Genomic DNA, 143,550 nt, shown 5'->3' with positions numbered 1-143,550 from the left:
CCAAGGGCCCTCAGTAAGTAACCCAGCCAGGATCTGAGCCCAGACTGCCAGACTCCAGAGCCTAAAGCTCACCTATGGTGGTTTACGGCCCTTTTTCTGGCAAAGGCCAGACCATGGGGAAATGCCATCCCTGTCCAAATTTAGCAAGAAGGACTCATAGCTATCTAAGAGGTTTTCAAATCCACTGAACCTCTTCCTGTCGAGGTCGCCAAACCATCTCCCCGTTGCAAAATCCGATGAGCTGACTCCTGGGTCACAAAAGAAGCAGAACTCAGTTTTCTTTGGTTTTTCAAATGACAATAGCTAAAGTTAATCGTGCACAAGCCAGATGCTTCCTCTCCCCATCCTTGGAACTTTAGTTTTCTCTGCAGCACTCATCACCATTTGTCATTTTATATTTAACTTGTTTTTTGTCTACTGTGTCTTCCCCAACTAGCTATCCCCAACAGCAGAAATTTTTGTTCCATTTTATTAGCACTCAATAAAAATTTGAATGAGCCTTAATATTTAACCAAGAGTACAATTTGGACACCTGTTAGTAGTTCTTTAAAAAGTTAAGTAAGCATCTATCCTATGATCCAGCAATTTCGCTCCTAGGTATTTACTTAAAAGAAATGAAAATATATTCATCCCCCCCAAAGAAAAGTCCTGCACAAGAGTGTTCATAACAACTTATTCCTTATAGCCAAAAACTGGAAGCAACCCAAATGTCCATCAACAGGATAAATAAGTTATGGTATATCCCTTAAATGGAATATTACTTAGCAATGAGAAAGAACAAACTACTGATACAAACAGCAGTATGCACGAATCTCAAAAGCTTATGTTGTGTGAAAGAAGCCAGACACAAAAAGATAATGGAATGTATTATTTCATTTGATATGAATTTAAAGAACAGGCAAAGCTAATCTCTGGTAATAAATATTGGAGCAGTGGTTACCTGGGGTCACCAGCATTGATGGCAGGGGCTGGAGGGAGTTTCTGGTTATGGAAGTGTTTGTTCTTGATCTAGTTTTGGGTGGTGGTTACAGAAACGTAAACAAATGCCAAAACATTTCAAATGGCTCACTCAAAATGCGTGTGTGCATCTCCTGGTATATAGATTATACCTTAACTTTTTAAAAACTTGTTTTTTAAGTGTTAGTCAAAAAGAGTTGGAGAATTGTTCTTTTCTCTTGGGAAGCAGTGGGATCTAGTGAAATAGAATCCCATTTACTGGCTGGAAGACCGCTTAGCTTCTGTTTACTCACACATAATAGGAAGAATATAATGCTTGCCTGATAGACTTTTTGTCAGGATTAAGTAAGATAAGGTGTATAATATGCTAAGTGTCTTAGTATCTGGAACAAAATAAGTGTTCCAAAAATGGTAATTCTCTGTCTTGCTACTAAAAATAAAAGATAATTCTCTATCCTGATTGCTTTGCTCCAACTAATCCAAGGTTTTGGCTATCTTTTATGCCCACTGGCAATTTTCTGAGCATACCTCTGTTCTTTAGAAATTGAAAGATTCAGTCCATATGACCACAAGTGCTTTTGACCTTGATGTAAAGCAAAACTGGGTCAAATTGAATCAATTTAGATAATGGCAGGGTTAAAAGTCATTTCTGAAGTCTGTTCCCGAAACTTCAGATCTGGCTTTTTTTTAAAGCAGTGAATGATAGGAGCTGCTCATCGACAAAAGCCTTTAAAAATTGTCATTTTGATTCTCAAAGTAAATATCTGCTAAAGGTTATAATTTGATTGGTGCTATCATTTTATCATCGTAGAAAATGCAAGTAATTATTGGTTGATTTTGTGTTATTGACCTGTACAGTGATTTCTGTTGCTCTGAAGTCGGTGCCACCATTAAATCTTTGATGTACCTCTCTTAACTCATTTCACCGAGGGGCATCACGACCCAGCCAGGATAGTAGGAGGTTAGCTCTAAGCCAGGAGGTAAGAATGAGCCCTCTCTCCCACAGGAACCACAATGACAGCCGCAGGGCTCTGGGAGGCTGTGGGTGGCAGGCAGATCTGAGGACCTCAAGCCCACATCTGAGAACCTGGAAATGATATGAGGTGCAAGGACCTGTGGCGACTCAAAATCGAGTCACTCCCAGGCCGACTGGAGGATTTCCTGATAACCTGGCTTCAGAGGGCATATGAGAGTGACAGACAAACACAGCTCCACCCTCCAAGATTCTGACCCTCCCTTCAGCTCTGCCCAGGAAGTCCCTGCCCAGCCCCCTGAGGGTGACTATCCACCTGGGACAGCACAATGTCTCCTTTACATTCCCTCCGTGATTAGACTTGATCAGACAGTAGCCAGGCTGGGAAGAGACGGCACGCTTCCGGGACCAGTGAGAAGCAGCTATCGCTCAACTCCACCGGTTCCCTAGTTTTGACTACAGGTGTCCCTTTCCACTAAAATCAGCAGTCCCAGGAAATTCGGCCAACCAGATCCCCAAGATCTGCCTTCCACCTTCTGGTTTTCCTTGTGGTCTGGCATCATGGGATCTTGTTGGAATAAAGAGCCCATCAGTGCCACATGGGGTATTTTAGAGATTAAGGTGAATATTATGGAGCCTCTGTGGCCTTGGGCAAGTTTTTCTTTCTAAACCTTAGTTTCCTCTTTTATAAAATAGAGATGATAATCCTTATCTCATAGGGTTGTCCTGAAGGTTGAATGAAGAGATGAATATAGTTTCTGGCACATTGCCTTCAGAGTAAGCCCTCAACAAACGGTAGCTATTGTTGTATGTAATTATTTTTACAATAACATCATACAACCTTGCTCTCTCCTACTCAAAGTCCCCAGGTAGTATTTTCTCCGCACTTCACTGTTATGTTGGATGTCTCAGTCGTGTTGGTCCTCCCAGGGAGTTTTGCCCAGACACTCTGAACCCACCACATCAGAGAATCTCACCTTTTCTTGAGTCTCATCTCCCTTCAGAAGAGATGGGTAAAAGGGGTCTGATAAGATATCATGTTTAGAGAATCCATCCGAAACTCTGAAAAGTCCTTGTTTCCTCCTATGACTCAGTTTCCTAATATAGTTAGCAAACAGAAAAGCTCTTATGGGGGGCCGGCCCCATGCATGGCGTAGCAGTTAAGTGCACACGGTCTGCTGCTGGCGGCCCAGGGATCAGATCCCAGGCGTGCACCAAGGCACCGTTTGTCAGGCCATGCTGGAATGGAGGAAGATGGGCACAGATGTTAGCCCAATGCCAGTCTTCCTCAGCAAAAAGAGGAGGATTGGCATGGATGTTAGCTCAGGGCTGATCTTCCTCACAAAAATAGAAAAGAAAAGCACTTATGACCTATCAGGTGGGCAGAGGTGCGGGAACTAATAGGTTAACACTAGTAAAATCTTTTGACATCGTCTAACAAAAATGTTTCCAAGGGGTACATGCAAGATGTTTCTTGGTTTTCTACCTTTTCCTATTGGTTTCTTATTCCTTAAGCAGGATGAGAGCCACAGAATCATGACTTCTTATTGCTGGAAGGGCCTATGGAGATCATCTAGTCGGTCGCGCCTTGACTGAGATCCAAGGAAGGCCTTCAAGTAGGGGCTGTGACCCTCTCAGCTGGACCTAATTTTGTATGTGTATGCATGTTTTTGGAGAGAGTTCCACAGCTTTCATAGATTCTCAAGTATTTAGTGTCCCAACCTCCTGATTTTACACATGAAGAAGCTAAGGCCTGAAGAGAACTAGTGGGATTTTTCCAAACTAGTTTAAATGTGGCTATATCTAAAGGAGACCTGCTGTTACGTGGAATTGGGGGGCAACTGCCTTACTGTTTCCCTGTATCTTTCCAGTCCATCTTTCAGGCAAGCTCTTTCAGAATCCAGCACGCTTACCATGAATTTCCAAAGCCTCCCTGCCCCTCATACGCTGCACTCTGCCACAGAGACAGGGTTGCCAGATTTAGCAAACAACAAACCAACGACAAAACAACAACAAAAGGACACCCAGTTAACTCAGATTTCTACATAAACAATGAATAATTTTTTAGTGTAAGTATGTCTCATATCTGAAACCCACATTTAGTGGGGCAACCCTCTGTGGAGACAACAAAGCCAAATAGGCCACAGCCCTGACCTGTAGCACATTTAAGGAATGTTCTTGTGTGATTGCTAACCAAGAATAGGGTCTTCTGGGATCAGAGGCCAGGGCCCCCAGCTTGGTCTACAAGACATGGAGGACCCCACGAGAAGCACATAAATCCATGACTCATGCAGTAAGTAGTAATTTTCTGGGCTAAAGGGAGTGAGGGAAACCTTTCTAAGCTGAGGAAAACTGAAACTAAGGGGTCAAAATACAGTCCCCTCCTGACCTAAAGGCAGTAAGAGATATTGAAGGTGACAATATCCAGGAGCTGGCAGGACACAAGGCTGCTGTGGGCTCCCATGATGAATTAGAAGAATGCCTCTTCTACTAGCAAAAATCTGTAATTACTAAATTATTTGTTTCTCAATAATAATAATTACCAAAATGAAGTCAATCTTTATAGATTTTGCAAATTCATTTATTGAATATAAAATTATAGAAAATAGAAAATTTAATCACAAATAATTAGAAACTCAAGGTCCCCAGGCTATAAAATAATTACATTCAACATCTTGCTTTCATGGCAACATTGCCACAATAGTTTCATTGCTTACTTATCCCAATATCTTGTTTCCTATAGAAATCATTGCTAGATTTGACTACTTTTCTTGTGACTTTTTAGGCCTTAAGTCTTTCAAAGTAAATTTTAATTCTGAGAAACTATATTGGCAAAGTTAAATATATCCTGAGAGTTACAGAAGTATGCAGAAAGGCGTCTGATAAGCTATTGCTGCAAATATGTTAAAATACACTAACAGATGACGTACTAGAATTTAGAAAGTAACCTGAGGCTGTTAACTCTTCATATGTTGACATCACATCAATAGCACATGCTTACATATGTCCAGTCTATTTCTGTCATAAGTTCTATGGTAGAGTCCTGAATGTTCATTATAAACCTCAAATACATGGCGTCTTAATCACTGAGGAGGTCATGATGTTCAGTATCATAAACCTGTCTTTGAAAGATGATGTTGTTGTTACAAATATAGAAAAAAGACATTTACTTTCAAATTAATTTTAGATTATTGTTGGGTTGATCATAGAATTTGGAGATTAAATGGGTTTTCATTATCCCTTTTCTAATATTTCCTACATTGGAGAAATTGGCATCAATGTAAGAGATTTTGCAATTTGTTTAGCATCAATAATATATATTTTATAAATATTGCCTCTTTGTTTTTCTTCAAAACATTTCTGAATCCCTTCAATGCTTTCAGGATCATTATGTACGTTGAATTGTGTGGTTCCTGTAACTCTTTGCTAATGACATTAATTTTACTTAAAACACTGTGCCAAATTAGTCCCGAGCAAATAAACTTAAAAGTGATTTTTTTAAGTATACTTTTGGCTAAAATCTAGAATTTATATCTTTATTGAACATTAAGAATTTCTAAAACAAAAGTGTGTATAGCCTCTAATTGACTTTTCATGGCATGAAGGCATCAACTCAACTTTCTCACCATGTATCGAACAATATTTCAAATTTATGTTTGGTAAATGTGTTTTTGATACACTCCAACATTTCATTAAAGTTGAAAATAGTTATATAATTTTGGGATAGTATAAAAATGCCAGTAGTATCAAAAGATGTATTTTTTTTTCTACATCGTTTCTTACCAAGTTTAAAGAATGTGCAGAACCTGACATGAGGTGTCAGAGCCCAAGTAGAGTGAAGAGAGTGTCCTCTGTTGGGGCAGCCTGGCATGGGGCCTCTGACCCTCAAGAGGTGAGGAGGGTACCCGCACGGGGTGGGGTTGGGGCAGCGGCTCAGTGCTGGGAGCCAGAGCCTGCACAGGGAAAAGAGGGAGTCCCCACAGAGGGGAAGCCCGGCCGGGCAACAAGTCCGAGAAGGCTGAGGAGGGTGCCCACACGGGCGCAGGCTGCACAGCATGGAGAATCTGAGCCAGTGCGAGGCGAGGAGGGCATCTGGCAGGGAAGACGCAAGATTGGTAACATACAGGGGAACTGATCAAATCATGTCAGTATATTAAGGATCATGGGAACCAAGTTTCTCACATTTGGAGAAGGTAGTTACAAATATGGAAAGTGGAAAAGAACTAGAATTAAACCTGTATATTGGATTGGGATTGAAAGTAATTGAATGACCTCTAGTTCAAAATATATAGATATATAGAAGATGGAAATATATAAGGAAATGTGTGTGTGTATGCTCTCAAGCACACACTTGTATATGTACATATACATATATACGTGCATGTGTATATTTAGCACTCTTCACTAAATTGCTTGCAAACAGTGACAACTCAGTAGCAATGAGCATACCTAGGGCACAAACCTTGGCTTCTAAATTCCATTCTCCACTTAAAGAAACCAGGAGAAGTGAACTGATTCTAGGGATGGGCAGGGAAAGTACAAGATAAACTTGGAACATCTTTTTGTGCCAAAGTGCTTAAAGAATGATGGAGACTTGTCAAAAGGACACAGACGTCAGCTTGAAGGGCCTGCCCCTACTGGTCAGACTGGGGACAACACGAGCATCATAATAAATAATGATGGTAACAGATTATAATCCATTAAAAACTAGGAAAATGTACGTCCATGCAAATATAAAAAATAAATAATAAATCAAATAATAAATAAATAAATAAAACGTTTGATGAGGAACAGGATAATTACAAAGTGTTAAAATACCACCCCACAAACACTTCTGAATTTTAGAAGGGAAAAGTATAACTTCACGGTGGAGACGATTGGCACCCACTTCCTTAACCAAGTGATCAAAGTTACCATCATCAGGAATGGGACAAATCAAAATCCTATGCCACCTCCTGGGAGGCAGTGAGAACATAGTAGCACTTCTGTGTTATTCCTGCCAAAGACACATAACCTGGATCTAATCATGAGGGAACATCAGACAAACCCAAACTGAGGAACATTCTCGAACATAACTGGTCTGCACTCTTCAAAAGTGTCAAGGTCATGGAAGTCAAGGAGTGACTGAGGAACTGCTCCAGACTGAAGGAAACTAAGAGACCGACAACTACAAGCATCCCATCATGGGTTATTGGGACAATTGGCAGGACGGTGAATGGAGGCTGTGAATGAAATGGTGGTAATGTAACCATGTAAATTTCCTGATTTTGATGCTTGTGTTGTGGTTATATGGGAGAATATCTTGTTTGTAGGAAAGCCACACTAAGTATTCAGGAGTGATGGAGCACCCAGGTTACCAGTGAACTCTCAAATTGCTGAAGAACAAAAGCTCCTCATTATCTGAGTTTTTGATTATTTCAAAATAAAAAATTAATAATGTACAGAAAAATTATAGAATGTCCCATAATATGTTTTAAGTAACTTCCTTTAATCGACTGTGTTTTCCATTCACATCTGCAACATAGTTGTATTCCTGGCTCAAATTATTTTTTACTAGATTCGGTCTTTGTGTTTTGTAGTATTTGAACCCAGAATTTATAAAATTTGAAGTAATATATAATAAAATTTTAGTATAATAAATAAATATAATTTAAAGTAATATATATGTGACTAGTAGGTAATTTGTATACCAACAAAATTTCCATATCATTGAAAATAACTGCTATAATACAATTAGTGGACCATTTTGTAGTAATTTCTAACTCAGTTCTATGTAATATTTTGTGGCTTATTAACGATAAATGAATATAAGCTATTAAAAATAATTTGTGTCACAATGAAAATACAGATTTAAATTGGGAATTCAAAATAGATTTGTTTTTAGCAAACAAATCTCAGAAGACATGAACAACAAATGAACTTCAAAAGATCAAATTTAGCCGGTGTCTAATATCAATTCGGCCCTCTCACCACAGCTGCCTGGGTTTATTTCCCAGTCAGGGAACCACACCACCTGACTGTGGCAGCTGCGTGTTGCTATGATGCTGAAAGCTCTGCCACCGGTATTTCAAATACCAGCAGGGTCACTCATGGTGGACAGGTTTCAGTGGCGCTTCTAGACTAAGACAGACTAGGAAGAAGGACGTGGCCACCCACTTCCAAAAAAATTGGCCATGAAAATCTGTGAATAGCAGCAGAGCATTGTCTGATAGGCACTAGAAGGTGAGAGGACGGCGCAAAAACACTGGGCAGGGTTTAGCTCTGCTGACACAGGTTGCTAGGAGTTGGAATCTACTCCATGGCACTAACAACAACAACTAATATCAATAGTTTATTATTTTTAATTTTAAGATGCGTACTTAGTACATGAGTCAGAAAAGCATCTGCCTAGGAGCAGTTTATTTTAGAAATTGTTTAGGGAAAAACTTCTTTATCCAATTTGTTTTTATTTCATAATCAAAGCAGAATAATACACAGACATCTGCCACTTAACATTAGTTAATCCATTCTTGCAAGTCAGATGTTCTGAATAACAACAACAAAAAGTAGATTTGGGTGGGGAGGGGGGAATTGGAGGATGGTAGTCAAAAGGTATAAACTTTCAAACACCTGAAATTTATACAATGTTATAAACCAATATTACCACAATAAACAAACAAAAAAAGGTACAAACTTCCAGTTATAAGATAAATAAATACTAGAGATGTAATGTACAACATGATGACTATAGCTAACACTGCTGTAAGATATGTAGGAAAGTTATTAAGAGAGTAAATCCTAATGTACCCAAACTTAGTGGGTTCATCTCTTGGTGAGTGCAGAGCCGAAAAGCACAACCAAGGCAGACGTGGGTGAAGAAAAGGTTTACTGCTCGCACAAGCAATGGAGAACCCCAGAGATAGCTCCCAAAGCAGTGTCTCCCCAAGCTCAGTGCTGGTGGAGACTTTATACAAAAGATTGGGGTTTATTTGTAACAACTGTGCTCCTTTAAGGTGCATGTGTAGCATGTATACATGTTATTACATACATCACGTGATCTAAAAATGGCTTTTGGACCCTCCCAGAGGAGGAGAATTTAAGATGCTAATGAGTTAAGGTAACTTTAGGACACCTAGAGTTGGGACATTCTGTGGGAGTCTTTCTGCGACCGTGTGGCTTCTCTGCATACAATGTTACATTTGCAATATAGCACAGCAAGTAACAAACAGCAATAAATGAATCTACTAGAGAAAATGCAGACAGACGTTTACAATGAATTAAGATAATTTTCTGCAATGCAACTCACCAAGCGAGGTAGACACTTGCAGCTGATAAAACTTGAGAAGCTGCTGCTATAGACACTCCTGGATCCTGACAAATCTTCAGAGGAGGTGCATGACACTACAGGATGAAAAAACTGCCAAGGGGAGCTCTGCTTACACTTTCAGCATTTCTTTGTAGGGTGCTATAGAGGCACGAGGCCATTTTCAAAAGCAAGGCTTTCTATCCTATGGCCTCATGTCAAGAACACGGATAGCGCTGTACATAATTCTATTTTTTTTGTGTGTGTGTGAGGAGGACTAGCCCTGAGCTAACATCTGATGCCAATCCTCCCGTTTTATCTTGAGGAAGAGTGGCCCTGAGCTAACATCCATGCCCATCTTCCTCTACTTTATATGGGACGCCGCCACAGCACGGCTTACCAAGCGGTGTGTCTGTGCGTGCCCGGGATCCGAACCTGCGAACCCTGGGCAGCCGAAGCAGAGCGCACACACCCAGCCACTTCCGCCACCGGGCCGGCCCCAATGCTGTACATAATTCTAAACTGGCGGTGTCGGGACAGCCCCGTGGCTTAGCGGTTAAGTGCGCGCGCTCCGCTACTGGCGACCTGGGTTCTGATCCCGGGCGCGCACCAACGCACCGCTTCGCCATGCTGCGGCCCCGTCCCACGTACAGCAACTAGAAGGATGTGCAGCTACGACATACAACTATCTACTGGGGCTTTGGGGAAAAAAAGGAGGAGGATTGGCAATAGATGTTAGCTCAGAGCCGGTCTTCCTCAGCAAAAAGAGGAGGATTAGCATGGATGTTAGCTCAGGGCTGATCTTCCTCAAAAAAAAAAAAAAAAAGAATAAACTGGCGGTGTCCAGGGGTTTGATCTGATCTCTTCCAGGTCTTCATCGTAGACTTTCTCAAGCTCAGTGGTCAAAAATTCCATAGCAGGAGATTTTTATGAGCTCTCCGATATCTTTCTCACTATCTCTTCCCAGCCTGCTGCCTCTGCAAATGCCATACCTCAACTGGTTGTTCACTACCTCTTTAGAGCCTTTGAGATCAGCCACAAATTGCAGGGTTAATTTCTTCTGTAACCACATATTGTTTGTAGAAAAACTCTTTGTTATGCCTTGTCAATGGTAGTGAAGGTTTCATCTGCAGCCTGGACTAGGTTTGGGAATGTTTTCCATATGAACATCAGCAAAAATCTTTGTATCTCTACAAACGTTGGGCTCTATTGCAAAACCAATATGTTGGGTATGTCTGTGTATAGACACTGTTGGAAGGAGGCGCTTTATTTCCATTTTTCAGAAAATTGTTACAACACACTGATTTTAATAAAAGAAAAAGAAGACTGATGCCATCTACCAAAAAATTGTCATAATAAGCAATAAATTGCCCATCTTTGGAGTCAACAAATTAAAAAGAATATATATTTTTTTAATTTTCAAAATAATAAATATATCTGCAATGTTAAGGGCATCCCTTGGTTGTGGGGCCCTGTGGCATGCACAACTTAATTTCACGTGGCAAACAGTAGTCAGATTCCTACATCAATTCATTTGGCATCCCATTAAAAGAGAGCCTTGCACATAAGATGCTGACGAGATGGCAGGACAGTGACATGAAAGTCCCCTTTGCTGCCTTTTTCAGGTGTCCAGACATCTACCTAAACTACCTCATCAACTCATTGTCATGCTTACTGGAGAGTAAATCCATTCTCTTCCTTGCCCACAGGAGAGAGGCAGAGCAGGTACTCACCCACGTGTGTGGGCTTCTCATTCCTGCCCACTCCAGGCCCCACGCGACCGTCTCCCCTCCACTCGGAGGTTGCTGGGTCAAATGCTAAACCTCGGTCAATTTTTGGTCATACAATTCTTTGTTTTTCTCTCTACCTTAACTCCTGGGTGATGAACAGCTCTCTAAACGTAATCCTGTTGTCATCTGCTATAATTCTGCTTCTTCCTCCCAATAAAGTAATGTGTTTTCCCTAAATGTTGGTTTATCAGTTTTGTTTTGTTAACCTGGAAGGAGCCTGCAAACATTTACTTTGATTTTTGGAGTGCTAATGGCTAAAAGAATTTTGTGATGATATTGATTTTAAGTGAAATATGTTTGTAAAGTTTTGAGCTGGTGAGTCTAGGATGAAAGGTCTGGTCATAGAGCTGTAGCTTCAAGATTCCAGTGGATGACACATCATGGATCAGCAGACCAGAACTGGCTGGTTATGTCTTCTCTAATCGTCAGAGTGGATTTTTTTAAAAACATCTCTATTTTTGCACTTTAGAAATTAATCCTGAGATTTCACGGCAAAATCAAAGTGCCCTATCTCTTTTTTAAATAGTGTTCTCCAGAGGCCGGCCCGGTGGTGTAGTGGTTAAGTTCACACACTCTGCTTCGGAGGCCCAGGGTTCATGGGTTCAGATCCTGGGTGCGGACCTATTACCGCTTATCAAGCCATGCTGTAGCAGGCATCCCACATACAAAGTAGAGGAAGATAGGCATGGATGTTAGCCCAAGGCCAATCTCCCTCAGCAAAAAGAGGAGGATTGGCATCAGATATTAGCTCAGGGCTGATCTTCCTCACCAAAAAAAAAAAAACCACAAAAAAAGTGTTCTCCAAAGTGAAGTTTGAAAGATAGTCCAGGAAGAAAATATCAGAAGTTTTATTTCTATTTAATTTTCATGTCATCCTTTTAAATGTTTATCTTTTATATATCATTTATAAGGCACATAATAAGTTAGAGCAATAGTACGAGTCTATAATTTATAAATAAACATGCATATATAAATTAATATGCTTACATTGGTAGTATATTCTCAAAACTTTTTTTTTTTGAGAAAGAGAAGAGCACAATAACAAATGCTTGGAGGTCACTGCCCTATGGACCCAGATATTTCCCCAAGTCTCATTTCGTTCTGTCCATTCTGTGAGTCATTAGAACCCCCTTACCACCACACTTGTGCCCTGAAATACGCCCTGTGCAGCATCCAGATCTCACCCCTAACTGCAGGCTGTGCTGAGATTACCTTAAGGGAAGAGGTGGGCCTTGCAGGTTTGCTCTCTCACCTCTGCCTCCATCAGCAGTCCGCATACTGAACAGCTGGTGGAGCCCGCGTTTGCAGGCGCAGGCTCTAGCATCAAAGTGGGTGTAGATCCCAGCTGGCCCCTCAGTAGCAATGTGGCCTTGGGAAAGGTGTGTGGCTTCTCACCAAGACTCAGTGTTCATCCTAATATGGAGACGAAGACAGTGCAACACCCAGGGGGCTATTGTGAGGATCATAAGATAATGTGGCTCAGGTGCTCAGCAGTACCTGGCACACAGTAGGCCCTCAATAAATAAAGTTGTTCTATTGATATTGTTACCCCAGCCCCTGGCCCTATAAGACATTAATCACAACCCTGCTCAGAACAAGCCTAACACGTTCTTTTAGCTTACAGGAAACCACAACCAGAGGAAGGAGGAGATGGCTGAGACGTATAGTTGAAACCAGTTAAAAACGGTGAAGGCAATGTGGCAATCTGACTTGACCTGACATAGACCCTGCAGCTCATTATACGCTCATTGTAATAGATTACTATGCTACATAACACACCCACCAGCGCCATGACAGTTTATAACTGCCATGGCAATGGCAGGATATGACTAAATAAGGAAAGAAAAGAGGTGGTACCCTTGTTGCCCCGAAAAGCCTGCCCTGTTTCCCAAATACTATGAATATTCCTCCCCTTCATTACCTAGACCCCTTATAACAGCTGCTTACTTGCCCCAAGAGCTGAGAAGTTGATTTGTGAACATAGTTCCCACTTCTCCATTCTTTGGCCATTGAATAAAAGCTTGTGCCATTGAACATTCAGCCTTCAGTTTCATTTCAAATCCGCCACACCAAACAGAAAAGAACCCTCTGGGGAAGGGACAGATTGTGGGTATGAGGCCTGCCCGTGGGTCCCTCCTCAGAGCTCTGCCCAATGTGGGTTGGAGTCCCACCAGAGTGAGGTGAAATTGGTAACAATGTTATAGTTATTATTATAAAAACTGTGACGTGGAAGGAAAGGGAAACACAGGGCGGCCCATTGTTGCTTGTCCTTTCAGCCCTTCCTTATTCATCAGTAGGCCGCAGGTAGGAGGGTTGGAAGAATATGTGTGTACTGTCAAAACTGACCATAGTGGAGCCATTTACACTGGAGTTGGAGCTGCTTTTCCAGAACAACTGCCTTGCTGTCTTGAACCTTGGACTGGGCCAAAAGGCAATTGTTTTACCAGCAATTGTTTGAGAAGTCAGCAGGAGAATGGACACCCTGATCACAAAGACTGAGGATTATGGCCTTTCTGAAGATAGAATCAACAGTCAATCAATGCTTAGCCAAAACTAGCTCTCTGTCTCCAACTCCAATCAAAATTCTTTGTAATGCAACCTCCCTTCTTTGCCTTTAAAAGCCCCTGACTTTTACTCCCTAGCAGGACACTATTTGGGTTGCTACCCAAATTCATGTACCCTGAATTGCAATTCTTTGATCCCAAAATAAATGCCTCTCTGCCTCTCATTTTGGCTCTTTAGTTTTAGGTTAACAGTATCAAGAAGTGAAATAAAACAGTTGAGCTAGTTTTCTGCAGGGTTTCCACTGTTCTGATAAGAACAAAATACCACGTATCAGCTGTGAAATATGAGCTGTGTAACTTTGGTGAGTCCACATATGAATTATTTAAAAGTGGCATTGTACAATATAAAGACGAATGTGAAATTCATGCTAATAATTAAATTTTTATTTACTTAGAGTGGCATTAAATAGCAAATAGAAAGTGCCATCCATGACAAGTCAAGAGAGAGACCATGGAGGAAAGGAGCTTTCTATTTTAGCACCTTTAACAATGCTTTATTCATGCTTTTGAACAAAGGGCCCTACATTTTCATTTTGCACTAGGCTTGCAAATTATGTAGCCAGCCCTGGGAACAGCTGTGCAGTATCTCAGTGGCCCAGTTGGGTAAATGCCACGAGCCTCCTGCCCTGACACAGTAGCATCACACAAGCCCCCCAAATGGAAATGAGACTTTAGGATAAAGGACGCAGATCCTTAAATTGCAAGAGATCATTTCTGAAACATAGATGTCTTAGTCTGCTGGGGCTGTCATAACAAAGTACCGCAGACTGTGGCTTAGGCAACAGAAATTTATTTTCTCACAGTTCCGGAGGTTGGAAGTCCAAGGTCAAGGTCAGTAGGATTGGTTTCTCCTGAGGCCTCTCTCCTTGGCTTGCAGATGGCCATCTTCTCCCTATGTCCTCACATGGTCCTCTCTGTGTGTGTGTCTGTGTCCCAATCTCTTCTTATAAGCACCTCAGTCATATCAGATTAGGACCTACCCTAATGACCTCCTTTTAACTTTATTACCTCTTTAAGGACCCCTGTCTCCAAATACTGTCACATTCTGAAGTACCAGGGGTTAGGACACCAACATACAAATTTGGGGGGACACAACTGAGCTCATAACAATAGGCCAAATTGGATTTGAAACAAAAATTTACACACGTTTAAAAAAAATTAAAATTATATTTTTTGTGCACCTTGGTTGATAGACTGAGATGTATTTGTAACCTTACAGTGAAACATCCTTCAGAGTGAACAAACAGAGCTTCTATATAATTCCACACATCCATAGCCAAAACAAACCCCAAGGCTTCCTTATTTGGGATTTGGCCATCTTATGTTCAGTGGCAACAAAAACCTGTAGCAGAAAACTAACAGGAAGAAGAATTGAGCACGTAGACATCTTGCTGGTGTTTGTTTTTTTAAATCATACTCTGCTCAGTCTTCCAAACCTAATTAAGCTCTTGGCTTCACAGGGGAGGAATGATGTTAATTACATGTCATTGGTCACGATGTGCCTTTTTTATTATTGTTACTATTTGTGTCATTTTTAGATATAAGAGACAAGCTTTGTCTTAGCGTAGGCTGCTACAACAAGAATACCAGAGACTGGGTGGTTTAAACAACAAACTTATTTCTCACCGTTCTGGAAGCTGGGAAGTCTAAGATCAAGGCGCTGGCAGATGCCATGCCTGTTTGATGGCCCACTGGCTTGTTCATAGATGGCCATCTTCACTCTGTAACCTCATGCGGTGGAACAGGTGAGGGAGCTCTCTGAGGTCTTTTTTGTGAAGGCATTAATCCCATTCATGAGGGCGCCACCCTCATGGCCTAATCACCTCCTAAAGGCCCCACCTCCTAATACCATCAAGCATTAGGTTTCAACATGGGAATTTTGGGAGGACACAAACATTCAGTCTACGGCAGTCTTCACTGAACATCTTCTATGTCCAAGGCACTATTAATTGGCACAATTAAACATTTCCCCCACATACTTTCAAGAGAGTATTTCTCCACTTTTTCTTCCTTGAGAACTTGTCTCCAGAGAGGATCTTAAAAAATTCAGAAGAAACCACTGGCAGCTCGCTGAATCATTCTTCACAGTAGAGCAGAATTCATCCTAAAAAAGGATAATCTTGGACGTGCAGGTAATGGGACTTTGCTTTAATGTCATCTCACATCCACATAAGCGATTGGCTAATGCAAGGAAGTACATGAGTGAAAAAGGATATGAGACGGTTCTTGGCTGTTAGAGAAAGGCCATTACCTCCTTGCTGTGTTCAAAGCAAGTTCTGGTTTGCAGGGAAAATGTGCTCTTGTTTACACAGTCATCGACATAACGTGCTCACCTTGTACTCACTTTGAGTCTCGCTGAACCCCACGCATAGTGTGTCCACTTTAACACTGTGCTCACCAGGCAGGGTGAGCACTATACGCAAATGAGGAGGCCAGGAATGGTGGACACCATATCGGGCTATCTCCTCTGCTCGTGCACGTGCTCCATTGTCCCATCCACTTCACTCACAAAACACAAGTTAAAAATAAGATTACTAAGAATTTCAAGACAGTGACAGCAGAGCATTAAATCCAGCTGAGGCCCTTCTGGGGGTGTGCGACTGCAAGAGTTGTCCACCATGAAGCAGACCTTGCCCTCCATTCCTTCTACCCAGGGACTTTGGACTTTGAAGACTAGAGTCAAAACTAAAGGAATATGTCCAATTGCTTTATAGCTGTGGTGGGATGGTGTTTTTTCAATATTAATTGACTGTTTTTTCTCAGTATTTTTCAACCTCCTTCCCATCCCCAGTCTTTCCATTATAAAGCAGTGCAAGGCTGGCCTTTCAATTGGGTCAGACTGTTTGTGGAGTCTCTGCAAAAACCCACCCCTCTTTCACTGTTCCAGAAGGTAGTGGTGCATCTCGAGATAAACATAAATATATATTAAATGTTTTTCTATGTTCTATTTACATATATACATTTATTTATATATTTACACATAAAAATACAAAATATGAATATTATTTAAAATACTGATTTGCCCACTATTTTGGTAAGATGGAATGCAAGGCATTCAAGAGATTTTCCTCAACTCTTTGATAACAGTTAAACATTCTCTTAGTTGATCCTTACAATAGCCCCACTTTTCAGATGTTCCAATTAAGGTCCAGCAAAGTCCAATCACTTGCTTATGGTTACACACCCAGTATATGGTCTCTTGCCTTCATCTAGCAGCCCAAGCGGGGTTAGGCTGAGTCTGTTTCACCAGGAAGACAAAACCAGAAGAGGGAAGGGAAGTCTTGATTGGTCTTTTTTCTTGGGCTAAACAGAGGACCCTTAGAAATAGTCCTGTAGCCCAAAGGAAGAGGATCCTGGTTGGTCCTGGCTGGGCAGGAGTCTGAGAGCAGAAGTCCCCAAGCTGTGGAGGGGTATGGGCACTCCTGGGAAATGCTCGGTCAACTGGGAGCACTGGCTTCTCCTTCCTACAAATGTCATACAATCCCTTCCACCTGATGTTTTTCTGCACACTAGTCACTCTTCCTCTTATAATGACATTCTCAAGAAAGGCCTGATAAATACACTCAAACTGCAGAATTACAACAAATGGGGCAATGTGTTGACCCATCCTGGGAGCTTTTGATTATTATGAGGGGCCAGGTAATCTTAGGGAAAATTAACACGTCAAGAACCAGCAAAATGTCTCCAAGAGTAACATAAGGGCTGGTGATCATTATTGGTCCAGAAATGTTTCTGGGAATCCCTATTAACATCCCCCCATCATTCCTTCCTATCTCCAAGTGAATGCTATTTAGCGAATACTCCTGAAAGAAATATGGATGATGTAGTAAACTGTGTGTGACCCCTGCAGCTTAATTCATCCCTGAACAACATTAACACTGATGTTTAGAAGGATAGATACTGTCCTGGGTAGGGGGAAGAGCTGAAGCAGAACATAAAAAGCAGCACTTGCACCTTGGATATACATAACTAAAGCCAGCAGCCACCCCTCATGCACAGCAACTGTGGTTAGGTATTGCTGATTGTCCCTTAAGGGGAGTGGGGTGGGGAACAGGTGACAGTCGAAAAACTACAGGTAGCCACCATCAAGAGTTTAGCCTGGAATGGGACTGCCTGAGTTCTAATTCTGACTCTATTATGTGTTAGTTGTATGACCTTGGAAAATTGACCTCACCTCTCTAAGCATCAGTTTTGTCATCCATAAAATGAGAACAATGAGAATATTGATCTCATAGGGTTTGTTGTGAGGATTAAATTAGATTCTTCAGGTAAACCATTTAGCACAGTTCCTGGCATACCAAAGGCATACATAAAAGGTCCATTTTTGTGGTCCTCCATTTTTTAGCCTTCTATAAAGAACCAAATGTATCTTTGAAAAATATCAACTACTTGGAATGTTATGGGAAAGTGATAGCTGTGGTGACCTAATTAGAATGAAATGGAAAATTCTTTTTTAAAAACTTACTGAAAATTTTCTAACCTCTGTTAGCTCTTCTGCTTTAGTAATTAGAACAAATGTTATAGAGCAATGTTTTTCTGATAACTGAGTTGCTCATTGTAACCAAAGGCGTTATTAATCCTGACATTAACGTCTATAAAAAATTACTGCAAGATAATTTGAAGACAGATGGTCGGAGGTTGCACTAAATTTGATGAAAGCCCCACAAGAGTGTTTCTTCTTATGATTCTCTTCTCTTTCTCCTACAATTAGAGTGCAGTTTACATTCTACTTAGGTGACAATTCAGGTTTGCTACATGGGTTTGCAGGTGCCTAGCTTTTTGGGGGGGAGCCGGGGGGGTGGTGGTGAGGAAGATTAGCCCGGACGGAGCTAACATCTGTTGCCAATCCTCCTCTTTTTGCTGAGGAAGATTGGCCTTGGGCTAACATCCGTGCCCATCTTCCTTACTTTATATGTGGGATGCCTGCCACAGCATGGCTTGATAAGCTGTGCATAGGTCCGCGCCAGGGATCCGAACCTGCGAACCCCTGGCCACCGAAGTGGAGTGCGTGACAACCTTGAAAGAACCATCCTCTGGTCATTCTCACTGTAAGAAACTGGACAGACAGATGTGGCTTTGACTCCAACTCTACAACAATGTATCAGTTCAATAATTGAGAATTTGACCCTAAAATTCCAATTTATACTTTAAATTGTATTAGTGCCAACTGCAAATTTGTGAATTTAGGAACGTTGAGAAGGTCTCCCCTCTAGCAAAGAGAATCTCTCCTTGTTTCTTAGAATAGCTGTTTCTACCACTAAGCAATCATTAATTTATGTAAAACACCAACTTCCCACTGCAGTTTCTCCTTTAAAGGCAAATGAACTTTAGGGATGGTACTCAATCAGATCTCTTTCTTTTGTTGGATAACAAGCGGAGTGGGGGTTGGCTGTGCTTAAAGAGGGAAAATGTCACTAATGGGGAAAGGACACAAGACAAACATACAAAATTATGGGAAGGGCTGACTTCATAAACTATACCATTTTCTAAGAATATGAAAAGCTAACTTGCAATATGTATTTTTTTCTTCACTCTAAATGTCTTACATGTTCATTTGTTGAAAAAATTGATCTCAAACCCTGGGAATAAAAGGTAGGTTGAAACACTAATCAGAGTTGTTTGTGCTGCTTTGCAGGGGTCTAGCTGCACTAAATTATTTCATGGAAATATTAATTATCTAAACCACTCAAAAGAGAAAAAATTCCTGTGATAGGAATTCATGTACCTATCCCCTTTTTAATGTCCCTTTATCCTTCTCCCACTTTCTCACTTTCCTCTTTAGCTGGCACAGATTCCAGGTCCATCATTATAATCTCTCTTGTATTCAACCTCCATCAGACATACCTGGCAGAATCCCGCTTTGGTAAAACCAACCCTCTGTTGACCCCGTGTCTGCCCCAGGCAGCTGAACATAGTTGGAGGAAAACACAACCATGCTGGCAGGTTTCACCTTAAATGCTCAACCACAAATCCAAATATGTTTCTTTAGTTGACTGAGTCTGTACTCTCCTAGAGAACTATTCTGACTCTTTCACATCTTTCCTCCAACCCCTAACACAGGGTTTCTCAACTCTGGCCACACCTTTGAATAACCTGGAAACCTTTAAAAATCACCAATGGCCAGGCCCCACCTCCAGAGAATTAAATTGGTTAATTGATTAAATTGGTGTGGAATAGGGCCTGGATATGAGTGTGCTTTTAAAATTCTCCACGTGATTCTAATGTAGAGCCAGGATTGAGAATTGAACACCTTCCTCAGGTACAGCTGATGACCTTTCTGATGACCTCACTAAGAAAATCGAATCAGTAAGGAAAGAACACCCACAGACTCCCACTAAATCTCCCTGCGTGGGGCCTTTACTCCACTCCCTTCTGAGCAAAAGACCAACTCCTCCACTTGTGCATCCAGCCCCTCACCATTCAAGCAAGCAAGGACCTGGTTTTAGTAATTGTTCCTTCTCTCTCCAGCATCTCTCCTGTATCCTTTCTACCATTCCTGCAACCATTCAAACATCTCCTGACCTTAGGAAACCTCTTCCCCATCCCCAAATCCACCTCTGGCACCTCCCTTTTCTGTCCTCCCTTTGCAGCAAAACTCCTCAAAATTTGTCTTTACTCAATACCCTCATTTCTTCTCCCATTCTCTGAAATCCACTCCAATCATAGTTTCATCCCCTCATTGCCAAACCCAGTGGTTAATTCTCAGCCCATCTTACTAGATCCCTCAGCAGCATTGGACAGTTACTCCCTCCTTGAAATACTTTCTTAGTCTCTAACACTCTACTTTGTCTCAGTTCTTCGACCGTCTCACTCTCCTTCAGTGGTTTCTCCTCATTTCCCTGATCTCTAAATGTGAGTGCATTCCAGGACTCATCTTCAGACCTCCTCCCTGTCTATGCTCAGTCCTTGGGTGATCTCATCCATTATCTACCATGTATCTGCTCTGACTCTCACATTTCTACCTGCAGTCCGGACCTGGTCCTTGAACTCCAGATTCCTCTCTTCAACTGCCTGCATTCCAGATCCATTAGATGTGTTAAACCCAACATGTTCAAAACCAAGCACTTATTCTTCCCCTATAATCCTGCTGCTCTTGCGGTAGCTCCAGCGAAAAGCTATGGAGTCATTCTTGACTCATCTCTTTCTCTCACTGCCCACATTTAATTCTTCTCTAAAAGCTGTGGGTTCTACCTTCAAAATACATTCTAAATCTGACCAGTTCTCATCATCTCCCTCACTACTACTCTGGTCCAAAACACCCTCTTCTATGGCCTGGACTATTGCAATAGTATCCTAAGCGGTCTTCCTGAGTCCATCTTTGCTCTGCTCCAGTTTATTTTCCACTCGGCAGCTAGAGATCTGTTTAAAATACAAGTCAGATCTTGTGACTTCTCTGCTCTAAGCTCTCCCGTGGCTCCCCGTTTCACTCAAAATAAAATCCAGTCTTATATGATTTAACACCCAACTTCCTCTCCAATTCCATCTCCTACCACTTCACTCAGCTCTCTCTGCCTCAGCTGCACCAGCCCCCTTAGCGTTTATTGAGGACAGCTCCTGTGTGCCTGCCTCGGGGGGCTTTCACTTGTTTCCTCTTCTTCAATGCCCTTGGCTTCCTCCCTCAATCCATTCACGGATCTGCCGAAATGTCATCTTATTAGAGTAACTTCTTCCGGCCACAGACACACACACATACCCCACCAACACCACCACTGTCACCACTACCATCACAACCACCACGATCACGACCACCATAATCTCTGTCCCTCTACTTTTTACCCCTTGTCAACTGGCATATTACATATGTATTTGTTTATTTTATCTCTTCTCCTGTACTTGAATGTAAGTGCTATAAAAACAGGATGTTTGTTTTTTTCTGATTTACTCTCAGTGCCTAGAAGAAGGCTTGGCACATAATAGGAACTCAATACATATTTGCTGAATTAGTGAATGAAAGAATGAATCGATCAATCAATGGAAATGTCAGGGTATCTCAATCCCCAAAAGAGGGATTTTCCCCAGGAGTTTCCTATATCATTGCCCTATTTCATTTTCTCTCTGTCTCTATGGGTTGGGTCCTAGATAAATTCATCACATAAAATCATTTTGAGCCAAGTTGGATCCTTAAGTCCCTATGTCAGATATGACCCCAAACGTCACACTGTGTGATGCACATTTGCCTCCAACCCCCTTCCCCACATGTTGGCCAGGGTTCAGCGGCTGTGGCTCTTTCTTCTCTCCTCCCCCTCTCAGTTCCAGGAGCTTATCCTTGGCTCCAGCCCCCTCCTTTTGGGTGATGAAGGCAATGTGGGGAGAATCAGCAGCTGCCCTGACTCCACCTCTGTCTCCTCCATCCGTAGTGACCCAGAAACACATAGACTCCCCAAGCCTGACTTGGCCTGTGCAGTCAAGGGCTGGCTAGGGCGGTCTCTACCACCTGAGAACTTTCATTCATTTTTGTTCCCTGCAGCAGCTTGGCCATTTGCAAAATCAAAAATTGTAAAAGTTCCGAAAGGAAAAAACATACCATCTTTATTGATTCTAAGATACCTGGTTTTTTTTCTTTCACATTTCACATCTCCAGCACCAGGACCATCCTTTATTTTTTTTTTAATTTTTTAAAGTTATTTATTTATTTATTTATTTATGTTTCCCCCCAAAGCCCTAGTAGATAGTTGTATGTCATAGCTGCACGTCTTTCTAGTTGCTATATGTGGGACGCGGCCTCAGCATGGCCGGAGAAGCAGTGAGTCGGTACGCGCCCGAGATCCGAACCCGGGCCGCCGGCAGCGGAGCGTGCGCACTTAACTGCTAAGCCATGGGGCTGGCCCCAGGACCATCTTATAGTTGGTGCTGAGCAGGTGGGAGTCCCTACGAAGTTACCGTAGCGTAAGGCTATGCCAACTTTGTTACTATTCCTAGGGCATGCCTGGCCATCTATACCCCTCAGCACTTCAGGCCACAGGCCTTTTGATGACCGTCTGAAGAAGGAAAATAAATCTGGTTATTGTGTGCAAACTCTGGATAAGGTAACACAAACACAAAAAAAACCCACCAGCATCAAGCCATGCTGAGTGGATGGTCACCAACTTGGATGACCTCAGAGCACTTGCATGACAGAGGCTCTGAGGAACATGTTGATGGAAAAACCTGGGCATTGAAAACTCTGTTAGAAAGTAAATAACAATAGTGAGATTCTGAATGTGAAGTTTTAGGAAAATGTTAACCAATTATTTTAACTTATATTTTTATGTATGCATTAGAATGATATATGATAAAAATCTGTCTAAGTAATTATCAAAGAGCTTTTTCAAAACGTTTAAATTAACATTCTTAGTGAAAACAATGTACATAGTTTAAATGGTAGCATTTTTTCCTTCGTAGTGATAAATAAAACAATGGCGTACTGTACCATGGAAGGAGGCCCAGACTCAATGAAATAGAGCTATTAGCCCCAGTTACAGAAAAGCACGAACCCCTGGTTTAACAAAACCTAAGGAATCTACTATGCCAATGGATTGCTTTTACCACCTAGAGCTCTTTGGGAAGACTATAAAAAAAAGCTCAATATTAATCTAAAATTATTTAATTATATTACAAAGTTATATTATTTGGGAGATATCTTTAAATGACTAAAAATTAAAAGATCTCAGTGTAATATTTGTTCCATAATTATCCTCACAGATAACGTTACTTATAAAATTTGATGACGTAGAATCACAATGGCAGCATCAAGTAGGGGGTTGCCAGGCAGATAGGAGATTTTTTGGTTTTGTTTTCTAATTGTTTTCTTCCTTTTCCCCTCTCTCCACTGTAAGAGTCAGCCACCTGTCTTTAAAGGTTGGAATATTTTTACTTGTCTTGGTAGAAAACACTTGCTTAAACAAAGTAACATGCTGAACGTTTGATTCTAACCTGAAACAGTCATCTAATTTTTATTTGACAGGCTTTGGGGTAATAATTTGATTACCCAGTCTGTTTCTTTTGTGACCATATAATCCTCTTCCCAATGTGGCATGCTGTGTGAGCTCCAAGCACTTGTGAGCCTAGGAAGCACAAAGGCCCCACTTTTCCTTCGGATAAGCCCCGTACAAATGCAAATTATGGACAATGGAAGACTGTGTCCATCCTTGTAACTGTTATTGCTCTACTTTGTACTTCTATGGGTAGCAAAGAATCCATTGTTTTTAAAACACACACTCGCCTTAACTGCTTACTTTTTCATTTGCTACCTGGAGAAGAGAAGAAGGAATTCTTTCCTATAAATTCTACTCCTCTGGATCCCATTCAATTATTTTTAATAGATAACTTGAAATCTTACAGGAGTCTTACACAATTCCTAACTGCAGAATTTGTACTTGAGCTCTGGAGTCTTATTTTGCTCCTTGAATCCTCAATCTGTGCTTCACTATGACTGTTTGTGGTAAGTCTGATGATCTGTATCAGACTTCAAAATCTTTGGCTAGTTAGCATATTATATAGATATGCTGGAAACCAGTTCTTTTCTTTGGCATAGTCCTTCCAAGGGAGTTGAAATGCTTTGCAAACAACTTCTCACTTATCAGCCAATTCACATAGCAAGCAATGTTATGTGAATCCCTTCCTTTTCATATATTGTCTTTCAGTGATTATCATGAATTCACGCCTGTACAGTGGCCCTGGTTTAGGAGGAGGAAACACAAGGGCTGGTGAGGAGAAGGCAGGAGCAGAAGCTCCTGCCTACTGACAGAATTGACCTCAATTGGTGGCAGAATGGTCCCAACATCTTTTTATGCAAGCTTAGAAATAGCAACATGCCTTTCGGTTTTGTGTAATTATTATTTAGTTAATACTCAGTAGGATTCGTAAGCCCTTTACATCTCCGTGGATTTATTTTATCTCAGAGTGAAAGTGATTTTATGGCCCAATTCCCATCAATGTGACTTATTGTACAATTTGTGGGAGGGAGAGGAGAGTAAGAAGACAAGACAGATTGATCATACGCATCGCCGTCAACAGGATGACCGCCACACACTCCAGACCAAGGAAGAGGGGCAGATGGAACCTTTCTGTTCTATTGTTTATTGGAGCACTGAAGCCCGGGTGATTGTGCTGTATTTTAATAGACGAGTGTGTCAAATGTATGAGTGAAGATGTTGAAAGAATGGTGTTAGAGTAATCAATGTCTGGGAAGTAATAAACATTTTGAATATAAAAGATGTCAAAGGTCCAAGACGATGAGGAATGACTATCCACCTAACTCCAGATGCTGCCACCTTCAAATTACAGTGGTATTGAAACGAGACTGACTTAGCAACTGACCCCAGAAATGGACCTGCGAGGCCAGCCCCTAATTACAGCAAGATTCCCGGAAGCCAGACAGCCCTTGTGTTTATAGAAGCATGCGGCGCGGCGGCTGTGACCATGGGAACTGCGACCCTCGGGCCCGCCGCAGCGCCTGGTTCAGAACCACCGGGCGGACAGCTCCCCGGCCCGGACGCAGACTGCGGAACGGACGGTAGGCGCAGCGAGTCCGCGCTCGGTCCGGGGGCTCCGGCGCAGGGAGAGCCTGCTGCGTCCCGCACACCCATCCGGTTTTTCCCTTCCCCCTGCGGGGCAGCGCGAGGCCTGTGAGAGCCGTTCCGGGCGGCACGTTCCTGCGGGCGAAAGGACTGACCGGAGCCGCGGCACCCCTCCCCCTTCCGCCGGCGGCCGCTCGCCTCGCCCCGCCCAGTGAGAAGGCGGGGCGTCCCCGGCGCAGGGCCCGCCCCGCCCCGCCCGCGCGCCCGGGCCCGGCTCCCCATTGGCCGGCGGGCTGGAGGTGCGAGGAGGCGGGGCCCGCCTGGGCGGCTCGCGCCCGGGAAGGTCGGCCAGGGAGCGCGGGGTGTGCGGGGCGGGCTCGCGGGGACGCGGTGGGCGCTGAGAAGACGCAGGACGGCAGGAACGTGGCGCCGGGTCCCGGCCGCAACCCCTGCCTGCCTCCCGCCGCGGCCGGCAGCCTGCGGCGCCCGAGCTCCGAGGGCGCATCCCCGGGCGCTGGGCCCGAGGCGGCCAAGACGGCGGGCCGGCCGGGCGCGGGGCGGCGGGCGCTGTGCTGCGGGCTGCGCTGGTGGGGGGCGGCGGGCGGCGGCGCGGGCCCGGGGCCCGGCGCGTGCGGCTGGGAGGCGCTGTGGGGGGCGGGCGCGCGGGCGGCGGCCGGGGCCATGGCCGAGGGCGGCGGGGGCGCGCGGAGGAGGGCGCCGGCGCTGCTGGAGGCGGCCCGCGCGCGCTACGAGAGCCTGCACATCTCGGACGACGTGTTCGGCGAGTCGGGCCCGGACAGCGGCGGGAACCCATTCTACAGCACGTCGGCCGCCTCGCGCTCCTCCTCGGCCGCCTCCTCGGACGACGAAGCCGAGCGCCCCGGCCCCCCGCGGGGCCCTGGCGCCCCACCACCGCCCCGCTCCCCCGACGCGCAGGAGCCGGAGGAGGATGAGGCCCGCGCGGGCTGGAGCGCCACGCTGCGGGACCGCCCGCCCCCGCGCTTCGAGGACACCGGCGGTAAGGCGCGGCCCGGTACCCCGGCCCGGGGGAGGCACGAGTGTTGGGGTGGGAGAATTCCAGAGGCACCGTGGGCCGGGTGTCGGTGGCCGCTGTGCGTTTTAGGAAACAAATGAGGCCGCGGGAGCGGGGTCGTAAAGTGCGAGAATCAGTCTGATTGCGTGTGGGGGCTGCGACTTCCTCGTGGGTGGAGAGGATGAGGCGGAGGCCCGGGGCCAGCACTTAGCCGATGGCACGGACGTGGAGGGAGCCTTCCCTCACATGCTGGGAGTGTCCCAGGTCCTGTACCTGAAGCCAGTCACACCTGTGGCGTCGCCCCTTAGGGGTGGGTCAGAGTTAGACCTTCTTAGTTGGAGGCATTCTGAAAGCCTGACATGGCTGGGGGTCGAAAGTCATTTTGTACTGATGGCCCCAGAGCAGGCCTCACCCAGGTGCTGGGGTGGGGCAGGTAGCAGTTGGAGCCAGGCCCGGGAGAGCTGGCGTCCACCCAGCGTCCTCACTGGCCTTTAGTTTTCTACAGTTTATCTGAGAAACTTGCCCTGTCCTTGCTATTCGGGATCTCCTGTTAAGAACAGGGCCGAGTGAAAGGACTGGTTTAGCAGCGTTAAGGTGTATGCTCTTGCGTCAGGAGACACTTTCACGAGTGTTGACTGGTGTATCATAGACAAGCCCCTGATACTGGAGAAGGTCGCAGGAGTGATGGCAGCTGTGGCTGCTTGAGGTCACCTTTACTGCCTCTTTTTTCGGGAGTTCGTTTTAAAATATCTCTGCTTACCCTGTGGAAGCTCAGCAGCCCTTGCCCTCTCTGAGAGATGGAGACCAGCTGATTCCAGCAGTCCTCCAGCGCTTTTGTTCCTTGCTCCGTGGCCTTCTGTGGCAGGCCCTTGTATCTGAACACCATTTTCATGGGTGGAAGTGTGGGCAACCAGTGTTGTTGAGAACCAGGGAGTGGCAGCACTGGCATGATGCGGCTCTTCCTGTGGGTCTTCCTGGTTATTGTTCAACCAGTCAGGAATACAGCGTGTAGGAGGACAGGCCCAAGGGGCCCCCCGGTTAGTGCCTGGATGTGGATCTGGACATCATGCTGCAGTCTGGTGGTAGACTGGTAGGGTTGGCTGGACTCTCTCAGCAGGGAGTGGTCTGCAGACCTCCAGCAGGCAGGCTGCAATGTGGATGCGCTGAGCTACAGCTGGGCATACAAAGTCCAAGTTAGCTGTGCAGTGTTTCCAGGAGGGTAAATTTAAAAGCATCTTCTCATTTGGGCTTTGGTTAAGAGTTTGGAAATTTTCAAAGTCATGTCACTCTGTATAATCCTTTTGCACCCCCTACATTTTCCAGAATGTCTTAAGGTCTTCCAGCCCCGGACAGCTGTTTTGCATATTGGCTCTTTAAGAATTATGCCTACGTTTGGCAGGTTTATGCTATGAGTGTCTGTGATCCAGTTTTTGATCTTGGAACACTGAGATACATGTCTGCCTGGAAGAAAGCAGCAAGTTTCCCTACGTCTCAGGGGAAATAGGGGAAGTGGGTTTGGTTAAGTCTGGTTATAAATAAGATTCATGAGTGTGCTGATGTGAGAAGGAGGGACACACTGAAATAAATCTTAAAGCAATATTATGTTTCTTAGTAACCTATAAACGGGAGAAATTCTGCAGCAGAGCAATTTAATCTCGCCACTGCAGCACTTAAACGGGCTCGAGGAGCAATATCATGTGTCATTTGGCATTAGGTTCAAATTCTGCTTCCTTCGGATGTCCACCTAGTTCACACCTGGACCTGAGAATCGCAGTCGAGCACTTTAACCAAAGACGTTAGTGGTTATTTGATGCTATTTGTACCCAATTTTGTTGTCCCGTTTTGTGTGGGAGCTTGCTTTTAAAATCCAGCTCTGATTAAGTATTTCCTTTCCTCCTTGCAACGTCTGAGGGAAATTTGGGGTGGAGGTTGAAGGATGAGGTTGATGGCTAATTAAGCATGAATTCAGATTCCCTGACACAGTGGAATATGATTTATGGGGGCTGAAAAGGGATGTAGAAGCACATTGTTGGTCAGAAAATCCTTGTGCCTCTTTGTGGAGAGAGATGGGTCTGTTGGTTAGGAGGCTGAGAGGGGCCCCCTGGCCGCCTGAGACGGAGAGGTTCAGCCTGCTAGGTTTATCAGAGTACACCATCTAAGACGCTCCAGCAAGAGTGTGCTCCCCACTTGCAAGGAATGCAACCTAGATCTCTCTCGCATCTTTGTTCCCAGTTTATTAGCAAATCTCATTGGGTGGGCGGGGTGGGATGGAGAGGCAAGCAAGAGGATGGCATTTTGACCTGTAATCAGCCTTCATAATAGAGAATTTCTAATAGACATTGCTGTTGCTGCTAGAATCAGATGAAGAAAGCAAAGGATTCTAAACTTATGGAACAGGCTTCCTGCCTGCCTTCTGCTGTAAAAATGTGTACATGTACGTATGTAAATAGATATGTATGTAAATGTATATGTGTATAACTGTCTTATATGTAAGTGTAATTACTTGTACTGGTTTGGACTAAGTAGGGTTTCTTTTTATCAGACAGAGACTATAACTGGGGGTATAGCCCAGGGGCAGAGCACTTGGCCGCAGAAAGAGATTATAACTGTTGTCTGGGAGCCCTTTGATCACCTAGAACCCTTTTCATTTGAGTCCCCGTGCATGAGGGAGGTGTAGACACTGGACACCATTGTGCCTTTGATCTGCATTCGCAGCTGCCTTTGGCCCCGTGGGGGGAGTGCTCCCAGTAGGGAGACACTTGGTGACCAGCTGAGAGGAGGAGGGGATGGGGACAGGGTCAGGGACGGAAGCATTTTGGTAGTTAGGTTGAGACTCCTAACTGCTCTTCCGGCTCTTCAGTCCTCCCAGCCTCTTCCTTCTTTTTTTTTTTTTTTTCAGTGTATTTAGCTTCCTGGATCAGGCAGCAATTACAGGTGGAGGAGGTCCACTCCCACACCCCCCTCTCACTCTTCTCTCTCCTCCCCCAGGTTCTGGCTGGCTGTGCCGTGAGGTGTGAGTCCTCTTGGGATGATTTAAATACAAAGACTATGCTTGCTGGGCTAGCTGACAGGCTCTTAACCCCTGTATGGATGGAGGGTCAGCCTGGGAGCTGAAAATGCTTCCTGGGAGAGCGGGGCCCAGAATCTTCTCTTAAACAGACTTGCAGTGTATCCCCCGAAAATAGCCCCCTCAAGCTGTCAGCCTCATCTGCCCACTGTGCAAATAACTAACACAGCATGCAAGCTCACTTTTGGGAAACAGCATGAAATTCAGACCCATCTGCTTTTTGGGCTTCTGCCCTTTTGGTTTCTTATTCTGAGCAGTCCTGTGATTCGTTCTGAGGAGGCAAAGGAACAGGCAGATTCACAGATGCTCGGAGGGCTCCTGTCTGTTTGGCTTTGTTGCTCCTTTGTCGTGGCTGGCTGGGATCTGAGCTGTTTGCTCTTTCTATTAGAGATTGGACTTCATAGGAGTTTTTTTCCGTGTACCATATCAGCAACCCTCTGTAATCATTCAGTAGGGAGGTATGACCCTGAGAAACTGGAGAGGAATGTGTGGCTTTGAAGATGAAAAGCATTGTTAAATGCTTTATCCTTAGAGTTTGTTGTTGGTTTATTTGGTTTAAAGTCTTTTTGACTAACAAGAAGAGAAATCTTTCTCTTAAAACCAGAATTAACCAAGACCCTCTACTGTAATGGGATTGTGAGCTAAGGCATCTGTACCCCTCTCTGTGGTGTCGGTATAAGCAGCTGCTCCTACCGTTAGCTCTGTACCACGTTCTGTGGCTCCAGGAGGAACTCTGAATCTTGGTGAGTTACAAGATAAATCGTATGCAGTGCTACATAATAATCGAGCATGTGCCCCAGCCACACAGAATTCAGAGATGGCAGCTTCCTAGGAGAGATGTTTTGCTCTTTTCCCAGGAGTCTGTTCATGTGGTAGGTGAGACGAGCTCATGTTGATGATAACCCACAGTTCCTGTTTGTAACATGTTTTTCATGTATTATCGCACTGAATCTTCGCGAGTACTCTGTAAGAGAGAAGTTATCTGCACTTTACAGAGAAAGACAGACGGGTCTTTTCACTGAGTCTGGGGGTGATGAGATTACCTGGTTAAATGATCACCATCTAACTAGTCAGACTTGATAATTCAGGAAAGGTAGTGCCTTTTTTTTTTTTTTTAATAGCACCTATAACTTTTTTCAGTCAAAAATATTTATTTTCATATTTATACATGGAATTGCTTAAAACTTTTTTCAGAGGACCTACAGTTCTGTGAGGTTTAACTTATGTATGGGTTTGTGTAACCAGCCCCATAGTCAGGACATGGCACAGAAGACCTAGGATTTTCTCTAGCTCCTTACTGAATCCCTGGTCCCCCCTGAGCCATTGTCATGGGAGTCTAGAGATTTTGGCAGGGAGCAGAGCTTGGAATACAGAGGTAACCTGGGAGTTTGTGTGAGAACTCACCTTTCTTTTTAAGAACTGTGATTGTATGTTATTTTCTTATTAAGAAGTAATATATGTTCATTTTAGTAAAAAACAAAAAGAAAAATGATAAAAATGTTAAGAAATCCCATAATCTCCCATTACCCAGAGATAATCACAGTTAACATGTCAAATGTCTCCTTCATATCTCTTAGATTACATATTGTTCAGTGACCTGCTTTTTAATTCTAATATATTGTAAATATTTTGCATTTAAATTTTAAAATGTCATTTTAATGACTCCATAATGTTATACAGTTCCCGTTGGGTGGGCATTGAGTTTACTGCCCCCTCCCTCTTGTATTTACATGTATTTATTTATATTATTATGCTATGATGAATATTCTTGAAGCTTAAGTTGTGTGCACATCCTTAATATATTCCTTAGCATAAAATGATCAAAACAGAATTGAATTAAGGATTTTGTACATTTTGAAGTTTTTGATATCTGTTGTAAAATAGCCTTTCAGCAGTGCACCTCCTTGCACTCCTGCCAGCAGTATACCAGAAAGTCCATTAGAAGATCTTGCTTATAAAGCAGCAAACCAATGCGTGATGCCTGCTGGTAGGGTGGCTCTTAGAGGAGTGTTCCACTTGATAAAGCTTACTTCGGTGTAACACACAAACAGTGCATGAGTCATAGTGCACAGCACAGGGTACGTAATACCCCCCAGATCAAGATAAAGAACATGCCCAGCTCCCCAGAGAGTCCCTCCTGCCCCTTCCCAGTTAGTACCTCCCTGCCCCCAGGGGTAACCATTATTCTGGTTTCCAGCACCATCAATTAATTTTGCCTGTTATTTTGGTCTGGTTCTTTAGTTCATTGTTATATCTGTGAGATTCATACATATTATTGCATGTAGCAGTCTTTATTTTTATGCTGCTGTGTAGTATTCCGTTGTGTAGGTACTACAGTTTGTTATCACCTCTCCTGTCAATGGACTTTTGGATTGTTTCCATTTTGGGGGTTTTCAACAGAACAAGAATGCTACAGACATTCTTGTATGTGTTTTTGATGGATATATACATCATTTCCCTTGGGCATATATACTTAGGGGTAGGATTTCTGGGTCATTGATGTATGTTTCAGCCTTGGCACTGTGGACATTATGGGCTGGATAATTCTTTGTTGAGGAGGGCTGTCTTGTGCTTTGTAGGATGTTTAGCAGTGCTCCTGCCCACTACCCACTGTATACCAGTAGCACCCCTTCCTCTGGTGCACTGTATGCCAGAGCACCAAGCATCTCTCCAGGCATTGCCACATGTCCCCCGTGGAGCTAATTCACCTGCAGTTGAAAACCACTCCTTCAGTAGATACTGCCAAACAGTTTTTCAGTTCATACACCCATCAGCAGTGTGTGAGATGTGCCATGTTTTAATTCAGCGAGTGTGTTCAACCCTGCTGGGATAAAACGATAAATTAGACATGTCTCTTGGGGTCCAGTAGGAGAGACAGAGTGAGGAAAAAGCGATAAAGAGTCTCCGGTGAATGCTGTGATCAAGGTAAACATGGATTTGTATGGGATTCCAGAGGTGTATCACTCAGGCTAGCTGGGTTGGGGAAGAGGATGAGCCTCTGGCAGGAGAGACCCATAAGCTGCATCTTGAAGAACAAATAAAAATTAGTAATGTGATGAGGAAGGAAAAGGGCATCTCAAACAAGCCAGCAACTCGGTCAAAGGCCGAGAGGAGAAAAGGTGTGCCATATTTGCTAGTGGGCAGCCCCACTCCCCTGAACTGAGCATCCTTACTTGAGGCCTTCTTAGTGAAAATATCTTGAAATTCGACATTTGTAATTGTTACCATTGCAACAGTAGTTGGAATTGGAACTCCAAATTCAGGCATGGGTATAGATTTACCTAGCAAATGCTGGGTCCCACGGGGAGAGGAATTTGGCAGGTTTGGTGAGAAATAAGTGCTTAGAGAGGGTGGAATTTGTGGAGAAGCACTGGGGTCTTTCCTTTAAGGAAGGAAAAGAGAAAATGACAATAAAAGGTAATGTGGTAAAACCTTTATTGGCTAGAGGAAGTACAGTATCATCTTTGGTGGCGGGGGTGGGGAATGTCATGCTTAAAGAATAATAGAACAGCTAAAATATCCTATAATGTAAAGATGATGCTCTGCCTAGATTCGCACGTAGTCTAAAGAGCTGTCTTCTCCTTTGTGAATCCTAGGAAGAATTATTACAAAAGTATGAACACCTGGCCATATTTAGGTGCATATTTAATAAATCACTTCACTAAAAACTTCAGAACCACAAATCGTTCCACTCTAATATCATTGTGATTGCTACCACCTTTAACCAAGACAGCATCACTCGTTGGCCAGGATATTGGAACCTTCATCTGCTTGGAGTCCCAGCTTCCAGTCTAGTTGATGCTCCCTCCCCCCACCCCTGTTTCTCTGTCTGTTGGCTGTGAAAGAATAGTGACCTTTTACAAATATAAGCTCATTCACTTCTCTGCTTAAAACCTTCCAATGGCTTCTTCCAGTTCAAGACAAAGGGAATTCCAGAATCCTCCACAAGACCTCCAAGGCCCACAGGTCCTCCCTGCTCCTCCTCTCCATTGTCACCTTTGGTCACCTGCTCTGCCATCAACACTCTCTAGCCAGGTGATCTATCCATCTCAGAGCCTTTGTGCCTGTGGGCCTTCACCTGGAATGTTCTTCCTCCCCAGACTCGAATGGCAGCCCTTGCTTGTTGTTGGTCTGGTCTTGGTTGGAATGTCACTGTTTCCAGGAACCTACAGTCACCACCCATATAAGTTAATTCATTTCCCTTGTGGGCTTGGATCTTGGATGTTTTGGTCACAGTTAGAACATGGTAAGTCCTCAATTTTTGTTGACTGGATGAATGAACAAAAGAATAGATAGATGCTGAAGTAGATTTTTAAAATGGGAATTGGCAACAATGAAGAAATGTTTACACGGAGCTGAGCATTTTTAATATCCAAAAATAGTCGAAGAGTGGATAGAGTAGCTCATGAGGGAACGAATTCCTTAGCAGGAAGGCACTGAAGCGGATCTGGGGTGTGTTTTGCAGAGATTTCTATCCTGGATGGAAGACTGAACTTGTTGGCTTCTGAGGAACTCTCCAACCCTAGGGCTTCTACAACCGTCTACTTCCTGATAGAGACCCCCAAGACAGGAATCTGTTAGGAATTTGCAGAGCGCCAGCTCCTTGTACCCTTTATTTGTTTAACAAGTGCTTGTATATCACGTACTGTGTGCTGGCTAGGGTTCTAAGCACCTTCTAACCTACGTAATCCTCATGACAATCCTGTGAGGTAAGTACTATTATTATCCTGATTTTTAATGTGAGGAAACTGAGTCAGAGAGAGGTTAAGTGACATAGGATAGATGGGTCCCTTTGATTATGGGACAAGGAGGGATCATGCTTAGGGTGTGAGTGTAGAATATGGTATATGCTGGTCAAATTAATTAATAATAAGTTCCTTGCAAGGGGCTCTGAGATGAAGACCCTTGTCATTCTCCAAATCCATTTCATCCATTGCCTCTCATCCCAGGCAATGGCTGCAGCTCATTTCCCAGCCCCCCTTGCAGTGAGATGGGGCCACCTCCTGGGTTCTGGACAGTGGCAGATGAGCTGTGTGGATCCTACTCTCAGGCCTGCCATGTAAGAAGCTCCTCTCAGCCACATGTTGGAGATGCTGGGGCCACCAGATGAAAGAACCTTTTGTCTGAATTACCATTTGAAGAAAAGCCACTCATGGATTGGGCATATTTGTTATGGGCTAAATTTATGTGGGCAAAAAGTAAGCTTCTCTCCTGTTTGATCCATCATACACCTTGTGGGGGTTGTTAGAGCAGCCAGCATAATCTTAGCTGGTGTAGATGCTGAAGGAAAAAGGATCCATGGGGCAAAGTGAATTTAAATCGGTAAGGACACTTGCTGAATCACTGTGCAAGGATTCATGAGGGGAAACAAAAAAAAAAGCCTAAAGAATAAAAAGGAATTATTTGAAACTCCCCGTGTAACTTTGGAAGCAGACAGGTGAGATAATGCAGGTAAGCAGTGTGCACAGGATGTTCTAGACAAAGGTGTTTAATTGCACATCAGTGATCTGAAGCTTAGATGGTTTTAAAGGGGCTTAGTGGTCAGTTTGTGGCTGGAGAGTGAGCAGGCCCAGGGTACAGGGCTGGGGCTTTGCCCAGTGTTTGCCATGGGATCGCCATATGATCTTGGGCAGGTGGCCTGGTGGAGCCCATCATCTGTGCAGTGAGCCCCTTCGCAGAGTTGTGAGAATCAGTAAAGACATGTGGGGAAGCACAGAACTGGTGCTTCATTACAGGTAGCTTTAGTTTTATTACTTTAAACTACTTTTTTTCTATGTGGCCAAAATGTACATAATGGATGTTGTGCTATTTAAAAGGTTTTCAGAACTTTTTAGCAACCAGGAACCTTAGAGGGGATTAACCCAGTGGTAACCCCTATATAGAACCAGTGGAAACCAGGTGGCTCTCTTTGAAGCTGGGGTGGGAGGCCCTCAGAGCCCACCTATGTGGCCTCCCTCCCCCTCGCTAGCAGCCCTCAGTTCCTGAGGCATCCTGTGAGGCACCACAGGACGCAGTTTGAGAATCCACCTCACTCCCATCTGTCAGGGACCTTCAGTTGGGACCCAGGTGAGAAGGGGAGAGAGACCCCACAGGCAGGTGACTGAGACCTCAGTGAGAAGTGGTTACTGCCCTTGCCCCTGCCTGGTCCTGTCCTCTCTGAGAAGGTGAAGAGGAAACTGATAGGTGAATGCAATTCTGACATTTCAAAGCCTCCAAAAGGCTTCCATGGCAAAAGTAATTAAAAACTGAATTACTTTAGAAGTAACCGACGGGGAGGAGACCTGTTTTCTCAAGTTTCGGAAGCAGAGTTACAAAGAGAATATAAGGGATCAGGATAAAGGATGATTTTCTGAGAAGAAGAAATGTAAACATGTAGAATTGTCTAGAGAGTGGTTAGTGACAGTCTTGCTTATTTGAGTTCCTTCCACATTTGGGGAAGGTGGAGAATCAATAACATCTTAAGTTCTCCTGGGAATTCCAGAGCTGGGTAAGTGGAGGAATACTACATAAGATTTTGAGGTTCTCTGAGTGAGTACATCTTTACTTCAGAATTCACATAAAAAACAATGTGCACCCCGTTCCTCATCTGTCTGTAGTGGAACTTGCTTTCCTCAGGTCCTAGCGTTTGAGGTAAATAAAAATGTTCCGTTTGGTTTGCTCTTAATTGCTAGTATTTCAGCAGAATTTCCAATCTGTTTTCCTTGGCAGCTGGGAAACTGGGCAACAATTTATGGCATCTTAGGGGACATACATTCAGAATTCCAGTGCAGTTCTGGAGCAGAACCTAATGGGAAATGGAGACAGCTGCAGTCAGAAGGCTTTTCTTTACGAGTGAAAGAGGTGAGGTTTTTTTGCAAATATTAGCAAGTGTAAAATCACACTGTGTATCGTAAATTTTTAGACTCATGATCTTTAAGAAGTATGGCAGAGAAGAAATAGAAAGGTTTTGAGAAAGATGTAGGTAAATTCAGGGAGATGGCAGATTCCGTCGGGGAAACTGGAATAGCTGAAAGAGTGGCCCACACTTCCGACGACGCCGTGGGAAATAGGTGGGTGGGAAGGAATGAGGATCTGCGGCTGTCCTCGATTCTGCTTCTCAGAAAGGCACTGTGGTGTGTGCACAGGGCTTTGGAAACAGGCTCGTCCTGGGTGCCCATCCCAGCTCTGCCTCTGAAGCGACACCTCCCATGGTGAGGACGGTGAGGGTGGTGGGGGCACAGCTCCAGGCACCGGATGAGATCAGAAAGGGTCTGATATGGGAGGCCCTCAGTAAGGTACCCTTTCCTCCATCTTGCTGGGCTCCTATGAGCAGTAGGAATGTCCCTGCTGCCAAAGGACCAACCAAAGTCATGTGCCCCATGGGGTATGCCAACATTCTTTTACTCCCTCAGGCTGTTGGCAGCATGGTTGGAATTTTTTTTTTTTTTAATTGAGGTCATATTGGCTTATTAGCAAGGTTGGAAATTTTTAAAATTAAATTGCCTGGGAAGGGCCGGTCCCGTGGCTTAGTGGTTAAGTGCCGGCGCTCCGCTACTGGCGGCCCGGGTTCGGATCTCGGGCGCGCACCAACGCACCGCTTCTCCGGCCATGCTGAGGCTGCGTCCCACGTACAGCAACTAGAAGGATGTGCAGCTATGACATACAACTATCTACTGGGGCTTTGGGGGAAAAAATAAATAAATAAAATAAAATAAATAAAAAATAAATTGCCTGGGAAAACTAAAGCAAAACAGCTCCAGAAAGAAAAGTTTTTGAGTAGAGACTTCATATCGTCTTTTGAATTCATTTCATTCATTTGGCAAAGATTGATAGAGTGCCTATGATGTGCCAGGCACTGTGTTAGAAATTAGGACTTGAGGAATTAATAAGAAAAGATTCCAGCCCTCATTGGGCACAGAGCCTAGTGATGGAGACACTTGCCCTCAACTCATTGTGATGCCATGTAAGAGGTGTTTTCATAGGAAGGATGTCCTAGGTGCTAAGGGAACACCCAGAGGGAGCCAGCACCAACGCTTCTTTAGAGCCATAGGAAATGTGGTAGATGCAGATGGCACCAAGAGAAACCAAGGGCTTGCAAATCCCTGCTCCTCAGCAGCTCCAGGGTGTCTCCCTGAGAGACAGAATCTGCAGCTTGCCAAGCCGGAAGTTTGGCTCTGGATGGGAGTGTGCATGACTGTCCCTAAGTTCTGACCTGCAACCAGTGCTCTGATTCACGTTTCCATTAAGGAGTACAGCTAATGGTAATATTGACAACAGAGTATCTTACCCTGAAACTTGTTACTGGGAAAGCTAGTGGTGGTTGCGGAGTTAAAAACGAAAGGACTACTTTTTTTCTTGGTAGTTTTAATACTGTGTGCGGTCTTTTGAAAATTAAACATGTAAAAATATCTAATTTTATTTACATGCATTAATATCATACATGGTTAACTGCAATCCTTGTTTTAGCCTCTTCCCTGTTTTGTGAATTCTCCTCCATCTCTCCTCGCCGCCTGGCTCTGTCCGTATGACCCACATGGACAACTTGGTGCATGTCCACACACACACTGCACATACACACACATGTATCAGGGGTTTGTCATTGTTTCACAAATATGGGCTCATTTTATATACCTTTCTATCAAGCTCTTCTCATTCAATAATACTTCACGAATAACTTCTTTCTATTCTTGTCTTTTATAAAGAATGGCTCTTAAACGTTTATCAAATGCCTTTATTTTTATCAAAATGCATTTATTGCTATGGTCCTATAGTTCTTTCACATTTAATTTATTGATGAAGTAAATTTCATTGATTTCCTGGTGTTGAGCCTCCTTACATTCCTGGAATAGATCCAGGTTGGTCTCAGCATATGTCCTTTTGATAGATGGCTGAATTCTGTTGTTGCTAGTATTGGTTCAGAAAATCCATCATAAGCCAGGTTTATTCATAGTTTTCCCCTCATCTGTCTCGGGTTTGGGTATTAATATTATGCTTTGTAAGTGAATTGGCTTATTATTATTATTATTATTATTATTATTATTTTGTGTGAGGAGATCAGCCCTGTGCTAACATCTGCCAATCTTTCTCTTTTTTTGCTGAGGAAGACTGGCCCTGGGCTAACATCCGTGCCCATCTTCCTCCACTTTATATGGGACGCCGCCACAGCATGGCTCACCAAGCAGTGCGTAGTTGCGCGCCCGGGATCCGAACCGGCGAACGCCAGGCCGCCACAGCGGAGCGCGCGTACTTAACCACTTGCGCCACCGGGCTGGCCCCAGTGGCTTATTATTTTTTAATTGCCTGTTGCCATTTAATGGGAGAATTGCTGGTGAGATGCATTTCAGCTGCGAACCTGTCTGGTCTTGGCATTTTTTCTGAATTGTCCACTTCTTGAATCATTTTGATGATTTATGTTTTCCTGGGAAATCATGCATTTTTTTTCCTGGCTTTTAAAGTTTGTTAATGCAAGATTCCATGCAGTCGTTTTTAATGATTCCTTTATTGCTTTTATATCCTGCACTTGGTTTTATGTCTCTGTTCTCCTCATCTTGTCTGTTTTTGTGCATCTTTTCTCTCTCCCTTCACCCCCCTCTCTTTCCCCGCCTTTCTCCCTCTGCCCCCACCAGCCACCTTCTCTGTCTCTCCTCCTTAGTTGGGCATCTGAAGTGTTTTTCTATTTTGTTATTCTTTTCAAAGAAACAGCTTTGAGTTTATTTGTCCCTCTTATATTTTTTATTAGTTTAAAATTTTATCTTTTTTTTTTTTGAGGAAGATTGGCCCTGAGCCAACATCTGTTGCCAATCTTCCTCTTTTTCTTTTTTTCTCCCCAAAGCCCCTGTATAGTTGCATATCCTAGTTGTAGGTACTTTTAGTTCTTCTATGTGGGCCACTGCCCCAGCATGGCTTGATGAGCGGTGGGTAGGTTCATGCCCAGGATCTGAACCGGTGAACCCCAGGCTGCCAAAGAGGAATGCATGAACCCAACCACTACACCACTGGGCTGGCCCCAAAATTTTATCTTTGTTATGACTTCTTTCTTTTGATTTATTGAGCTGTCCTTTTCTAATTGGTTAAGATGAGTATAAAGTTTCTTTGTATTTAAAAAAATTTTTAGTATTGAAGGCACTTGACACTAAAATCCTCTTAGAGTATAACTTCTGCTGTATTCTGTAAGTTTTGGTATGAAGTGTTCTCCTTTCCATTGCTTTCAAGATTTTCTTCAATCCTCCTTTTGATTTCTTCTTTGATCTAAGAGTATATTTCTTAATTTCTAAGTAGTTAAAATTTTTAGTAACCTGATTATTTAATTCTAATTTTATTGGACTGTGATCAAAGAACTGTCCTTTAATTTGAAAGGTTTGTAAAGGTTCTCTTTGTTGCCAAATATGCAATTAATCTTTACAAATGTGGCATACATAGGCGTAAGAAAAAAGGTAGATTTTTTATTTGAGGGAAGTAAGGATGTCTGTCTCTATCTTCTGCGTGTCTATATATTTTTTTCTCTCTAGTAGATATTCCCATTTGAAGAGCTAAATTTTTACTGTGTTCTTGCGTTTTTAAGAGGCTTTAGATGCCATATTGTTTGGGGCATACATACTTAGACCTTTTATATCTTCACCCAACACTGTGCCTTCAATAATGTCCCTCTTCATCTTGTTTGGTACCTTTAGCCTGAAATCCAGCATGTCTGCTATTAATTGCTGTTCCTGCTTTTTCCTTCTCTGCGTGTGCCTGGTGTCTCCTTGCCTGGCATGTTCTTTTCAACCCCTATTTATCTTTTGAAGTATGTTTCTTGAACAGCATATGGATGGATATATATTTTTAACACAACCTGAAAGGCTTTTTAATTTAGTTGGAGAAATCAGTCTGTACACATTTAAAGTAATGACAAACAGGCATGATTTTATTCCTTCCGTCTTATTTTATTTTGCTTTTTTTTCTTTCTCTTTTCCCCGTTTTTGATGTTTTGATCAAGTTGTTTATTCTTTTTCTATGTGATAAATAGGAAGTTCTTTCCGTTTTTTGGGTAACAGCTATATTGAGACATAATTCGCATGTCATACAATTCACCCATTTAATGTGTACAGTTTAGTGGCTTTTAGTATATTCACAGTTTGCGCAACAATCAGTTTTAGAACATTTTCATCATCCCCAAAGGAAACTTATAGTCATCACCCCAAGCCCTAGGCAACCACTAATCTACTTTCTGTCTCTATAGATTTGCCTATTCTGGAAATTTCATATAAATGAAATCATATAATATGTGGTCTTTTGTGATTGGTTTCTTTCAATTAGCATAGTGTTTTCAAGGTTCATCCATGTTGTTGCATGTGCTGAGATTTCATTGCTTTTGAAGGCTGAATAGTATTCCTTTGAATTGATACATCACATTTTATTTATCTGTTCATCAGTTGATGAACATTTGAGTTGTTTTCACTTTTTTGCTATTATGAATAAAGCCAAATCTTCATATACAAGTTTTTGTGTGGACGTAGTTTTCGTTTTTCTTGGATATATACCTAGGAGTGGAATTGGTGGGTCATATGATAACTGTGTGTTCAGCATTTTGAGGAACTACTAAAGTGGCCGCACCATTTTATAATCCTACTAGCACTGTATAAGGGTTCCAATTTCTCCACGTCCTCACCAACACTTGTTTTCTGTTTTTTTGGTAGTAGCCATCCTAATCAGTGGAAAGTGGTATCCCATTGTAGTTTTGATTTGCATTTCCCTATTTATGATATTGAGCATCTTTTCATGTGCTTATTGGCCATTTGTATATTTATATATTGGAGATATGTGTATTCAAGTTCATTGCCCATTTTTTAATTGAGTTGTCTTTTTATTATTGAGTTGTAAGAGTTATTTATATGGTCTGGATACATGTCGCTTATCAGATATATGACTTGCAAGTATTTTCTTCTATTTGATGGGTTGTCTTTTGACTTGCTTGATGGTGTCTTTGGAAACACAAACGTTTTACATTTTGATAGAGTCCCATTTATTTATTTTTTCTTTGGTTGCTTATGCTTTGGTGTCGTAGCTAAGTAACCATTGACAAGTTCAAGATCACTAACACTTACACCTATGTTTTCTTCTAAGAACTTTATCATTTTATCTCTTACATTTATGTCTTTGATCCATTTTGATGTAGTGTGTGGTGAGGTTCCAATTGCGTTCTTTTACATGTGGATATTCAATTGTTTCAGCACCATTTGTTGAAAATACTATTCTTTCCTCATTGAATTGTTTTGGCATCCTTGTCGAAAATCAATTGACTGTAATTTATTTTCCATTTTAATAATATTTTTGTCCCTTTCTACTTCCTTCCCTTATAATTAAATGTATATTTCTCTACTGTCATTTGAAAACAACATAACCATTTCCTCAACTAAAACTGTTTTTCTCAGAGTAAGACTTTCTGTATCAAGAATCTTTATTTAACTTTATCATACACAGTTCTGGAGGTTTATTACTATCCTTTTGTTTTGCGCGCGCACACACACACACACACACACATGCATATATACACGCACAAGATGAATCAGATATACATTTTGTCCCAATGGGATAAATGTTTGCCTAAGACAAGACTGAAGCCAATTGTAGAATGAACTTCTAGGATAAAGATACAGTTTGAAGTTTTGTTTTTTTAAAAAAAGCATTTATATTTTATTAAAAATTTTAGGTGTCCCAAGTCAAAAGATTGGCAGTATAGTACAGGAATAATAATTTCTCATGCTGTCAGTGGCTTTACCTGTAGTCACTCTACTGCACCTTGTGAAATGAGGAGATGTTCACTTTCAATTGGGATTAGGGAAAGGGCAAGGTGTTTTGGGTGATGTCTGCCAGTGTAGGGACTTCTGCCAGTGATGTCCCCACCTTCCTCCTTAATAGTAGCTCTTGAAGGTAGAGACTCACCTTCTTTTCATCTCCTAGACTTGAGGATTGGGTCAGTCCATGGGATGATGCAGTTTCATTGACACAATCCCGTGAACTTAAACCTTGGCTTACAAACGCTTAAAGGTCTTTCAATATTTTCAGGAGTAAACTTCAGATGTTGCCCTCACTTATAATTTTACTTCTAATATTTGTGACTGCAATTGCTACTTTCTGCAATCGCTTGAGGAAAAACTAGGAATGTGTCAAAGGAACAGTATGTTTTTCTTTCAAGATAACAAAATCATTTCTTAATTTCTGTCTGCACCTCAGAGTTTGGTATATGAACATGGATTTTGCTGTCTTCCCTGAGGAGACGATACACATCATGTAAGGAACACTTGTCCTCTCTTGACACATCAGTTTGGTTACCCAGAATTCTCCGAGCCAGCCAGAAAGGCAGAAACATGGATGAATACCTCATTACTCCAGCAGGCTGTCAGCCCTCAAAGCCTTCTGGATGTGTTTGCACATCCAAATGTCTGCTGTACGAGATACAGAAGGAGCACGTTAAGTCAGGGGAAAAGGTCGTCAGTAACATGTTTTCCAGGAGGAACTTTGTAACTAGGATTCATGGTTGGGGTGACTCTGGAAAATTCTTCATCTTCTAACTACTGAAAATGATAGTTAGTCCACAGTAATCATTTCAACATGCATTTTGAGTGTAACATTAGCATTAAGTCGGTAGCATTGACTTAAAACTACAAGAAATTGTCTTAAAGGGCATTATTGTAAGGTCTGTTATTTTAAATCTTGATTAATGAAACTAAATTTCTCTGTAACACTTTTTTTTCATCTTACTTCATACTTCATACATTATTTTTCAGGTCTAGATTGAAAGTGATTTATCATGGATGTTGTCATGCATGATTGTGAAATTTTTTTCTGTTCTGAATTTTTAAAGAGGCAGAGTTAGCTTTCCAGTTTTAATTCATCTTCAGTAGATGAAGAATTCCCCAATAGAACTTTTTCTTGAAATACTCATAGCCTGAATGAAATTAAATGACTGTAAAATGACATTAAATTCTTAAGGGCTATTTGGTTTAGTATTATGAGAGCTAATACATGAAATAATTCTACAAAGATTATAATTATGATATAATATGAGCTCTATAATTCTGCCTTGTATCATTACTTAAATTTTATGACTGTTCTAAAAGGATAAATATTCTTTCTAAAGTTATCTGGACAACATACTTTTAATATTTGTAATATTTATATTAACTGTCATTCTGATTCTCAATTTAAGTATTTGAAATTAATTAAAATTATGGGCTATTCCATTCTTTAATTATTAAAAACATTTTACTCTTATAATAATAATTACACATTTATACTTATAGAGTTTCAACAAAGAAAACACATAAGTTTATATTTTCAATCTTAGTTACATCTAGAATTCTTAATTGTATCTGAAAGTGAATACTCAGAAATTAATAACAAATCTGAATGACATGTCTTGTGTATATCACTGAGATGGTTATACTGCTTAGGTATGGTGGGAATCTATATGATTAAATGACATTTGTCACTCATCAATTCAAGGGTATCAGAAATGACGTTGAAGTAGACATCAACCCTTCAACCTTGCCAAGGTCAAGACTGTTGGGCTCATTGGTCATCAGTTCTCTCTCCATGGAGTCTTGGTTCTGGTCCATTTGTTGTTAGAGCCTTTCCTTTCTTGTTTTTCTCTGCTATTTTGCGTGGTGCCTGGTAGTATATACTCTGAATTCTTTTCTTCAGGCTTCTTTTTTCTTGATAGCCGAAGGATAGCTCGCCTGGGGAAGCCATTCTCAAGTTCCTGAGGTGCACAGCTGTCTTACCATCGGGCACTCGTCTGACAGTGTTACTGCGTTGTCCATGGCCCATCTGCGTCCATTTCCTTTTTAGGTACAAATTCATTCTGCCTGAAAGAGTCTCTTTTTTTTTTTTTCTTTATTCTTGGATTCAGAAACTTTACTAGCATATGCCTCTGTGTGTCTTTTCTTATCACTTACGTGTGGTGCTGGGTGCCCTTTATTGCCCCTCCCTCATCTGTCCCTTTTCTCTCTTGGTCTCTCTAGGAGCCAGAGTCTCCTGTCTTGTTTTTTATGATTTCCATCTCTTCATACTTGTACTCTCTGCTTTGTTATTCTTGGAGTTGATCTTTTGAGTCAGTGGTTCAGGAATCATGTGACCACTTTTTCTTTTTCTGTCTGAAGAGTTGTTTAGTTGGGAAATCATGTTTTTTAGTTACAGGAAAATTTTTTTTCTCTGTGTATGTTGCAATTAAATCTGTGTGAGTGCTATTTATATTATTTTAATTAAAATTCAAGTTGTCATTTGTATCTTTCAGTAGCTCTCTTTTCCTGGGTGTGTGTTCTGTTTGTTCTGAGCCATCCTGTTCTCTCTGCTGTGAGACCCTTGGAAGCGGGGTTTGTAGGCTCATGGGATCTGGGCCTGGTGGAGCACCCGAGGGGTTGCAGGCCTGTATGGTGGGAGAGAAAGCAGCCCTCCATGTGTCCATTGCTCATGCCTGCAGAACCCTCCTAGTGCCTCCTGCTCATTCTTGCAGGCTCAGGGACGGGGAGTATCACCTCTTGTTTCAACTGCTTCACTGTCTCTGGAGCCCGGGAATCTAGGCAGAGTGCAAGGGCACTGCTGACGTTGCTCCCACGTCCACAGGTGTCTTCAGGCCTCCTGGTCCTGGGGCTCCAGGACCAGTCCCCCCAGCTTGAGGCAGAAGAAGCCTGCACCAGTTCTCTCCTCTGGGAGCCGCAGCATGTGCACACAGCCACCTGTCGTTCTCATCGTGGGGGAGGCGGAGTGGGGGGAACGACAAGGTTGGAGTCACCATCTTCTTTCAAAGAGAAATGTGAACGACTGTATCTCAAGGAAAAGAATAAAGATTTATTGGGTGGCATTTTACGTAAATTATTTTATTTCACACTTAGATAAGTATTGTTTTCCCCATTATACAAATGAAACAGACTTTGGGAGATTAAGTGATTTACCCAGTAAGTAGTAGTGGTAGAACCAAGACGTGGACCAGCTGGCCAGCTCTGGTATGCTTTCAAAAGCTGCCCATGTCTCTGTCTGAGAGAAGAGGCCTGGCGGCATACCTGGCATGTGGTAAGCACTTTAATGTTAGCTGTTACTAGTCTGCCATCCTTACAGTTACAAATCTGTGGGTGCTTTGGAGAAAATGATGGAGTGATAAGTTGCTTCCCTGTGGGACTTATGTTCACAGCTTCTATTCTTCGAACTTTCTAACGAGGACTTGGTCTGGTAGCTGCTTGGATGAAGACAAGAAGCCATTAAGGGCAGAAGTTTCCCTGAAGAACCTCATTCTGGAATACCAGATTCAGTGATCGTACAGGCAGTTGCTTGAAGCTGCCATTGGCAGGGGGTTACATGCATTCAGCTAGCCTAACTATTACGTAATTGAGACATATTAAAATGTTGCTGTTGCTATCTTAAAAAGCTTTTAGTTTTGATCTTTTAGGCTAGCTTAAAATTGTTTTGACCTATTTTCTTCCCTTTCTACCTGGAGATTAAAAGACTAGATCCTCAGAGCCAAGAGGAGGTGGCCACGGTTTTCTAAAGTCATGGCTCAGCTAGCTAGGGTCCGTGACCTTCACCCAGCATGGTGTCGGCATCTGCTGAATAGCTTAGTAGGTGCCAGATCCGAGGGAGCCTAGGCAGTTTCTGACTTAATGTTGGGTTAAGTTTGAGAGTGTAAAGGAATAGACTTCTGAGTCCAGATTCCCAAGTCTGCTTTGAGTCCAGCCAAGTCTTTGAATTATCAGACTTCCCAGCCTCTACTGATTCACTTGGCAAAGTTACTTGACCTGGGCCTCAGTTTTCTAATCTGTAAAATGGGGAAATAATAGATACCTCACAGCCTTGCTGGGAAGGATCGCATGTTTGTGAAGCATTTATGATGTCTAACCTGTAGCATTGTCCATAAATGTTAGCCCCTTTCCCTCCCCTCTGTCTGTCCCTTGAACTGTTCCTGGACCTTTCTTAAGGATAGAAAGGAGAGATGTTGGGTCATGTGGACAGTTTAAATGGGGCTGAGGCGATTGCACGTGGATGTTGTGTCATTTAGAATCAATCCACATGGCATCTGTTGCTCATGAGAAGTTTGATTATAGACCATGTTAGTAATGTTTAGCACAATCCTTTCTTTTTTGGGGAAAGACTGGGAAAATCTGAGACTTCAAAGGTTTTGGCTGGACCCAAAGGCAGACCCCCCCCCCCATCAGCCGTCACTCCCAGGCAGGGGCTTCAGTGGCTGGGGTCCTGTTGTCTTACAGTGTCAGGCAGTTTGGGAGCCCTTAGTCACCCCTGCCCCAGCTCCCTCTACATCACGTTCCTGTCCAGGTCGCCTCTCCCGTCTTGTCTTGTCTGGGGTCAGTAGGTGTTAGCACCATTTGCTGCCTGGGCACCACCGGGTGTGCAGGGGGGCAAAGTAAGCAGAGCCCTGCACACTGGACCAGTGGGCTCTACGCAGACAAGCCCACATGTAGGTGAAACCCAGTGCAGGGATGAAATGCTGGTGACTAGAGGGCAAAGAATGTGGCCAGCGGTCTCTAGGTTGGGAGATGCCGAGGCAGCAGAAATCCCAAATTAGAAGATGAGGAGGTGTGAAAACTGATTATGTACTAATGTCGACATGTTTTCAATGTTTTTTTTAACCCTCTGGGAGTCAGAGGAGAGAGAAAATTTCATACAAAGTTTTTTTCCTCCTGGGTCTGGCTGCCACCTACATCTTCAGAAGGAAAATACCTTCTGCCGGAGCCGTGGACTCGTTGATCCTGACACCCTGGCAGCTCCCCAGCCTGACGGTGGCAGGGCCCGCTGGCTCTGGGTGAGCCTCTTCCGGCATGGCTCCTCTCTGCCCTTTGAACTTGGCGTGTGACAAGGGTCTTCTGCTCTTGGTGTTTCCTCTAAGCTCTCCTCAGTGCCCTCTGCTGCTCACATTTCTCTCTTGCTGCAAGCGGTGGGCAATTGGTCCTGAGGTCCTCCATGTGACAGATCAGGAGTTCCCAGTGAGAAGAGCCATGTCAAAGTTAACAGCAATCATTGAGCACTTACTGCATGCTAAGGACTGTTAAACATGTTCACATACCTCCACGGGCTATGAGTGTTGTCCGTGGCTAATATGCATTGTCTGCACCCCACAGTGGGTGAGGGGTAGAGCTGACGTGTACCCATGACTCAGGGTCGCCTGTGACCTGGGGCTGCCCACAACCTAGGGTCATCCATGACCCCCAGGTGCTTGTGACCCAGAGGTGCCCACAATCTGAGGATGCTCCTGACGTGGTGCGCCTGTGACCCAGGGGCCAAGGCCAGCGTGCTTTCCTCACACCATACAGCCTCCCGATGGGGAACGTGCTGAAGAGTGAGTGCTGAAGGGGACAGTGGTGCTTCCTGGGTGACTGTAGACAATGCATACGTGTCTCGGGGTGATGGTAGAGTTGCCTGGGCTTTAATATCTGGGTCAGAATCCCGACCCTGTTCCTTTGGAGCTCAGTGACCTCTCTGAGTCAGATTTCTCATGTATAAAGTGGAGAAACCTCAACCTACCTTATGGGATGGTTGGGAGCATTAACTTGTATGACGTTTATAAAGCCCCTTTCATAGTGCCTGGCCTCATACAAGGTACTCAGTAAGCGTTGGCACTTTTCCTCTCATTGGTCTTCTGTGTCCACACAGTGGACAGGAAGTAAACAAGTGTTTATTGAGCACTTAATCTGTGGAATACATCGCTGAACAAAACAGATTCCTGCCTGCACGAGGTGTGCATTCTAGAAGGGGAAGCAGACAATTAGCACTATCAGGACAAACAGGTGGCGTGTCAGAATGGAAGCATATGGAAGACAGAAACAGTAGACAGGTTCAGAGGCTTGGGTGGGATGGAGCAGGGGAAGAGGGGATCAACTGCAGAATTGAATAGGGTGGACAAGATAGGCCTCATTGAGAGGGTAAGATCTGAGCAAAGGCTTACAGGAGGCGAGGGCGTGGCCGACTGAGTTTCTGGGAAGTGGATGTTCTTCCCATCCAGGCGTAGGAACAGCCAGCGTAAGGCCCAAGGTAGAAGTGTGCCTGGGGGGTGGGTGCCCGGAGGAGCAAGGAGGCCAAGTTGCTGAGGCACAGATGAAGGGGAGAGGAGAGGGAAGGTCACAGAGGTAAGGAATGGAGGCGGATCCTGGAGGGCCCTATAAGCCATCGTAAGGACTTGGCTTTTACTTTACTTTGAGTGAGATGGGAGCCTTTGGAGTGTTTTTAGGAAGAGATAACATGGCCCAGTGTAACTTTTAAGGAGATGCCCTGGGCACTGAGTTGAGAACAGACCATAGGAGGGCAAGCGTAGGATCTGGCTACTGCCATAATTTGACAAGGGGTGGTGGAGGAGTGGAGGCTCTGAGGTGGTCAGATGCTAGATGTGTTTTAAAACTAGAAACAGCCGGGTATCCTGACGAATTGAGGGATTCAACCTGGGGCACTGAGTGTTGGCGAGATTTCTAACAGTGTTGAAAGAAGAAGTATGCATCATTTGCCAAACACTTGATTTAGTGTCAAGTGAAGATGCCATCAGCAGCACCTTCCTGACATCCTTCAGTCATCTTATCATCTGCCTACCACAGATTATTATTATTACTGGTGATGATGGTAGCAACATTAACAACCGTCTGAGGGCCAGACTGGAAGGCCTGCTGTACGTTGTCCATTATGTCTAAGTTCATAGCATCAAGGAGGTGGCTTAACCAGTCTCCCCTATAAGATGGGTATATGCTGGGTCACGGTACCAATGGGAGGGACCCCTCCTGAGAAGATCGGCTCCCCTGGGTATCCCTGGGCAGAGACCTCATGGAGTAGTCGGCTCCCTGAGAAGATGCTAAGTGGGTGTCAGCAGAGCCGGGATCGCTGCTCTTTTGGAGTAGGGTTGCCAGATAGAATATAGGACACTAGTTCAGTTTGAATTTCAGATAAACAACGAATAATTTTGTAGAATAAGTTTGTCCCAAATACTGCATGGGGCATACTTATACAAAAAAATTATTCGTTGCTTATCTGAAATTCAAATTGAACTAGGCGGCTGTATTTTAATTTGCTAAATCTGGCTACTCTTGCCGTGTTCTTACTAAATGATGAGCTGCACCTGAGACTTAGCCTGCCGCCTTCGTATCCTGTCAGGGTTGCCAAGTAACAGGACTTGACTTTGAAAGAGCCATTTAATTTTGTGGGGAAAAAGTTCTGCCTGCTCCTGGGTCTGTCCATTCCCATTGGCTGAGCTGAGAGTCAGGGCCTCGTCCTGAGCTCTAATTGAGCACCCTTTGCATCTGGCCCTTCCTCTTCTGTTTCTCCCAGATGAGTTGCTCCAGGGACTAAATGCTGGCCCATTACTGGGTTTCAGGTCCTACTGGATTTCAAGTCCTACTGGATGTGGCAGCGCAGGCCCCGAGGGAGGCCGTGCTGAGGACTGAGGCTCAAGGTCTTCAGCCCCTGGAAACCCAGGACTGGGAGCTGCAGGGGTGGAGTCGGGTGCCAGGACCACAGAGACCTTGGGCTGGCTCTCCCTCTAAGGGAGACCTCTGCTTCCAGTCCTGTCTTGAGCATCTGCTCTGCTAGATATCACCTCCCATCTGTTGTGAGCTGATTCTGTCCCCCCAGAATTTGTGTATCAGAATCCTAAGATCTAGTACCTCAGAACGTGGTTGTATTTGGAGATCGGGTCTTTAAAGAGATGATTAAGTTAAAATGAGGTCATTAGGGTGGGCCCTAATCCAACATGACTGGTGTCCTTATAAGAAGAGTCCAGGACACAGACACGCACAGAGGGGAGACCACATGAAGACACAGAGAGAAGATGGCCATCTATAAGTCAAGGAGAGAGGCCTCAGGAGACACTACCCCTGCCTGCATCTTGATCTTGGACTGCTAGCTTCCAGAACAGAGAGACAATAAATTCCTGTTTAAGCCACCTGGTCTGTGGTACTTTGTTACAGTAGCTTCATCAGACTAATAGACCATCGCACAAGGACACGTGAAAGACAGACGAGAAAGCAAGGCAGGGAGGCTGGACTCCAAGGGTTGAGATGAGGCAGTTTCAGCTGTGTGTGTCACCTAGCCCTTTGTCAGCTGGAACTGAGTCAGGGGCCTGTGGGAGTCCCCAGGACCAGATGTGCCATGTCAGACGTGAAGGTGATCGTGGGAGGCAAAGGACTCTCTCCCCAGTGTGCAACCCCTGGCCTGGGAAGGCCTTTGGGCGGTGATGGTTCTCGACCAGAGGAGCCTGGTGCCCGTGCAGGGGACACTGCCTCCAGAGCCCGCTCTGCATTTTCATGCGCTCACGGCTTTAGAGCTGGACTCTTCCCCGCAGTGTCTTGCAGTTAAGCTCCGCAGAAGGCAAGTCACGTCAGGAAAATGTCTTCCAGCTCGGAGCTGTGAGACTATTGATCTTCCCTGAGGAGGTCTAACTTCTTTATGTGTAGCATACCTGCAGAAGAGTGCACAATCTTAAGTCACAGCCCGATGGATTTTTGCATATGCATATAGCCGTGTGTTCCTGGAGAAGATTTTGAAAAAAAAAAAGTATTATCCTAGAGCTATTTTTATGGCAGTGACAGCTTTGGGTAATTAGAATTATTTTTATATCATTGTTCTTAGGAATGAATTAGATAAATATTCTTAAATCCCCTCTGTTGCTTGGATTAGTTTGCCATTTAAAGATTAGTCTTCATAAAAATGTCACCTCCGTGTCAAAAACTAGGAATTTGAAGACTGGGTTAATTTGAGGGAGTAGATTATTGGCTTTGTTATGCTTTCGAACTTCCAGTTATAAAATTTTTACTTTTTGTATCTGAATGCTGTTGGGGAGTTTTTGCTTTAGATTCCGTAGTTAGGGAAACAGTCTCCTGAACTTAAATTGGAGAAGTTAACTGGTGAGGTTAGCAAAGCCAGATGGTGGTTCCACTCAGCAAACCAGTGCAGCCTGAAACCTGGACTTCCCACCCTTATAGTTCCTGAGCTGGGACAACGGGAGGGGACAGCGGCTGGGGTGAAGATTTTGTGTGAGCATACAGATGTGCATGTGTGTGTGCATGCGAGTATGTGGTTGGGTGGGTGGCTATAGGCCCCAGTAGAGTGTCGATTCCCAGCTCCAAGGAGAGCTGAGGATTTGGCATAAACCAAAATGGAACTCCCTCTCCAGTGGTACCAGTGTGCCTCCCAACTGTCATCTTAGAATGGACCCGAAGTGGGGGCCGGCCCTATGGCTTAGCGGTTAAGTGCGCGCGCTCCGCTCCTGGTGGCCCGGGTTCGGATCCCGGGCGCGCACCGACACACCACTTCTCCGACCATGCTGAGACGGCGTCCCACACACAGCAACTAGAAGGATGTGCAGCTACGACATACAACTATCTACTGGGGCTTTGGGGAAAAAAAGGAGGAGGATTGGCAATAGATGTTAGCTCAGAGCCGGTCTTCCTCAGCAAAAAGAGGAGGATTATCACGGATGTTAGCTCAGGGCTGATCTTCCTCACAAAGAAAAAAAAGAAAAAAGAAAGGACCCGGAGTGTGACTCCAGACCCCTAGATGCATGAAGTTTCAAGGCACCCTTCTGATTTCCTAATTCTAAAACCCAAGTGATTGTTTTGCGTAGTACCTTGTAAACAGGCTTGTTACACTAATCTGTCTGATCCTCACAACTGTCCCACGGGTCGGCTCTCCCGGTTTACGTGATGGAGGCTCATGTATTCCGTGGGCAAGTCAGGTGCACCCTGGGCTTTGCAACTCTGAAGTCCAGGGTCTTCCTATGATGCCCTTCATGTATGCTGCTCTCCTTATCTGTGGAGCTTCTTGGAGTACATGTGGAAGGTTACCAACTCAAGACGAATGAGGGGGGATGGTAATTGTATGTCCTCCTGTGGTGTCCCAAACATGCCTTAGCTGTGAAGGCTCACCAGCACCTATTGCAAAATAGGCCTACAAGCCCCTAGGCCAGAGAACCTGAGAGGAGTGGGAGCTCGGGGAGTGGGAGAGGAGCTTGAGGAGAAGAGAAGGGGAGGGGGCAAGGGGGCAGAAGGGAGAGGGGCAAAGGGAGCTGAGAATGGAGCCTCCCCCCCTCCTGGTACTCAGAAGCCCCGCCCCTGAATGCAGTGGAAGGGCAGGGGTCAGGCTTGGTCCCAGTGGTTTTAAGGGAAACTATAGGGAGGTTGGTGAGGGCAGTTGGCAGAGTTCATTGAGCATGCTGTCTCGGTTCACAGGTGTGAGATGGGAGAGGCCTCTTTACTGTTGTGCTGTGGAAATAATCCTGACCAAGGGGTGAGTGGTCTCCAGGGAGATAAAAAAAAGATAATAGCATGTTTTGTTAGAAACCTGGGTAAAGAATATGGTGCTGGTTCTTTTGGGGAGCTGTAGGTAGGATATGAGTAAGAGAGGTCTGGAATTGTGGAAGATCCACAGCCCAGCCAAGGAGACTGAATGAGCAAGAGAGAAAGGAGAGGGGTGGAAGCCAGAGGACTCTGGGTGCTGGGTGGCCAAGGGCGGGCTCTGGGGGCCTGAGTGATGGACTTTACAGACAGGAGCCTGTGGGGCACAGAGCAAAGCCTTTAAAAGCCACATGGGTTTCTAAGCAGAGTGTGGACTGGGTGGGGCCCAGTGGGCTGCTGGGGATAGCTCCTCTTTTCTGAGCTCCATTCCCAATCTGTAGCAGATGCTGGGATTGGGCTGGAGCCCCTGGGAGCAGAGACAGTCTGTGCCCTAGGACTGACGGACCTTCCTGTGTCCCATGAGAAGCCTGCAAGCCGCCGCCTCCTGGCTGCTTCCTAAACGTTGGTGGTGGGATGCCCCAGAGACCACCTCAGTGTGTGTGCATCTCCTCGCCTTCCTCCCTTCCCTCTCACCACCCTGCGGTCTCCTGAGTTCCTGGTGTCCCCTGGCCCAGCCTTGGCCTCTCACGTGTCCCAGAGCACACACATCCCCTCCATTCCTCCTTCTCTTCCTGCATCTCCCTCCACCTCCCCCTCTGCCCAGCTGTCTCTTGCTTGCTGCTCCAGGCTCTTTGGCTAAGGATCCTGGGGTCTGGTGCATTGTTAGCCAGGCCCCATGTCTGCCCCACCATGGGGCTCACATCACTGGGTGGACGATCAGGGCTTTGTGGCTTTCCGTGGATGAGATCCTGAGCCCAAGGAGGAGTATGGTCAAGAGACAGAAGCTGCTGAGGAACTAGTTAGGCACCAGGGACACACAGGTCATGTCTGGACACGTGAGCTGTGTGGACCCAGTGGGAGCTGAGGGCCTCGGGGGCTGTGGAGCAAAGGTTTTGGTGATAGGAAATCTAGACAGTACTCTGGCAAAGGACGAGTTTCCAAGGTGCTCTGAAAGGAGGATGGACAAGAAAATGAAAGGGTGGAACAAACTTGAAGTATGTTCCAAAGGTGGAACTGTACCGTGGGGCCTCTGTACCGTGGCCTGCCCTCCAGGGTGCCTGTGAGTGAGACAAGAAATGACAAAGCTCTGAATGCTTTTCAGCTGAACTTTGGAGGGAGCAAACACTGCCTGGAATTAAATGACATTTGAAGCTTTAACTTAAAATAGGCTCAGATGGTGGTCTCTCGTCAGAACCTTCTGCCTCATCAGCCTGGCTTCAGGCTTTGGCCTTCCCCAGACACCTGCTCCCACCTAGTGGGACAACTGCAAAGTAGTCCCATCCAGAGACCCTGGTGTGGGGCAGAGGTGGGCCACAGGTGTCCTGATATCCTGGAGGGCTTCCTCCTCGGGCTGATGCCCCCGTGACGCCTGGCCCTCCGCACATCTCTCATTGCAGCCCCTGTGTGGAATGGGGGCAGGAGGTGCTGAGGCCAGCTAGAGCAGGTGTCCAACACCAAGTCCCAGGTTTATCTTCTCTCCTGTCTGAGTTCTCTTTGCATCTGACTGCAGTCAGCAGGCACCACAGGGGTAGATTTTTCTCAGTGGTGCCTTGAGCTCTTGGACAGAAGGTCCTGATAGAAATGTAAGTGGCAATTGCCTTCTCTCTGCTGGAGCTTTCAGGACCCAGGACATGTGAGGGCAGGCAGGATGCAGACGCAGAAACAGTGTTTGTTGATGCTGATGCAGATATGGATCTTCTGTGCCTAAAATAGTCATTTGTTGATTGACCCCAGTGAGAGTCTTACCCTGCACTCCCAGGGAGAGGAGCAAGTGGGGAATGCACCTGATTTGGGTACAACCAGGGGGAGGGGCTTGTGACTGGGCCTGGAGTCGGGTGTTCAGCATTCATTGTATTAGAGATAGGTGGAAGCCCTTCGTTTTACAGAGAGAGTGGAGGCTCAGGGAGGTTAAGTTTTAGGGGGAGAGCTAGGTCTGCCTCCACCGCTCCCTGCAGGGCTGGTGTGTGGGTGTTCCTGCACCGCCCAGAAGGCCACTCAAGGTAGCAGGAATGGGGGTCTGTTGCTTACTCTGGGGATTCCCAACTGTCGGCTTGTAAACCTCTACTGGTGAGGTTACTGTTGGCCCACAGTGAAAAGAGGAAAAAAATAAGGAACCCTGGGTGATAGTTTCTTGAAGCTGAATGTGTTCTTGATTGAGGTTCCATCCTTTCTACTTTTTTTGGTGTTAAAATGACTAAAATCATGGTGAGGCTTTTTTTGGAGGGAGGGAGCTTATGGCAAAATAAACTTTGGAACCCTATGAGTTCCTTTCTGTTTTTAAAATTATTATTGATGTGTGAAATTGAAAAGCCTGTGAACACGATGCCTTTAGAAACCCGCTTCCTCCCGCTGATCAGGAAGGGTCCTCACTTGGCTCACCAGCTCCCGTCGGCCCCGTGCCCCCTGACTCGGTCCCACACAGGGGCTGCTCTGAGGCCTGGGGGCGGCCAGCTGTTTGGGATCAGCTCTGCAGAAGCTCACCAAGGCGCTTTAAAAGAAAAAATTCAGAGGAAGTAAGGTTTTCATTTGGGTTTGAGATCTGGGTAGTGAAGCCTCATAGTCCTGGTAAGCATCAATCCTGCCTCTTCCTGTAAAAAGTTCATTTCATCTTCTGCTCTTTCTAACCACATCATTAAATGAGCAAATGCTCAGCAAGACACCTGTGTCTGACTCCCTGTGGCCCCTTCTCTGGGGCAGGCTCAGGCTGCTGCTGAGCACAGAAGAAAGGTGTACAGCTTATGGCTTCATTTTTGTCTAGTGGTATAATGAAAATCAGTGCCAGGCATTTGGGGCTGCTTAATAATCATAAAGCTCCTTCTATTTATTGGCTATTAGAAACGGCGAGGATGAGGTTTGTCTTGGAAATAGCACGTTCTCTTAATTGCACCAAAAATACTGCAGGAGCTGTGTTTTTTGGATGACGAGATACCGCTCTTTGTCCTCACAGTGCCACACAGTTTGGTCCTGGAAACCGTTCTAGTGCAAGGAGAAAAGCCCATAAGGTGTTGATGGGGAGGAGGAGAGGGTCTGACGTTACATTTGTATAGCGTTATACTTTTTGCTGATACCAGCGTCATACATGAGTTGCACCTTAGTATATACCATTTTATAATGATGCCATTTGAGAAGTGCTGTCTGTAAAACCTCTGTTACATCTCTGTGGGTAAGGAGAGAACAAACATATTTTTTTCCTAGGGGAGAAAATAAGGGGGCAGAATTGGAAATTTGCTCAACTGTAGTACCATATGCAATTTCTGAATCCTTCCTAACTGTTCTGATGACTCAATAAGAGAGTGAGTCAGGACCCTGTCTTGGACCCTCACTTTGAGCTGTTGTAATTAACCCCCGTCTGCTTTGTTCCAGATGTCTGCTGTCAGTGACTTTGACAGGCTGGCAGCAGCTCCCCATCCGGCCCGAAACACACACACACTCAGGCAAACTCTGTCCTTGGCGATGCACCCCGGTGCTTTCCTCATGAGCTAGCCCAGTCACTGTGACCAGGCAGTGGGAAGTGGAGAAGCTGGCGCTGAGCCCCCGCTGAAACCCACCGCCTGAGAGTAAGCCCCTCAGATTCTGAACTGCGGGAACGAGCAGGCTCCCTGGAGTGGGCTGGTCGGGGTGGGTGGATTTTGGAAATGCTCTGGCAATTCCCATACTGCATCCCCGCTCTGGGTGAGATACCACGCCTTAGACTTGGTTTGCCCTCACCCTTGTGGAAACCCGCCTGCAGAGGTAGCCAGGAGCACAACTGTTGTCAGAGAAATGTGGGTGACGTAGTGTGCTGCAGCAAGGGAGAGCGCACACCACAACTGTGATGCCTTGGGGGGAGCTCAGTACAGGGTTTGGGCTCTGCTGGGTGATTCTAAGGCAGGTTGAGAAAGCCAAGGCGAGTTCTGGATTGGGGCATGTCCAGACCCAGCAGTGATGGAACGTCTAGGTCACTTTGATCTAGAAGGTGGAGGATTAACGTGGAGCTGGATTGGCGGCAGTAGAGCAGCGTGGCCCCTTGTGGGTGGAGCGAGGGAGGTTTAGTTAATTCTTAGGTTGCAGAGCGCCCCCCTCTCTGTGTCCCCCCACGTCACCCAGTGGCCTCGTCTGATGACCGTTATATTCCCAGGCATCGTTTATGTTCGTGCAGAAACATCCCAGCCTGGCTGTCAGGTACTAACTCCAGGGCTGAGCTTTCTGTTCTCACCCTCCCGCCCCCTCTGGACCCCTTTCCCTCTCTCTGAAAGGGTGTGGGGTGATGCCTTCCCTGCCCTAGGCATTCTCGCTTTGGGATGGGTAATATTCTCTCAGGTCCCGTCCCAGATTATTGCAGACGGATTACTTTCTTCACTCTCTGCATTACATAGGAGTTCTAAGTAGCATTGCTCTTCACGTTTATGTATTCAATGAAGTGAATGTATCTGAGGAACAGTAGTAGTGTTGGGCAATAGGCACTGTCTCTCCTAAAGTTCTCTTGGTGCCGCTTCAAGATGAGAGCATATATAAAATAAGTGGAGAATGTCTCTCAACCATTGCACTTAGAGCTGGTGGTAAGTAAACTGAAATATGGTAAGATACGTAGAATTTGTGTTGGAGGCCCAGGTCCCACACTGGCCTCAAGACTTGTACAAGGTGTTTCTTCTCTCTCCTCCTTACACCCTACTAAAACTTCTCTTGACACTTAAGAAAGATCTAATAAAGTCATTATGCCTAGGTGTTAATGCTAATGACTGTTTCTCTTCCTGAGCATCTTGAGGTATTTTAATTTTTAACTGGACACAAGGGTTTTGACCCAAAGGAGTGAAGTCCTAATGATGAAATTTCAAGAATTTCCACTAGTGGGAAATTTTCCATGGTAATGTGAAGAGAAGAGCTGTGAGTGCCAGGCCTGCAGTTTGCCATCTGGGAGCACTTGAACTGGACTGGACAGGCCATGCTGGTGGTGGCAGGGGAGGCGCAGGCTGTCGTAATCCAGGCGCCCTTGATCTCATGGAGTTGGTTTGTTCTTTCACTGCCTTGAGGGTGATAGGGTGACCAGCCCTCCAGATTTGCATGAGACTGAGGGGTTTCCTGGGACCCAGGATGTTCAGCGCTAAAACTAGGACACTCCTGGGCAAACTGGGACAGTTGGTCACCTGAGGGTGAGTGGAGAGGAGTCTGTTATGAAAGCATGTGCAAGGTGTTCAGGCTTTTAAAATGTCAGATGTTACTACTTCACTGCAAGGCTCCTGGCCCTCTATTTAAACTTTCTCCAGTTGGAGTTTGGTAGGGAGCCATTTGGCCAATGGTTCTGTGCCGTCTCACTGTCTCTTGAGAGACTCACGATGCCTGAGTTTGAGAGCAACACAGAGATGGCAGCAGGTGCCAGTGAGCCTTTGAAGGGGTCTGGGCTCTCTGGGTGTTTGAGAGCTCCTCTGGTCAGAGCCTGGCAAACGTGCAGGCACTTGGCCATCAGCTAGCTTTTGCCTCCATTTCTGGCTTCCCAGACAAAACACGTTCGTGTGGAAGGCACTCTGTGTGCTCCTGCCTTGGGGACAGAAGGCTTCCTGGGCTGGCAACGTGAGCGGGGATGGGAGCAGAAGCCCAGGGCTGAGAAGCCAAGATGAAGACGGGCAGATCAGGCTCAGCGCCCCTGTGATTTCAGGGATAAACGTCGGTGGTGATGGAGCTTGGGGAAATGGCCGCATGCTTGTCCCCTGCCGGTGAAAATACCTTTATGTCCAATCAAGCAATTGAGAAAAGCTTTTTGACTTAAAAGAAGCCAGTTTGTTGTATCGCCAGGAAGATTCTTAATTTCTTTGGGGAATACTTTTTGGAAAGAGGGTCAGGAAAATGGAAATGACAATTGAAGAAGTATTGGATCACATATGTCAACTGTTTAGATTCAATTTAAGATTATTATTGAATGTCATGTTAATTAAAACAAGAAACCAAAGCAATCGAAAGAGGGAATGTATGTTAGTACTTTTGATGTTTTGACTTTGGATAGTTGATGACATGTAGGTGGAGATGGGGGAGGGAGGGGGTTCTGAGGGATGTGTTTTGGAAGCTTGGCCGGGTGAGTCCAGCATGGAGCAGTGAGACTGTGGGCAGGGACTCTGGAGAGAGACAGACTCAGGTTCAAATCCTGCCTCTGGCATGCAGGGCTGGGTCCTTGTGTTGTAGGCAGGTAGTAAGTCAGACATGAGCAGGGGAAGGGGTAAAAGCTGACAAACTACAATAGAGGCAGCCTCCTTGGAGGGCCCCCCTTCAACACCCATAGCGTCCTGTTTGCAGCTCGCTCCTGCACAGAGCTAGTGTCCACCTGCTGTGCCCTGACCTCACCCTCATTATACTAAAATCATGATAAATTTACATTGCGGTTTTGACCCCTGTTGCGAGGGATAGAAGCCATGACAGTTCCACCAGTGACCATCTAAGGGAAAAAACTTCCCGTCCTGGCGTGAGGGAGGGGGTAACAAGCCAGTTGGACAGACCCCCTTCAATCCCCTATTAGACCCCTCCACAGCCTATATAACCTAAAACTTACTCAAGCCCTGGGGCAGTCGCTCACCTCGAGCCTGCCCACTCCCTCTCTTGGAGTGTACTTTTGCTTTGCAAATAAATCCCTTCTTGCTTTGAACTGTACTTCGTGTGTTTGCTCACAAATTCTTTTGCGATGCTGAACAAGAACCTGGAAAACCCAGTCAGCCCACCTGGTAACACTTGGGCAAAATATAATCCCTCCCCGTAGTGCTTTCCATCTGCTGAACACCCACCACGTGCTGGGCACTCTGCTAGAAAACTGCTATATGTGCTGTCAATTCAGCTTCACAAGTATGGGCAGTGGTTTTATTATCTACATTTTACGGAGGAAGAAATGGAAACTTAGAGGATAGAAGTGCCTTGTCCAAGGTTACGCAGGTGGTAAGGGCAGATCCCGCCTCTCAGGTCTGCTGGACTCCCCCGTTATGCCAGCTGCCTCTTCACCTCATTTCCTCATCTGTTAAATGGGCGTTCTTGTGATTATAGGAAATGGTGTTTTCAAGTCCTTAATGTAATTCTCTGTACACAGATGTGCTTGGTTAAATATTAGTGCCCTTCCTCCTTTTAAGTGCTTAATCATTGCTCTAAAAAGCTGTTTCCAGAAATAGCAGTGTTGGTCCAGAGCCTGCTGACTTTCTGTGTGTCATGGCTTAAGCGCTCTTCCCTGAGCTGTAGCAAGGACCCTGTTAAAGGAATATTGTTGAGCAAATATGTTTTTAGTCACTGAACTCAACTTTGCTCTTTGCAAAGGTGACGGTTAAAATTGCTGCCTTTTATTTTGCCCGTCAGCCTAGCGTGCCAAATGAAAGAGGCTTGCTTTCTTTCCTTTTTTCTGTTATGATGTATTGGTGCCCTGCCTTGGGCTTGAGATTTCAGTCTCCACACATGGTGTTTCAGGATTTGAATGTAGATCCCCCCAGCGCTCCCTCTGTCCTCTTTGTTTGCTGAATCACAGTGTCCTCTGGCTCTGGGGCCTTGACTTTGAATTGAGAGACAGATGCTTGGTAGTTACAAGGTTTCCTTCCTACAGCAGGGGATTGGCAAGTAATTGCCTTGTTTTTTAAGGGAGAATTTTAAGGAGTATTTTAAAGAGCCAGACCCACAGCTTTTACATGATAGGAAAAATGAAATGAATCCTTGAAATACTGTACTTCTACCTCCCTTCCTGATGTAAAGGGGTTTTGGAAAAGGAACCTTGGCTGAGGTTGCGTTGAAGTGATGGCAGGATGAGAAAGGCTAGAGCCGTGGTCAAGGCTGGCTTGAATGGACCCCATGTGTCGCAGGTGTGCCGAGTCAGAGCTGAGTTCTGCCTCCACTTCTTTTAGAGTGCACAAAAAAGGCTCATTTATTATAGGAAAGTTGGAAAATTCAAATAAGCAAAAAGAAAAATACCCCAGATTCCCACCCCTCTGAGCTAAAGACTGTTTGCATTTTGGTAAGTATCTTTCCAGATACCTGGATGTGTATGTGTGTATTTAAATTTAAAGACGAGCTTATGCTCTATTTTTTAAAATCTGATCCCCTCCCCCACATTTAACATGATATAGTTAACAAGTGTTTCTCAGTATATATACATCTACATCCTTAACAGTCAAAGTGTGGTCCTTGGACCAGCAGCATCAGCATCACCTGGGAGCTTGTTGGAAATGCAGATTCTCAGGCCCCAGAATCAGCATTTTCACAAGATCCCCAGTGATTTTTTTATGTGCTTTAGAGTTTAAGGAATACTGAATTTTAAATGGCTGCCTAATATTCCATTTTATAAGTGTACTGTAGTTTAGATAACCAGTCTCTTATTATCTGAACATGTAGGTTTTATACAAATTTTCACTCTTACAATCAGTACTGTGGTCTTTATACCAAATGTCTTTATACCATCTTTAAACCAAATGTCTTTGTCTGCCTGTCTGGTTATCTGCCTGAGATATGTTAAAAGAGGATGACCCTCTTAAGCTCTTTGATGAAAGTTGCCGAATTTCACTCCTGTTAGAAATGTGTGTCCATTTTCCCATGTCAATTCTGGCAGTTATCTTTTTTAAAAATCTTTGATAGTTTGGTAAAAGTAAATAGTACCTCATCACTGACAGTTAATTTGATTACTTGTGTGGTTAAACATAAGTTCACTTACACATTGTCCTTTTGATTATGTAAATTATTCAGGTCCTTTGTTTTTCCTTTGAAGTGGTTATCATTTTTCTTCTTGATTTGGTAAGAACTCTTTATATATTTAGATACTATTTCCTTGAAATATGTTGCAAATATATTTCCAGTTTCCAACATGCTGTTTTATCCCATCGTTGGATTATGTTCCAAATGCAGGGAGAGATTTTGTGAAAAGAAGCCTAAACTGGAAGAATATGTTCAGCGAAACTATAGAGCCTTTCCTCCTTAAACCTACATAAAAATCATTGCTTGTAGTAGTGAGTTCAAGGTGCTGACTGAACAACTTTAAGCCAAGATGGCCTGTTCCTGCTACCTTAGGAGCCCAGAAGAACCTCACTGAACATTGGAAAGATTTCCCATTTTATTCTATTTTTGGTGCTGGATTTTTTTAGAACATGGAGCTAGAAGAACTTTTAATTTTCTTTTTCTGTTGTTGCTGAGGAAGATTTGCCCTGAGCTAACATCTGTTGCCAATCTTCCCCTTTTTGCCTGAGGAAGAGTCGCCTTAAGCTAACATCTGTGCCGATCTTCCTCTATTTTGTATGTGGGTCACCACCACAGCATGGCCGCCAACAAGTGGTGTAGGTCCGCACCCAGGATCTGAATCCGGGCCGTTGAAGCAGCATGTGCAAAACGTAACCACTAGGCTGTGGGGCTGGCCCCTGAACTTTTAATTTTTTAAATAAACTTCATAGTCTAGCAGACAGGGAATAGTATATATATATATATGTGAATAGAGTATCATTTATATAAAATTTTAAAATTTCTCAAAGGAGAACAGGTGGAGACATGGACAAAAAATGTGCTTTAAAGATGTTCCTGTTTCAAAATGACCTTACTTATAACCTCATTTCCAGGATTCATTATTTCTGAGCCAGCAATAAATTAGCCTTCTGAAAGTACCTTTCTCTCTTGACCCTGATTCAGTTTCTTATTAAGGAGCCAGTGTGGTTTAGATTCAGAATTAGAATAAAAGACAAAACAGGCAGAATGCCAGATGGCTCCGAATGGCGATGGACTCGAGGAAGACCTCGAACTTCGCTGAGCCTCAGTGGGCTGACTGCACTGGCCGTGTGGGTGCACGGCAGCTAGGAGGCTGTGTCGGTGCTCAGCTGGGCGCTCAGGTCAGGGGGCTGAAGCGGGGCCGGTGGGGAGGAGGAGGCTCACCTTCTTCTTGGCAGGAAAGGAGCCCTGTGCCAGGTCTTCCCAGTAGTATTTCCTGCCTGTTTAGGGACACAGAGAGACTGTGAACAGGATGTGCTCCCAGCACCTTCTTGAACAACCGGAGGGGAATTCTGCACTGAAACATACAGGACTGACTGAGCATTTCCTGGTGACATGCTAAGGGCTCACAGGAAGAATTGGGCGCAAGTAGAAGCTGACACTATCAAAATAACAGTAGGCCACAGTGAAAAGCTAAAATTTATACAAGAAAGATATAAAGTGCTTGAGAGTCCAGAGTCTTTTTTTTTTTTTTTTAAGATAAAGACAATAGGAAAAGTTTCAAGAAGAAAGTCATAGCTGAGTTAGACTGAAGCCCTGAAGAGGACAGATGTGTGGGGTGGGAGAAGGGCAGGAATGGGCGCTCCAGCCTGAGGGCACGGCATGGGGTGGGCTGGGGAAATGAGATGGGCGAGGTGAGTAGGGGCGACTGGCACTCCATCCTGGGTGCCGGGCTCTGTGGAGGTGGGGAGTGCTCTGGGGGTCCTGGGCTTGGAGGGTGGCTGGAATTTGGACTGACACAGCAGGGCTCTCCTGCTCACAGAGCCAGGGATTCCCCCAGGTTAGCAGTCAGGATACTGCTGGTGCTGGAGGAAGTGGTGGTTGAGGCTCTCACCACATTCTGCTAAGTGCTTTACAGCAGCTCCATCCAGGACGGCCAGGCAGTGTGTCAGGTGGAGATGGGCGAGCCCAGGCTGCCTGAGGGTCCAGCCTCTGCTCAGGTTGGGGGTGCACAGCCCACCCACTGTAGCATGAGTCCAGCGCCTGCCCCCTGGCAAAGATGCTGAGACTGTGTGCGCCCAAGAAGTGCCACCCTGCTGCGGTGGCCATCCAGGAAGGTGGCAGTGACCTCACCAGCACCAGAAGAGGTGGCAGGGATCGGAATCACTCCATGGTCCAGACCGGAGCAGCCTGTGCCCTTTCCCCAGGGACGGCCAGAGCGGTGGCTGGTGGCATCTGCCTGGGAGCCCAGTCTGCGGGCCCGCACGTGTACTGTGAGCACTTGTGAGTAGCAGGATTACAGTATGGCTCAGTGTGTTCACAACCTCACAGGGGGACAAGTTGAGAAAGAAAGTGCCCTGGGCTTGAAGACAGAAAACTTGGGATTACTTCTGGCTCTTAGTTCAGGCAAATTCCTCAACCTTCTTCAGCCTGCAGTTTCCTTATCTCTGACGTGGACAAAGTAATAGTATTTCAGAGGTTCATTGTGAGAACGGCAGGAGACAGTGTGTGTGACAGCGATTTAAAACTGTAGAGCACTGTGCACACCGAAGGTGTTTTCCTCATTGTCACGCCTCTACGAGAACACCGCAGAGGCTGTTCGGGCAGCAGATGCCCATCTGCTCCTGAGCCACCCGCCTGCAGCTCTGTGCTGAGCAGTCAGTGTCCACGGCCTGTTGCTCTTTCTTACTTTTCCCTCTCCCGTTCCTGGGCTGATTGGACCCATTGTTCTCTTTCACTTCAAATGCTCCTCCCTTTATTCCACCTAAGTAAGCTCTCTCTTCCTCTTAACAGCTACGCCTTTTGCACAGCAGAGGTTGTGCCCCTGGTCTTGGTGCAGATGTAGGTGCTGACCTGCACGGCCTCCCCGCCCCCTCAGTTGTCTTGAGCCATCCTGAAGCCACTCCCGAGCTCAGCGCAGGCAGCAAATCGCCTCTCCTTTCTCCTTTCTGCTGCTGCACGTTCTTGGCAGCGACAGTAGGCTCTTGCGTGTGTTGACCTGGAGGGTGGGGAGGGGAAGGGCGCTGGGTGGAGTTCTGTCTGTGAAGGGTGGGTGGTGGGCATCAGTTTCCTCCGTGAATGACCAGCCTTCAGGGTGGGCTCTTGGGCAGGTGCTGCACGGTACCAGCCTGCCCTGGGTGTGCCCTGCCCTCAGCTGTCCTGAGGGCCCAGCACAGGAGGCAGAGCTCCTGGCTGCTGCTGATGACACTGATTTGGAATCCGAATTAGGAACTCACAGCAGGGTTAATTTCTCCATGTAATTAAGTAAAGGAAAGTGGCATGAAAGTACTGTTTGTCTCTTCCACACGGCGTGTTCCCACACAGGGCTGAGTTTTCCATCCCGCAATTACAGGGAAGGCCACTTGGTTTAATTAATGCGGAAAGCGTCAAGCACACCCACCATCCAAGCACGTGCCTCCTGTCTGACCTGGGACAGACGCTCCTTGAGTGACACTTGCTGGGCTCTGGTCTGCAACATAAGTAACATGTGCCCCCTGCCTTGCAGGACTGCCTGGCACAGCAGATGAACATGAAATTGGTAATTAAAATCAAGTGTAATAAAGACAGTAGTTAGGAACTGATGCGTGGGAGCCAGACTTCCTGGGTTCAGATCCAGCCACTTGGGCAAGTCACTGAATCTCATGCTTCAGTTTCCTTCATCTATAAAATGGGGACAGTAATAAGATCTTATAAGGTAGGATGAAGATTAAATGAGCAGATATGTTCAGTGCTTAGAACAGTACCTGGCACTGTACAGGACATGCTGTGTAACTGCTAGCTCTTTTATCACGTGAGAGAAGTCAGTCAGTTGCCGTGGAACGCAGAGGAAAGTGTAACCACCCTGTGTGCCAAGGGGCTAGTTGGGCTGGGTGTTGAGGACAAGTAGGAATGTGTGGAAAATGCGAAGTCAGCAGTGCAAAAGCAAGGAGGATGAAGCACGTGGCACGTTGTTGAATGTAAGCAGTTAGCGTGGTGAGTCCTTGGAATAATAGTTGTATAAAGTGACGATAGGAGACGTGTTTGTGAGGTAGCAGAACAGTCCTGCAGAGCCTTCTATGTGAAGGGTTTTGACCTCTACACTGTAGGCAGTTTGGAGCCAAGGGGTGTTTCAGATAGGGCTGTGGCATGATGAGGGTCACATTTAAAAAGTTAACTCTGAGGCTGGCCTGGTGGCATAGTGGTTAAAGTTCCCAGTGCTCCGCTTCGGCAGCCTGGGTTCATGGGTTTGGATCCCGGGCGCGGACCACCACCACTCACTCATCAAGCCATCCTGTAGCAGTGACCCACATGCAAAGTAGAGGAAGTTGGCACAGATGTTAGCTCAGGGCCAGTCTTCCTCACACACACACAAAAAATTAACTCTGGTGATGGTGAGGGTGGAGACGGGGTAGGGCCGGGACGACTGATTAGCGGGCTCTGAGCCTTGGCCTGAGGAGGGGGCCTGGTAGGAGCAGATGTTTTGGGAGGGGCAGATGGGACGTGGAGAGAGCCCTTTAGGGTGTGGAACTGAAGGGCCTGCTGACAGACCCGATGTGGAGGCTGGGGGAGAGGCAGGGGTTGAAAGGAGGGCTCTGGGGTATGGCTTGACTGACTGAATGAGTGAGGTGCTAGTCACTGACGGGGCAAGGAGGAGAGTGGGGTGAGCACTTTGAGTATGAGGTGCTCCCCCAGAGGTGGACATGTAGGGGGTCAGTGCAGAAAGGTGGCCGGAGCAGGGGGTAAGAGTCACAGGTCATGGAGTGTAGACTGTGGTTGGTGGTGAGGTGCCACCTGAGTTCCCTCAGGGCCCCGCTAGTCCTTGAGGTGGCTTTGTGGACTAGAAAAAGACCCCCCTCCAGTGGCTTGGCAGTCAGATCCATCCCATCTTGTGCGTGTGTCATCTTGGAATCTTGGACAATGGCTCTCTCTTTGTGTTGACTCTCGTCAGTGTCTTTATCTGTAAAGGAGGTTAAAATTGGCACTACTCACAGGGTTACTGAGAAGATGGAAGGAAGGAGGGCCTGGGAGAGGGCTCCTCATTTTACATGGACATTATGGTCTTTGCCAATTTCAGGATGTGTTGGCCAGGCCAAGAGCTGGTGGGCTTCAGAAGAACCTTCCGTGTTCAGACTGTGTGGCAGCTCAAAGAGCTTTTATGGGCACATTTGTCTCTGCAAGGTTTATGTAGAGCAAACGAGGAGAGGTGGGTGGTTCAAAGGGAGCCGAAGAGAGAAGCAGCACCTTCATATGGAGAACCACACACAATCAGGAGATATACCAGCTCTCCTGACTCCAGGCCGTACCCCCATGCTGTTCCTTCCCTGCCTTAAGGCATGTGTGGGGGTGTGGAGGTGAGCATATATGAACTAGCCACGTGGCTCCGGGTGGCTGCGAGATTTTTAATGCGGAGAGGAAAGGGATGGCTGGTATGTCCACAGGGGTGGGCGATGGGGTGACACTTTTTTTTATCTCCTTTGCACTCAGCATCAACTTGACAGCAAATCTTATCAATGAAAGAGCTACTCATTGACCCTTTTATTATAATCCCTGCAAAGGAGATTATGTGATTCCTCAGTGCTGTGTCAGATCCTGTCTCTACAGAGAGGCAATGGAAGGTGGGAGCAGAAGCAGTCAAATAGCATTTCCCATGTGGTGGTTTAAAATCATAATCAGAGACAGGAGGGAGGGCCATGAACAACATGTCCCCAAGATAACTTCTGTTGCTGTGGAGTCCAAAAGTGAAGGTATGTTTGGTGTTTGTCTGTTGACCTGTGGTGTGTTCTCTTGCTGAGCTCCCTGCTCCCTGAACTTGGACTTGGGAAGAGTAGCCAGAAAGATCTCAATGAGGAGTCACCATTTTTCATTATTCGTTTCTCTAAATGTTGCACCCTCCTCCTCAGACCCTGACTCAAGCAAGAGGTGCATCCTCAGGTCGCCTCACTGGTCTTTCGGGAAGAGCCTTCAGCCTGGTCACCGTGTCTGTGTTGAGAGACACATGCCCAGTGTTAGCATTTGGCAGATGGCATTAATACCAGCAATAACCAGTAGATGAAACCAGCAAAAACCAGTATGCTTTGTGCACAGTATTTCATTTTACTCTCACCATTACTCTTTGAGGTACGTTCTCTAATCATCCCCATTTTACAGATGGGGAAACTAAGGCTTTGTGGGGTTAGCTTGTCCAAGGCACTGTTTGATGGGCCGGATCTGCCTGACCTCAGCACCAGTGCTCTCTTGGTGCAGAGCATTCTTGGAGACTTTGCGGGGCCAGGGGTGCAGTTGCTCAGCTTGTCCAGGCTCTGCTGTCAAGTGATCCGTTCCCAGGCAGAGCTGTCTCAGCAAGTCCCTTAGACCTCTGGGAACCAGGTTGCCTTCATTGTGTTATTGGCATCATCATCATCATAACTTCTTCTTATCATAGCCTGGCACCAATGGTGCCAGCATTTCACACAGATTGCCATTTCTTCTCTGTGCCTATCGCAGTCACCATTCACCCCTCTGATTCTGCAGACCCCAGCAGCACATGGTACTAGACTCAAGATTGAGTCATCTGTGGCACTTTTGTCCCTCACCGCTGTTGGAGATAAACCACCATTCCCCCTTATCTCAAGGAGTTTGCTTCAAGGGGATCAAAACCAGCACCTTGCACCTGTGCATTTAGGATCTCATCCCCCTGCAGGGGGCTGTATGCACTTGAGTTAGGAAGGGGCTTTTCCTGGCCCAGGAGGACTGACCTCGCATCAAAGGCAGGACAGCTCTTCGCCTCACTTCTCATGAGACTCCCCTCAAATGAGGGCTCTTCCTTACTAGCTGATGGTAATTGTCGATGCTGTTTCTTGAGCACTTAGGCTGTGCCAGGCACTGTGCCAGGAACTTAACAAATACCGTCGAAGGCCTCCTGACAGTCCGAGAGTGAGGGGGATTATCCCCTTCCTCACTGGAGGAGTGGCTGTGAATTTAGGGCCTGCTTCTTGACTGTGGACAAGTTGTTTTTTAAAGAGCCAGAAAGAACCTTAGACAGTGTTGGTCAAACCTCTGTATTCTGCAGACAAGGAAATGGAGTCATTTGCCGGCATCTGGCTGCTCATCAGGGGTAAAGCCGGTCTAGAGCCTGTCTGTCTCCATCTGCTGCTGCCCTTCTCTCTGCTCTGCCCCTTGGTGTCTGAGCACATACCTCTGGCGCCCACCCCGGCCAGCAGGCAGCAGGCGCAGGACCAGGCCCTGGTTCTGCAGTGTGTATTTAAAGTGACCCTTGGAGTTAGAGTGAGAATTCTGGGCAACAGTGATATGAGTAGACCATTAAATGATGACACTGACAGTCCCGGGGCAGCTCTGCGGAGGGCAGGGGCCACCCAAGGGGACACCAAGGGCCAGGGCCTGAGTTTGTCCACTTGTAAATGGGGCTGCTGGCTTGGATGGTCTCTGGAAGAATCCTAGAGCGTGGATTGAACAGGTGGGTCTCGGAGGCTGGGACTACTCACAGGCACTGGAGACAAGCTCCAGGTTTGCTGGGAGGCGGGGAGCAGCCTCCTGGGCAGCTTGGAATTCTCTTCCTTAGCAAAGTGTGCTAATAAGATGACACAAAGCTGAGGACCGGCCCAGTGGCGCAGCGGTTAAGTGCGCGCGCTCTGCTTCGGCGGCCCGGTGTTCTCCGGTTCGGATCCTGGGTGCAGACCAACGCACCGCTTGTCAAGCCATCCTGTGGTGGCATCCCATGTAAAGTAGAGGAAGATGGGCACGGGTGTTAGCCCAGGGCCAGTCTTCCTCAGCAAAAAGAGGAGGATTGGCAACAGATGTTAGTTCAGGGCTAATCTTCCTCCCACACACACACAAAAATATTACACAAAGCTTGTCCTCTCTAAAGTATTCATTTGGAAATGTGCCTACGTGGAAAGGAAGGAATCTGTGCATTCCAGCCTGGACAGCCCATAGCGCTCTGCCCACGCTCTGCTCTCTGTTGATTCCATGTCACATGAAGAGGCTGCTGTGGGATGACAGTGAAAATAATAACAGCAACAACAGTAGGAATAGCCCAGAGTTCCCAAGTGCATCCAGATGTGTCCTAACTTGTTTATCCTCACAATAGCTCCAAGAGGTAGGTAGCCTGAGGCACACAGAGGGAGCGTCTCGCTCAAGGTCACATAGCCAACAAGTGGCACATTCACAGCCAGGCTGTTGGTGCTAGGGTCTGCACTCTCAACCATTAGTTGTTGTGGGAAGATGGAAGGATTGAAAAAAAAAAAAAAAAATCTCATGTAGAAGACCCACGATAGCTCCTGACACTGGTACATGTTTGGGACAGGGAAGAGAGAAGCTCTTTCTTACTGTCTGCCCACATCCTCCTGCATATTTTGCTATTTCATTGTAAGGCTCTTCCATCTATAAGAAAGAAAAAAACAAGACAAACAGGAAGGGAAAGCTCAGATGAGCTTGTGTCTTTGGAACCTCGAAGTGTAGCCTGGCCGTTCATGTTTGTTGCATGTAAGGGATGGAGGAATGGAGAGTTATTTTCCTTGGTACATCTAAAGCATCCAGTGTGGAAATTTCACCCTGCCAACCTGCTTACTGGGTTTAGGACCAACTCAGGTAATTGGAACACAAGAGTATGGGGGGAGCGTCCCTGCCCTCCCTTCCGCCGGCTCTCAGTACAATGCCCCCCCCCCCCCCCCCCCAGCTCTTGCATTTTGCCAGCATCTGCTAAAGACGGCTTTTCCTTCCTGGAGTCTTGACAAACAATACCCTGGGTTACAAAGAGGAATATTCATAACCAATGGAAAGCACAAACAAGTATTTGACTACGTGTTAACATTTTTGGGATTCCTTTATTTTCTCCAGCCTCATTAAAAATTCTTCCCCTGAGGTCTGTGCCTTCAGTCTCCATAAGTTTAGGTATTTTTGCTTGTCTGCTCTCTTATTGCTTCTTAGCAGCTTAGTTGAGGGGGAAGGGGAGGTCCTAAAGAAGACAATGGGCTGGAAGCCTCTGTAAATCTCTTCAGATTGCTGGCCCTCACCTGTGGGGTTCAGCAGGGAGCTTTTTGGGCTTGGGGACTGCAGGCTCTAGAAGAAGGGCCTGGGACTCCGCTTCACTCCTCCTCCTCCTCGTGGGCTCCTGTGGCCTCCTGTTTAAGGAATACAAGTTGATGCTTGAGGCAGACAGGCCACAATGCACAGGATATCAATGCCGGAAAGGATTCTAGAAATGCCCTGACCCCCTCTCTGGTTTTGCAAATGAAACCAGCCCTTTACCCTGAAGAAAGATTAGAAGAACATCAGGACCTCAAGTACCCATTCTTTGAAATATCATCGGCTGTTCTTTTTCTACTTCTGAAGGCCAGATATTTGATTATAGCCATTATTTTCAGAAACCATGTTCAGAAAAGTGTAAAGAAAATAATGGAAATCACCTATAATCCTGCTACTTAAAGATGGTCACGGCTGAGCCTTTGCCTTGTGTCCTCTCAGTCATTCTGAGTTCACAGACACACTTTTTTTAAAGTTTGGATCATACTGTTCATATTGCTTTGTAATCTTTTTAAAGATGTTCTCATGAAAGTTTTCTTATACTCTTAAATATTCTTCAAGAACATTCCTTTTTAATGTATAGAGAGTTTCATATCATAGATGTTCGCTATTTGGGGGCATTTAGGTTTTTTGTACTGTTTTTTTTGTTACAAAACATGTGCATCTCTGAATATTTCCTTAGAATAACTTCACAGTTTATGAACACTTTGGAAAGTCAAATTTCCCCTTAGAAATTTTATATCCGTTTACACACCCACAAATAGAGAATATGTTTCTTTGAGCTCTAGCTAATACGGGGCTGGTCTTTTAAGTACGCTCAGATGTTTAGGGAGAAATGATGTCTTCCTGTTTTGCCTTTCGCCACTAAGCATGGCAAATACATGACCCCTTGCACCCCGGCCGCCTTCACCCACAGCAAGCATTGCTCATCAGTCACAGCACCACCCTTCCTCTGGCCTCAGACAGGGCTTCAGAATCCTCCTTAACATATGTACAGGCAGCACCTAACTATTAGAATTGACACAAGAGCCAAAGCCTATTTGTCATTTCTGGATCAAGGATTGACACCTATTCTGAGGTGGTGTGCAAAGTCCTGTTTTATTTCTTCTTGGAGAGGTAATGTGTGTGTATGGGCTGGGGGTGGGTTAGCACCTGCTCAGATTGGTTTTGGAAACCCCTGGGTGATATTTCTGTAGGCATCTGAGGAAAATCAAAATCCACAAATCTTAGCCCCACCCCTTGTCATCCTCCATACTTAGTAGCCTCTCTGTTCTCACTCTACCACTGGGGCGATTCAGGAAGTTGAAACCTTTGATATTCATTGGAGCCTTTATTAAAATGAAAACTCCCTTGGGAAGAGTCCTACCTGAAGGTGTTATCCACTGGTACTTCAATTCCCAGTCAAGATCCTGGTGTGCTGCAGAGTTTGAGTAATAGAGGCAAATGGGGGATGGGGGATGCACCACGGAAAAAGGCTGGGCTGGTAGCAGGGTCAGGCCACCTGCTGCAGTGCCTGGAGAGATCCTTGCCTGGCACCTTGGTTGGCTACCTCCATTGTCCACAGTGAGGATCTCCAGAAGAGACTCATGCATCATGTATGCTGATGGGCTTCCATCCAGCAAATGAGTCCACTGGTGCAACGGGGGTGAGTGGAGCAGTAACTTCCATCTCCATCCGCATTGAGCCAACGGAGTCTGTTGCAGAAAACCTCTCTCCCTCAGGATGATGTGAAATAATTAGGGTTGATATAGGAGCATGACAGCCTTTCTGCATCCACTCTGATTTGAAGGGCTATAGTTGCAGAGGTGCGGTCGGTGTTCTTAGCGTTTTTGTGGGGTATTCTCCAGGAGCAGGCTCTTTCGCAAATAAGAGAGCATTAGTGGGTGAGGGTGGGGAAGACATTTATCTTGCATTTGCTAGGTGTGGTTTATAGTGTTCTGTGACTTCTAAACTTCCACTTTTGATTCTTCACTCTAGTTTTTTTGTTTTTTTTATGCATGAAGATTAAGAATGGCTGTGTATGTGTTTTGTAATAGACCTATCTAGCAGGGGGGTCACCTTTCACAGGAAGGAAATCTAGAAAAACCCAATGGCTACGAAACTACTGTCTAAACGCGGTCACAGTGCAGTCTCACCCAGGTAATTTATTTGTCAGAAGATGAGTGCCGGGCTGCAGAGCACCCAGATTTTTAGGTCATTAACGCTCAGCTTGCTCTTTCCCGGGCTTACAGCGTTAGAAATGCATTTGCCTGTGCATCATGGGCAGTTCTCCTGGGCGCTGCCTATAGTCGCTTACTCTGTTAGGAGACATTTAGATGATCGAGGTCACTGCGCCTTGGTCCCTGTGCCCAGGGCTGCCTCACAATGGGAACCGTTTACGCGTCCTCCCCTCCCCTCCTCATTCTTGGTGCTCAGGTAGCTGATGCACAGCTTTGATTGGCACTTGGGGCACTGCATTGGGTGGTGTGCTTCCACAGTAGGGCAGCAGCATGGGAGAGAGAAGCAACTTGGGGTCATCCTCAGGCTCTGACCTTGGACGGTTGGTCCAAGCTCTGTGCATCTGTTTCCTCGTGTATAAAACTTCCATTAGAAATGTGGTGCTAACATCCATAAATCCCTAGTGGAGCTCCAGGCACATCATCAGCTCAAAATTAAGGTTAGTGTCGCCTACCCACACTGGTCACCTCAAACTTAAGAACCTTGTGGAATTAAAGAACGTACCTCAGAGGCTCCTTCCTGAGGGAGTAATCTAACTGTTGTCTAACTCGAACAGATGTGTTGGGCACAAAACAACTTGCTCTGGGTTTCACTTTTAAGTTCTTTGAAGCAGTGGCCATGGGCCAGGTGGCTGTCACCTTTGTGTCTTCAGTTCCTCAAAGAGTAGGGGTTTGTTAAACCTCCCTGAATTATTAAGAGTTTGGGTCCCAGCTGGTTGTCCTTCCACTGGGCAGAATCTGGCTCCCAGGACTGGCTCAGTGGCCTGGCCTGAATGTCCCAAATGAAAGCTGCCCCTCCTGCCCTGGCTCCTCCAAGGGTATTTTGTCCTATTGATGCCTGCGTTTTTGTAAGAAACTCATCTTGAAACTGCATGATGTAAAGCTTAGGAAGAAATAACGTTGCCTTGAGATAGGGCAAATAGAACGGCTTTTGTGTTAGAAAGCATAAACTGCAGTTTTAAAAATGCACAGACAGCTGTCAGAGTGTGTGCTACTGCAAACAGCCAAAAGTCGTGGTGATCTGAAGTGGGTGTAGACAGACAAAAAGAAATCTCTCATTTGGAGTGAGCAGGGGCTCTGACTCTGCACAGGGTCTATGAGTGTCCTGGCCTCTTGAAACTCAGAAGGGAAAAGGAGGTCCTGATGACACACTGGGAAACGTTATTCGGCCAGCCAGCATTTACTGAGCACCTACTGTATGAAAATAGACACATCCCTGTTCCTGTGGGGCTTACGTTCCAGCTGGTATACAGGACCAGATCGCAGATGGGCAACTTTGTCTTTGTGCATGCAAGGCATATGCAAGCAGGGGCTCTCGGCTCTCTCTGCCTTGTTTCCATAGAGGCCTCCATCAATTCTTAGCGGTGTGTGTGGGACTGTGAGGTTGTGTTGCATGTGTGGGGGACTGGGAGAATCTTCCAGTAAGATGCACCATGATGTGGTGGTCAGAGGCATGGACTCAAGCTGGGCCATCGGGGATGGATTCTGGTTTCGCCCCTTACTAGTTGTATGACCTCAAGCAAGTCCCTTAATCTCTCTATGACTCAGTTTCCAAATTGGATAAATGGGGTTAATAATAGTACAGATCTCTCAGAGTTGTCATCAAGGAATAAGTGAATCGAATTATCATTTACAAAGCAGACAGAACATGTGCCTATGTATAGAAATGTAAGTCCTATATACATGTTCGTTAAAGTAAATAAACATGATTTGTTTGTAGTTACTGATAGATAAATAAGATATTCCCCTTGGCAACACTTGTGCAGCTGGATTCCGGAAGTGTGACGTGAGAAAGGAAAGGCTTCCCAGGAAAAAGTGGATAGTGGGAACCTGGAGGCCAGAATCGCCCTAACTCCTTAACTGTCACATTGACCTTCTCTGGTCCTTGTTTCCTCTTGAGAAAATGAGGCTGATGGTGCCACCTGTCCTGGAGGCCACAGGGTGACCAGGGGGACAGGGGTCAGCCTTTGCCCACAGTACCCTAAATGTGGAGGCAAGCAGTGCTCCCGCCACCAGCTTGACTCACAGGTCAGTGTGAATGCTCGCCTGCCACCTCTGTCCTTGTGCTCTGCGCTCCTGCATCTGTCCTGCAGAGGGCCCTGTCTGTCATCAGCCTGACCTGCATTTTGAGATAAGAAGACAAGGCCTGTGCATCTCACTTACCTGCCTGGGGCAAACAGTTGTCAGGGTGCTTTTCTGCTTCCTTCCCCTCATCCTGGGATCTCCTTCTCCATCTTAGCTCCCCTTTTTCTTATCTCTTCATTTTCTATCATTCTGCTTTCTCTGTCCCATCAGGGTGTGGGTGGGCATGCAGGGAATTAGAGGGAGATAATTAGTAATAAAGGAACTTCAGCTCACCTCCGTTTTTCTTGACCCAGCTGTGCTGACAGGGGCCAGTGCATCTGTCTGTGGGGTGCCATGGGTGTCCCAGGGGTGGTAGAAAGGGGGATGAGGACCCCACCAGAAACCACACTCCTGTGCTCTTCCTACTCCCTCCTCACCGCCCCCCACCACGTGCCCTGCCCCCAGGATACACAGACACTCAGAGTAAATACAGAGGATCTGGTGATGGAAGAGAAGGAGCAGGGCATGGGGGTCCGCATACCTGGGCTGTGTCAATTTAGCAAGTGACTGGCGGGTCTGTAAAAGGAGGTAACGGATTGCACCAGTGATTCTAAACCAGGGGTGGGGGGGGTGTTGCCTAAGAGAATCAGCTGGAGAGGGCTACCACCATGTCCTAATAGGTCCTCCTGGGGAGGGAGTCCAGTACTGTCCATGCACCGCCCCCCTATGCACACACCAGGCAGAGCCGGCTGCCTTGCGCCGGGCAGGGGAGGCCCAGGAGCTACCCATGCCTGGATTGCAGGGGTGAGCAGAGGGCAAGCAGTACCCACCCACACCTGCCCCACTGGCCAGATTCCAATTTTCTTGGGTGTCATTTTCATCATTGACCTAACGACTGTCATCTCAACACATACCCTTGATATAGCTGCAGAGGAGCTGCTTCTCAGGCAGGGCTCTGGCCGTGGAGTGCAGGCCCAGGTCTGCCCTTCCAATGTCCACGGTCTGGGTTCATGTTGCCACGTGACCTTTACCTTCTCTTTTGGGCTGGAAAGAGCGAGACCTTTGCCTTTGGGTCCTTACAGAGCCTGCTGGCTTCTCCACAGACTCGCATTCTCTATGGCCTGAGGCCAAGCCTTCCAGAGGTCAGACCAGGCCTGTGCCACTTGCTTTCTGTTTGTTTGCTTCTTTAGGCTCCCAGTATTCTTTAAATACTGAGACAGGATTACAAAAATGGCACATTTCAGAGGCCCAGGCCAGTCTGTGTGTCCCTGTGACTAGATGTTCATCTCATTTGTAGATAAGCACAAAGGTCTAAATCCAGGGTCTTGAGATATGTGAGGCCTGGGTCCTACCCAGCCCCACTTCTTCAGACACACGTGTGTGTGCACACACATGCACGCACCCTGGTGTGATCCTGCCTGTTCCTCGGGCTTCCCAGAAGGGGTCCTAGCCTCAGATCCAGCCCAGACATTCACGACCTGTCCCTTTGTCTTTCCTCTGTCCCTCATCATCCAGTGAACACCTCACTGCCTTAGTCCTCCTCTGAGCTGCAGGGACGCTGCCAACAGCCCTCAAATGCTGAAGACTCATTACCCTTTGAATACTTTTCATTCATTCACTCACTCATTCATTTACTCACTCACTCAACAGATATCTGTTGAGTGCCTCCTGTGGGCCAGATGCTGTTCTAGGCAGTGAAGAAACAACAGGGAACAGAAGAGACAAAAATCCCTGCCCATGTGGACCTTACTTGCACCTCTCTGTCAGCGTCTCCCCAGGGATTCACCGTAAATGACACAATCCCTGCTGACATCCCCTAAAATTATCCAAGATTTCACGTTTGCACGTCAGCAGCCAGACCCACTGGGCCCCCACCATCCCCGCTTGCTTTCAGGGAGGGGCCGTTTCACCTCAGCACAATTTCATTCATTTTAGTCAAGAAAAAAAACCCCAACCATATATGTTTCAGTAGTCAGCTTTCAGCTTTTTTTCTGTCTCCCTTTTCTCCTTCCTGTGCCTTCTCCTCAACTTCCTCCTCACTGCTGTCCTAATGGTCAGCCTTCATCACTTACATAGAAAACCAGAAGCAGCCACAAATCTAGAAAGACCCAGCCACCTGGGGAGTCTTCTTGCCCACACATGTGGGGTGCAGCCTGCTGGAGGGAAGAGAATGTCCACCTCCTTCATTCACCAGCTGATGTGACCTGAGCAAGTCCCCAATGAGCCTGCACTTCCACGGCTGCAAAGTGGGGTCCAGGTACTTCCTTTGGTTGGCCACTGCGGGAATTAAATCTGGTCAGTTAAATGGTCATTGTGGTGCTTGATGTGAAGACGACTCTCCACCAGGTACTGCATAGTTTTCTGTTCCGTCAGGTGCATACTTGGAATAGACTTTCTGATGCCGAGGATGACTGCACATTCTTTTCACTGCTCATTCTCCCCGAGCACTTGGTGACACGGCCCCTTTCTCTGTTGCCTTTCTTGGAGGAAGGATAGGGTGGTCCTGGGAGACCTATACCATGCTATGTGGAACTGGCCAGGGCTGGCAGCTAGTTGGGGGACATCAGTGGTCTCAGCTGAGGCCAAGTGAGCAGGAGGAAGTAGGTCTGGGGAAGGAGCCTGAGGAAGAAACAGCATCTGAGGTAGGTGGAAATCAGACACGGACCTGATTTGATTGGGCGTGAGGAACTGCAGTGGGTTGGAGCAGTACGAGGGGGTCAGGAAAGGCTGTGAAGTCATGGAGGAAATTAGCAAAGTGTCTGGGTGGCCCATCCAAACTGGTCACTGCATAAATGGGGCCTCTTGAGGTGGGCAGGCCTCAGGTGGCGCCCAGCAGCTTCTCCCCACCACGTCCCCTCCCCATCAGGTTCTACCAAAGTGGGAAAACCACTTCTGCTGTCCTTTCTTTACCCAGGCAGAGGCTTTACAAGTGCAGCCTCGTGGGAAAAATAGACAGTGTCTAAATGAAATAAAACTGCAGTCACTGAGGCTCCTGTTTTGTAACTGCTCTCTGGTAAGTCAGCTCCCAGGAGGAGGCACAGAAGCCTGGGATAGGGATTAGCGGATGCTGTCAAGCACGTGACTAGATACCGGTATTGAGTACTCCCCCCAAAATCAGGCACCATGCAAGGCCCGTTGGCTCTTGCTGTACTTCATCCCGCTTCAGCCTCACCCCAACTCCAAATTTCATACTTTTGTTATCTTTACTTGACCTACAAGGAGACCACGGCCCAAAGAGCACTATAGACTGAATGTGTCCCCCCAAAATCCATATGCTGAAACCTAACCCCCAATGTGATGGTATTAGAAGGTGGGGCCTTCAGGGGGTGATTAGGTTATGAGGGTAGAGCCTCATGATGGAATTAGTGCCTTATATTAGAGACCCTAGACAGCTCCCTGGACCCCTGCACCATATGGGAACCCAGTGAGAAGATGGCCTTCTATGAACCAGGGAGCAGTCCTCACTGGACACCGAGTTTGCCCACATCTTAGTCTTGGACTTCTGGCCTCCAGAACAGTGAGAAATAAATTTCTGCTGTTGAAGCTTCCCAGCCTGTGGGCAAAGAGGTTAAGTAACTTGCTCAAGGTCACGCCTCTCATCTGAGTCTTGGCGCTGGAGCCCAGTCCAGGTTGTCAACTTTGCTGGACAGCAGCTATTCCGGAATCATAATAGGAGACTTTTATGTAGTTATTTACATCTCTCAAAATACTTAAATCGTTGTCTTACTGTTTTATTAGTCTTGGAAGGGAGATGAGGCAAGTTACCAGTGAAAAACAGACCTGGAGAGACTACAGCTTCACAGAGGTTCAGTTAGTGAAAAAACCAGGGACGGAACCAGCTCCCGCCCTCCCCCAACCCAACTGCGGGTAAACCCCACACTTGTTCATACAGACACCTCCCGTACTACGGTTTAGCTCAGGACTAAGGAAGAGTGAAATCTGTGGTTTTGGTGGTAGAGTGTCTTAGTGGAGGAGCCTGGTCCAGGGTGCTCTCACGGGCAGCATGGACTGAAGAAGCCACAGCACACGTAGGCGTGGGAGGGCTCACAAACTCACAGAATAGCCCTGTCACCTCCTGGCCTTGAGGCAACTGCCACTAAGGGAGTCAGAGTCACAGTGAAGCTCGGTGCCTGCCGGTGTCCATTCCTTCTTTGACATTTGAGTCTGTGCTGCAGCCACACCTGTGCTAGACACACTGCTTCCACCCTTTCCTGTGTGTCACCTTGCTGCTTACTCGAGACCCAGCTCTGGTCGGAGGAGTAAACGTTCCTTGTTGTATGTGTGAAAACGTGTGACCTGATCTGTTCACTAAGAGAGTCCAAAGACTGATCTGTGCACAGGACCTCGAGTGTAGAAGACTACTGCTGCAGACAGAGATGATGCTGGGGGGCCTCAGGCCCAGGGGTGGGGTCACGAGGGCTCACAGTGGAGCAGACTCTGCCGTCCCTTCTTTTCCAGCTGCTCCCCATTAGCTCGGTGTACATGGAGGTGGTCAGGGCCATCTCTGCCCAGTACAGCACTCCCAGGACACATTTAGAGCAGGTCAGGGGCAGGTGGCAGGTGCTTGAGTTGGCAGTCACACACAAATGAAATCTTAGTTTTGTGTGAAATAGGCTATTTTTTAATGTGTGTGTATGTGCCTCACATAGTGAACTTTTTTTTTTTTTTTGCTTTTTATTTTATTTATTCGTTTATTTTTTGTGAGGAAGTTCGGCCCTGGGCTGACATCTGTGCCCATCTTCCTCTACTTTGTATGGGACGCCGCCACAGCATGGCTTGACAAGCGGTGCATTGGTCCGTGCCTGGGATCCGAACCTGCGAACCCCGGGCCACTGAAGCAGAGGACGCAAACTTAACTGCTACGCCACGGGCCGGCCCCCTAGTGAACATTTTTGAAAGTAAGCTGTCTTAAAAAGTTTTGATACGTCAGGCTTGGGTGCATGTCGCCCCTTCTCTGTACACCAGCTCTTTGTCACATGATGTCTAGTCAAGGTTATAAATTTAAACTCTATGTTAGCCAATGAATTAGCCTCTTTCTGTAGGGACTACATGCAACTCTTCTGTGATCCATGTTTCCTATGAATAGCCTCAGCTCAGGTGCCCGATTCCAAAATTGTTTCTTTGTATTGGCAACTTTGTCAACCACTGTGTTGCATTAGCTTGAGGAAGACCACACACACACACACACACACACACAACTCGTGTGTACACAAGACTTTACTGCTGCCTATTCCTAACAAGGAATCCCTGCAGCTGATACATTATGGAACTGACACTGCACCTGGGGTTTCCTGGCCACGTTTCTGCGTGTTTTCTGAGGGCTCTGGGGAATAGTTAGTGGCTTCACGTGCCTTCTGTTGGAAGGTTCCATTTAGAGGACTCACGCTAAGCTGAACCTGACTTTGGTATCTTGGTAAGCATTGCAGATCAGACCTGATAAACAGAAGGGCAACCTTGACGCTGCTCACAGCTGCCCAGTGAGATGGGGATGAGTTATCCCATCCGGCCACATGGGGGCCGAGCCCCAGGGATGTCAGGAGCACGGCCAGGACCTCACGCCCATGGCTCCTACCCTTGTGCAGATGCCTTGATCCAGCTGCAAATCAAATTTGTTACTGGTCACTCCACTGTGAACACAGGGGTTAGTCAAGGGAAGAAGCCTTGGTGCTCTCGAGTGGCCGAGGGGCTGAATTCTACAATTGAGACTCCACCTCAGGTGTTTGTCAGACAGACGGCTTGTCCTGTGTGTCAGCCACTGGAGGAAGGAAAATAGAATGCAAGAGAAATGATTAGTTTAGCCAGAGAGGAAGACCGGCTACAGCTGGCACTGAGAACAATGGTTCGGCTATTTTCTACGTTATCCTTTTATGGAATGTAATTTTCAGTGCCTCAAATGAGAGGAATATTTTTGTGATGATGCAAGACATTCCTGTTGTATTTTTATAACTTTGATTTATTTATAACTGGAGATAAATTATTTCATTATTTTAAATCCTTAATTCACAATATTAAGTGATCCTTGTCTTTGTCACAAAGCTGCTAATGATTTGTACCCAAAAATACTAGTTTCTAAGTGCCTTTCTCATCTCCAGGTGAGTGCTTCTGTCTCTAAAAGGGTGCACTTTATTTATTTATTTATTTATTTTGGTGAGGAAGATTAGCCCTGAGCTAACATCTGTTGCCAATCTTTGTCTTCTTTTTTTGTATACGGGACACTTCCACAGCGTGGCTTGACAAGCAGTGTGTAGGTTTGCACCTGGGATCTGAACTCGCAAACCCTAGGCTGCCAAAGTGGAGTGTACGAACTTAACCCCTATGCCACTGGGCTGGCTCCAAAAGGGTGTACTTTAGAAGGCACACAGAACCCCCCTTTTCTTCCAGAGGGGGCTGAAGGTGGGGATCAGTAACATGCAGGGTGCCCAGCTTCCTCCAGGTCTGTGGTGGTGAAGTGAGTGGAGTGAAAGGATTGGGCAGGAGCCGTTCCTACAGGACAGGCCATCACCTGTGTGTGAGGTCATGTGACTTTGTGGTGGTTCTTCTCCCATCTGATAGATAAGGAAACTGCGGTGCAGAGAGGTTGTGTGGCCCATGATGAGTCTGGTCCTGGAATCCACGCAGTTCAGGTTTCTGGCTGAAGTAACTGAGGGGGCTGATGGAGGATCAAAGGGGAAGGGGACGCTGGGGAATCTGGAGTTTCAGTCTGGACACATTTAGTTTAAAATATCAACCATTTTCATGTCCTGGTACAAATGGAAATGATAAATGTGTGAGGCCACTGTTGGATGGAGGCCACTGGCACCCAGGGTTCAGGCCATGTTCAGTATCTCTGCTCACCTGTAGTCCATTCCCCATGCCGAACACACCTGTAGGGAAGCCGAGTGCAGTGCGCAGAGGTGAGGGAGCCAGCAGAGGAATCTGCTGTGGCCACCCCTTAGTGAGGTCCTTGCCAGGTCTCCCTGCCTTCAAGAAGAGCCCCAGACCGTCCCCTGACACTAGAGAGACCCTCCTGAAGCATGAGCATGATCCATTGTGCTTACAGTCCTTCACTGGCCCTGTGCCCCACGATGCCTCTAGCCGCTCTCTCCTGCACACTCCACTAGACGGAGGGCATTTTCTCTGGTGATGGAGCCTTTGCACAAGTTCTCACTGCCTGAAATACTCTGTAACCCCACTACCGACCCCTACCCCACGGGGGCTGGTGACTTTTCACTCCTCACCCTTTAAAGCCCATCTCACATGGCCCGCTCAGGGAGCCTCCCAGACCCGGCCCCCCAAATCTGGATTGAGGGTCCCTCTTGTGGGCACAGCCCTCCTCTGAGCCTGGCATTACTGGTCACTGTGTGTTGCTTGCTCCTCTCACTACATGAGAACTCCTGGGGAGAGGATGTCGGATCTTCATTCCTTTCTATTTCCAGGATCAGTACGACACTCAAATGTACATTGAATGAGTAGTTTCCCTAGCTGCCTTTGTGTTACAGTCCCTTTCTACACAGAACATCTGCTTCTCTAGTTACTGTTGAAGAGAGGGGGTCAGTTTCGTAGGTGGGGGTGGGGGTGGGAGAATCTCTTTGGGGAATTTGGGCATTACTGAACCACTGTCAGTGCTGCCCTGGGTCTTTGGGTGTGCTGTGGCATCCTGGGTTTGAGCGAGTGGGTGATCCCTGGACACTGAGGGAACCAGGTTGTTGCTGGCGATGCGACTTTGAAGGAGAGACATGGTGACATGGGGGGAGGAGGAGTGGGGAGTGAGGAGGGGAGGGAAGGGAGATGATGTATGAGTGTATTACCTGGCAATGCACTCAACAGAGCCCTCCACCTCCAGCCCGGACACCAAGATAAACCTGGGTGGGCACCTGCTCTTCCTCCTCCAGGTCCTCCCTACCACCCTGCCTCCATCTGCACCTCCAGTTCCATGCTGTCTTTGCATTTTTTGCAGTGTAGGTTCTCCTTTTCCCTTCAGAGTTACTTCTGACTGTGCATTGTAATCCTGCTTTGCCCACCGTGAAATGTGTGCATCATGGAGGTGGAGCGAAGTCGTGTGGTTTGAAGACCATGCACCTGGCTTAAGTGCCATGTACGCACAGTGTGCAGGAGAGCCACATCCCTTCTTGTCCAGATGGGATGCTTGTGAGAGTGGAAGGGGCGTGTTAACAGTTATAGCAGGCAGCAGGCACACTGGTACTGGCTCTAGGCGAGGTGGGACGAAGATCACTCCAATGTAAGGCGCTTAGAAGTGGGTGACCTTGAGCTGTGTCCTTACCCTTCTGAGTTCCTATTTCCTCACCTGCAGAATGGGTGATGCTTCACAAGGATGTTGTGAGGATCACATCGGGTAATATCTGGAAAAGCTTGCTGTAAGTGAATCCAATGTAAGGGAGTCTTGCCTTCGCTGGGAATGCTGCCCACTCCCCAGGGCCATATTATTAAATGGCCATATTATTAAGTTGATGATAGGAATTGAATCTCCTGAATAGCAGTTTCTCCCTCCCTTCCTTCCGCCTTCTCTCCCTCTCTCCATTCCTTCCCAATGACTGGCCTGTGCCAACACTTTTCAAATACTAGGAATCACAACTAAAAGGCTGTGGTGAATGCTTGTAAATCAAAACCAAACAGATAAGAGGGAGCCGCTGCCTCCCAGTTTCTTCATTGAGCAGTTGGCCAGGCCAGAGTTTGCTGCACGAATTCATTTTGAAGTGGCCTGGGATGCAAAATTACTTTATACATAACTTTTGGAAGAGAAAATTTCATTCTGCTTACTCAGCATGATAGTAGCAATTAAAATGCTGGTTTTCCTCTTTGAGAGCTCCCCCTGAATAATTTATGGCTTCACCCACCAGAGGCTACAAGGTTCAGCGGAAATAAAATGATTTTCTTTAAAGGTGGGTGTGGAGCTTCAGGCCGTTCTCGCTAACCAAGGCCCTCCTGTTTTCCTGGTCTCGTTGTCACGCCAGCCAGGGCCGCTGCCTCCAAGACCAGTTTGGCGCTGGTGGTGCCAGGACCACCTGGCGCCCTTCCAAAAATGGTTGGTGCAAGTGAATATGGTGGCCACTTCACTCTCCGGGCCTCAGTTTCTTCTGTAAACTGAGGGTAATTAGAGCATTCTAAAGCCCTCAGCCTGCCGTCAGTGGATTTCTGTTGACAGTGTCTCAGGTTCCCAAGGTTTGGGAACCTCTCCAGGGCCAGGATTTTGCTGGGCGCATGCCTTGCATCACCCGCCGCCTACCCCCATTCTACCCGACACAACAGCCTTGGGAAACAAGTGTTACTGTGCCCATTTGATGAATAGAAGAGATGATGAAATTTATCTAAGGCTGTGCAGTTAGCTAAAAGTAAACTGAGAGTTTCCGCTCCCAGATCTGTCTTTCTGAATCTAAAACCTGGGCTGTCTTATGTACATTGTCAGTCTTAATTTTGATGTAGAAAATTTGTTTTTCCGATACTGCCCAAATCACTAGTAGAGGGAGGTTGTTGGGAAGAGGGGTTTAAAATTCTGAAGAACACACAGCTTTTATTAGAAATCGCTTTGTTGATGGAATGGAAGCGAAGCTTGTCTCCTACGAATCTGTACGTATTGTTAGCCTGGCTGAAGTCACTGCGTGGAATTGAAAGCCATATTGCTTAAGGATATCTACCTACATATATATGTATGTTTGTGTGTGTGTATATGTATATTTCAATAAGCTGTTTCTGCATTAGTCAAAAATTGTGAGGTTTTTATTGCATTGGTGAAGTTATCTAAACAAGCCCCTTCAGGTTTATTCGCTAATAAATTTAAAGTTACCACGTAGAGAATGCCTAATAAAACCTGCAGTCTCGCCTGGATAGAATCTTTCAGGGCTCAAGTGGTGAAAGCGTTCTTATTTATGAAGCCGTCTTAATGTACCGGGAAATGAAAGCCAGGAAGCCATGGCCAAGCTCCTGTGTTAAGAACTCAGCGTGTCTTTGCGTCTCCTCCCCGACGTTTGGATGTCCCCTTCTCTCTAGATCAGTATTTCTGAATTTGTCAGATTCATAAGACTGGTCTGTGCAGAGTGAAGAGAGGACCCCCTGGGTGGGGTGCTAGGACACAGGTGACTGGAAACATACAGGAGGGCCCTGTGCCTCCGTCTGGGGGGAGCGAGCTCCTCCTGGAAGGGTGGCACGTGGGGTGGCACTCCAGCAGGGGCCCAGCAATGGGAGGTGCGTCCCTGCTGGACCCAGGTGTGGGGTTGTAGCAATAAGTGCTTGGCCTGTCTTTGTTTTAGGTCCAACCCGAAGGATGCCCCCCAGCGCCAGTGCCATGGACTTCTTCCAGCTCTTTGTCCCAGACAACATCCTCAAGAACATGGTGGTGCAGACAAACATGTATGCCAAGAAGTTCCAGGAACGGTTTGGGAGCGACAGCGCCTGGGTGGAGGTGACGCTGACGGAGATGAAGGCGTTCCTGGGCTACATGATCTCCACCAGCATTTCCCACTGCGAGTCGGTCCTCAGCATCTGGAGCGGCGGCTTCTACAGCAACCGGAGCCTCGCCCTCGTCATGAGCCAGGCCCGCTTCGAGAAGATCCTCAAGTACTTCCACGTCGTGGCCTTCCGCTCCAGCCAGACCACGCACGGCCTCTACAAGGTCCAGCCCTTCCTCGACTCCCTGCAGAACGGCTTCGACTCCGCCTTCAGACCTTCCCAAACCCAGGTGAGGCCAGCGTGCAGGGGACAGAACTCCGAGCGCTCCCTTTGCCTGGCTCGGTGGCAGCAGGAGCCAGGGGAGCAGCAGTGACCTTGTGCGTCCTCCTGTTCCTCCTTGCCTCTGAGGTCACTTGCAGGTTATCCCTGCATTCTTCATTCCACACACCCACCTCAGATCACAGGGAGATGGTGGATAACAGCTCCAAACCTCAGAGAAGTCAGAATTCAGTGTTTTGCTCTGAAAGGCTGTTTCCTTCCTCTTTTCTCCTCATCCTCCCTCTCCTTTGATTACACTTTCTTTCCAAACTACTGTTTACTCAAGCTCATGTTAATTTTCTTGTGTTCTCTGAGTACCTACGTTGGTGGTGAAAGGGGCTAGAAGTCTCCTGGGGGCAGGGGGCATGGCCTGGAATTTAAAGCCTCTTCAGGCCATTGGAGTCACTCGTGCTGAGCTCCACCAGGCACACGTGGAGGAAGGGGAGGCTTGATAGAGCCCCAGACCTCACAGATAGAGCCCCTCACACCTTCCCAACTTCCCTGACTGGTTCTAAAAGGCTCTGTTTGCTCACAGCTCCTGAGGCCCGGCCGTCTGCTGTCCACCTGTGGCCATTGCATTTGGCTATGGTGAGAGAGTCAGAATCATCCTCAAAATTGCCCTACTGGTCTGGTAAACTGAGGAGTTTCTCCAACCTAAACTTCAGGAAGTTCTTGGCCCACGTGAGCCCAATTTCCGTTGACCTGTTCTGTGTGGAGACAGAATTTTACTTCACTTTTATTTATTCGTGAAAAGACCCATCGATCTACCTCCTCTCTCTGTGCCTTTCCTTTAAGGGCTTCCTAATAAACCTCACATTCTTTTTGACGCTCTCCTCCAGATCCTCTCTAACTCCGCATCTTGCCTTCTTTGCACAGCTGAAAACCACAGGGTTTTTGTGGGGAGGGTGTCACTCTATTTCAGGTCTGTGGGAGCCTTAAAGTGACCTCTGAGGCGTGCTCCCCGCTGCTCTGTGAACCTGCTGGGCTGGTCATGACTTCCAGGTGTCTGTGATGCGCTTTCTGACTCCTGGGAAGCTGTTCCCTCTTCTCTGTTCTCCAGCCAGTGTGCCCAGTCTTCAGGGCCCGGTGTTGGGCCTGCATTCCCGTTTCCTGAGTTCCCCCACTGCTCATCCGGCAGCTGCATGCCATTTTGTCTTGTCTCCTAGTTGTTCCAGTGGGCTTCTGACCAGGAGGTGAGGTCTTTTGGGGACACAAGCCCACCTTATGCCAGGCCCTGCAGGACCAAGTACAGGGCTGACTGCATTATTTTTTGTTTCACTGAATATTTGCTTGGTTGAAAATGATTCAAACCAGAGACATGTTGGCTGACTGCAAGGAAAAAAAGCAATATTCTGACCATCCTTGGAGTCAGACCTCTGAAGAGCTGCTGGACAAGGCTGTGGTCTCGCTATGCCTCAGTGTCTCTCAAGAATCAAACTACCAGCTATTTGCATGACTGATGTTGAACAGCCTAGAGATCAGGTTGCTGAGGTTCCCTCCCACCCCCAGACTGGGCGAGCCGTGTCCGTGATTACACTCACGTTTGCCGTGTGCCTGCCGTGTGCCAGCCCCTTGCCGTCTGCCTTTTGGAGCTTCAGTGTCAGATACCTGAGACTGAAATCCGGGATGGTCATCGTCCGCCTGTGTGTCCCTGGGGTCTGGGGTGGCTCACGGGCACATTGCAGCGCCCACTAGCAAATTCTGAGGTTTGTGGGCTCCCCTGGGCAGGGGTGCCCTGAGGGGACCCAGCAGCGTCCGTGGGTGGGCAGGTGTCCGAGGGGGCAGCTCTGCCCTTCTCTGTGTATGGCTTAGATGGTGGGAGGTGGGTGGGGGCAAGGGCAGAGCCAGGGAGACCCTGGAGAGAAGGTCTCTTCATTCCTGCTCTGACGTCTTTTCTTTGCTTCCAGCTGATTAGGCTGAGGGGAGAGGAGCCTGAGATGAGGCTCAGTTTGGGGAAGGGCTCCCTGGTCATGTTGGGGTTTTATGTCTCTTTCCTTTTTCCCTTTTTTTTTCACTTTGTATTTAATGTTTATTTTTGCCTTTGTGTTTGTGAAGTTATGTTTTCTTTTTGCTGCCGTTTCCCCCCGCTGCTTTATGTGGTGGTCCGGATGCCAGCGGGAAACGAATGCTGTGCTCTGGCAGGGCAGGTGGAGAGAATTCAATGTGGGGGGCTGTGGACGGGAGTGATCTGGGTTCGGGGAAATTACCAGAGTGGTGCAGCACCCCGGGCTAACAAGAGTGGGACCCGGATATCAGACCTGGGCCGAGGAGAGGGAGCGTGCGTAGGAGCAGTGAAGGCCACAGCCCGGGGGAGGCTGACAACACAGGCAGGCGAGGCTCTCCCATCTCTTGCTCATGCCTCCCACTTGGCCAAGCAGGCTAGACTGGGGGCCTGGATGGTGCAGTTTATCAAGGTTGGCCTCCAGGCCACAGCGCAGGGTAGGAAGGGTGGAAAGTGGGTCTGGGGGGCAAACAATACCCACTACACTCCACCCGACAGAGAGGAACAGGAGGCAAAGGGGAAGTCAAAGGTCCCTTGGACCAGTGTCCATTTGGCTGGTGATCAGGTGGAATTTGCTATTCTTTCATCTTCCCTCTTCCTCCTGACTCTGCGCTCTGTTGAGTGACGCTGTGTCAGTGGTCAGGAGCAGGGTCGGCCACAGGAGATGGAGTCATAAGCTGCAGTGTGGGACTGATTTCTAGCATGATTAGGCCTTCGTGGTAGCTGGGGGTTCCTGGAGGCCATTGTGCCCCTGCCTTTGCAGATAAGCAGCTTGACTTGTGCACTGGAAAGCGCTTGCTCTTCTGTGTGGAGAAGGACCTAAACTTCCCAGGGGCCTGCATGGGGGGCTTTTCCCTTTGGCCTCCAGCAGCAGCCACATCATGCTTGCTTCCTGCGTTTATTCTCTCCTGAAAGATGCGTCTGCCTCTTAGAGAAGGAAGAGGGCCCCTGTTCTGATCCTTCATTGGAGAAGCTGGAAGCTCTGAAAGTTTCCTGGTTTTCCAGCTTTGCCTCTCCACAAGAGTCCCTGTTTGGGTTCTGGAACATTTCATTCAAGGAGACAGGGACTGAGCAGTGAGTTTGTTTACAAGTTGCCCTCTGCCGCCCTGAAGCCTCAGGGCTCCTTTGAAGGGTCTTCATTTCTGCCTGTTGAGACCAGTTGGAACAATTCTCATTCTACCTCTCCATCAGACGTGTGGATGGATTTGCTCCAGACTCCCAGGAGTTACTCTGCACCCTGCTTCCTGCACATACTCGCTGTCAACACACACAGCACACTCGCCTCGCCAGCTCATACCCATGCCCTCTGCCCTGCAATCTCTGGAGCCTTTTATTCTAGCAAACGTGACCCTTTGGAATGAGTTTAGAATTTTTACAGGGTCTTAAGGGGGCTCCCAGAATCTTAACAGTAACCCAAGCAACCATGTGTGCATACGCCTGTGTGTTTATTCACAAATACAAAATGAGGAGACCCTGAACTTCCTCAAAACTGGGGCCAGATTAATTAGAGGAGTATTTTCGAGGAGGGATTATGCAAGTAAATAAGTGGATGCTTTCTCTCTCCCCTACCATAACCACCTCCACACCCCAAAATGAGCTTGTCACACACAGAAGGGGACTCAGGAAATACAGCTGGGTAACAGGGAAATGCTGCCCAGTCTGCAGCTGGAGGAGAAGGAAGTGGTTTTCAGGCAGGCATAGAGCTCTGGAGAACACAGCACTCTGTGCTGAGTTTGGTAATAACCCGTTCAAAATTCACTTGATGATGGAAAAGACGAAAAAACATTTTAGGGCCAGAAATTCCTGCTGGCCCTTTTGCTTTGGTGAGGCATATGATTAAATATAAATTTGCAACTGATTATATGTTAAATACAAGTGGAGTGGAGGTACGTTGGCTTTCTGAAGATGCAAGCAAGAGGGCAGCTTCCTTTACTGTGGCTCCGGAGTGAGTGGAGCACAGTCTTTAGCAGGGGTAATCGGGCAGCCTCAGGCAGGCAGCAAAAGCACTTCTTTACACTGTCTTTCGCTTTCCCCTGTGCTCCCTTCCCCACCGTGTATGAGACTTGTCCATTTTGCTAGAGTGGTTCCAAATGGGGCTTTGAATGTTTTATGAGCCACACAGAGCCAGTGAGCACTAGAAGCAGGCATGAGGGCCTGGGGTGGGCTGTCACCAGGCAGCTTCTCAGCCCCCCTCTTCATGGGCTCAAGACTGGGGAGGCCAGGCTTAATCTCCCCTTGCTTCCAACAACAAAAAACTGAGGGGCCAGTATATACAGCTAAGACTGAACACTGCAAGGCTGTTATTTTTTTTTAAATGGAATTCAAGGTAGCATTAATGGAAGAATGGAGGGATACCATCCAAATCACGGTTGGTAAGTATTATCCTCCATTCTGCCCTTGTCAGACCATGTTCTGACATCACCTGGGAGCTTGTTGGAAATGCAGAAACTCAGGCCCTGCCCCAAATCTGTGAATCAGAAAGTGCATTTAGTAAGATCCCTGGTGACTAGTTTGTTCGTTAAAGCTTGAAAAGCACTGATGGAGAGCAGGGGTTGGTATACTTTTTCTGTCAATGGCCAGATAGTAAATATTTTAGACTATGTGGGCCATATGGTCTCTGTTACAGCTTGTTGGTTCTGCCATTATAGCCAGAAAGCAACCATTAACAATACATAAGTGAATGAGCATGGCAGGTTCCAATAAAACTTTATTTACAACAGGCAGTGGGCTAGACTAGACCGTAGTTTGCTGGCCCCTGATCTAGAGCATTGCGCAGGGTTCTCAGAATCATATTATTTCCTACATTCTTCATTTCACTGTACTGCAGACATACACACTGTTTCGTAATTAAGCTTGAGATAGGATTGGGGAGGGAAGTGTAGCAGATTCCTAAAATTTACCTAAAAGTCTCCGCAAAAAAGCTTTAGCTTAAAGAAATAAAACTTTGACCACCCCTGGAGCCTATTTTTGTTATGCCATTTCTTTTTACTTTATTGTCTTGTCATTAAAAAGTCCTGTAACCGTGTTATCAAGAAGTTAAAATAGGCGAAATAAGTGTAAAATTACCTTGGGACTCCCACGTCAGAAGGGACCTAAGAAACTGGATGAGAGCCCGAGGCTGGGCCACGGCAACAAGGGACCTGGGTCATTTCAGGAATGGTTTTTACAAAGAGAATGTTCAGCCTAGGAAAAAGAAGGTTGTGGGCCAACGTGAGAGCTATCTTGAATACCTAAAGAAATAGTGTGTTTTTCTTTGTTTCTCCTAGGGGCGGAAGTCAGACCAATAGGTTTAGGTTAAGTGTAGGTCAGTGTTGAGTCAGTGAGGGAAAGAGCTTTTCAGCAGTTGGAACCATCAATGGAAAGGTCTTCCTTGAAAAGAAGTAGGTGCCCACTACCGGGCATGTCCAACTGGAGGTCAGGACCCCTGCTGGAGATCCCTCTACCAACTGAGAATTTGGACTGGGGACCTTATGCCAATAATAATAATAAATAATAATAATTTCCATTCACTAAATACCTACTCTATGTTGGGGCTTGTGCAAAGTGCTTTGCATCCAGGTTTCTTACTTAATCCTCCCTGAAACACTGGTGTAGATATCAATATACCCTTTTATAGATGAGGAGACTCAGGACCAGAGAGGTAAAGTAATTTAGTCAAGGTCACATGGCTAATCAAAGGCAGAGACTAGATTTAAGCCCGAAACTGATGACACCCTGAGCTCACACTGCCTTCCATGAGATTCTCTGCTTTTTCTTCCTGGCAGGTGCTACATGAACCCCTGATTGACGAGGACCCTGTGTTCATTGCCACATGCACAGAGCGGGAACTGCGAAAGAGGAAAAAGCGGAAATTCAGCCTCTGGGTCAGGCAGTGTTCTTCCACTGGCTTCATCATACAGGTGAGCCCTGGGCTGGGCCCAGGGAGGCCAAGGGAAGACAGTCAAGGGACCTTGGCTCAATTGGTATCCGGTGAACTTGCTCACTTACCTTTTCACTGTGCCTCACCCAAATGTTCCAGCTGACGCTGGGGCTGGGCTGTGCCCCTCCTCACTGGGGCAGTGGGTGGCCAGCACTGCCCCTCTGTGTTCTTCCTGCCCACTCCAGCCCCTCTGGTTAAATACCAGTGGTAAACACTGATCAAGGCTCAGGCCCTCGCAGTATCAGCCAGGGGCTTCACAGAAACAGTGAGTCACAAGAGGTGACTACCATCTCTCTTGAGAGCACACTGTGTGGTGGTCTCAAATGGCCCCGTGCCTGCCAGGTATCTGTCCTACCTTCCAGTCCTGAGAACACCCTCTTCACAGGCCACCAGCAGCCAGCTAGTTAAATTAGCCTTTGTCGGGAGCATGGCCCTTTGAGCCAGAGTGGCCACCTGCTCACTGGCTCTGCTCTGTCAGGCAGACACAGGCGCATATTTCAGAAGAGGCAGCGAGCTCTGCTCCAGGAAAAGTGTCAGATGTTGAGCTGTCAGGAGCAGCCAGGGTACAGAGGGCTCAACAGGAGAAGGTGGGGCTGGCAGAAACCAGAATGTGGCACCTAAGTGACAGCTTCTCTCCTGGGCTGGCTTCTCCTGCCCTGCTGCTCGGGACACCTTCTCCCATTAGTCAGGTGTGCCAGCCCTGTGGTCACAGCTGACCCCACCTCACTGCCCTTGCCTGGCTGCAGCCCCAGGCTCAAGGCACAGGGTTTTTGCACTCCCTTCTCCTGAGCTAGAGAAGGATTCAGAGGAAGATTGAGCTGAGCATCTCCTCACCACGTCTGCTCAGAGCCAGAGCAAGGAAAGTGCACATGCTCCAGGTAAATGTCTCTGCTCAGAAGCGCCGTCCTACTCTCTCACTGCAGGACCGGGGGACCTTCAGGTTGGGCTGGGACCAGGATTTCCAGCTGGACCCTGAGCTTGAGTCTGCTCGTGTACAGGCTTCAGGCCATTGCCATAGTGGACCTATCCCAGAGCAGGATTCAGTCTGCATGTGCCTGGGGCCTCTGTCCCTGCACAGCCTCCAGTGGCCCCTGCCACCTCTGTAGTGTCCTTTGCAGTGACACTACCATGGACACAGGGGAGTCAGGTTCACTTTATCTAACTCCTCCCGAAGAACAGTCATTCATTCTTTGAATAAATACTTATTGAATACCTGTTATCTGCAGCATTATGCCAGGCACTGCAATATGAAGGCACGGTCCTGCCTTCTTGGGGATCTGCCTGTGTAACTTTTGAGTAACCGTTCGCATGTGCATCTAGCACCGTTTCCTTTTTACTGTAAACTTGATGAGTAGCTAGGAATCATGTCCATTACCTGGCAAGGCCACGGATCTCTCTCTCTCTCTCAAGGTACCTATAAAATCTATAAAATCCTCATCTATAAAATGAAAAGTTTGGATTGGTACCTTGAAGTTTCCTTTATTTCTATATATATATATATATATATATATATATATATATATTTTTTTTTTTTTGGTGAGGAAGATTGACTGTGAGCTACCATCTGTGCCCATCTTCCTCTACTTTTTGTGTGTAAGATGCCCCTACACATGGCTTGACAAGCAGTGTGTAGGTCCATCCTGGGGATTTGAACCTGCGAACCCTGGGCTGCTGAGGAGGAGCACTCGAGCTTAACCACTACACCACTGAGTCAGCTCCCACTTTGTTTCTAGAACTCTGTGATTCTAAGAGGCTTTGCAATAGCATGCAGGTTTGTATTTAGAAGCCAGAATTGAAGCTGGCAGCTCCCAGTCAAAAGCAATCTAGCTTTCCAAGGGCGACCTCTAAAACACCTGTGCACACAAGTGCTGAGGGAGCAGTCACCGTCCAGCTGCAGGCTGTCCTGGGCTGGGGTGGAGCAAGAACTTTCTTTTCTCCGCAGTTCATCTTTGTTCCTAGGTCCAGTTGAAGGTGCCTGTGGTGGGCAGCAAAGCAGGGAGGGGACACCTCTGCCTGGGAGTAGCCAGGAGGCACTGCAAAGGAGCCACACAACCTGGGGACGATGGTCTTTTTAGTGTCATGTCCCTGTTCTTGGTTCTCCAGGTCCTAATCCTGCTTTGACAGCTTTTGAAAGGGAGCAGCCTGGGCAGGTCCATGGGGCGAGAGGCACAGAGCAGAGCAGCACCTTACACCCGAAGAGCACTCACTTCTGCATCTCGTGGGTTCTCACATCAGCCTGTGAGGTGTGAGGATCAGCAGCATTTATCCCTGTTTCCCAGATGAGGTGCCTTGGGCACGCAGGGGTTCCTGCTGGTCAGCACAGACCCAGCACCGACTGTGGCTTCTGTCCTGTGACCCTAGGCCACCCATTCCCTCCTCAGTCCTGAGGGGCAGCAACAGTCCCAGCTCTGTGTGACCTTGGTGTCTTTGTCTATAGAGCGAGGGGATGGGGTAAATTAATCAGTGACGTCCCTTCTACTGCAAGATTCTATGATTCTCCTTTTTGTAAACATCACATGTGGGGTTGTGTACACACGAATGTTTTCTTAATTTTAGTTTCTCCGATCCATTGTTCTTCTAAATGACTTTTCACTGGAGAAGCCCAGTTGCTAAGCCTTGAAGAGACTGGCCAGCCTGCTGCCTGCATGGCCCTTGGCCATTCTGCTGTTCTCTCCCTGGCGGCAGAGTCTGCGCACCCCTCCCAGTTCTGAGGTTGGCCTTTCGTTTTGCTGTGGCCAGTGGGGTGCAGGCAGATGTGATGCATGAAGAGATCGGAAGGGCGTATGCCTGGTTCTTCTTGAGAAAATGTCCAGCCCAGATCACTGAGGCCTGAAAACCCACGAGCTAGTAACAGTGCGTGCCACAGAGCTTTTGTGGTTGTTCCTTACGCGTTGACAGAATTAGTCTGGGGGCCTACCGGTTAGGGTCTGCAGAGCTGGCCAGATGACTTTCTTCTAGTTATTCCGTCGTGAGCTAAGGTGATATCTTGAAGGGACAATGGACTCACAGGTGTGTTTCCCGGAGAGACCAAGGTCTTGCTTCGGCTTTGCTGGCCAGAGTGCATCCAGCTGAAGTAGGGCCAGATAAGGATTAGCTCCACTTGAAAGATTCTAGATGAAGGAATAAGTGAGAAGAAAATTCCAAATTGGTTAGTGATTTCTTAAGTGGTCCCAGAAGAGGTCAGTGGAAAAGCTGATCAGGAGCTCAGTGCAGCCAGCCTGCCTCGTCTGTGCCTCAGAGGGGGCGAGGTTGTCCCCACAAGGGCGTCTGGTTGAGGAGGGAAGGCCAGCAGCTAGACAAAAATAATAATACTAACGGTGATGGAGGTCAGAAGAACTTAAGTGGTTTTCAGTATTTTCACAGGTTTAATGCTCTTGAATTCATTTGAAGGGAAATCTTAGAATCAGATGAAAGTGAATGACAGTCCTATGAGAGTCCTGTGTGAAGAGAGTATAAAGAGGGGTGTGGTAGGATGGGAATAGGAGAAGAAATTAAAGTAACTGTATTGTTCTGAAAATTAAGGGGTTAATATCCTTCATTTCTGAGAGCGCAAGAGGGAGAGAGTAAAACGCAAGAGGGAGAGAGTAAAACGTTTCCAGGAGGAAGAAGCATCAGATGAGCTTTGGTCACTGCAGAGTGAGTCAGACTCCCGTGTAAATGCCCTGCGGCTCTGTAACGTGGTGCTGCCTGTCTGTCCTCAGATCTCACTTCAGTCCTCCTCCCAGCGACCTCTTACAGGAGGCACTGGCTCAGCTTGGTGGGCCTGGTCTCCCACTTGGCATTCATAGAGCTGTCCTGCAGGACCGTTTACCTTAAAAGTCCTTAGATCCAAAATGTCTATCTTGGTGTTTTGCTGTGCACCAAACGCTTGAAAAGGAATCAATATGTGAAGATGCCAACCTGCAATGCTCAAGGCCTGAGGAACAATCAAATGAGGCCATTCACACTGCTTTGTGAAGCCTTTAGGGCCGGGGCCTTCGGGCCTTGGGGCCTTGGTAATCTGGTAAACTGTAACATGAGGTGAGGAATGAAATATGTATTGTGTATTGTGGGGGTCTGAAAGGAAAGATGTGAGCCTGTCCTCAAGGAGCGTATTTTTGGTTTTTATTGTGGTAAAATGTACATCATATAGAATTTACCATTTTAACCATCTTTAAGTGTCCAATTCAGTGGCATTAAGTACATTCACAATGTTGTGAAGCCATTACCACTATCCATTTCCAGAACTTTCTCATCATCCAAAACAGCTGGGAGCACATCTCTTAGCTGGTGGACAATCACCATCAGTAGGACTAGTGAATCCCCACGAGCAGAGGCACCTTCCGGATACACTGTGGACACTGCAAGAACTCAGAGGCTGGGTCAGCTGGTGCCTTGGTCTGATTGAACGTCTGGCACCGTGTCTCCCTGAGCTCCTCGTACTCTCCCTGGTCAGATTTGCCTTGGTCTCAGCTCTCTATGTGCTGTGCCCGTGGGACTCCCAGTGATGGACAGATGAGTGGCCAGGACAGTGCATGTGCCTCAGTCCTGAGTCCTGTCACTGTCTCTGCGTTCCATGCAAGAGCATGCTTTTGGTCACTCATAGTGTTCCCGGGGTGGGGGTGGGATCTGTCATCAGGCAGCTCTGTGGGGCTTAGGGTGCTCCTGGATGCCCATCTACTCACTTGCTCCCTGACCCGACCTTTCTGACTTTACCCCTGACTTCAGCAGGGCTTGGAGGGGGTGAGGATTAATGTTATGTGTCAATTTGGCTGGGCCATGGTACCCAGATGTTTGGTCAAACACTATTCTGGATGTTGCTGTGAAGGTATTCTTTAGATGAGATTAACATGTAAATCAGTCGACTTTGAGTAAAGCAGATTACCCTCCATAATGTGGGTGAGCCTCATCCAATCCGTTGAAGGCCTTAAGAGAACAGAGACTGACCTCCCTGGAAGAAGAGGGAATTCTGCCAGCAGGTCACCTTTGGGATTTGAACTGCAACTCTTCCCTGAGTCTCCAGCCTGCCGGCCTGTCCTGATGATTTTGGACTTACTGAGCCTCCATAATCATGCGAGCCAGTTCCTTAAAATAAATCTTTCTGTCTCTCTCTCTCTCCCTCCCTCTCCCTCCCCCCAGCTCCCCATAGATAGATCCATCTCTCTCTCTATGTCCCCCTCCTATTGACTGTACTGCAGAAGGATTTCCTGTAGTCCATCTGGCTTACCCAGAGGTAAATGGAGCCCTCACTGCCTCTCTCGTAGGAGAGACGGACATATTAAAAATATTCGTATATAGAGCATAACAGGTGCAACACTAGAAGTGTGTGTGGAATGTTATGGAGTATAGTAGGGCTCCTGTGGAGCAAAGAAAGTCCCCCAAGGTAACACATCACGCCCACATCACAGACAGGGCATGTGATGTGCTTGTGAAGAAGGTGGAATGTGGCTGCAGGGACTTGAAGGGACGGGACGAGAGCCAGTGTCACTCCCCGCAGGCTCGGCATGGAGGCACGTCCGCTGAGCATCATCCAGCCCTTTCAGAGGTGTCTTGCTGTCCTTACTTTACACAGGGGGAAACCAAAGTTCCCAGAGATTGAGTAATTTGCTCTAAAACTCAGGGCTAAGCAGAAATGGGAGCCAAAGAGCTGGCTGGCTCCCTGCTCTGCTGTCTCTGCTCAGCTGCTCCCTGCTCCCTGCTCCCAGGCCCCTCAGGAAAGGAGAGAGACAACAACCCAGCACAGGGCTCGGTGCATTTGAATGCACTGTCTTATTTCAGACATTATCTGATTTCTGTGACTCACCTTTGAAGTGTCCATTCCATGGTGGAAAATCATCAAGGCTGACGGAGGCACCTTTTTTTCCTCACACATGCCCACGCCAGGCATGCACTTCTGCGATCTCGTGGAGGATCTTGAGGCCTTTGACTCCAGGTTTTAATAGCAGCAGAATAAGCGGCAGGGAGTCATTTATAAACTGAGGTTCTGAGAATCCTGAAACAGACTTGCTCGTTGGGTTCAAAACTCCTTGTCCTCTACATGACCACAATTAATGGTTTCTCTTCTGGCCCAACCACTGCCATTTCCAGATTAAATGCTATGGTGCCCTTAAGAGAGTGTACTTGTTCTGTGTCCCAGGCCTGTTGAGAACTGTTCTCAACCTCAGCACACCTCCGGCCTGTGCCATTTGCAGAGGCTGCCCGAGAGGGGAGCCAGCCAAGGTTCTCACCTGCAGCCTCCTCTGTCAGCTGAGGAGGAGTGAAAGGAGAGATTTATACAGAAGATGGAACTCCCAGTCTGGGGGAAAGCGGTGTCACTGAGAGGTTGGAATTCCTTAGTCTGAGATGTGAAGGTTGCTCATCCTGGAAGCCTGTGACCTCTTTGCTGGGTCAGAATGAGACTGTCTCTACTATGTCAAAAAGATTGAGAATCCTGTGGGAAAAAAATTGGCCAACAGTTTAGTTAATGTCGTGTTGACCCGTGGTGATTACTTGGAGCCTGGAGATTCTTTGGGGAAAAAAGAAAAAGGTCCACTAATTTAAGAAATAATAACAAACTGGTATAGTCAAAAAGAGGACATTTCTCCTGTTTGAATGTGTTGAACTAGGCCACCTGCCTCCAGAGTGAGACTCAGGGTTCCCAGGGAGGGATGTTGGCAGGGGGCAGAGGAGCAGATACCTGGCGCTTTAAGGGACATGAGGGTGCTCTGCCTGAAAAAAACGGGCTGGACAGTCTGCAGAGAGTTGAAGGCGTCGCGTTGAGCAGGGGCAGAACCATTCTAAATGACAAGCCACAGATTCTTGCTCGGCGAACTGACCTACTGTGGAGGCGGTTGGGCTTCAGAAGCCAGAATTTGAGATGGAAACTCAAGCAAAAGGACCTGTGCTTCCTCCCCCGTGCCCATTGCCCAGTGTCTCCAGGCAGAGCCCAGAGGGACATCTGTGAGGCGTGCTCTAAACAACATCCCTGCACCCTGTGCTGCTGGACCAGCTGATCTGGAAGCACCTCGCCTCCCTTCAGTCTAATCTGTGGATTTACGACAGCTTCTTCTGGGGTTCCAAAAAGGATGCTTTGCATCAATGGAGTGCTTGCTACGTGCCAGGTTCCATGCCTGAGCACTTCACATGCATTATTCATTTTCTCTGCACAACAACCTTATGAGGTAGGCAGTATTACTTTCCCCGTTCACAGTGAGGAAACTGAGGCACAGAGAGATCAGCTACTTTGCCCAACATCTCAGCCGTCGAGTGGTAGGCCTGGAATTAAACCCAGCTTTTCTGACCCATACCCTCTTAGCCACGAGGCTGTGTTCTCTCCCCAAGGAGAGCAGTTTTCTCACTTTAGACTAAAACTAAGTATCTGTTTTATATCCAACTTGATTCTGTTTGATTGATATTCTAGTGCCCGTTGTCACTGATCTTCCTTATTTTGAGATGTACTTTTTATGTTGAACTGGAGAAATTTGCAGTAAAGTTTTTTTTTCTTATTTGACTTTTAGTCTTTTTTATACACTAAGTGAATGAAATCTTTTGCTCCTGACCTGTAACTAACTGGATTAGCCCCAAAAGTGAGGATCAGAGTGGGGTTAATTAACTAGAGTGAATTTTGCTTGTGCAGTCAGAAACTGGGCAGGGCCTTCGTCCATCTGTTTAATTGTGTGATGGGGAGGATGCAGCCTTCGATCCTGTCCATGTTGGATGTGGTTGTTCACAGGACAGAATTGGCCAGGGTACAAGACATCTGTCACAGACCTCTCTGAGTGTCCTTCAACAAGTAGCTGAGAACTAATTTCTTCCTCTGTCTTTTGAAGGGGTTAATTTGCCTAGCCCTCCCTACCATACAAGGATTCAGAGACGACAATCAAGTGTTTTTTAATTGCCCCTAGAAGTGAATCAGGCACTGACCAGATCAGATTAAACCCTGGCCCTCTCCCCAAGGAACTTAGAATATATGACTGCACAGAGGTGAGTGGGTGCAAACAACCCACAGAATCCTAGCACCTGTCCCTCCTTGAATCCATCATTTTCGAAGAAAGCCTCACCAGGATTTGAGCTTTAGGATAAAACAAAAGCAAGGTTCTTGAAAGAGTCAGTAGTGCTGAAGGTACAGCCAGAGAAGAGAGCGGCGGCGAAGTCTCAGCGCACGAGCCTTCTTGGCCTTGGTCATGATAAGAGGCAACGTGAGAGAAAGTGATGAGAGTCATCAATACAGTGCTGGCTTGGAGACTTTGCTGGGAAACCGGTCTCATGAACAAGGATGGCATGCAGCAGCACTGACTGACAGAACTTCCCGTGATGATGGAAATGTTCTCTATCTGTGCTTTCCATGATGGCAACAATTTAGCCACGTGTGACTTTTGAGTACTGGAAACGTGACTAGTGTGACTGAGGAATTGAATTTTTTATTTTAGTTAATTAAAACAGCTACATGTGTCTAGAGGCAACAGTGTGCGTACAGAGCTTTGCTATTGAAAAAATCACTTCTACATACACAACTTTCACTTATAGACACACAGTGTTGTGAGGTATGTGGAGTATTATCCTCACAAACGAGGAGACCAAGGCTCGGAGCAATTAAGTAACTTGCCCTGAATCACACAAACCAGTAAATGACGGCGCCTGTGCCCCTCGAATCCAGCGTTGACACCCTCCCTGTCTTCCTGTGGCAGGCTCACCTGCTCTTGTGGTGAGTGAGCAGCGTGTAAATTTAAGGCTCTCACAAGTGGCCATCCCCACATGTGTCCCAGGGGATGAGCTCACACATCTCCATGCGCTCCTTCTGCGTCATTTCAGTGAGGTGAGACCGTGCACTCTTGTGCTGTCTCCCCACTGCTGGGATCGTACCCTCCACCTGCTCCTTGCACAGCTAGCGAGTGAAAGGTTCAAGCAAAGGATCACAGTCCCTAATGAGGGACTTTCCCTGTCCCCAGATATGCCCTGCACCAATATGGAGGAACCTGATTCTCTCTTGTTCTGAAAGAGAGGAGGGCCAGTGCTCAGGATCGGCATGGCTGAACCAGGTTTTCCTCAGAGACAGGACACCAAAGCCCCAGTGATAGTTTAGTGGGAGCATAAGCTGGTACATCTTAATGATTTTTGACCCATCCCTTATTGCAGCTGTCACCAGTGTTGTTTTGAGAAGATAGGATGGGGTGGGGGAGGTGAACTAGATTCCACCTCTCATGGTCTTGGATCATTTCAGAAGGAGGGCGTAGACAAATAGTCACGTGTTACATGAATCCCCCAAGGTGTTACTACTACAATCCATATTTTCTAAGATTCTTTCTGTTATGATGTCAATGTAAAGTACCCAACATTAGTAATAACATCCTGGGGCAAAGTATAATGCCACATATTAAATTTTCTTCCCTCCCTTTCTAAATCTATTATATCTAAAAATTAATAAGTCATAGGAGCAAGAAAAACTTTTTTTATTGCAGTCATAATATTTCATAACATTGTGAAATTTCAGTTGTACATTATTATTTATCAGTCACCATATATAATTGCCCCTTTACTCCTTATGCCCACCCTCCCAACCCCCTTCTGCTCTGGTAACCACTAATCTCTTCTCTTTGTCCGCTTATTTGTTTATCTTCCACATATGAGTGAAATCACATGGTGTTTGTCTTTCTCTGTCTGGCTTATCTCACTTAACATAATACTCTCAAGTTCCATCCATGTTGTTGCAAATGGGATGATTTTGTCTTTTTTATGGCTGAGTAGTAGTCCATTGTATATATATATACCACATCTTCCTTATCCCTTCATCAGTTGATGGGCACTTGGGTTGCTTCAACGTCTTGGCTATTGTGAATAATGCTGCAGTGAACATAGGGGTGCATAAGTCTCTTTGAATTGTTGATTTCAAGTCCTCCGATAAATACCTAGTAGTAGGGTAGCTGGGTTGTATGGTATTTCTATTTTTAAATTTTGGGAAATCTCCTTACTGTTTTCCATAGTGGCTGCACCAGTTTGCATTCCTACCAGCAGTGTATGAGAGTTCCCTTTTCTCCACATCCTCTCCAACACTTGTTTTATTTTGTCTTGGTGATTATAGCCATTCTAACAGGTGTAAGGTGATATCTCATTGTGATTTTGATTTGCGTGTCCCTAATGATTAGAGAGGTTGAATCTTTTCAGGTGCCTGTTAGCCATCTGTATATCTTCTTTGGAAAAATATCTGTTCATATCCTCTGCCCATTTTTTGTGTTTGTTTTTTTTGTTGTTGAGTTGTATGAGTTCTTTATATATTTTGGAGATTAACTTGTTGTCGGATATATGATTTGCAGATATTTTCTCCCAGTTGGTGAGAAAAGGAATGAATTTGCAAATATTTTGTCCCAGTTGGTTTCATTTTATTCATGGTTTCCTTTGCCTTGCAGAGGCCCTTTAGTTGGATGAAGTCCTATTTGTTTATTTTTCCTTTTGTTTCCCTTGCCTGAGTAGATAGGGTATTCGAAAAGATCTTTCTAAGACCGATGTGAAATAGTGTACTGCCTATATTTTCTTCTAGGAGTTTTATGGTTTTACATCTTACCTTCAAGTCTTTAATCCATTTTGAGTTAATTTTTGTGTATGGTGAAGGATAATGGTCTACCTTCGTTCTTTTGCATGTGGCTGTCCAGTTTTCCCAGAACCATTTATTGAAGAGACTTTCCTTTCTCCATTGTATATTCTTAGCTGCTTTGTCAAAGATTAGCTGTCCATATATGTGTGGTTTTATTTCTGGGCTTTCAGTTCTATTCCATTGATCTATGTGTCTGTTTTTGTGCCAGTACCATGCTGTTTTGATTACTATAGCTTTGTAGTATATTTTGAAGTCAGGGGTTGTGCTTTTTTTCTTAGGATTGCCTTAGCTATTTGGGATCTTTTGTTGCCCCATAGGAATTTTAGGATTCTTTCTCCGTTCTGTTTCCGTGAAGAATGTCATTGGAATTCTGATTGGGATTGCATTGAATCTGTAGATTGCTTTAGGTAGTATGGAGATTTTAACTATGTTTATTCTTCCAATCCATATGCATGGAATATCTTTCCATTTCTTTAGGTCATCATTGATTTCTTTCAATAATGTCTTATAGTTTTTATTGTATAGGTATTTCACCTCCTTGGTTAAATTTATTTCTAGGTATTTTATTCTTTTTCTTGTGATTGTAAATGGGATTGTATTCGACTACTCTTCCTTTTAGTTAATTATAAGTGTATAGAAATGCAACTGATTTTTGTAAGTTGATTTTGTACCCTGCAAATTTGCTGTAGTTGTTGATTATTTCTAATAGTTTTCTGATAGGTTCTTTAGGGTTTTCTATATATAGAATCATGTCATCTGCAAACAGTTAGAGTTTCACTTCTTCCTTGCCAATTTGGATACCTTTTATTTCTTTTTCTTGCCTAATTGCTCTGGCCAGACCTCCAGTACTATGTTGAATAAGATTGGCTAGAGTGGGCACTCTTGTTTTGTTCCTGTTCTCAGAAGGATGGCTGTCAGTATTTCCCCATTGACTACGATGTTGGCTGTTAGTGTGTCATATATGGCCTTTATTATGTTGAGGTAGTTTCCTTCTATAGCCATTTTCTTGAGAGTTTTTATCATATATAGATGTGGGATCTTGTCAGATGCTTTCTCGGCATCTATTGAGATGATCATGTGGTTTTTATCCCTCATTTTGTTAATGTGATGTATCACATTGATTGATTTGCGGATGTTGAACCATCCCTGTGTCACTGGTATAAATCCTACTTGATCGTGGTGTATGATCCTTTTGACGTATTGCTGTATTCAGTTTGCGAATATTTTGTTGGAGATTTTTGCATCTATGTTCATCAGTGATATTGGCCTGTAGTTTTCCTTCTTTGTGTTGTCCTTGTCTAGCTTTGGGATCAGAGTGATGTTGGCCTCATAAAATGTGTTAGGAAGCATTCCGTCGTCTTCAATTTTTTGGAATAGTTTGAGGAGAATAGGTACTAAATCTTGACTGTTTGGTAGAATTATCCAGAGAAGCCACCTGGTCCTGGAATTCTATATTTTGGGAGGTTTTTGATTTCTGTTTTAATCTCTTTACTTGTGATTGGTCTATTCAGATTCTCTCTCTCTTCTTGGTTCCATTTTGGGAGGTTGTATGAGTCTAAGAATTTATCCATTTCTTCTAGATTGTCCAATTTGTTGGCATGTAGTTTTTCATAGTATTCTCTTATAATCCCTTGTATTTCTGTGGTATTTGTTATAATTTCTCCTCTTTCATTTCTAATTTTGTTTATTTGAACTTTCTCTCTTTTTCTTTTAATGACTCTGGCTAAGGGTTTGTCTATTTTGTTTATCTTCTCAAAGAACCAGCTCTTAGTTTCATTGATCCTTTCTACTGTGTTTTTGGTTTCAATTTCATTTATTTCTGCTCTAATATTTATTATTTCCCTCCTTCTGCTGACTTTGGGCTTTGTTTATTCTTCTTTTTCTAGTTCTGTTAGGTGTCTTTTAAGATTGCTTATTTGAGATTTTTCTTATTTGTTAAAGTGGGTCTGCATTGCTATGAATTTCTCTCTTAGGACTGCTTTTGTTTCATCCCATATGAATTGGTATGGTGTATTTTAAATTTTCATTTGTCTCCAGGTATTCTTTGATTTCTCCTTTAGTTTCTTCAGTGATCCATTGGTTGTTCAATAGCATGTTGTTTAGTCTCCACATGTTTTGTCACTTTCCCAGCTTTTTTCTTGTAGTTGATTTCTAGTTTCATAGCATTATGGTTGGAAAAGATGCTTGATATGATTTCAGTCTTCTTAAATTTATTGAGGCTTGCCTTGTTTCCCAACATATGGTGTATCTTTGAGAATGTTTCACGTGTACTTGAGAAGAATGTGTATTCTGCTGATTTTGGATGGAGTGTTCTATATATATATCTATTAAGTCCATCTGGTCTAGTTTTTCATTTAGTTCCTCTGTTTCCTTGTTGATTTTCTGTCTAGTTGATCTATCCATTGATGAAAGTGGGATGTTAAGTTTTCCTACTATTATTGTGTTGCTGTTAATGTCTCCTTTTAGGTCAGTTAATAGTTGCTTTATGTACTTTGGTGTTCCTATATCAGGTGCATATATATTTATAAGTGTCATGACCTCTTGGTAGAGTGTCCCTTTTATCATTATATACTGCCCCTCTTTGTCTCTCATTGTCTTTTTTTATCTTGAAGTCTACTTTGTCTGGCATAAGTATGGGAACACCTGCTTTCTTTTGCTTGCCATTAGCTTGGAGTATCATCTTCCATCTCTTTACTTTAAGCCTGTGTTTGTCTCTAGAGCTGAGATGTGTTTCCTGGAGGCAGCATATTGTTGGGTCTTGTTTTTTAATCCATCAGGCCACTCTGTGTCTTTTGATTGGGGAATTCAGTCCATTTACATTTAGAGTGATTATGATATATGAGGGCTTAATGCTGCCATTTTATTGTTTGTTTTACGGTTGTTCTGTATTTCCCTTGTTTCTTGTCCTGTGTAGTTTGGACTGCCAATTCAGTTTGGTGGCTTTCTATGATGGTTTTCTCAGTTTTCTCTTTATTTATTATTTGCATCTCTATTCTGATTTTTTGTTTAGTGGTTATCTAAGGTTTGTATACAAGATCTCACAGATGAGATAGTGCATTCTCAGATAGCATGTTACTCTCCTGGTCTAAGCAGGTTTCATCTCTTTCCTCTTCCCCTTCTGTGTTGTTGTTGTCACAACTTATTCTGTTATGTGTCATGAATTTGTGGTAAAAATGAAGTGATTATATTTATTTTTGATGTTTTCCTTCCCTTTATCTTTAGAGTTATAATTAAGTGTTTGCTAATCTCTTCTGATAGAGATTTGCAATTTTCTGATTTTGTCTGCTTATTTATCTCCTTGCTCAAGGCTTTGTAAACCCTTTCTTTTTTTTTCAGATGTGAGGGCCTTCTTGATCAAATCTTGTAGGGGAGGTCTTGTGGTGATGAACTCCCTCAGCTTTTATCTGGGAAAGTTTTTATCTCTCCATCATATCTGAAGGATATTTTTGCTGGATAGAGTATTCTTGGCTGAAAGTTTTTGTCTTTCAGAATTTTGAATATATCATTTCACTCTCTCCTAGCCTGTAAGGTGTCTGCTGAGAAATCTGCTGAAAGCCTGGTAGGGGTTCCATTGTAGGTTATTTTCTTCTGCCTTGCTGCCTTTAATGTTTTTTCTTTGTCATTGACTTTTGCCAGCTTTACTAATATATGCCTTGGAGAAGGACTTTTGACAGTGATGTAATTAGCAGTTCTATTAGCTTCATTTATGTGTAATTCCAGCTCCTTCCCCAGGTTTGGGAAGTTCTCAACTATTATTTCTTTGAACAAGCTCTCTGCTCCTTTCTCCATCTCTTCTACCTCTGGAATACCTATAATCCTTATGTTGCATTTCCTAATTGAGTCAGATATTTCTCAGAGAATTTCCTCATTTCTTTTTAGTCTTAGTTCCCTCTTGTCCTCCATCTGAAGCACATTTGTATTCCTATCCTCTAGATTGCTAATTCTATCCTCCAGCTCTGTTATTTACTCCAGATTTTTCTTTATCTCCTCCGTTGTGTTTTTCATCTCCAACATTTCTGATTGGTTTTTCTTTATAGTTTCAATCTCTTTTGTGAAGAATTCTCTCTGTTCATTAATTTTATTCCTGATTTCATTGAACTGTATTTCTGAATTCTCTTGTAACTCGAGTTTTTTAATGATGGCTGTTTTGAATTTTCTGTCATTTAGATTGTAGATACTTGTTCCTTTGGGATTGATTTCTGGGTGTTGGTCTTTTTCTTTCTGGTCTGGAATATTAATATATTTCTTCATACTGTTTGATGGAGTGGATTTGTGCCGGCACATAGTGATAGTATCTTGTTGCAGGTTCCACCTCCCGCCACTGTGGGTGTGGGGTGGGCAGGAGCTGTGTAATCTGAGCCCCCTGCCGCTATCCCTGTCAGCTGTGCCTGTCCGAGCCTGGGCCACTCCTTGAGATTGCAGTGGCCCTGTGGGGGTCTCCCACCGAATGGGAAAGCAATTACACAGGGGCTCAGAGCTGCTGCTGCCGCCTGCTCCCACAGTCCTGCTGAGATGCACTCCCCACTTTGGGGTTGTGGTGGTACTATGGGCATTCGCAGCAGCCAGGAGCCCATTCGCCTGGACTCGCAGTTCCACCGCCGTTTGCTCCTATGTCACACCAGCCATTGTGCTTTGTAGGTGGGGCCTCCCCCCCTGGTCCGAGCCAGAGCCACTCCCTGGGACTGCGGTGGAACTGTGGACTCTCCCACCGGATGAGAGAGTGATCACATGGGGGCTCAGGGCTGCTGCTGCCTCCTCCCACAGTCCCGCCGAGTCACGATCCCCCTCTTCGGGCTGCAGCAGTACTATTGGCGATCGAGGCAGCCAGGAGCTCATTTGCCTGGGCTCGCATCTTCACTGCCGTCTGCTCCTAGGTCGCACCAGCCCTTGTGCTTGATGGGCAGGGCCTCCCCACTGGGTTGGAGCCTGAGCCACTCCCCATGGACTGCGTGACCCTGTGGACTCTCCCACGGGATGAGGAAGTGATCATGTGGGGGCTCAGGGCTGCCGTCACCTGTTTCTGCAGTGGCACCAAGGCATGCTCCCATCCTCGGGGCTGCAGCGGTGCTATGAGTGCTGCAGCCAGGAGAGCAGTTGCACGTGTGCACTGGGCTGCCTGGGGGCCAGAGAGAACTATCTCCACCACCTCCCCGGGGGTAGTCCATCCACCTTCAGATGTATAGCTGCATGGGTCTCTTAGGCATCCTGATGTGCTGTGTGGCTATTCTCTGCTGATCAATGAATGTTCATTTAGCTGTAGTTGGAAGGGAGAGAGACAAAGGGAACAGGTCACTCCGCTATGTTGCTGAGGTCACTCCAAGAAACACTTTTTTTAGGAAAAGGGAAAAACTTGGCAACTGAAAGATACATTTTTCTTCCCTAAGGACACTTGTCAGGGCCAGCTGGTGGCATAGCAGTTAAGTTCGTGCATTCTGCTTCGGTGGCCGAGGGTTCGCCGGTTTAGATCCTGAGTGCGGACCTACTCACCACTCATCAAGCCGTGCTGAGGCAGTGTCCTACACAAAAGAGCTACAACTCTACAACTATGATACACGACTATACTGGGGCTTTGGGGAGAAAAAAGAAAAAAAGGAACATTGGCAACAGATGTTAGCGCAGGGCCAATCTTCCTCAAAAAAAACAAAACAAAACTTATGAGACACTTGTCAAGCAAGCTCATAGCTCAGATAGTAAAATTATCTTCAGCAAATTCCATTTCTCAGTAATGGAAGATGACCTCTGCCTCTATAGGCTGGTGGAACTGTTTGAGTATGATGGTACTCTCCCTAGATATGTGTAGGAGGAGAGAGAACTTTCTGAAAAGCACACCAGCCAGCAATTACACTTCTAGTGAAGGGTATTTCCTTCAGCACTGTCTTCTGGGAGCTCTTAGAGAAAGCACCAGACAGTGTATGAATGTCTGTGATGTCAGTGGTGCTGCCTTTCTCAGATCCCTGATGGGGTTCTCTGGGGCAAGCTTCAGGTCTGGACACGAGTCTGTATGTCTTCAGCAGTTACAGCAGTGGCACGTGGTTGGGATAAGATTCCTGGCGGGTATGATTGTTTTCATAGATTTATAGGTTTATTCATCCAGCTAAGGGGTACAAGTTGACATCTTAGACCAGCTGAAGTTATTCAGTCAAAGCAAACCCAGACCAGTGGGATACGGGACCAGAGTCGCCATCAGACTGGTGGTCAAGCTGAACCCTTTCTTGGCCAGGTTTTTACTGCCTTCATAACAGTTCTATCTAAATCGTACTCCTGGCTGGGACTTTTGAGGTTATTGTCTTTTTATGTTACTTATTTAAATGTATATCCTATTTTATGTTCACTTTAAAAATAAACTCATTATTTTATAGTGATGAGTGCCTCAAATTTGGGGCCCTCCTTGGACTCTCACTGCTGCCACTCTTTGGCCTCAGGCTTCTTACAGATCTCCAAATAGGAACAGGAGGACCTTTGATTCCGTCTATCTCCATTCTCCTGTGACAGAGCAGCTGAGTATCTACCCCTTGGGAAGAGACTGGCTGGAATCTAGTAAAATTTCAGTGTTCAGACATGCCTGTGTGGACAAACTAAGCTAAGTAATTCCAAGATGGTCCTGTAACAGGACTATGTGTCACTGGGGAATAGTCACTCAAGAAATAGCCACTTGAGGATATAGTCAACATATTTATATAAACACACATACACACAAAACATTTTATAATCTGTCTACTTCACTTACAAGGATATTGTGAACATTTTCTATGTTCTTAAGTAATTTTTCTATATCGTGATTTTTTAAAATTGTACCATATTCCGTTATACCTGCATATAATTTTAACCAGTCTCCCCTTCATGTGAGATAATTAAGTTGTTGCTACTTTTTTTGCCATTATAGAAAACTCTGAGATGTATGTGGTAAATCCTTTGGTGCATTTCTGATTGTTACCTTGAGTTCAATTCCTAGCAGTGGAGCTCATGAGTAAAATAGCAGGAGTATTTTTAAGGTTTTTCATTCATTATGCAAAATTTCCCTAAGAAATGTTGTACTGAATTGCTGTTCCCCGCAGTGACGAGTGCTCCCAAGCCCTCACCGACACGAGTGTTTGAGTAGGAAAGATGATGTTGTTGTTGGTCTACATACATTGTATGTTGAAATCAGTCTGTTTCCCAGGGAATAGAGTGGACATCATCACCACTCTGTGAATTTTAATAAGATGGGGGAGCAGTCCATTTATCTGCTATGGTGTTTGAGTTCTTCACATCCACAGAAATACTGCCAGTGAAGCATTATGGGTGGGTGGTAGGCAGAACTCCAAGATGTTCAAAAGATTCCTGGTGTGTGCACACCTTCTCCCAGTTATTCACTCAAACACTAGTCTAGGTGTTGCTATAAAGGATTTTTGAATTTGAGGGTATATTTATAGTCTTAAATCAGTTATCTTAAAGAAATTATCTTGGATGGGCTTGACCTAATCAGGTGAGCCTTTAAAAGGAAAAGGGCTCTTCCTGGCAAAGAGATTTGAAGGGAGGGATTCAACCCAAGGGAGAGTCTCCACTGCTGGCTTGAAGAAGGAGGGGCCAAATAGTAAAGAGCACAGGTGGCCTCTGGGAGCTGAGAGCAGTCCCTGGCTCACAGCCAGCAACGAAACAGGGCACCTTAGTCCTTCAGCCAATAGGGAACAACCTGAGTGAGCCTGGAAGGGGATCCTGAGCACCAGATGAGAACACAACCAGCGACACTTTGATTTCAGCCTTTTGATACCCTGAGCTGAAAACCCAACATGCCATGCCCATGCTTGTGACCTACAGATCTGTGAGCTAATGAATGGGTATTGTTTAAACCACCAAGCTTGTGGTGATTCATTTGGCAGCAAAAAAAAAAACACCAAAAGCTAATACCCAGTGTTTGCAAATTTGAGTCTGAGTATCTGCACAGAAACATCACACTGAACAGTGCCACCAGTTGTGTGGGGAGAGGACAGCTGTGTGTTAATGTAGAAATGACTTGTAATACTGGATTTTAAGTAATGTTGTAATTAGAAACAGAATTCCTGTTCCAGTTCTACCTCAATTTGAAGAAGTTGCCAGTGTCCTCCAGACATCCAAATCCAGTCCCTATTTTTCCTTCAGGTTGTTGGACCTTCTTGATCATTTCTTCCTCCTGCACACGTTTTACCCCTTTACCTCTCTCTTCGGGTTCTCCTCCCTCCACACTGACCCGTCCTTTCCATGTTTTTCTGGGTGCTCCTCCTCTAGGGCCTGTCCCCCGAATGCTGTTGGTCCCCAGGAGTCTGGCTCAGCTGCTCTCAGGATTTTACTGCACCTGCACGCCAGTGACTCTTACTCCTGTATCTTCATCCCTGACCTTCTCGGTTTGTGTCTTCCTCAAACTGTGGCTTCTGCTGGGATGTCTCTCAGGCACATCAGACTCCACATGATCACAACTGGACTCAGACGTCGTGCCCACACCACCGGCCACCACTACCACCACTCCCTATGTTGTTACGTTCCTCTCTCCAGATTAGAATCCGTTCCTCGCTCTTACTGCCCGGGGCCAACTTCTCCATTAGCTGAGCAGGAGCAGTGCCGAGGGCCATAGCACTTTTAGGGGCCGATGAAAATGTTTCCCTTTCTCTTAATATCAGAGGGAGACAAAACCAAACTTCTAAGTTGAAGGAAGTACTTTAGTATATAATATTAATATATTTGTCTTTATGCCAAGGCAGTTGTAAAATACAATTTTAAATACTTTTAATGGAGGAAGAGGCCCATGGAAGCAAAAGTGCCCCAGGCCCACGAAAGTCACACCGCAGTCAGTCCTGACACCCTCTTGTTTCTAGAGCAGGGGACGTTTGTGGATGGTGGCATGCACTGCCTTACCTGTGGCCCGGGATGTGGGGAAGATGCTTTGACATGGTCTCAGTGGATGTCCTCCAGCTCTGGTCACTGGGAGGGCTGCACATCGCTGGTGGTTTGGGAGCTGCTGCCTTGGCTCTCCTCTACCCAGGCAGGGAAGTTGGAAGCAGGAAGTTCTTTACGTACTTTGATACCTGTCTTGCGGGGCTGGCCCTGTGATGTAGTGGTTTAGTGCAGGCGCTCCGCTGCTGGCGGCCTGGGTTCGAATCCTGGGCGTGCACTGATACACCGCTTGTCATGCCATGCTGTGGCGGCGTCCCATATAAAGTGGAGGAAGATGGGCACACATGTTAGCCCAGGGCCGGTCTTCCTCAGCAAAAAAAAGAAGAGGATTGGCATGGATGTTAGCTCAGGGCTGATCTTCCTCACAAAAAAAAAAAAAACATAGCTGTCTTGTGATGAGCAGAAGTGGCTGTTTCCTCAGGAATGCGTGAAGGATTCACTGTTCCTTGGTCTGGTGCTCTGGTTCTGTTCTGAGCATCACCCTACAGGGGCTGTAGCAGGTCCATGCAGCCCCTACTTGCCATCCCCACCCCAACCCCGAGGATGTCCACACTTCCAAAGAGAACGGAGAGGGACAGAGAGGACACTGGTCTGTGCAGCTGGGTCTAGTCTGGCAGTCAGAGGGGTGACACTTTGAAGGTACACCATGACTTGAAGCCGAAGTTATCTGGGAACCTGGATAACCCACCTTCCAAAAAACTTACTTTAGTGCTAAAGCAAGTTTATAAGGCTCTGGCTCGTCCAGTGTCTCAGCTGGGAAAGCTGTTGGCAAGAAACCATTAGAAAGATGTGCTTCAAGCACTCTAGGTTACTCTTAGATCCAGGAGAGATTCAGTTCTCTGAATTTAGACACTGGGACCCTTTGCTGTTAGAACTTCAGGAGGACTGTGTCATTCTGCTGATGTCGGCCACCCAAGATGGCCACGTTCAGACCTGCTCACTCAGTCTTCCATCCTCTTGTGAGTCAGGGGCTGCACATCATTCGGAGGGGCATTGTCTCCTGTGCATCTTTGTTGATGCATCTGAAGTTGGTATGTGTGTGGCTCTGTACTACCCTCTGACATGGACATATAGTCCCTACATCTGAAGCTCAGACCCGGATAAACACTAAAGGGCATGAAGGAAATCTCAAAATCTCAGGGTTGGGAGAGACCTCAACAGCTGGCCAGCCCAGCCCTCTTTTGGTGTTCAGACCTTCTGAGTCACCATCTGGCTTGTCCTGGAGCCTCTCTGAGGCCACCCATTCAGTGCTTGAGTAGCTCTGAGTGTTAGTAAGGGCTCTGATGCTGAGCAGATCTGTTTTCTACCCATTTGTATATATTCGTCCTGGTTCTGTCTTTGAAAGATCTTAATTGTCATTCTGCAGTACAGCTCTGTAGCCGAAAGAAGGCTTCATGGATCCATCTGTGCTCCTCCAGGTTTAGCACCACCCCATCGGTTATGGCTGAACTGTGCCCTCGCCCCCCCCCCCAAATTTGTATGTTGAAGTCCTAATGCCCAGTACCTCAGAGTGTGACCTATTTGGAGATAAGGTCTTTAATGAGGTAATTAAGGTAAAATGAGGTTGTTAGAGTGGGCCCCAATCCATTCTGACTGGTGTCCTTGTAAGAAGAGGGGATCAGGACAGAGACTCACAGAGAAGGAAGACCATGTGAAGACAGGGAGAAAATGCCATCTACAAGCCAAGGAGAGAGACCTCAGAAGAAACCAACCCTGCTAACACTTTGACATTGGACTTCCAGCCTCCAGAGCTGTGAGAAAATAAATGTCTGTTGTTGAAGCCACCTAGTCTCTGGTACTTAGTTATGACAGCTCAAGCAAACTGATACACCAACTCACCACACTTCTCTCTACGCCTCGTAAAGTGTGGCACCCAGAAGAACTGATCGTGGTTTGACTGGAGCAGAATGAGATGGTCACCACCCTTGTTATTAATGCAGCCTGAGGTCCGAGGACCTTCTTGGCCAGTCACAGCATCTGATGACTTATAGTCATCCATCTCCAAGGTTTTAATTTCTGTTTATTTTCTAAAAGTATTCTTGCTAAGTCACGTTTCTTGCATCCTATATTAGGTGTAGTGAAGTTTTTGAACTTGGTTGCAGGATTTTACATTTAATCCTGTTCAATTTTGCCTGCCTGGGGCTGAGCATGCCAGTGACTGCCCCCATCTCTTGGAGAGGCCTTTGGAAACCACGTGGGGATCATCAGGCTTCGGCCTGAGAGGCTCCAATAACACACCTCCTGTCCTGAGTGAGAATCCTGGGTTTAGATGGGAGATTTCCTTTCCAGTGACACATGGGACAGAACTAACTGCCCCTAAGGTGGAGTTCGGGATGCACAGTGCTGAGTGTGGTTGTGATGGGAGTTCAGGTAGGATATCTGGGAGAGATGTGAGTCAGAGCTGGCCTCAGATACAGAAACCCACGGTAGTGGCCACATGAATTGGGCTTTGCTGAGGAGAAAAGACAGGTTCTGAGAAAATGTCATTGTTCAGCCAGGATACATGTGACCCATGACAGAGATGATTGGCTTCTCTATCTGACTGTTTTGTGTGTGTGTATTTCTTTTGTTTTTGGTGAGAAAGATTAGCCTTGAGCTAACATCCGTTGCTAATCCTCCTCCTTTTGCTCAGGAAGATTGGCCCTGGGCTAACTTCATGCCCATCTTCCTCTACTTTATATGTGGGACGCCTGCCACAGCATGGCTTGATAAGTGGTAAGTAGGGCCACCCCCAGGATCCAAACCTGCAAACCCTGGGCCGCCAAAGTGGAGCGTGCAAACTTAACCACTACACAACCAGGCTGGCCCCTCTATCTCAGTGTTTTAATCTGTATCAAAGAGATTCTGTCTGGGAATCGAGGTGGTAAAAGCAGAGAGACCCCAAAATGAAACTTTGGAGTCCTGCTGAGTTATCTACAAAAACATGCCACATCATCAAGCCATTGCCTGCCGGGCTGCAGGAAAGTAGGGTCCTCCCTGAGGACGGCTCAGGCAGTGTTTGGGACAGGATTAGCCCTCAGAAGATGAGCTGCTTTTAGAATTAGACCTATATTCACCTGCTCTTCATCTGCCTCAAGAACATCAGACGCTGTGTTTTGCGAGTGATTGTCTGAAGTCATTTGACCGAGCACCAGTGTTGTGGCCATGCCCAGGTCCTCCCTGTGGTCCATCTCAGTTTTCTCAGCCAAGTGTCGTTGGCAGTCTGTGTGGACAGTCCTGCGCTCAGCAGTTCTGTGCCTTGAAGGGCAGTCAGGGTCAATTTCATTGCCCACCAAGTGTCAGTTGTGGTCCCTGAGCATTGTGACAGGTACAGGTGAGCACCATTAGCTTGTGAACTGCTGCTAGCCAGGGCATCCAGAACATTCTCCCTAAAGGAGAACAATAGTTAATACTCAAATGATAATTCTTCGTGGCGCAGTCAACCATTGGGAGGACCACGCTCTGCTTGAATCTGTTCCTGTTTCCTGCGCCTGCCCCTTTGATGATGTTCCTGGAAGATGTTCGTGGGACAAAGAGTTTAAAAATTGCTTACTCATTCCAGCACATCCTCTCTGCTGGTCCTAGGACCTCAGGCGAGTCTTTAAGCCTCCATCCTGTTTCCTCCTCTGCAATATGAGGTGAATTCTACCTCTTCTGTCTGCATGGTGGTACTGTAAAGAATAAGGGAAACCATTATTGTGGATGTGCTTTGTGAATTAAAAAGCTGTGTTCAAATGGAAAGTGCAGGATAAGTTATTCCTCACAGGTGAGGTAGCCTTTACTTTTATTTATGGTAAACTTTAGTCATTCCCGTGCTTCAGAACTGGGGGCTGTGTTTGCATTGAACTCAGCGGCCACATTCACTACTTGTAACTGTTTGTCCTTTGCTTCTCTAGCTTGACATTTCCAAACTGAAGAGTCCTGGGCTGAGCCACCAGCTTCCCAGGCTGTGGGGTGGCCTTGGGAGTGGCCTGGGGCCTCTGTGGGCTGAAGACATGATCGAGGTGGCAGGGACTATGGAACCTGTGTCCCAAGGAGGGGTGGCTCTCCTGCACGTTCCCGGCCCAATGACAGAGGCTGTGCTCCCAGCCTGATGTGCTGTGAGCTCACTGACCCCTGTGTATTTCTGTTAAAGATTTACGTCCACCTGAAGGAAGGCGGGGGCCCAGATGGGCTGGACGCACTGAAGAATAAGCCCCAACTCCACAGCATGGTGGCCAGAAGCCTGTGCCGGAACGCGGCAGGCAAGAACTACATCATCTTCACGGGGCCCAGCATCACCAGCCTGACCCTGTTTGAAGAGTTTGAAAAGCAAGGTTAGTCCAGTGGCGAGCAGTCTGAGCACGGCCCCCTCCCCTGGAGAAGAGGTGGGGGAGGTCTGGGGGCGCAGGTGTGCAGTGGCCAGCACAGACCACAGCATGCTAGGTGAGGAGGCCCTTCCCTGAGGGAATAGGTGGTTTCTGCCTGCTGCGTGTCTGGACCCTGCTGGGCCCCACAGATCTGAAGAGGTACCAGTTACAGTCTCATGGTCTGGGGGACATGTCGGCACAAAGCTCTTCCCAGACTTCAGGGCACATTTCCTTATGTCCTTTGTTGTAAGGCCATGGTTAAGGAAGGAGTTCTCTTAATGTCTCAGTCTGTTCGGGCTGCTGTAACGAAATACCACAGAGAAATTTATTTCTCACAGTTCTGGAAGCTGGAAGTCTGAGGTCAGGGTGCCAGCATGGTTAGGTGAGGGGCCTCTGCAGGGTGGTAGACTTCCTGCTGTGTCCTCATATGATGAAAGGGGCAAGGGAGCTCTGTGGGGTCTCTTTTATAAGGGCACTAATCCCATGCGTGAGGGCTCCTCATGACCTAAGCATCTCCTAAAGTTTCCACCTCCTAAACCATCACCTTGGGCATTAGCTTTTAACATATGAATTTGGGAGGGGGACATAGACATTCAGTCTGTAGCACCTAGGCATAGCTCCTATGAAGTAAGGCTCATAGGGAGTTTCCTGAACTCACCCCATCTATAATGTGGCCCCTTCCAGCTGGCAGATGAGGATCGTGTAGATGCTGCAGAGAATTGTGTGCATAATAGAGGCAGCAGTACAAGGGGCCTCGGAAAGGTCTTAGTTTCCCTTGGTGCTGAGATGCTTGGTTCATTTGTTGCCAAGAGTAGGCAGTCCTCTCTGGCTCTGGCGGAAATCAGGGCCGTAGAAGAAGACCTGGACCAAGTCAGGGCGCCCGTGGTAGCTGCATTTATTTTGCCTTTGTTCTGCATTTGGATTTATATCTAGTCGTCTCAGGAGAAACACCAAAAGCCACCACTCACGACAGCAGCCAGTAGATTTGCAGACCTATTGCTTAGCAACAGATTAGATGTCTGGCCTTACAATGAAACCTTCTCAAGCAATGGGGAGCCGATAGCTTCCGACCTTTGACCTCAGCAGCTGTGATGAGCCCCTGGACTCTGTGCTCCTGCCGTCCTAGGCTGCATCTTACTCATCTACAAAGTCCAATGTCCAGCAGGATTCAGTGTTTAATTGTTGAGAGGGTAAAGTGTGGAGGATCAGACTAAGTGAAGAAGGGCCGTGGAAGTCTAATTGGAGAAAATTGGCCCTAATGCACATTAATCAGCCACAATGGAAGAATGGTGGGGTCTCGTATTAGAGCATGTGGTGAGAGCCATCCCCACTCACCTGCTCGTGCAAGTCTGAGGGTGAGTGCCATGTGCATGGTGATGAAGTCTCTGGGGTTCCTAGAACTGCCCTGATAGCGTCTGTGTGCCTTATGGGCTGCTCCCTGCCTCACACCATGTGTGCTGCCATTGCTTGGACTGAGGGTCAGGTGGTGTAGTCAAGGCAGCTCGTAGCAAGTGTGTCAGGGTGGGGCTGGTGTGGTGCAGAGTGAGGAGGATGCCACAGGACTATCACAGACCATCAGTGCTGCTTCCCCGAGAGCCGGGCATGCTCGCTTGTGATTCTGGGAGGAAGGGGACACTCCCCAGCTCAGGGAATTAGGGAGAAGATGGAGGAGAATCTTCTAGAAGGAAGAAAATAATTAGACATGGATTTGAGTTTTTCCAAGAGTGGGCAGAGATTTCATTGCCTAGTTTTTAGAAGCATCTAAAGCTATTGAGCTCTTCACCTAGGGCCTCATGGGCTTCACCTGTGATAACTAAAATTTAGGGTGGTGGTTCTCTGTCGTGCTGAGACTGATGGCTGCACCCCTCCTCTCCTAGGGACTCTGATGCCCCCTTGGAATTCTAATTTGCAGCGAAGGTTGAAGAAAGGAGTCAGAGCTGAGAGCCTAGCTGCCCTGCCTGGGGTGCACAGAGACAACTCTATAGAATTAACAGCCAGAAAAAATGTTCATATAATCATCGCTACTTTCATCAAGGAGCAGAGTCATGAAAACATGGGTGCTGTTTGGATTTTCTTCTTCCCCTCTGATGAAAATGCAGCTACTCTTTGGCTGGCTGTGTACACCGAGCCCCAGACGGGTGATTTGACACATCGTTGTCCTCCATCTAATCCACCTCCCTGTTTTAACGACAGGTTCTTCATTTTAAATTTCAAGACTTGAGTAGTTTGAGTGACTCCATCTGTAGAGGTGCGAGCAGCAGGGAGCCCTCACCTTTTGGGCAGGGAGACTCACACATGCCACCCAGTGGGTCTTATTCCTCACCTGCTGCTGCTCCAGTGGGGACCAGGTGGCTCAGGGAGGGGAGGAATTCATAAGATCATCCTTCCAGCTTGGGTGGAGGTGCAGTGATGAGGAGAGTGTCTGGGTGCAATATAGAATGTTTCAAGTTACCAATGATACTGTATCAGTCTTTAATGAACTGAGAAGACAACAAAGGATGAGACCGTTCCCAAGATCTTCAGTCAGAAGTGCTGCTGCTTGTCACCTCTAGGCGTTCAGACTGAGGAGACGGGCTCCCTGTGGCCGCCTGGCCCGGCTGAGAGGGATGAGCCCATGAGGAGGAAGGACTGGGTAAGGCCTTGAGCCCGGGTGGGATTGAGAGAGGCCTCCTTGTTCATACTGGTCTCTGCTCACAGTTCCTCCCACCCCCATGGAATCTTCAAGGTCTTAGAGGCTGCATTCAAGCTCCTTCTCCCTCAGGAAGCTCTTTCACCCACTCACACTGCGCAGTATCTTCACAGGCAGGACGCTGTTCAGTGCCTGTAGTTTGATGGTTCTTTTTTCTGCATGTAACTGAGCTCCCCTGGGGAACAGGGGCTCCATCTCACACGGCTGCATTTGAGTGCTGTGCAGAAGGACACAGGCCTGAGCCCTCGACCAGTCAAGTCTTAGTGAAGGTGGTAGGGTGACATAACTGGTCAGGTTTGGACGTCAGACAGACATCGTTGCCCTCCCAGCTCTGAGCCACGGTTCCTCTTCTCTAACGTGGGTTCAGTAACCTACTGAGTGCAGAAATTTCTGGAAGCAGGTGCGATGATAGTTACATGTGCCTAGCACCGTGCCTGGCACATAGTGAGTTCTCTAAGAATGAGTGCTCCTATCGTTACTGTTGATTCACTGCTTATATCATGGTCTTATGTGTAATCATAAATATACTTGTGGAAGTACCAGGAGAGGCAGCAGATCTGGGATAAAAGTGCCCAGATTTCAGCAGTCTCTTCTAGAGGGACTTCTAGAGGGTTCGTTCCCAAGCGTTGGCCACTGAACAGGGCGGTCCCGTCCTTTCCTGCACATGCCCAGGGCGGGGAACACTGGCCTCTCTGAGAATGTGTGGTCTTGTGTCCCTCTGCCCACCAGAGATTTACTGCTGCGGCCTGCTCAGCGCCAGGAAGAGTGACTGCACCGGCCTGCCACCGTCCATGCTGACCAACCCCACCACGCCCCCGGCCCGGGGCCAGCACCAGATCAGGATGAAGGGGAACATGTCTCTGATCTGCTGGTACAACAAGGGACACTTCCGCTTCTTGACCAACGCCTACTCGCCCGTGCAGCAAGGTGGGGCAGACCGCTGTGGGCGCGCAGGGTGGCAGAGGGGATGCTGACGAGCTTGAGCAGGACATGTGGTGGAGTGAGTTTGCGTCCTCACTGGGCTGTGCAGCTCTGGTGTCAGGCTGACCCCTGGGCCATATAGAAACCGCTGCTGCATCTGGCTGGGAGGCAAGAGCTTCCTGGGCCCGTGGGCTCTCAGTTCCCATGACTGGTCAGCTGTCAGGAGAAACAGTGATGGTGGGATTTGCAGGTGACTTCAGCGGCCTCCCTTTGTTTCCCAGGTTGTATATGGTGTGACAATTGCCTATATTTGAATGGCGTTTACATGGTCACTTCATCGTCTAAGATTCTGTGAAAAAGCTGTCCTAATGGGAGGGGAAAAAAAAATCAACCATTCTTACATTTTCAGTGTCTCCCTTAGAAGTTAACACTTGCTTTGGGTTTTGGGGTATTCAGTTGATTTCATCATTAATTTTCCTTGGGATTTAAAATCCATTCATAACAAAGGGATTTATTTAGTAAGGAGTCTGTATTTAAAGTAACTACAACTAAAAAATTATTAAACTGCTGAAAAGGAAATTGAAATGACAAAGGGGTACGTTACAAAAAATATTTACAGTTGTATAGTGTATTTGAAAAGTTCCTTGTGTTCTTTTATATTAAGACATCTTTCCTCTTCACTTTTGAAGGAACTTTGCTGAGGAGATCAGGTGTGTGGTGTGTGCATGTGGTGGTGTGTGTGTGTGTTTAATGTCTGTTCTTTATTCCCATCCCTCACCCCTACACACACCTAAAGTGTATTACATTTCAGTGGAGATTACAATTAAGGGACTCAATAATAGGGGTGTCATCACCCCATTTAGGTTTAGAGATGTAGAAAGCTGCTATGTCAGGGGCACTTAGAGTAAGGGTTTGGAATTGACCCTGAAGCTGAAGGCGGGCGTTTGAATTGGACTTCTCTGCCTCAGTGCTTGGGGCCTTGGTGCAGGGCAAGCATGTTTCTGGGGAACACGTTTGGGAGTAGGGTGCAAGAGCTGCTTCCCACCAAATTATTTTAAGTGATAGCCTCTGAAAAAAAGATGTCCAAAAGCAGGACATTGTACTTGTCTGAGCTGGGTGAAATGAGGTAACAAAGAGGAAAGAATACATCTGAGGAGGTGTAGGGGAGGAAGACTATCCTTTACCCTCTTTGGATCCTTCTGGCTGAGGTACGAATTAAATTGACACGAGACAGAATAACAGGAGAAAATCAAACAAAGCTTTATAACATGCATACATGGGAGAGACCCAGGAAAAACTGAGTAACTCGCCAGAGTGGTGGAGGTTTTCATCTTAAGTAGCATCTTCAGGGAAAGACAAAGGGGGATGTTGAGGGTGGGGGGAGTGAGCTATGGGAGATTACCAGAAAAGCACAGTAAACAAGAGTAAGGTTATTATGCAGATTTAAGTCCTTGCCTTCTGCATTGATAAGAGTTTCTAGAGGTGAAGTCATCCCCTCTTCTTCCTGGTATGAAGAGGAAGATACCTTTACAGATGAAGATTTCCTTTACAAATGTAAATGTCTCTTATAAAGGGTAAATTTTACTTTTCAGAGCTTCTCCCATGTCTGCAGTTTTTAAAAGTAATAATCCTCATGTCAAAGAGACACATTTTGGGGTGGCCAATTCTGATCCCCCACAGAGGTTAGAGAGAAGCAGCATGTAATAGGATTGAAGATGACAAATCTTTTTTTTTTTTTTTAATTTTTTGTTTATTGCAGTAACATTGGTTTATAACATTGTATACATTTCAGGTGTACATCATTATACTTCTATTTCTGCATAGATTACTTCATGTTCACCACCCAAATACTAATTACAACCCATCACCACACACGTGCCGAATTATCCCTTTCGCCCTCCTCCCTCCCTCCTTCCCCTCTGGTAACAACCAATGCAATCTCTGTCTCTATGTGTTTGTTTATTGTTGTTATTATTTACTACTTAATGAAGGAAATCATACGGTATTTGACCTTCTCCCTCTGACTTATTTCACTTTGCATAATACCCTCAATGTCCATCCATGTTGTCACAAATGGCTGGATTTCATCATTTCTTATGGCTAAGTAGTATTCCATTGTGTATATATACCACAGCTTCTTTGTCCATTCGTCCCTTGATGGGCACTTAGGTTGCTTTCAAGTCTTGGCTATTGTGAATAACGCTGCAATGAACACAGGGGTGCATGTATCTTTACGTATTGGTGTTTTCAAGTTCTTTGGATAAATACCCAGCAGTGGAATAGCTGGATCGTATGATAGTTCTATCCTTGATTTTTTGAGGAATCTCCATACTCTTTTTCCATAGTGGCTGCACCAGTTTGCACTCCCATCAGCAGTGTATGAGAGTTCCCTTCTCTCCACATCCTCTCCAACATATGTTGTTTCCTGTCTTGTTAATTATAGCCATTCTGACGGGCGTGAGGTGATATCTCATTGTAGTTTTGATTTGCATTTCCCTGATAGTTAATGATTTTGAACATCTTTTCATGTGTCTGTTGGCCATCTGTATATCTTCTTTGGAGAAATGTCTGTTCAAGTCTTTTGCCCATTTTTTAATTGGGTTGTTAGTTGTTTTGTTGTTGAGATGCATGAGTTCTTTATATATTTTGGAGATTAAGCCCTTCTCAGATGTATGGTTTGCAAATATCTTCTCCCAATTGTTAGGTTGTCTTTTCGTTTTGTTGATGGTTTCCTTTGCTGTGCAGAAGCTTTTTAGTTTGATGTAGTCCTATTTGTTTATTTTTTCTATTGTTTCTCTTGCCCGGTCAGACATGGTGCTTGAAAATATGTTGCTAAGACTGATGTCGAAGAGCGTACTGCCTATGTTTTCTTCTAGAAGTTTCATAGTTTCAGGTCTTACATTCAAGTCTTTAATCCATTTGGAGTTAATTTTTGTGTATGGTGTAAGGTAAGGGTCTACTTTCATTTTTTTGCATGTGGCTATCCAGTTTTCCCAACACCGTTTGTTGAAGAGACTTTCTTTTCTCCATTGTATGTTCTTGGCTCCTTTGTCAAAGATTAGCTGTCCATAGATGTGTGGGTTTATTTCTGGGCTTTCGATTCTATTACATTGATCTGTGTGTCTGTTTTTGTGCCAGTACCATGCTGTTTTGGTTACTATAGCTTTGTAGTATATTTTGAAATCAGGGAGTGTGATACATCCAGCTTTGTTCTTTTTTCTCAGGATTCCCTTAGGTATTCGGGGTCTTTTGTTGTTCCATATAAATTTTAGGATTCTTTGTTCTATTTCTTGAAAAATGTTGTTGGAACTTTGATAGGGACTGCACTGAATCTATAGATTGCTTTAGGAAGTATGGACATCTTAACTGTGTTAATTCTTCCAATCCAAGAGCACGGAATATCTTTCCATTTCTTTGTGTCTTCTTCAATTTCTTTCAGCAATGTTTTATAGTTTTCCTTGTACAGCTCTTTCACCTCTTTGGTTAAGTTTATTCCTAGGTATTTTATTCTTTTTGTTGCAATTGTAAATGGGATGGTATTCTTAATTTCTCTTTCTGCTACTTCTTTGTTAGTGTATAGAAATGCAACTGATTTTTGTATGTTGATTTTGTATACTGCAACTTTACCATATTCGTTTATTACTTCTAAAAGTTTTCTGGTGGATTCTTTAGGATTTTCTATATATAAAATCATGTCATCTGCAAATAGTGACAGTTTCACTTCTTCCTTTCCAGTTTGGATCCCTTTTATTTCTTTCTCTTGCCTGATTGCTCTGGCTAGGACTTCCAGTACTGTGTTAAATAGGAGTGGTGACAGTGGGCATCCTTGTCTGGTTCCTGTTCTTGAGGGATAGGTTTCAGTTTTTCACCGTTGAGGATGATATTACCTGTGGGTTTCTCATATATGGCCTTTATTATGTTGAGGTACTTTCCTTCTATACCCATTTTATTCAGAGTTTTTATCATAAATGGATGATGTATCTTGTCAAATGTTTTCTCTGCATCTATTGAGATGATCGTGTGATTTTTATTCTTCATTTTATTAATGTGGTGTATTACGTTGATTGATTTGCGAATGTTGAACCATCCCTGCGTACCTGGAATAAATCCCACTCAATCATGGTGTATAATCTTTTTAACGTATTGTTGTATGAGATTTGCTAGTATTTTGTTGAGGATTTTTGCATCGATGTTCATCAGTGATATTGGCCTGTAATTTTCTTTTTTTGTGTTGTCCTTCTCTGGTTTTGGTATCAGGGTAACGTTGGCTTCGTAGAATGAGTTACGGAGCTTCCCCCCACCTCAATTCTTTGGAAGAGTTTGAGAAGGATAGGTATTAAGTCTTCTTTGAATGTTTGGTAGAATTCACCAGGGAAGCCGTCTGGTCCTGGACTTTTATTTTTGGGGAGGTTTTTGATTACTGTTTTGATCTCCTTGCTGGTGATTAGTCTATTCAAATTCTCTACTTCTTCTTGATCCAGTTTTGGAAGGTTGTATGAATCTAAGAATTTATCCATTTCTTCCAGATTGTCGAATTGGTTGGCATATAGCTTTTCATAGTATTCTCTTATAATCTTTTGTATTTCTGAGGTGTCTGTTGTAATTTCTCCTCTTTCATTTCTGATTTTACTTATTTGTGCCTTCTCTCTTTTTTTCTTGGTGAGTCTAGCTAAAGGTTTGTCAATTTTGTTTATCTTTTCAAAGAACCAGCTCTTGGTTTTATTAATTTTTTCTATTGTTTTTTTGGTCTCTATTTCATTTATTTCTGCTCTGATTTTTATTATTTCCCTTCTTCCACTGATTTTGGGCTTTGTCTGTTCTTATTTTTCCAGTTCCTTTAGGTGCATTGTTAGATTATTTGATATTTTTCTTGTTTGTTGAGATAGGCCTGTATTGCTATAAACTTCCCTCTTAGAACCACTTTTGCTGTATCCCATAAATTCTGGCATGTCGTATTTTCATTTTCATTTGTCTCCAGGTATTTTTTGATTTCTTCTTTGATTTCTTCATTGACCCAGTCGTTGTTCAGTAGCATTTTGTTTAATCTCCACATATTTGTGGCTTTTCTGATTTTCTTCCTATAGTTGATTTCTAGTTTTATACCGTTGTGGTCAGAAAAGATGCTTGGTATTATTTCAGTCTTCTTAAATTTATGGAGATTTGTTTTGTGGCCTGATATGTGGTCAATCCTGGAGAATGTTCCATGTGCATTTGAAAAGAACGTGTATTCTTCGGTTTTTGGATGGAATGCTCTACTAGGTCCATGTGTTCTAGTGTGTCATTTAAGGCCAATGTTTCCTTATTGATCTTCTGTTTGGATGATCTATCCATTGGTGTAAGTGGAGTGTTAAAGTCCCCTACTATTATTGTGTTACTGTCTATTTCTCTTTTTATGTCTGTTAATAATTGCTTTATATATTTAGGTGCACCTACATTGGGTGCGTAGATATTTACAAGTGTTATATCGTCTTGTTGGATTGTTCCCTTGATCATTATGTAATGCCCTTCTTTGTCTCTTTTTACACTTTTTGTTTTAAAGTCTGTTTTGTCTGATATGAGTACTGCTACCCCAGCTTTCTTTTCATTGCCATTTTCATGGAGTATCTTTTTCCATCCCTTCACTTTCAGTTTGTGAGTGTCTTAAGGTCTGAAGTGTGTCTCTTGTATGCAGCATATATATGGGTCTTGTTTTTTTATCCAATCAGCCACCCCATGCCTTTTAATTGGAGCATTTAGTCCATTGACGTTTAAAGTAGCTATTGATAAGTATGTACTTACTGCCATTTTTTAACTTTTTTTTTTTCTCAGTGTTTTAGTAGTCCTTCTCTGTTCTTTTCTTCTTCTATACAGAATTGATGGTCTCTTTAGTTTGACCTTTCTCTGAAAGCTCTACTCTTTAACTCCCCTCCTCCCTCCTTTTATGTTTTTGATATCATATCTAACCTCTTTTTTGTGCATTTGTATCCATTACCCTCTTATCATGGAAATAGATAATTTTTCCTAATTGTGGTCTTCTCTTTTCCCCTTAAATCAGTCCCTTTAACATTTCTTGTAGCACTGGTTTCTTGGTGACAAACCCCTTTAATTTTTGCTTGTCTGGGAAATTTTTGATCTCTCCTTCCATTTTGAATGATAACCTTGCTGGGTAGAGTATTCTTGGCTGTAAGTTTTTTCCTTTTAGCACTTTAAATATATCGTGCCACTCTCTTCTAGCATGTAAAGTTTCTGCTGAGAAGTCAGCTGATAGCCTTATGGGGTTTCCTTTGTATGTAACTTGACTTTCTATTGCAGCTTTTAGGATTCTCTCCTTATCTTTAATTCTGGACATTTTGATTATGATGTGTCTTGGTGTGGGCCTCTTTGGGTTTATCTTGTTTGGGGCTCTCTATGCTTCCTGTACCTGGATGTCTGTTTCCTTCCTTAGGTTAGGGAAGTTTTCATCTATTATTTCTTGAAATAGATTCTCTGCCCCTTTGTCTCGCTCTTCTCCTTCCGGGACACCTGTAACACAGATGTTAGTGCACTTGATGTTGTCCCAGAGGTCCCTTAGACTGTCCTCACTCTTTTTAATTCTTTTCTCTTTTACCTGTTCAGCTTGGGTCATTTCCTCTAGTCCTTCGTCCAGCTTGCAGATCTGTTCTTCTGTATCCTCTACTCTGCTTTTGAGTCCCTCTAGTGAATTTCTCATTTCAAGTATTGTATTCTTCATTTCTGATTGGTTCTTTTTTATATCTTCCATTTCTTTGTTGACATTCTCACTGAGTTCATCTATTCTTCTCCCCAGATCAGTGAGCATCCTTAACACTCTTTGTTTGAACTCTCTGTTGGGTAGGTTGCTCATTTCTGTTTCACTTAGTTCCTTTTCTGGGGTTTTGTCCTGTTCCCTTACTTGGAATGTATTCCTTTGCCTCCTCATTTTGCCTCTTTCCCTGTGCTTGTGTCTACATATTAGGTAGGTCAGCTACGTCTCCTCTTGGATAGGTGACCTTATGTAAGTGATGCCTTAGGGGGCCTGCAGTGTGCTTCCCTCAGTTCTCAATGTTCCAGGGGTGACCCCTATGTGGGCTACGTGTGTCCTTCTGTTGTGGCCTGTTTGCTCTCCCTGTAGGCGCCCAGGGAGGCCGAGTTATGCTCCTGGCCAGCTGTTGTAATGCTCAGCTGCTTGTAGTTGTTGTGGGCCCTTCAGTCTCTTTATCAGGTGTGGGGAGCCCCAGCACAGTTGGCTGCAAGTTCTAATACCACGTTTGTGTTGCAGTATTTCTTTTGAGTGAGTAGGCCCCCAGCGTGGCAGGTTGTTAGGCTCAGGGGCTTAAAATTGCTATAAGCCTCCAACCTTTAGATCTCTTGTCAGCTCTCTGAGGATTGCAGCTGTGTGGGGCTGGCCTCAGGCACGGGAGCACCCAATTGTTTCAGGCTTTGGAAGGTAGGGCAAACCCCTTATGTGGGTCTTTGAGAAGCACAAGTCTTCTGCAGCTGACAAGCCCTGCTGCCCACAGTTCCACACACACAGTCAACACAGTCCTGCCCCGTGTGCGCACCCCGACCCCCAGAAGCGGACCCAGTCTCTCCACAGCAGGAGCCCCACACACTCCACCACTGCCCCACACTCTCCACCCGCTCCCCGTGCACGCCTCGCCCCACCAAAGTCGGCTCAGTTGCCAGGCTGCAGAGAATCCAGTCACCAATCTATGCAGCCCCACAAGTTGCCTGAGGGCTTGTTGTTGGGTGGGGCCAGTCTCTAGGGTGGGCTGCCTGCCCTGGCAGAGCTGGACCAAATCGGTGCTCTAGTGGGTGGGGCAGACCTGGGCTAGCAGGCCCCAGGGAGAACTCCAACGGTGTCTGTGTTAGCACGCCCACACCAGGCCACAACAATGGCCGCTGCCAATGTCCCAGTCCCTGGAGAGGTCTCATCTCTCACCGAGATGCACTCAGGTCCTATTAGCTGAGTCTCTTTTCACCAAAGCACTGTGCACCTTTCTTTCTGGTGATTTTAGATTGCTTTCTGAAACGGGTGAGTGTGCGTGTGGGCCCTTTAAGAGCCGGTTTTCTTTGTGAACCAGCTTTTCTGGGGGTACTCCCCAATGTTTTAGTAGCAGGCAAAGTCAGATATTATGCCACTCGTCTCGATTGTGCTGGGTCCACAAAATGCCCACAGCGGGGCCGCTCCCCGGCTCAGGGCCCCGCGCCTCCAGGGAGGCTACATACCTGTGGGCTGCTCCCGGGCGGCCGTGAGGCGCTGCGGCTTGTGAAGGCGGCGTTTTTCCTCTCCAGAAGGGAGTTTCTGCCTCTTCTACCTCAGTTAGGATTGTGCTTTGTTGCAGGAGTTCCTCTTATCCAGTTTTTAGTTCTGTCTCAGGGGTACTTTTTCCACGAGTAGTTGTAAATTGGCTGTGTCCACGAGAGGAGGTGAGTTCAGAGTCTGCCTATGCTGCCATCTTGACTTCGTCTCTGAAGATAACAAATCTTAAACTCGCAATCTCAAGGGTTGGGACCCTTCAGTCAGGAACAAGTAAGGAGATTACTGATGAGGGGAAAAGAGAAAATTGGTAGGGTTGATTTTTAAATATGCCGAAACTTTGTGGTTTAATTCAGTTATAGTTTCCATTTCTAAAGCACTCTATTATAAATCATAAAGTCCTAAATCCTGCACTTCCTTAAAAATCCCAAGGAGTATGCCCACAGCATCACTGGAGACTGACCCTCACCTCCAGGACCCCTGGTCCCTCCCACAGTGCCCCTCGACAGCACCCAAGGTGGAGTCTGTGGGAACCTGTGAACCAGGCCACAGTCAGTGAGAGGAGAGCCGTGCTTGCAGCCAGAGGGAGGGAGGAGCCCACGCAGGGGAAGGGAGGTTTAAGGTGGCTGGGGCTGGGTGGCCAGCTGTCCTCCTCACTGGAACTCCTTCTCCTGGTTCACATCTTAGAGTCTTTTTTTTTTTTTTTTAAGTGAAGGGAGATAGTTTTCCTTTCCGTGTACTTCAAAAACATGATTTTTAGAAAGCACTTAGTATTCCATCCTTTTAGATGTGTCATAATCTCTTTATCTCTCCCCCTATTAATGATCGATTTTTTCACAATAGAATAGTGATATAGTGAATATTTTCATATATAAATCTTTGAGTACATCTCTGATCATTTCCTCAAGGTAAATCCAAAAGTGGAATTGCTGGGCCGAAGGGTAGGCACGTTTTTAAGGATTTTGCTGATGTGTCGCCAAAAGGCTGTACTTATTTACCATTGTGATGGGTTCCGTGGGGGCTGAGATTCCTCCTGGTTTACCAACACTTTTTGTTTTCTAAATTTGTCAATCTATTGGGTGAAAATGCTGCAAAATTTTAAGTAGGAATTGCCATGACTATTAATGAGGTTGAGCATCTCTCCACGTGTTTACTGGCTAATTTTGAGTGATTTCTTTGTGTGCATCTCAATTTTTCTTTCGAGGTATTTGGCTTTTTCTTATTAACCTGACAGCAAATTTTATACAAATATTCTTCTGCATTTGTTTTCCTTTTGCTTTTTTTTTGATTAGTATTTTTTAACATAAAAAAGTTTTTCATTTCTGCATGGGCAAATCTGTTGACCGTGTTCTTTGCTCAGGTGCTTTATTTAAAAGTCCCTGCTCTGTCCAAAGCCAGACAAGTGTTAAGTGCCTGTGGTTGTTCTGCAGCGTGATTTGTGCTGTTTACGTAATCCAGTTCATATTCATTTTGGCACGTGGCACTAGTTGGGCTTCTACTATTTTTTCTTTAGTTGAGTGGCAAGGGTTGGTTGACCAAGCAGCCCACCTCTGTACCTGAGCCATTTACCAAATAATTCCTCCTTTCCCTCTTATTTTAAATGTCACCCAGATGATAAAGTCTCATACATTCTAGAGTGCTTCTCAGCTTTATTCTCTCTTCTACTGTGACCATATACTCTTCTAAAAGTTGAGCAGAATTTCCATTTTGGAAAATATATAACTAGTTACGAACATTTTGGGAATTGGTTTATTATTCTTTACTCTGGATTCTAAGGAAAAATGAACCTTCTTGCAGAGAGTATAAGCATATGTACAGGCTTTTAAAAGTTACTGCTGTCACATGTCGAGGGACATCCCCATCGAGGCCCAGATCCTTTGCTTTTATTCTGAAATCCATGTTGAGTCTGTCATCTCCCTACCAGAGTCTTTGCCCACCTGGGGTTCAGAGTCCATGAGACTAATGTGAATGCAGGATGTCTACATAGGACAATGAATCGGGTCTTGATCATTCGTTCAGACTTACAGAAAGACTGTCAGCCAAGCGATGAAAAGCCCGTGGAAGATGGTAGACGGAACTGCCACTGGAATGTGAAGACACATGTTTCTCTTGGTTCACATAGTGTCACAGAGGCAGACACATAAGAGTATAGCTCTGCACAGAGATTCTCAAATAGCTGCCAATGTACAGGATCCAGCCAGGGAACCTGTGGGCTACATAACGTGTCGTTCCTGGTTAGGAAGTCAGCAGAGACGGTGAATACCAGATAAGCGCCTGTCAACGTTCCCACTGGCAAAGCTTTTCAGCCCTCAGAAAAGGCTACTACAGGACAGCAACCTTGCCCTTTCCAGCTGGAATGGTATCTCAGAATCTGAAATGTCACCAGGGAGGAAGATAATCTGGTTTATAAACTGGAAGAAATGCTCAAGGAGACTGACGCAGACCCGGGTTTTGAAGCCACTCTACTGAGATTCCATGCTGAAATCCTCATGTTAAGTTAAAAGGTATGTACAGGATGGGAAGGAAATGAAGAGTTAAAGCAGGTCTCCTGTGGCTGGATATACAGTCCTCTATCGCTTAACGACAGGGATAAATTCTGAGAAATGCGTTGTTAGGCGATTTCATCATTGTTTGAACATCATAGAGTGTACTTACACAAACCTAGATGGTATAGCCTCCTACACACCTAGGCTGTATGGGACCAATCTTATGTGACCACCCACCATTGGATGTGCGGCCCATCGTCGACTGAAACCTCATTATAAGGCACGTGACTGTACTGGGACAGTAGCAGTCCAAGAGCTCTTGCCCTGGTTGTGCTGAAATCTGCAGACTGGGAGCTCCAGGGACGTGGCCAACTCCACCGTCCATCCTTGGTGAGTGATCGTGACTCACTGAGAACCCTGGTGACTCAGAGCAAGTCATCCTCCACTTCTTGGAAAAGAATGGAGGGGATTTTGCTTTTTTATAGGCATAGGCTGACCTGCTCATGTCCATGTGGTCTCCGTGGGGCGCTAACGGAGCCAGACTCTCTTTAGACCAGAAGAGGCCATAGTTGCAAGTTGGGCAAGTTAAAATGGAGCTGAAGAGGGAACCCTGCCAAGGTCTGGGCCTCAAGTGTGAAGCTGGGATGTTCTCCCACTGGGTCTTGGGAGGGGTGGAGTGGCTGAGATAAGGATCAGGGAATAGGTGTCCTCAGGAAGGGGGTTGGAGGGAGACAGCCCTCCTTGGAGGCTGCAGGACATGTCTGCCCCGGGGAGGCTGGAGAGCCCAGGGCTGAGAGCGCCTGTGCAGCTAGATCCCCCAACGATAGACCATCTTTCTGAGTGGAGAGCAGGTCCGTAAGAAGTAGAGTCCAGGACCCCCTGGACAAGAGAAGGCCCCCAGTCTGGGCACTGTGGTCCTCTGACCTTCAGAGAGCTTTGGGAAATGCATTGCCAGAGCCCTGCCCCAGGCCTCCCAAGACCACATCTCGAGGGGCAGGGCCCTGCCATCAATTTCTCACAAGCTCTCCAGGTATTTCTTTAGGGTGAAAAACCAGTATTGAGGGGAAGAGGGACAACAAGAAAAAGAAAGATTCCTGCTCAGGGTTCAGTGTATACAAATGGATCTATGTGACACTTGTCTCCTGCATACCCTCAGGGAGAGTGGGGTCGGGGGGCGCCCCAGGTAAAGCCCCTTGTGCTGCAAGGAACATACCGGTTTTTTTTACTTAACTGTCCATTTAAGTAGTGCTGAAGTTTCACAATTCTTTGAACTAATCCCTTAAAAAACACCCCAAAAATGGCACTGTTCTCCTAATCTCGTCATGCTGCGGCGGAAGGCTGGTCAGAGGAATTGTGTGTAAATCCCAACCACACATGAAGGTGCACGGTGCGTTGGAAGAACGCATCCTTCCAGGTCTTCTGTGTCATCTCTGGAGTGCGGTGGACAGCCATGCGGGGCCGGTCTTGGAAAGCAGGGTATCCTGCAGCAATTCGGGCAGCAGGGTGAAGAGGGCTAATCAATCACTTTTTGCTTCTCACACCCTGTCCATGGGATGTAATGAACCTTGCTGCAAATTGCCGGTGCCCCTGGGCTGCGTTCCCGTTTGTATTTGGTAGAGGGAAGGGCATTTGAAGGCACAAGTGTGTGGGCGGAGTTTCAGGAGTGGTTGGGTGCAAAGGGTGCTTTCCATCCCTCTGTCCAGGGGGCCCCAGAGTCCTGGGAGGCGTGACAGGACAGAGCCCTGGGCCCGGGGCAGCTCCTTGTTCTGAGCCTCTCATTCCCCCCTCTGCCATGATGGAGGCAGGCAGAGCAGGCAGGAATGACCCTGGTGCACCCTAACCTCAGCCCCTGCTCCTCCTCTCACCCCACCTAGAGCCCGTGGGGGGAGGGAGAAGGAGGGGAGAGTGAGTCTGCATCTCCCTTACTGCTCTTTCAAGGCCCAGTTGGGTGCAGCACCCTCCCCAGTGCCACTTAAAGCCGCTTTGGGCCCATCATCACCCTGCGTGCCCAGCGATGCCCCCGTGCCTCCAGTGTCATGTCTTGGCTGGCAGATGCCTTCGCACTCGCCTAACTTGGATATTTCTCTCACCTCCTCTGAAGCTGGTAGTGACAGGTGTGAATTGTTGTTCATCATCTCCTCCTCTGCTCTCTGTTGAGCTCAGGACACCCCAGGAGGGTGGAGACAGGCACATTTGTGAGTCTGAGTTTGGAGGAGGCAGTTCAGAAGGGACTTTGTCTTCTCTCTTCTCCGCAGGAGTGATCATCAAGAGGAAGAGCGGGGAGATCCCCTGCCCCTTGGCCGTGGAGGCGTTTGCCGCTCACCTTAGCTATATCTGCAGATACGATGACAAGTACAGCAAGTAAGTGAACAGGCCGCCTCCCGCCCACAGGAGGGCTCTTGCAGGCTCACCGTCGCAGAATGGAGAAATTGGTGGTGATCACTAGTTTCCGCAGTTTGACAAGTGAAAAATGAAGACCCCGTGAGATAAATCCTGAGTCTTCATCTTGGCCTCCCAGGCTCAGCCCGTGCAGCCCTCATCATCTGGGGCACCCTGCCTCCTTCACCACCCTCTCCATCTCCCTTCCCCTTGCCCAAAGCTGTCCTTCCTTCTGCTTACTCAGTTCCTGCCCTCTCTCAATAGTTGGCCCAGACCCTGCACCCTCTGTGTCCCTCTAGCTCAGTCTGCCCTCCTTCTCCACACCCGCAGACCGCTGAGCACCAGCCCCAGGCGTTGTCACGCTGAGTGTTTTCCAGCAGTGGTTACTTAATTCTTTTAAATATGGACACCTGCATCAGGTATGGTCTCGTCTTAAGTGTACACGTAGTATAGACAGTAAACACAGTGTATGTACATGCACACACCCACAATGCCATCTTCTGGCTGAGTGTCATGATGTCCATAACAGGAACTCAAGAAATGATTGCTATTGAACCTCAGTGTGACTATTACGTTACTAGGACTGAGCCTCACAACCTTGAATAGGGTAAGACTAACCTAAAAGGCAATTGGACGTTACTCAGCCGTCTTTGAGGGTAATTGACATCTTCTGGGCATTTTCATGGCAGCGAGGGAAAACCAAGGACCTAGTCTTCTCTGGAAAACTCGGCTTAGGTGTGAAAGGGAGCCCCACTCCTTAGGGAGTCATTGAACAAGTCTTTATTGACTGCCTGCTGCATGCTCAGCACCTGCTAAGTTCCATGTGGTTATTACAAAGAAAACTACGTTTATTTAGTGGATATCTGTGGGGTGCCTGCTCTGTGCCAGGCATTTTGGTGGTACTGAGGATACTCACCCTCAACCACTTTGCAGTCAAGGAAGACAGAATACAGGGATGAATCCTAGGTTAGGTGGGCCCAGGAGGAGTACTGTCCTCAGTCTCAGGGGCAGAGAAGGCCTCCCTGAGGTGACATCTGTCCTTGAGCTGAAGGGAAGGTGGAGGTGGCAAAGAGACGTGCTCAGGAGGAAGGGAGCGCATTGCAGAGGCCTGGAGCTGAGGGCGAGCCTGACCTTCGGGAAGTGGAAGCAGTTCAGTATGCACAGAACACAGCATTTGAGAACGGCCCTTAGTGAGCAGGGAAGCCCGAGGGGCTGATGGGGCCCTGAGGACTCGGAGCTTGTGCGCTGCGCCACAGAAAGGCCTGGCTCCTGGTTCAGCATCTGTCTCTTCCAGTGACCCACCTCTTCCACCTGATCCTTTGGTAGGAGTTGTCTTCATCATCTTGTCTTCAGTCAAGTTCATTGTGACAAAGCCTCAGCTAGAGCCAGCCCCTCAGCCTGATTCCTACCCCCACAGCTCCCCTGCAGCATCTTGCTGACCACGCTGAGACCTTTTGGGGATATCTCTCCTGAACTGGGTGCCCAGGAACCGTCTGGGTCAGCCTCTCTTATTCCCTCTGTCTTCATAGGTATTTCATTTCTCATAAACCAAACAAGACCTGGCAACAGGTATTCTGGTTTGCCATCAGCATCGCTATCAATAACGCCTACATCCTGTACAAAATGTCAGACGCCTACCACGTGAAGAGGTACAGCCGGGCGCAGTTTGGCGAGAGACTTGTGAGAGAGCTGCTGGGCCTGGAGGACACCTCTCCGACCCACTGATGCCATGGGCGCGGGCCCCAGGCTTAGGTAAGGACCAGGTCGAGGGAGGGGCAAGAGGAGGGAGAGAGCCTGCCATTCTGACCTGCCCAACCAGAGACGCCCTGGTGTGTGGCCCCAGCCTGGGAAGGGTGCTCAAGGCCTCTGCAGGGACCAGGATGGACCTGGTCGGAGGATGGCTGCTGTCCCAGTTTCTATTCAGAGAAAAGCACGTCCTCCGTCCGGGAAGCAGCCACCCACCTCTCAGCACTCTGCAGGAGTGGGGTACCCAATCTAGACTCTACATGAGGCCAGTGCTGCTCTCAGTTGTGTTTTGCTCAGCAGGGTGCTCCATCCTCACGACACCCGTGGAGCCTGGAAGAGAGCTCAACTCTCAGCACAGGGGATCTGGGAGGGCTGTTGCCACTGAAATCACCAGGGATAGGATGAGGCGTAGCATGTTCTGCTGGAAATGCCTGCTTTGTAAAGAGGTGAAGACATTTGTGACATGGTTTGATTTCATGCCGTGTCCAAAGGTGACAGGAAGCAAGCAGGGATGGGCTCTGTATTGCTAAGATTGTTCAAGTGTGTATAGGAGACCAGAGGGTTTGCTAGCATTTGCCTGGTGCAAGTGGCGTAGAACAGGTCTCAGAGAAGAAGAAACACAAGCTGGGTGCCATTAAAACACAGTGATGGAGTGGGGGCGTGGTTGCCCATTCTGATTGATAAATGAGGCATTCCTGCTCGGTTCATCTGTTTGGCTGGTGGACGGGAGAAAGGGAAAGGATCCCAGTGAAGTGTGATGCTATTTTTTATTTTTAAATATATCTTCAGGTTATTTTCTTACTGTTGCTTAAGATCTTCTGTAAAAGGAAAAGGTCCCCTTCTTTGTTGTCCCCTCACCCCCTTGCCTCACCCCAGTCATGGCTCCTTGCATGATCACGATTCTGTGTTCTGTGCCCAGTGCCAGGGCCAGAAGGGGCAGCTTGCTTCCAGAACAAACGTGGTTGCACTCCATCGGGCACCACAGGGGGCCTGCTGGCCTTCAGCTCTGTCACAGACATTACCATTGGCAGAATTACTTGTTTTAAAAAATATGTAGCATTGCTGAAACAGACAGCACAGTGTCTCCAGAGATGACCACTCACTAATTCTCTTTCCCTCCTGCACAGCGTTTGCCAGGCTCAGGCCATATCCTTGCACCGGTGTGGCTGGCATTGGCAAACCCTGCCGTGGGCCCAGGCTGCCGGCTTGGTTGAGTGTGGTTTCCTGTGGGGCTGGGGCTTGCTCACCGTGGGGCTGAGCGGACCACTCGACAAGCAGCTGGCAGTGAGGGCTCCACTTATTTCCCAGAACATCTGGGCTCTTTCCCAACCAAGGTTCATGTGTCTCCATGGGCGCCCTCACCAGAGTGGTCGACTGGTCTGGCTGTCCCCACAGACAAGAAACGAGTAATTTCTGGAGTTCCACGATCTCCCTTCAACCCAAGTTGCGTAGCCCCTCATTTTTACAAATGCAGATCTGTTCTACTCAGGCTTGGGGACTTTTTTCCTTGTTCACACTCAGTTAATTGGAAGTGTTGCTGGCAGCATGCTCCCGAATCCGTGTCATTCCTGTACCCAGGGTTCATGACCATCACCTTCCCCTGTGGTTTTAATTCGATGCCACGGATTGTAGGCCAAATTCTAAATTGTGTTTCAAAATACCTTTGCCGTGTCCTTTAACTGGATTGAGAGCACTTTTACCACATGGAGAAATATATTTTTAATTTGTGATGCTTTTCTACAAGTTCCACTATTTCTGAGTTTAATGTGTTTCCAACACTTAAGGAGACTCTAATGAAAGCTGATGAATTTTCTTTTCTGTCCAAATAAGTAAAAGAAAAAATAAAAGTCTATTTAGATGTTGATTCTTTGTCGATATGTGAATTTGTTTAAAAAGTCAGGGACAAAAATACAGGCTGGTCTTTTAAGACTTGATTTCTTGTTATGTAATCTGGTGTATATGACCTTAACTGTTCCTAGTATCAATAACCACTGAGTAGTTTAAAAAAGAAATTCAGTGAAGATTGACTAATAGAAATATACATTGACACCCTAGTCCTGTGAGGATAGTTGTATGTTACGAGCCTGTGCCATTGAAGAAAATACCGTGTCTGCCTCCAAACAGGTGGTTCTTCCTCCTTCCTTCTAGTCTGTGTGTGTGTCATTCCACATTAGCACGGAGAAGCACTGTGGTGACAGGTGGTGGGTAACATCGCCTTACCAAGTAATTAGAGAGTAATTATACCATTTTAGAGCTCTGTTTCTAAAATGGTAGCCACTGTTTTCTGAGAAATGATTGAAAAAGACAGGAATTGAGCTGGGTTTCCAGTGGAGGTTGTGGTGACCGCTCCAGCCCTCAGGAGGTTGGGAAGAGTCTCTCTCCTCCTTCTGGAAGAGGGACAAAGTGATGTGTAATGCTGCTAGGAGAACCTGCAGAGACCTGACCTCCCTTACAGATGTGACTCGAGGAATTGCTCTCGTTAAAGTTCACCTGGCTCCTGTCTCCCTGGGTTCAAGGGCCCTTAGGCTGACACTGGATTGGCTCATTTAGTAGCTGGCCATTCCTGGTGACCAGGAAAGGGCCGGTGAGTGGTTCTCATAAGAGGAGGAGCCAGCATGGTCCCAGCAAAGGCTGTGCAGCAGGTGGGCACTGCTGCATCTCGTGGCCACTGAGACCCCTTTCCACCTGGGTCCTGCCTCCATGGCAAATGAGTCCCCTGGGGGACGTCTGTGCTACAGGGTCTAGAAAAGAAAAACGGAACATTGAGCTTCCCAGCCCGTACAGAGAACAAAACATCAACAAAGCTTCTAAGCTTCTCCAAAGAAGATCTCTCTTGACCAAATGCCACTTAAACCTGTTCTGAGCTTCACGTGGTTTACGATGCAGGCCCGTGATTGCAGCTGTATTCACAATTAGGTAAGGTAATTCTTAGGAGAATTTAAGTTGAATAGATTTCTGTTTGTATCTGCTGCCTGCCTTATCAGGGTCTATGTTTCATATCTGTTGTCTCCCCACACTCCATTTCCCAAAAAGCCTCAGTTTTGAACAAGGTCTTACTGTGGTCAGTGGAACATTATACTAGGGCCATGTTTCAACACTCAGGCAAGTGACATAGGAAAATCTTGGTGGCTGGATTATTCTGGGCAAAGATATCCACTTTATTGACTACGTTAGGCAAGCCCTGGCCACCAAAATCAAATGAACTCTGCAGTTGCGCCAGAGGCAAGAAGATTGCAGATTCCAGGGACTGGAAGGCTCTGGATCACCATATGTGGCCAGGCACTGCTATCATCCACAGGAACCAGCCTCAGCGTCAGGCAGTGAGGGGGCTCTACAGCTGCTGGGGGGGATGTTGGACAGACACACATTATCAGTGAGTAACAGAAGAAATCACAAGCTTCGTTCGTTCTCCTCCAGTCTGCGTTTAATGGCAGAAACATTTCTCCACAGGTGAGAACAACTCAATGATACACCGATGGGAGGGAGAAAGGGGACTGGGTGCTCTCCACCTGTGGTGCTCACTGCACCATCCCACAGGTAATGGTTTGAAAGGCAGGATGAGAAAGGCTGCAGACGAGGCCATTATCGTGTGGCCCAGAGTGCTTCCTGTGCGCCAGCTCTTTTCTCTTCGCAGGAACCCATGAGGCAGGCACACACTGTCGTCGTCCCCAGTTCACAGGTGGAGAAATGGTGAGGGGAGAGGTTCAGTGGCTTGCCCAGGTAAGCTGGGTAATTTGGGGGACACAGTCTCACGCTCAGGCTGGCGTGACACCAGAGGCTGAGTTTGAACCGTCGTGCACACTGGCTCCCCAGAGTCATCAAGAGAGTTAAGAGTTTTATCCCGATTTATTTTCTGTAGGGTATTTTCTCCTTTCTGTAGCCTGTATAGAATGAGAACCCAGATCTCTCTTCCAATCCCAGATATCACAGATGACACTGTACACTCTCAGTCACATGTGTTCTTTTCTTGTCCTCCACTGAAGTGGGTGTTTTGGGACTTAATCACTGAAGGAGCCCAAGTTGAGCTGAGAGTGAGCTGCAGTGTGGGAGGGCATTTGGACGAGACCAGTTCTGGGCTGCTGCAGGCCCTGAGCCAGTCACACGGCACTAGAGGAGGGGCAGGCGGGAGGGCCGGCCCTAGAATCTCCTCATAGTGCCTTGGCACCTGCCAGCTGTGGGTAACGGACCAGAGTGACTGTTCCCCAAAGTACCAGAACCGGACTCTTCCTCAGGTCTGTACACACTTGCCGGCTTGTTTCTGGTTCTGTCCCCCCAGGTTAAGCAAGGGCTCGTCAACAGTCTTGGGTGTAGAAAGCATAGCCTTACATAGGGTACCAAAGGAAAGAGAACCCCCAAAAAGATCACAATGTGGTTACCTGGGAAAGTGGCCCAGCCCCTCCCCCAGGGCTCTGCACGCTGCTTTGGAGAAGGGATCAGTCTGTGAAGGATCCTCTACTTCTGTGGCCCCTGTATCCCTGTAGCCTTGGCTATCTCCCCCAGATGCTCTCTATCCTTATTGGGCATGTTGCTGAGACTTCCCAGTTTAGACTCCATTGTTTAATCTTTTATTCTGTGCGGCTTCTCTGAGTGTCTCATCTTTGAAAGTATTTCTAAAACTTGTTTGTGTCTAAGTATGTCATTGTCTCCTAATAAGAAATAAAAGAGGGTTTCAGGTACAGAAGTAGCGCTATGAAATATCAGCAGGAAGGGAGGCTGTATCAGTTGCGCCAGGTGTACATTCTCATCTTCTACTAGCTACTGCACAAACAGAGACATTTTTTTTCTAAGTTACTTGGAAGCTTGACCTTTTGTGTCCCTGTTGGGAGCTGAAGACTGAGGAAGAGGAGAGGGATCCTGTCTTCTGTAAAAGATCTGCAGGAGAGGAGAGGGGGGTGTGCACGGCTTATGTTCAGGTGAGGGAGCCCATGCTCCCTAAGGAGGGGGCCGTCTTGTGGCCAAGGAAGTGCAGCAGGAATGAAAGGGACCGGCTGGGCGCTCCCGAGAGATCGTGGCTTCTCTCCCCCTTTGCCAAGGAGCACCAGCTAGCTTTTATACCTCCCTTTTTGATATTTCTCATTAATCTTTTTCATTCTCTTATTCATTCCATTGACAAATCTTCATCAAAGCCTAACTGGAATAAAAAACACTAGTTAATGTGTGTGGAGTATTCACGGTCCAGGCTCGGTTGTAGGCTCTCTGCCTGGTTATTTCATTTGATCCTCAGGGTGGCCCTCTGAGCTAGGAACTGTCAGTATCCCCCTTTTGTGGCTGGAGAAAGTGATGCTTCGAGAGCCTGAGGGAGGGAGGCATCCCTACAGGGTTGAGTTGGGGTGAGCCGCAGTCCCTCCGCTGCTGGCTCTCAGCCCTCGCGGCTGTTGGTGAACTACTACTGGCAAGTGTTGTGCTGGGAGCTGGGTGCAGGCCAACCAACAAGCCTAGTCTGTGCCCTCCAGGGGGCTGCAATGCAGGTACGTGGGGGGCACATGGGGGGCACGATAATCCACTCGAAGAGAAGGTTTCAGTGAGGGGGTGAGACCCACCCCGTGGTCAAGGTGGTGGTCAGCATTGCTGCCCCATCCAGCAGCACACACCCCCTCTGAAATTTGGGGCGCTTCACCTTGGCAGGCGTCAGGCACACCCGGCTTAGCATATTCCCAAAAGCACGGAATCTAGGCCTCCTCAGAAGGTGGGAACTGAACTGACCAGGGCTGGCCCATTTGTCCTGTGGCCAGTGATATGTAAGTTTTTGGAAAGCATGGCGTTGCATGTGAGCAACAAGGCAAAAAGTGGTCCCAGCCACTCAAGAGGTCATAGCCAAGCAAGAAGAAGGTTTCTTCTCTCCTAAATACTAATATGCAGTCACAACACTTTTATTCCCTTCATTCCCCCGCTGGCTTATACTTGGTTCTATTTTCTCCAAGGAAATATGGTACTGACTTCTTTCTCCAGCTTGACAGCTGATGTGAGGGTTTGCTTGTCCCCAGTTAACGGCTAGTGTCCCACCTTCCTCCACGAAGAAAGGGCCACAACTTTGGCAAAAGTACTGGTAGAAAAAAATGATTAATTGGGCAGATGAGATTTTAGCTGTTTTCGCTCTTCCTGTAGACTTGGCTGTCTTTATTAAAATGCATCCAGCTCCATACTTGAGAGATCCCTCCCAGCAAGCAGAATGCAGAAGGAATGAACAGGAGAAGGAAGGAGGGAATGGAGTTTCTATTACTTGAATAGATTAGAAAGATGGACCCAGAACAATTGTATACAATTTTTAGGTGTAAATTTAAGATCTGGGGTTGTGGGATTGTGGAATTTTTGATTGAGGCATTTTTGGGTCACTTTCATCTGTTTCAACATAATTCCCTCGTATAATGTGACTTTTAAAAGTTTGTCCCCTTATCAATACTTATCAGTACTTATCAACAGGAGTACAGTGTCCAAAATGGGGCAAAGGCTCTGCTAGATCCTGTAACAGTCAAGCCATGTGCCCTGTCCTGGCCTGCAGGCTACAGCAAGAGACACCAGCCAGCCAGTGGATCCAGAAGGCTAGGATAGTGGGTCCACGTAGAAACCAAATGATAGGAGGGGCAGGTGGGAAAACTGGGGGTGATTAACTTGGTGGACTCAGAAGGGAGCATGGCATTCATCTCTGGATCAGTCCCCTTTTGATGTGGTGCACATAGCCAGGAGGCAGCCTCCAGCTCTGGGGAAAGCAGTTTCCACTATTTAGAGCTGCCCAACGTCGGAACAGGATGCCTCCGAAAGCAGAGAACACTCTGCCTATTTCTAAATGTCTTCCACCAGAGGCGACTTCCCACATAGGAAGGTCCCAGCGGGTGTTCACGCTGGCAGGAGGTGGCCCTAACTCCAGGCTGTGGGCTTGGGCAAGGACACCCCTGCTGGCAGCTCTGATCTTAACCAAGGAGGAGCAGAAAATAGCCACGAAGCAAAGCCCTGACTCCTGGGCTCCTGGGCAGATGAAGAAGGAACTGAATTATGAAGACGACTGCCTCTCTTCAGAGAATGCCCCCGCCTCCCAGCCGCTCGCCTTCTTCCTCTTAAATGGTGGTTCCCACTTACTCGAGGTCAGGGATAGCAGCCATCAGTGACCAGGAGATCTGTGTCAAAGAATCTGGAAAGACTGCTGTTTCATTTGAAAATGTCTTTGCCACCATTACATTGTATGGTTTTTTACAATTTTTAGTTAAGTATCTTCAGGAGAACATTTTTAATCTTATCAGGAGCTGCACGTATGTGCCCCTGGGGAACCTGGCACAGCTACGTCCCCACCACTTGCGTGAAGATAAAGCATAGCCTTTTGTCGAGATTTTGATTTTACACTAAGACGTTTGCAATAAATTTTTACAAATTTTGTATACCATGAGCTAAATTCTGAGTTCTAAAATGTAAAGAATGGCCAAAATTATGATTTAATTTAGATATGTGGTTTTTATTTCTTCAACAGAGGTTGTTTACAGTCAGCAACTTTGAAATACAGTCACATATATTGCATTTGCCTCTCTCTGGTGCTTTCTTCTTGGTGGGGGGAGAGCTGATGAGGGAGGGAGGACATGATAAAGTCAGTTCGTGGAAAGCATCATGGGTCTGTTGCCAGAAGAAAATAATAGCAGAGGTTGGGCAAAGCTTGGGGCACCCACCCCAGGGATTCTCCTGAAGGTGAAGAGGGATGGCAGGTAAGGGGGCCCCGGGGGCTGCAGGCACATCCTAACACCTGAGCCTTCTCAACTCTGCTGCTGATCCTGGGGGAAGTCAGAGGGGCTCCCTTGGGGGTCCTCCTCCATCTCCCCCTCCCATCTTCTCCGTTGGGGGGTGCGGGGGAGCACAGGAGCCTCCACCATCAGAGGGCAGATTGTGCAGCCTGCGGCTCACTTGGCTGCTGCCATTACCACTGCACTGTCGTCCTTCTCCCTCTCCTCAGAAGGTTCTGGAATCAGCACCACAAAACTGGGGGAGCATCTGCTGTCAGAAGGTAGGTCCTTCTGAGCAACGTGAGAGATGGAAGGAAAAGTGCCCCTGACTAGGGGGGAGGGGGGCCATCAACAAAACAGAGGGGACATGACTTTGGCCTTGGTGGTAATATCCTAAAAGGCCATAAAGTGGAACTTGTCTTCATTAACATAGGAAATTTTTATATATAAGGAGATGTCTGATCCCACTTTCTAGGGTTCTTTTTACACGTTGTTACAGGAGCATAAAAAGATTTTGAGAAGTGTGTGCTCTTCAACTTAAAATAGGAATTAAAATATTTTTACAGCACATTCTGGCAATGTTTTAACTTCTTCTGTGAGCCAAAAATAATTTTCAGACATCCCTTTAAAGTTTTAATGATTTCAGATCTTTGCTCACCAAGCCTTTTAGGAAGTGCTGAGTTTACTTTGACTTCATTATGTTTTGTTGACCCAATGTGACCATTTTCTATAGTCAGTGACTTCCCCCACCATCGTTTTTATCTCTTCCCTCCATTTTTCCTTTCTACATCTCTCTGCCTCCTCTCTCTGCAAACATCTGCCTTTCTCCCCCTCCCTCTCCTTCCCCTCCTTCTCCCTCTTTCCCATATTCCTTTGGTGAGCCCTGGAGTCATTCCCTGACTTTCCTGTCTGAATGCAGAGGGGCCAGTCGGGGTCCTTCCTCCTGTTATCTGGCATCCAGATTCTCCAGCCTCTGCCCCACAGGCCACAGGAACCCTTCCCCCTCCACAGTAGTAGAGAGAGGGGATGTGACCCTTTGTATCAAAGACATCATGAGAGGAGAGACACCCCAGAAAGAGGTGAGACTTGAACAAGGAGAAGACAAGACCCTTTATAGCTGAGAATGGATCACAGGATTTAATTTACTGATCCTAGGGACCTGTGCCACATTTACTAAACTTTCATCACATTCACTGGTGGTGTAGACCTCTTTGGGGGATCTCAGGAATACTCTCAAAATCAAACAGCTGCTTTCTGGTTTGAGAGAGAGGTCAACAGAGGGAAAGTGGACTAAAAGTCATTCATTAAATAAACTTTTATTGAACTCTTCTAAACCACTAAACACTGGGGATGTAATCAAGGATTGTCAAGTGGTGAGAGAGACACAAATACCTAATGTGACCAAAGTAATAGTAGTATGTAAAAAAATAAGGAACAATGACCGTATTTTCTCACCCACGAATGGGGATACATGGTAAACCATGTTCTGTGGCAGGGGCAGAATATTTTTAAAGGAATTGCTATGGGACGTCTGTGTGGACCAGAGAGAGGTCAGGTGTGAATGTTACTTGACAAATGAATGGGCTTGTTGCTTGGAGCAAACGTGTGACACTGTCTCATCTTGGACCAAAGGCTCTGGGATTTGCCATTGGTGACATGGTGGAAACCTTGTTTATGACTCATTTTACAGTTTCCATAAGACCACACTCAGTCTCGCATGCAATCGCCTCTGGCTAGGAGCAAAGGAATTTACCTCAAGAGGTGATCAATGACTTTAATCTCCTGCTTATGTGTTCCTTGAGGCATACCGTACTTTGGAATGCAAGGACACATCTTGTTCATCTGCCCTCATGCCCTAATCTTTGAGACTAACCAGAACCCATCAACTTGCTTGGCCAGATCACCTATTACTTTTTCCTTTGACATTTCTTTAGAGTAGTAAAAATAATTAAAATCGTATATAATGGCTCTGCACAGACATTTGCACTGCAGCTCTTTACTGCCCATGGGTCCTGTTCCCATGCTGAACACAGAATAAAGGTGCACAAGTGAACGAGCAGCTCATGTCTGAAAATTCTTTTTCGACTCGCAACTCAGTGGCCCCACATCACTGGGAGCGTCTTGGGCCACTGGGCACAAACCCAACAATTCTGGCCCCATTTAACCACCCTGATGCTGCAAGACAAGAGAATGAATTCTGTCCATGTTAAGATTTCTGCTAAAAGGAGAGAGGATCAATCTGGAGGGAGGAGCCCTGCTCCTGAAGAAGTCAAAGATGATTGGACACAGGATCTTCCAGGCCAGGCACATGCTGTAGGGAACAGTGGCTGACTCACCCTCCCTTCCTCGCCCCGCCCCCGAGTCCCAGGAGCCAGGGAAAGATGGAGTGAGGTTTGTCCTCAGTGACTCCCTCACCCAGCTGCCCCAGCCCTTAGCAACCATCTGTCCTTGGCTGCCTGCCTGAAGCCTGGTGGTAGCCATGGCTTTTTGTTCACATTTACCATCCGGCAAGGCAAAAAGTCTAGAGACCAGGAGGAGGGAGTAATCACACCTCAAAGTTGAGACCCACGGCCTGCGAGAATAAGTTT

The 143,550-nt window shown here is 46.3% G+C and overlaps 1 protein-coding gene across 4 annotated transcripts; it reads left to right on the top strand.

Moving 5' to 3' along the window:
* The first annotated feature begins 25,448 nt into the window (after positions 1 to 25,448).
* PGBD5 (piggyBac transposable element derived 5) lies at positions 25,449 to 138,723 on the top strand. 4 transcript variants are annotated; one of them, XM_058543083.1, is made up of 8 exons: positions 25,452 to 26,082; positions 84,644 to 85,071; positions 90,867 to 91,001; positions 114,589 to 114,769; positions 118,221 to 118,418; positions 131,390 to 131,495; positions 133,043 to 133,265; positions 136,894 to 138,723. In XM_058543083.1, the coding sequence occupies exons 1-7, from the start codon at positions 25,746 to 25,748 to the stop codon at positions 133,236 to 133,238; spliced, it is 1,581 nt and encodes a 526-aa protein (XP_058399066.1). In that variant the 5' UTR covers positions 25,452 to 25,745; the 3' UTR covers positions 133,239 to 133,265; positions 136,894 to 138,723. The 4 variants fall into 4 exon arrangements, with proteins under 4 accessions (XP_058399067.1, XP_058399066.1, XP_058399065.1 ...); XM_058543082.1 differs by lacking the exon at positions 136,894 to 138,723 and adding an exon at positions 134,387 to 135,123 and having other exon boundaries at positions 25,453 to 26,082; XM_058543084.1 differs by lacking the exons at positions 133,043 to 133,265; positions 136,894 to 138,723 and adding an exon at positions 129,035 to 129,152 and having other exon boundaries at positions 25,449 to 26,082; positions 131,390 to 131,444.
* Positions 138,724 to 143,550: the final 4,827 nt, after the last annotated feature.

Source organism: Diceros bicornis, chromosome 6 (assembly GCF_020826845.1).
Source record: "Diceros bicornis minor isolate mBicDic1 chromosome 6, mDicBic1.mat.cur, whole genome shotgun sequence".
Lineage (NCBI taxonomy): Eukaryota > Metazoa > Chordata > Mammalia > Perissodactyla > Rhinocerotidae > Diceros > Diceros bicornis.
The sequence above is the reverse complement of the archived record's forward strand: the minus strand, read 5'-3'. Positions and strand labels throughout refer to the sequence as shown.

Excerpts from the sequence above, each read along its gene's own strand:
- PGBD5 (XM_058543083.1), top strand. The coding sequence starts at position 25,746 with ATGGCCGAGGGCGGCGGGGGCGCGCGGAGGAGGGCGCCGGCGCTGCTG. Across the intron at positions 91,002-114,588 it reads CCACTGGCTTCATCATACAG|ATTTACGTCCACCTGAAGGA; the intron begins GTGAGCCCTGGG and ends TTTCTGTTAAAG. Across the intron at positions 118,419-131,389 it reads CTACTCGCCCGTGCAGCAAG|GAGTGATCATCAAGAGGAAG; the intron begins GTGGGGCAGACC and ends TCTTCTCCGCAG.